At 37.9% G+C, this 137,402-nt stretch overlaps 23 protein-coding genes, 2 long non-coding RNA genes and 1 other non-coding gene across 29 annotated transcripts; 13 read left to right on the forward strand and 13 right to left on the reverse strand.

Moving 5' to 3' along the window:
- Positions 1-6,183: 6,183 nt before the first annotated feature.
- On the forward strand, positions 6,184-7,808 carry LOC126790960 (zinc-finger homeodomain protein 8-like). Its single transcript, XM_050517347.1, has one exon. The coding sequence runs from the start codon at positions 6,455-6,457 to the stop codon at positions 7,610-7,612; it is 1,158 nt and encodes a 385-aa protein (XP_050373304.1). The 5' UTR covers positions 6,184-6,454; the 3' UTR covers positions 7,613-7,808.
- Positions 7,809-11,330: 3,522 nt separating this feature from the next.
- LOC126790633 (uncharacterized) lies at positions 11,331-15,005 on the reverse strand. Its single transcript, XM_050516954.1, has 5 exons — positions 14,615-15,005; positions 13,157-14,517; positions 12,096-12,506; positions 11,773-11,993; positions 11,331-11,697 (listed from the first exon to the last, which is right to left on the reverse strand). Exons 1-5 carry the CDS (start codon positions 14,776-14,778, stop codon positions 11,440-11,442), a joined length of 2,415 nt encoding a protein of 804 aa, XP_050372911.1. The 5' UTR covers positions 14,779-15,005; the 3' UTR covers positions 11,331-11,439.
- A 3,327-nt stretch (positions 15,006-18,332) lies between these two features.
- On the forward strand, positions 18,333-19,863 carry LOC126790600 (60S ribosomal protein L34-1). Its single transcript, XM_050516907.1, has 4 exons — positions 18,333-18,470; positions 18,585-18,664; positions 19,161-19,270; positions 19,354-19,863. Exons 1-4 carry the CDS (start codon positions 18,392-18,394, stop codon positions 19,445-19,447), a joined length of 363 nt encoding a protein of 120 aa, XP_050372864.1. The 5' UTR covers positions 18,333-18,391; the 3' UTR covers positions 19,448-19,863.
- LOC126792991 (small nucleolar RNA snoR137) lies at positions 18,729-18,873 on the forward strand. Its single transcript, XR_007671983.1, has one exon. It is a non-coding gene; the product is annotated as a small nucleolar RNA snoR137 (small nucleolar RNA).
- A 3,845-nt stretch (positions 19,864-23,708) lies between the features above and the next one.
- LOC126791649 (protein FEZ-like) lies at positions 23,709-25,525 on the reverse strand. The gene is made up of 3 exons (XM_050518124.1): positions 25,299-25,525; positions 24,857-25,176; positions 23,709-24,565 (listed from the first exon to the last, which is right to left on the reverse strand). The coding sequence occupies exons 1-3, from the start codon at positions 25,504-25,506 to the stop codon at positions 23,714-23,716; spliced, it is 1,380 nt and encodes a 459-aa protein (XP_050374081.1). The 5' UTR covers positions 25,507-25,525; the 3' UTR covers positions 23,709-23,713.
- A 6,292-nt stretch (positions 25,526-31,817) lies between these two features.
- LOC126791139 (uncharacterized) lies at positions 31,818-34,879 on the reverse strand. The gene is made up of 10 exons (XM_050517545.1): positions 34,601-34,879; positions 34,405-34,496; positions 34,212-34,319; positions 33,955-34,037; positions 33,558-33,691; positions 33,389-33,438; positions 33,167-33,259; positions 32,490-32,581; positions 32,312-32,418; positions 31,818-32,183 (listed from the first exon to the last, which is right to left on the reverse strand). The coding sequence occupies exons 1-10, from the start codon at positions 34,820-34,822 to the stop codon at positions 32,142-32,144; spliced, it is 1,023 nt and encodes a 340-aa protein (XP_050373502.1). The 5' UTR covers positions 34,823-34,879; the 3' UTR covers positions 31,818-32,141.
- Positions 34,880-37,042: 2,163 nt separating this feature from the next.
- LOC126792845 (probable methyltransferase PMT2) lies at positions 37,043-41,429 on the forward strand. The gene is made up of 7 exons (XM_050519322.1): positions 37,043-37,311; positions 37,739-38,384; positions 38,507-38,717; positions 38,846-39,140; positions 39,391-39,762; positions 40,147-40,224; positions 40,931-41,429. The coding sequence occupies exons 2-7, from the start codon at positions 37,746-37,748 to the stop codon at positions 41,154-41,156; spliced, it is 1,821 nt and encodes a 606-aa protein (XP_050375279.1). The 5' UTR covers positions 37,043-37,311; positions 37,739-37,745; the 3' UTR covers positions 41,157-41,429.
- Positions 41,430-41,719: 290 nt separating this feature from the next.
- On the forward strand, positions 41,720-44,576 carry LOC126792846 (protein PHYTOCHROME KINASE SUBSTRATE 1). Its single transcript, XM_050519324.1, has one exon. It carries the CDS (start codon positions 42,866-42,868, stop codon positions 44,342-44,344), a length of 1,479 nt encoding a protein of 492 aa, XP_050375281.1. The 5' UTR covers positions 41,720-42,865; the 3' UTR covers positions 44,345-44,576.
- Positions 44,577-46,302: 1,726 nt separating this feature from the next.
- On the reverse strand, positions 46,303-48,914 carry LOC126790239 (sphinganine C4-monooxygenase 1). Its single transcript, XM_050516402.1, has 2 exons — positions 48,404-48,914; positions 46,303-47,276 (listed from the first exon to the last, which is right to left on the reverse strand). Exons 1-2 carry the CDS (start codon positions 48,623-48,625, stop codon positions 46,725-46,727), a joined length of 774 nt encoding a protein of 257 aa, XP_050372359.1. The 5' UTR covers positions 48,626-48,914; the 3' UTR covers positions 46,303-46,724.
- A 643-nt stretch (positions 48,915-49,557) lies between these two features.
- On the reverse strand, positions 49,558-51,859 carry LOC126791399 (origin of replication complex subunit 6). Its single transcript, XM_050517849.1, has 10 exons — positions 51,718-51,859; positions 51,588-51,634; positions 51,385-51,489; positions 51,195-51,275; positions 50,887-50,998; positions 50,737-50,799; positions 50,552-50,639; positions 50,364-50,434; positions 49,983-50,079; positions 49,558-49,894 (listed from the first exon to the last, which is right to left on the reverse strand). The coding sequence occupies exons 1-10, from the start codon at positions 51,835-51,837 to the stop codon at positions 49,812-49,814; spliced, it is 867 nt and encodes a 288-aa protein (XP_050373806.1). The 5' UTR covers positions 51,838-51,859; the 3' UTR covers positions 49,558-49,811.
- Positions 51,860-52,118: 259 nt separating this feature from the next.
- On the reverse strand, positions 52,119-55,552 carry LOC126791124 (uncharacterized). Of its 2 annotated transcripts, XM_050517529.1 has the most exons (9): positions 55,427-55,552; positions 55,010-55,132; positions 54,593-54,790; positions 54,243-54,324; positions 53,991-54,136; positions 53,442-53,555; positions 53,168-53,299; positions 52,601-52,714; positions 52,119-52,491 (listed from the first exon to the last, which is right to left on the reverse strand). In XM_050517529.1, the coding sequence occupies exons 1-9, from the start codon at positions 55,478-55,480 to the stop codon at positions 52,441-52,443; spliced, it is 1,014 nt and encodes a 337-aa protein (XP_050373486.1). In that variant the 5' UTR covers positions 55,481-55,552; the 3' UTR covers positions 52,119-52,440. The 2 variants fall into 2 exon arrangements, with proteins under 2 accessions (XP_050373486.1, XP_050373487.1); XM_050517530.1 differs by lacking the exons at positions 52,119-52,491; positions 52,601-52,714 and adding an exon at positions 52,811-52,912.
- Positions 55,553-56,419: 867 nt separating this feature from the next.
- LOC126791448 (probable hexosyltransferase MUCI70) lies at positions 56,420-59,169 on the forward strand. The gene is made up of 8 exons (XM_050517901.1): positions 56,420-56,553; positions 56,644-56,873; positions 56,968-57,090; positions 57,188-57,543; positions 57,800-58,011; positions 58,120-58,376; positions 58,477-58,655; positions 58,906-59,169. Exons 2-8 carry the CDS (start codon positions 56,684-56,686, stop codon positions 58,975-58,977), a joined length of 1,389 nt encoding a protein of 462 aa, XP_050373858.1. The 5' UTR covers positions 56,420-56,553; positions 56,644-56,683; the 3' UTR covers positions 58,978-59,169.
- A 566-nt stretch (positions 59,170-59,735) lies between these two features.
- On the forward strand, positions 59,736-61,731 carry LOC126791407 (uncharacterized). The gene is made up of 8 exons (XM_050517856.1): positions 59,736-59,969; positions 60,070-60,152; positions 60,230-60,313; positions 60,413-60,488; positions 60,567-60,639; positions 60,735-60,808; positions 61,114-61,207; positions 61,464-61,731. Exons 1-8 carry the CDS (start codon positions 59,741-59,743, stop codon positions 61,528-61,530), a joined length of 780 nt encoding a protein of 259 aa, XP_050373813.1. The 5' UTR covers positions 59,736-59,740; the 3' UTR covers positions 61,531-61,731.
- Positions 61,732-62,109: 378 nt separating this feature from the next.
- LOC126792761 (cullin-3A) lies at positions 62,110-65,081 on the reverse strand. The gene is made up of 2 exons (XM_050519233.1): positions 64,693-65,081; positions 62,110-64,290 (listed from the first exon to the last, which is right to left on the reverse strand). Exons 1-2 carry the CDS (start codon positions 64,851-64,853, stop codon positions 62,253-62,255), a joined length of 2,199 nt encoding a protein of 732 aa, XP_050375190.1. The 5' UTR covers positions 64,854-65,081; the 3' UTR covers positions 62,110-62,252.
- A 144-nt stretch (positions 65,082-65,225) lies between these two features.
- LOC126792780 (uncharacterized) lies at positions 65,226-67,831 on the forward strand. Of its 2 annotated transcripts, none has more exons than XM_050519258.1 (8): positions 65,226-65,353; positions 65,431-65,526; positions 65,629-65,664; positions 65,743-65,880; positions 66,031-66,117; positions 66,724-66,771; positions 66,884-66,960; positions 67,440-67,830. In XM_050519258.1, the coding sequence occupies exons 2-8, from the start codon at positions 65,452-65,454 to the stop codon at positions 67,585-67,587; spliced, it is 609 nt and encodes a 202-aa protein (XP_050375215.1). In that variant the 5' UTR covers positions 65,226-65,353; positions 65,431-65,451; the 3' UTR covers positions 67,588-67,830. The 2 variants fall into 2 exon arrangements, with proteins under 2 accessions (XP_050375215.1, XP_050375216.1); XM_050519259.1 differs by having other exon boundaries at positions 65,248-65,353; positions 65,416-65,526; positions 67,440-67,831.
- A 5,828-nt stretch (positions 67,832-73,659) lies between these two features.
- LOC126792772 (transcription factor TCP15) lies at positions 73,660-75,539 on the forward strand. Its single transcript, XM_050519250.1, has one exon. It carries the CDS (start codon positions 73,928-73,930, stop codon positions 75,206-75,208), a length of 1,281 nt encoding a protein of 426 aa, XP_050375207.1. The 5' UTR covers positions 73,660-73,927; the 3' UTR covers positions 75,209-75,539.
- A 4,847-nt stretch (positions 75,540-80,386) lies between these two features.
- Positions 80,387-81,650, forward strand: LOC126792781 (HVA22-like protein c). The gene is made up of 5 exons (XM_050519260.1): positions 80,387-80,539; positions 80,670-80,696; positions 80,934-81,056; positions 81,169-81,433; positions 81,553-81,650. The coding sequence occupies exons 1-5, from the start codon at positions 80,469-80,471 to the stop codon at positions 81,619-81,621; spliced, it is 555 nt and encodes a 184-aa protein (XP_050375217.1). The 5' UTR covers positions 80,387-80,468; the 3' UTR covers positions 81,622-81,650.
- An 896-nt stretch (positions 81,651-82,546) lies between these two features.
- Positions 82,547-88,075, forward strand: LOC126792760 (PH, RCC1 and FYVE domains-containing protein 1). 2 transcript variants are annotated; one of them, XM_050519232.1, is made up of 10 exons: positions 82,554-82,640; positions 82,862-83,125; positions 83,290-83,376; positions 83,449-83,538; positions 83,723-83,803; positions 83,911-84,084; positions 84,209-86,293; positions 86,456-86,602; positions 87,249-87,526; positions 87,726-88,075. In XM_050519232.1, exons 2-10 carry the CDS (start codon positions 83,078-83,080, stop codon positions 87,817-87,819), a joined length of 3,084 nt encoding a protein of 1,027 aa, XP_050375189.1. In that variant the 5' UTR covers positions 82,554-82,640; positions 82,862-83,077; the 3' UTR covers positions 87,820-88,075. The 2 variants fall into 2 exon arrangements, with proteins under 2 accessions (XP_050375188.1, XP_050375189.1); XM_050519231.1 differs by having other exon boundaries at positions 82,547-83,125.
- Positions 88,076-88,148: 73 nt separating this feature from the next.
- On the reverse strand, positions 88,149-90,748 carry LOC126792458 (pentatricopeptide repeat-containing protein At1g26900, mitochondrial; the record flags this gene model as incomplete). The annotated part of the gene is given in 12 exon segments (XM_050518873.1): positions 88,149-88,174; positions 88,177-88,218; positions 88,221-88,428; positions 88,430-88,466; positions 88,468-88,553; positions 90,241-90,341; positions 90,344-90,425; positions 90,427-90,491; positions 90,494-90,533; positions 90,535-90,605; positions 90,608-90,721; positions 90,724-90,748. Coding segments are annotated over 12 exon segments (897 nt in total), but the record flags the coding sequence as incomplete, so codon positions are not given.
- A 475-nt stretch (positions 90,749-91,223) lies between these two features.
- On the reverse strand, positions 91,224-93,025 carry LOC126792776 (protein GAMETE CELL DEFECTIVE 1, mitochondrial). The gene is made up of 3 exons (XM_050519254.1): positions 92,444-93,025; positions 92,065-92,254; positions 91,224-91,675 (listed from the first exon to the last, which is right to left on the reverse strand). Exons 1-3 carry the CDS (start codon positions 92,974-92,976, stop codon positions 91,469-91,471), a joined length of 930 nt encoding a protein of 309 aa, XP_050375211.1. The 5' UTR covers positions 92,977-93,025; the 3' UTR covers positions 91,224-91,468.
- Positions 93,026-97,817: 4,792 nt separating this feature from the next.
- On the reverse strand, positions 97,818-98,685 carry LOC126792782 (uncharacterized). The gene has a single exon (XM_050519261.1). The coding sequence runs from the start codon at positions 98,602-98,604 to the stop codon at positions 98,053-98,055; it is 552 nt and encodes a 183-aa protein (XP_050375218.1). The 5' UTR covers positions 98,605-98,685; the 3' UTR covers positions 97,818-98,052.
- A 9,048-nt stretch (positions 98,686-107,733) lies between these two features.
- Positions 107,734-110,487, reverse strand: LOC126792770 (F-box/kelch-repeat protein SKIP11-like). Its single transcript, XM_050519247.1, has 2 exons — positions 110,238-110,487; positions 107,734-109,470 (listed from the first exon to the last, which is right to left on the reverse strand). Exon 2 carries the CDS (start codon positions 109,463-109,465, stop codon positions 108,119-108,121), a length of 1,347 nt encoding a protein of 448 aa, XP_050375204.1. The 5' UTR covers positions 109,466-109,470; positions 110,238-110,487; the 3' UTR covers positions 107,734-108,118.
- An 11,191-nt stretch (positions 110,488-121,678) lies between these two features.
- Positions 121,679-124,381, forward strand: LOC126792778 (peptidyl-prolyl cis-trans isomerase CYP23). The gene is made up of 7 exons (XM_050519256.1): positions 121,679-121,851; positions 121,952-122,214; positions 122,349-122,421; positions 122,527-122,616; positions 123,200-123,239; positions 123,877-123,959; positions 124,049-124,381. Exons 1-7 carry the CDS (start codon positions 121,684-121,686, stop codon positions 124,067-124,069), a joined length of 738 nt encoding a protein of 245 aa, XP_050375213.1. The 5' UTR covers positions 121,679-121,683; the 3' UTR covers positions 124,070-124,381.
- Positions 124,382-130,994: 6,613 nt separating this feature from the next.
- On the forward strand, positions 130,995-132,411 carry LOC126792785 (transcription factor PRE6). The gene is made up of 2 exons (XM_050519263.1): positions 130,995-131,449; positions 131,855-132,411. Exons 1-2 carry the CDS (start codon positions 131,312-131,314, stop codon positions 132,005-132,007), a joined length of 291 nt encoding a protein of 96 aa, XP_050375220.1. The 5' UTR covers positions 130,995-131,311; the 3' UTR covers positions 132,008-132,411.
- A 3,319-nt stretch (positions 132,412-135,730) lies between these two features.
- Positions 135,731-136,524, reverse strand: LOC126792789 (uncharacterized). Its single transcript, XR_007671950.1, has 3 exons — positions 136,427-136,524; positions 136,252-136,358; positions 135,731-136,137 (listed from the first exon to the last, which is right to left on the reverse strand). It is a non-coding gene; the product is annotated as an uncharacterized LOC126792789 (long non-coding RNA).
- Positions 136,525-136,614: 90 nt separating this feature from the next.
- Positions 136,615-137,297, reverse strand: LOC126792788 (uncharacterized). Its single transcript, XR_007671949.1, has 3 exons — positions 137,088-137,297; positions 136,810-136,927; positions 136,615-136,724 (listed from the first exon to the last, which is right to left on the reverse strand). It is a non-coding gene; the product is annotated as an uncharacterized LOC126792788 (long non-coding RNA).
- Between the last annotated feature and the right edge of the window lie 105 nt (positions 137,298-137,402).

A 137,402-nucleotide genomic window follows, 5' to 3' on the forward strand; every position in this document is an offset into this window, starting at 1 on the left:
GATTGTTCAAATGTGGCTTTAGTCATTCATCATCATCCATGTCATGTCAGATTCTTGAAATAACAGCCTTAAATTTTCTTAGATTGCAGTCTTTATTATGATTTGAGGTGAATCTAAAATTCTTCTTGGTGTTTTGGGTCCCTTCTTTGCTTTTACACTTTAAAGCCCCTGCTGCCTAAACCCAACAAGACATAAATAGCCTGCTTGTGTCTACTGGAATGGAACATATACACCATTAGAAACTGGTTCACAATCTGGTCTCAATACTCAAACCAAAGGAAGCTAGCTACTACATTTTTTCTCATTGTTTGTTTTGGTAGAATTCAAACCATGGTGTTGAGTACTCATAGAGTGTTTATTTTCTCTATCTGTATTTTGTTGTTAGTATTTCAACCAAGTGAAGTGTCTGGCCTAAGAAGTATAGGTGTTGCGCTCAGACGGAATGAAGAACATCATCGGCTTCTTAAGGCTGTCGTCACAGACGAAATGAATACAGGAAAGAAGAATTCAACAAGTAGTACAAACAAGAGTTTTGATCCAAATCAATCAAGCAAAAGAAGGGTGAGAAGAGGATCAGATCCTATCCACAACCGGGCTTAGTTGATACATCAGCTTGCTTTTATTTAAGTAGAAGGAGCAAGCTGACATATAAAACACAAAGAAGCTTCAAGCAATGCAGAGAAAACCTAAAGCTGGTGAACTGCTTCTGCTTTCTTGAGAAATCTTCTGAGGGTTGCTTGGGTGGTTGGTCTGTTTCTCTATCTTCCATGGGATTTTTCTTTTTTACAATAGAGAGAAATGTGTATAGTGATGCCTCCACATGAAAGAAACAATATAGTTGTTTTCAGTTTTTCTATTTGCCGATTCTTTTCAAGTAACCAATGTTCTGTTTCTGTTTTGCATCACATCAGTGTTAGTGTTCTTGCAGATCATAGTCAAATTCTTTGTAATCCTCCCCTTCATATATGCTTTCCAAATAACATACCTTAAAGATTTTTAGAGCGGTCGAGTTTTCCTCAGTATCAATGTAAACACTATCTAACATTACCATCGCATGTATTTAAATGCTATACACAAAAAACATCATCGAAATTGGTTCTGCAAAATTCATTACAGCTACAGCATAAGTAAAATATATATAGAAATCTACCTTTGGTTTCTGTACCAGCACCAATGAAGCTTCATGGCAATTGAAAAAGACCAGAGCACCTTTGATTATTTGCAGACATCTCTGTTGCAAGAAGCAAAGAAACGTAGGCAAAAGATGGGACTACCTGCGCTTGCAGCTATGCCGGCGGCGAAATCGCATGGCCCATATTGGGCAGTTTTATCACAACAATGGGCTTTAGCTAGTCTTGGACTCTGGGCTGGACTATTTTAGAGGGGTGACAAGTGACTCATCGTTACCGGAATTTTATTTTATTTTCCGTTACTTTTTTTTTAATAGAGTAAGCAGTCGATCTCAATACTCAGACAACATTAATAATTGCAAACTGATCTTGGCCTTGTGGTCTGGACAGGAATGAACTTTCAATAGATGAACGCTAGGTCAGCCTAATAAAGCCACCCTTCATCTCATTTTCATATAATAAAAGAGGTGAGAACAACATAATAGTTTAATTTCTACCGTAAAATTTTCAATTTGGAGCAACATGAAAGAGAGAGTCAAGCAATTGTGGCATCGACCCCGCGACTGAGAGAAAGAGTCCACCAATTAAGTTCGTTTAACCCCCGCTGTATGCCCGCCTAGAGTCCACCTAGCTCTCACTTAGAGTCCGCCAAGCTTGTTTAACTCCCGCTTAGTGTCGGCCTAGTATCCGCCTAGTATCTACTTAGCTATTTCAATTCCTGCCCGGAATCCACTAGCTCTCGCCTAGTCCGCCAAGCCCGTTCAACGCCCATCTAGGATCCGCTTAACCCTTTTAATTAAAGCCTAGCGTAGACTACCTGATGATGAAATTCTTACCAAATTAAATTAACAAATTCAAGTGATCTTCCAAGTTGGATCAAACTGATAATTAACCATTATGATAATTAGCAAGAATTTGGTATGGATCATTACTTTATATCTCTAAAGATATGGGGATCAACCATTTTGCGACTTCCTACTACTAGTTCTTTGTCTTTTTGAGGACAGACCATGACTAATTCAAATGATCTTCCAAGTTGGATCAAACTGATGATCAACTTTATTTTCAGTTCATGATAATTAATTTGCAAGAATTAATATTGGTATGGATCATCACTTTATATCTCTAAAGATATGGTGATCAACCATTTTGGACTTCGTACTACTAATTCTTTGTCTTTTTGAGGAGACAATTGAAACTTAAGTGTCATACATTACATTCATATGCTGGATGAACATGTTATGGCCATTTTGGATCGTATAAGAGTTGAATATGGATTCATGGACTCTGGCCGGCCAGGAATGTACATCTAATTAACATACATGTATATACCTTCCCCGCCTCTTAGCTATTTATGATCAATATAATTAATTATAAGGCCTGCTCGGTAGCACTTCCTCCTCGGCTCCTCCCACTGTTAATGGAGGCCGGCTGATGATCAACGCGAATACAGAAGAAGATCCAACAAGATAAAACTTTGATCCAAATTGATGTATTAGCAGTGGCGGATCTAGAATTAAAATGTCACCCGGGCTAATTTCAAAGGCGGACCTAGGATTTTATGAGGTGGATCACAATTTTGGCTGAAGGCTAAAAAAAAATCGGGTTTACAACATAGAGTGTATGAAGTTCATATAATTAAAATATCAATCAACCCTAAATATTTATATCATTCCCTAATTCCCAATAATCTTAAGTTCTTAACTAACAAACAAACAAACCCAAATTAGTAAATACTCAATCTCTAATTCGGTCATTCTCTAACATACCACTAAATTTCAGATTCCAAATTTCAAATCATTCCATATCGATAGTTTAACTAACAAACTCATATACCAACACTAATTCCCTACATTTTTAACAAACTCAAATAGGCAAATAAAATACTCAATCTCTTATCATAATCTCATTCAGCCATTCAGTAAGACAGTAACAAGACTAACACACTAACACCAATTTCATATAATCATATTCCAAATTTCCAATAAGATATGTTTAACAAACAAAGTGAGCACCCATATACCCGCCAAATTTAAGTATCTAATCATTCAATAATCAGTATCTAATTATTTTAATCAGTATATGATTCAATTTTAAAAAAAAAACTTAGAATAGAAAATGGAGAAGAGCTAAACGTATGGGTTCTACAGTAGAACGGTAAAAGTGTAGATGAGAGTAGAGAGAGTTTCGGACGGTCGGGCCTTCGGCGGCGCAACGGCAGGGAGTGACAACGACATGCTTGAACAATTTAGAAGAAGAATAGTCGAGTAGATGTAAGAGCTAAAGAACATAAGAAAGACATCTGAAAAATATCTCATGTAATTTATTGGTTTAATTTTATTATTTTTTAAATAAAAGGGTTGAAATCTCACCTGGGTTGAAATCTAAGGCAAGGTAAAGAAGAATGCCAACAATCAGATCCTACGTACACTGCTAAATATTGCACACTCGATCATGTTTCTTTAACTAGAAGCAACAACGAAGACATGCTTCAAACATTGCATAGCAGATTTACGGCGGGGAAGATTGATCCTCATCCTCATGCCTCGAACGTAAACAAGTATTATTTGTTGTAATGCATGCTGTAAGCGACATCTATCAATCTATAATAACGTTATCTAGGCGCTAAGCAACATATTAATCCGATCACCTGATTCCATACATTAGTATTCTAATCAGCAAAAAAACCACTCCAGACATTGGGATTATGCATGCAAGTGCTGAGTATGACTATTATTTAAGATAATTTGACACCAAATTAAGGACCATTATCTACAACTGTACGTATGACTGTTATAAGTTGTCTAATTGAGTGGTTAAGTAGTCTGATGCAAAATCCCAATCCAATATCTGAAAACGATTCCTCATTTCTAATCTTTGGGAAGCAGAGACGTAGATTATATGTGTTTCTGCATTTGGGGCACTCTGTTATGGACAAACAAAAGGAAGGCCAACTGCATGGATATTATTCTGTTCTCCAAATTAAGGAATAAGGATGATGCTTATCCATCTAGCTACTAGTTCATCTTTGGGGTAAAGATATTTGCTTTAGCTTCACACACCTGTTGGGGAAGATTAGTCTTATCTCCATTGTGTAACATTTTGCTGCATATGAAAGAACATAAATGCTTTTAATTTGGTGGAAGCTGATCCGCATCCTCATTATCTCATCCACCCATAATTTTTCAAGTAAGAATCTACCCTCCCTCCTGCCAAAGTGCCAAGGATGAAAATTATGTGGACCATGAATCATATATGCTTAGAAATGACTGTGGTCCATATTAGTAACAGAGATCAAATCCTGCTATACAAGATGGAAGTGACAACCCTATTTATTCCTATACAAGATGGGTGAAATATCTCATTGTAATAATTCTACCATTTCTATTTAGAGAAACTCTGTAATAATATTAAAAATAAAGAAGAAAAGGGGAATTGGAATTGATTCTTGCACAGTCCAAAAGTGACAAATTGGAAGCCAAAATTAGTTTTTTTTTTGTTGGTTAGAGCCAAAATTAGTAATTGGAAAAGCCAAGACATAGATACAAGTAGAAATCCAGTTTTTGCTGTACGTAGCTTTAGCCTTAGCCTGTGTCAACACACTTCATTGCGCGCATGCTGCTCTGTCAGAACCTTGGTTTCAAGCCATTAACGCTTCCTTGACTTAATCCACCACCATTTCCTCCCTCCTATACCACCTAGCTAAGCTAGGCTTGTAATTAACATGTCACTTATCACTAATAGTGTTTTCATGCCCTAATGATCCAATTTTTGTGATGGAAATTATTCATGTAATGCCATTTACATTGGAATAGTTGGGAAGAATTCTGAGCAATTTTCATGTGGCTCTCTCTTTTTTCTCTTTGCTTTCTTGGATTCTTTAGGGACCATAATTGAGGATTACAAACACAAAAGACAAGAAACATCACATCTGAGTAGGAGATTAGTTTGAATTCTGATTGCTTGCTAATTTGATCTGCACTTTAGCATGTAGCGTTATTCCTATCTTAGTCTATTCTAAATAATTTCACAGACAATTCATAGTTTTAAGGATATATAGTCTAATCCTTCGTATTGTATAAATTTAAATTGTATTGTCTTTATCACTTCTGTCGATTCGGGTATTGATCAAAACAAATAATGCATATCGCTTGTTAATACGTACGTACATATTATCCGGACAAGATTCAGAGAATTGCAAACAAAAACGCTGGATGATAATGAGAAGTACTTGATCAAGAGGATGAGGATTAAGCTGACTAATCACGGCGTGCTGCCGAAAATATAAATCATCCTTAATTAGCCCCCATAGATTAACAACGCAATATTAACTTGAGACAAGACACAATAAAATGATTGAAGATGAAGCAGAAACGACAACAGTTGTCTCAATCTCCTTAATCGACATTTCAAAATTCCTAACCTCTTTCTTCTTCTTTTGGTAATCAGTCCTAATGCAGAGATTGATCTTTTGCTTTGTAACTAAGCAGCCTGACTTTTGTTAACTTGGTGTCAATCTCCCATCATCATTTTTCATCCCACTAATTAAATCTTCCCTTCAATCATTAGATTAGCAGTAAAGAAATCGATTAATCACACTAATTAACTTCTCTCTCTCCGATATATTATATAATGCTCCGGATTATTAAAATTTTTAATCGTTAATTAGTTCATGGCATAGCAACTAATAATTTGTACATTGTTCCAGACCATTTATGTACAGGTACGTATCACGTAATACTACTGTGTAGTGCACGCTACTACTGTACTCCAGAAATGTGAAGCAATTCAAATTAAACAGTAACCTCTCATATCAAAATGTGAGAGCACAGATTTGAATTTTTACAATGCTGCAAAAAAAAAAAAGCCAGAGGCTTTGTCTTGGTCTGCAAGAATACGCAGAGATCTCTCTCTAAAGCTCGATGAGTCCAGCTCCACCTGCTTCTTTCTGCGCTGAAACATGATTCTGATCTCCCCAGTCGACACGTTTTCTCTTCCAATTCGCTCGCACCTTCCCAAAACTTGAATCCCTGAATTCCATAAAACCCAACATGACCAAATATTTATTGCTGTCTGTAACCAAAAAAGAAGAAGAATTTATTGCTTTCAACAAACTCATACGTAAGCTAAGCTCCGATTAGTTATGCCACAGCAAATCTAATCCCCTGCTAATCATTTCCCATTTGTTTAGTTACTAATCTGGTGGTTAGTACAGGTTTAAGTTTACTAATCCCTTTTCTACTACCAATCTATATATATACCTCTCTTCATCATATTAAGCTTAGCTGAGCTCTCAAAGATTGCTCCTTTATGAATATCCTCCCATGACCAAGACAAATAGGTCCCATTTTTTCCCAGAGAAGTTTGAGTTTTACAATACCCTAACATTTGATTCCCAGTTCCAAACCCAAGTCATGGACTTTAAGGCCATGTCTACCACCACAGCCTCCGCCACCGCCTCCATCAATACTCCTGATACAGACACTGAGCTCATCCCCACATCTGACCCCAAATCTGGGCCCTTCAGATCCTTCTCCTTCAACACCGGCACTCTGCTGAAGCCCCACCACCACCCATTTCACCTTCCTCCGCCGCAGACGACCCCGGTTGGCTACCGAGAATGCCTGAAGAACCACGCTGCCAGCCTCGGCGGCCACGCCCTCGACGGCTGCGGTGAGTTTTACCCCAGCCCCATTTCCAACCCCGCCGACCCCACCTCGCTAAAATGCGCCGCCTGCGGCTGCCACCGCAACTTCCACCGCCGTGACTGGCCGGACGAACCACGCGCTTTCACTCCCCCAAAGGCTTTTCTCGTCAGCTCTACTCACCACCACCACCACCGCGTACTCCCTCCGCCACCAGCTCGCCACAGCATGAGCCCAAGTCCGAGCCGGAGCACTAGTCCTGGCCCAAGCACCACCTTGAGCCCCCACTCTCCTCCGCCGGTGTCTCACGTGCCGCCCTCGTTCTTCGGCACCCCGACCCAGATACTCCTCGCCCTCAGCTCCGCCGCGTACACAGGGCCACCGTCGGATGAGAAGCTGAGTAATAATCCGACGGGTGGGAAGAGTACTACTGGGAGGAAGAGATCGAGGACCAAGTTCAGCCAGGAGCAGAAGGACAAGATGTTCAGTTTTGCTGAAAAACTAGGTTGGAGAATGCAGAGGAGCGAAGACAAGTTCGTCGAGGACTTCTGCCATGAGATTGGGATTGGTCGGAATGTCTTTAAGATTTGGATGCACAACAACAAGCACCAGAGGAGGCAGAGGTTGTTGTCTTCGGCCGGGTTGATCAATGACTGCGATGGGAACTACGGCGGTGATGCCGTCGGAGGCAACAGCTTTGATTCCAATGCCGAGGAGGACAATAACAACAACAACAATGTGAATGCAATTACCAACTCCCCTAATGAGAGTAGCAGAGATGATCATCACCACCAAAGGTTCTATCTTTCCAACAATGGGTCATCTTCGTCGTCTTGAAATCAATGAGTCATTAGAGTTGAGAGCTTGGAGATAAGTTTCAATGTTCCTTGTGTTTACTAGTTTCTGGTTCTGGTTAGCTTTGTTAATGGTGGTTACTGACTAGTGGTTTGAGGATTGAGGAAGAGAACAGAGGCTAATTAACAGTTAAAGACAGAACTAATCAATGTTAATGCAAGTTTAGTTTTCTATTTAATTTGTAGCATCATATATGAAGCTAGCTGGTTGCTTTCTTTGAGTTGCAGACATGTTTGGTCTTTTTTTTTCTCCCTTTGTTTAACCATGAAATTAATCCCGGAGAATAAAGGGGAACTTTCTATATGAGGGAATTTAATTATTTACCTTTCTGCGTTAGGGAACTTGGTTCATTTCTCGTGGGTTTCTTTTAAGTCTATGGTATGAATCATATGATTAATATTTTCCATTAACTTAAAAGTGAAGCCTTTGGAGTTTCGCCATGCTTACTTGTCCAAAATGTGCAGCTTTCGTTTTCAAAATTTGGTTAAAACGTTGTCATCTGCAATTTTGTTGTTATTCATTGAAGGGTAGACCCTGCTTCTGCTCAAAGCCTCAAAGTGTATTGAATTCTTTCACCAGATTGACCAGAATGGTATTGGTCTTTGATGGAGATCAGATGGGGTTTGGTGCACCTTGACTGAGGTAAACGTGCTGTGATTAATCTACTCTAGGGTTAACGTCAAGTGAATTTCTGTAGAGTAGCCTTTTTGATATATATTACTAAATGCCTAGCTGAAATATTTTTATATATAAGATGAGATATAAGAGGTCTTGTCACCTTTCTAGATTCTAGAGTGACATCATATCATGCTAGACTAGATTTTTAATCTACTGTATCATTTGCACGCTAGGGCACATGAGAAAATAACATACATTGTTGTAATATGTCTTTTTTTGTTGAACAGAAGAAAATTCAAGAAATTGCAATACAATTTTCCAAAGAGTTCATAACCGCACTTGAGTTACACAGCTTGCATTAGTGGACACAAGAAACATGTATTTGAAAAATGAACAGATTTAATTACTCACATTACACACCGTTTCCCCAATTTTTAGTACTATAGGTTGTATTATGGTTATCTAAGTCGCGAACGTATCACATATATTCTTCGATTTTCTAAACATCCATGAACGTATGAAAAAAAAGTCACGAATGTATGAAATTGGCCGACGCCTAGCGCCGAATTATACGGGCCATGATTATATACAGTTCAATAAGTACCAAGTGGTGCAACTTTTACATGTGGGATCTTGGGAATTAATCTCATAGCATACCAATAGATTTTGCCTTCATGAGTTCAATCTTCTTTTGAAATAGATAGAATAGAATATGTACCGATCTAATTATACTATAGCCCCCCTTCAAGAACGATCTTGATACCGGAATATATTAAGAAAAACGTAGACCGTAAGAGGTGTGTAGTATAAAAGTAGTTAGTTGGATTTAAAGTGAATAATTAGTGTAACAAAAAAAAAAGAATAATTAGGTTTTAAAAATATAAACAAGTTCGAAGCCTGGGATATGGACCCAGACGAAACACGTAATAGAGATCGATGTGTTGTCATGCCTGCATGCAATTTAGTAGTTAAGAAATGGTTTTATATGGATAGCCTGGGCTTTTAAGGCAAGTCGTATACCGGGATTTGCTTAAACAAAGGTTTGATTAGGTAGTGGAAACAGTGCCCAGAACATGAAATAACGGCCAGCTTTCCTCTTTTGGTTGGATGATTAAAACTGCAAGCATTGTTGTTTAGAATATCTGAATATGAACATCATCTTCTGGAAATAATTAAACTAATGCAGATGATTAATCGTTATGATCTTTGTATAAATATCGAGCTTGATCCACCGCCCTTATATACACACGCGTCGATATCAGCTAATGGTTTATCCTCATTTCCGTGATAGAAAATAGAAACTTCGGGAATTTCATGATTTCATAAGCATGTTTAGGTTTGATATGTTTATCAGATCTCCACGCGTACGTAATTGTGTAACTGGATCTGCATTCTGCAAATGATTTGTAATGGTCTGGTTAGCAAGAGTGGGGTGCCATTAAGAAGTAATTAATCATGATCAGTAACCTGCACTCTAACCCTAAACATCTTGGTCATGGACTCATGGTGATGGCCTGGCGATGATGAAATACACATTTTGTAGGTTTTGGTTTTGCTTATAGGTATGATATTGGAACCTACTTAATTTATGTGTCTCAAGCTCATAGACTGTACATGTTAGTGATGTTACAACTTACAAGGGTTCACGCTCTCTTCTTCCATTAGTTCCATATATATGGCTCTCACAATTGGTCTCTTCTATTTTAAAGTTATGATATGATATACAAGTGATCTCTTTAATTTGTACCGTCGGCATATGTAATGACTTATTATATTGTTGGGAATGGGAAGTATAGGAAAATCGAAAAGTTAAAGTGATCAGAGTGTCTAGACTATTAAATCATATTGTTTACATACAGCTTTTGATGAAGCAAACTAAATAATTTAAGAAAAAAACTATTATATTGCCTAAATAATATAAAAAGGGACGCAAACTCGGTTTATACTCTTAAATCTTAAGTTGGGTTGCCCTTAAGTTGATAAATTTTACGCTTTTTGAGGAATCATCAAACTCATGTCATTTGTTATAGATACAACGATTATACAATGGGTATACAATTTATAGTAACTTACAGAGTTTAATGCAAGTAATTATTCAACTTCATAATCCTGGGCAACTTTTACGGAAAATTCTGTTATGCCCGGCTGTATGTCATGCATACAGAAAAACTCAGTTCACTCACACACACAACCCATCGTGCAGATCACGTGCTCCCCTAATCAATGTATGTAAAACTTGTTGTATGTTGTACATGTATGTACAGCAGATGAACCCAACTTTTACGGTCATGAAAAAAAAATTACGTCTTGTATGTTAAGCGGGCTTTCCCTTCAGGGAACCAAAATCTCAGACCGGAGACCATTGAAAAAGAAAGACCGTAGGCCTTATGAAGATGAGTGGGCTGTCAGTTTGGCCTTATCGATCATAGGACGTAATCGTACCAGGCATCTTTGAATGTGATCGAATTTGGCTGCCCCTTCATAGCTTTCATGTGAACTCTGTACGTTCAAGTTCAGGATTTGATGCCGTGCAGAACTACGTACTGCAACTTCCAATCACAAAGTCGCATGGATTTGACTGGATAACTGAGCACATTAAGCCTCACTTGTTTTATAAACATCAACTACATACTTTCACTTCTCTCCCAGTTTCTTCTTTTCCAGCTATATGTCTCCGCATCCATAGACTGGATTCTCTTCTCTCAGTCTATCTTTCCTTATATACTCGGACTTACTTGGACAGATCCATGAGCTACAATGGCACCACATTATGAACTTGCCGCAGGTATTGTATAATGTCTACTTGAATTAATGACTACAATTTGCTGCTATCAGATTGCTGATGTCTACTATTGATTCATTTTCGGTACAAAATTACGTGCAGATAGTTACTAGCAGCTGGAGTTAAAAGTCTTGTTGCTTTTGAATTGGGAGGTTCAGGAATATTGGAATCAACCTATACAACCACCCCTAAGATATTGCATTTCCGCATCAGCGCAGTCTTCAGGTATATATCAAAAGACGCAAAAAGATTGAAAGATCAGTTTGAATACTTGACTAGCCTAGCTAGTAAAATTTACTAGTGTAAACCATTCCTTTTTTCCATATCTGTTGTTAATAATGTGTCGAGATAAACAAGTATATACATCCGCAAGTCAAGTAATCACCAGGCACATTCGGCTTGACATATGTTAACATGGAAAAAGAAGAAATGAAGGCTCCATAAGGACCTTTCTGTGAACAAAATTTATGTTGTCTAGCTTCTCATGGCACCAAACTAACTGATCTGATGTTAGTTTTGACATATTAAGCACTCTCAAAACCAGCCTCAGTTCAACTTGAGCGATAAACAAACTATGCTCAAGTCTATCTTGATCTTGATGCTGCTTTTGGAACTTCTTCACTACGCAATTACCAGTTCTCTGTATGTCTTTGAGCTTTTTCTCCTTCTGCAATATGATTTTGTGATCAAAATTCAAGTAAAACAATGCCGATCCATTTGAGATTTATGTAATACAACAAACCTTTTGAAGATCTTTCCGGATATCTATTAGAAGCTCCAAGTCTTTATGCTCAACCTGACTTTCTTGAAGGCTTCTCAGGACCGCATTTCTCTCGTCACTGCGAAGAAATGTCCAAAATAACTGCATCGATTCTTCAATGATTTTCATCAGCATCTCACTCACTATTATCAAATCCTCCTCCTCCCCTCCCATTCCATGTTTCTTATCCTTCCTACGATCATCTGCAATGCAAACTATATTAGACTGACACTAGGCCATATTAAGGGACCTGAAGTCTAATAGCATAACATGTACGTGCAACCATTGAACAATCATAAAAGCACCTCTTATGGTTGGAACTTGAAGAAGACTGCGAACGACACATCGCGTACTGACATAGTGCTGCACTCGAGGGCCTTGAAATGGATCATCTTCTATGAATCTTTGCAGGAGCACTTGAAACAGTTGAAACTCAGTGGCAACAACATTATAGTGATGATGATCATATTGCTGCAACTCATGGGCTTTTCTGTGCTGCCAGTGGAGAATTTCCCAAGAGAGGCAAACCTGCCCAACGTATACCAACTCCAATTCCTTGTGCAAGTCTCCCACAAATTTCGGTAAAGGGTCAACTGCGGTTTGTCTTTGTGCTCTACATCTCAACAGGTTCTGTGAAAGAATAGACTTCATAATTGGATTAATGGAAGACTTTTGCAAAGAAATTGGCTTAACTTGGTCCTTAAGCTGCAGAAAACCTGTGGATCATCAAAAGCAAATCAGCATAGACATATCTTCAATTAGACACTACCTAGATTTTGCTTTCAATTTCTTTTGACCAAGTACTTTATGTTCAATATGGAGTGTGGGGTTTAAGCCATGTATATTTTACAGGTTCATTATTTTCCTTATACAATATAGTGCATATAGACTCATCTTTGACAGAGACTTTGTTTTTTTTTCCATTCTTTTTCTTATATGGGTGGAAAAGCTATGTGACATCTTTATGATTAATGTAAAGAAAAGAATAGGGTTATTGTTTGCCATTGAATCTTAATTTGTGGAAAACGATGTGGAATGAAGATTGATGGAGGCCCAGAAGCATGTTCCATGGAAGAAATTAAAGAAGATTTTGCAACAGATGGGACATCAAAATCACATTCAGCCATTCATACAAGGAAATCGAAAATTCCACCTATTGGTTATCTGACTTCTCTCATCTGTGAGAAACTCAACCAAAAGATGAGAAAATAAGACATCTTTTAGACGAAACTTCTTAGAATACCGAAAAATGCAAACTGACATTGATTTCAAGGTGTTGCACGAAATGTATATATGCAGAAAATATCAAATCAAGATAGATAGGTTATGTACTTATGTTAAGAATACTTAAAAGTCTAATACTTACCAATTGCATGCATGGTCTGGTTGTTCAAGATGTCCAGCTTTCGCATCTTCTCAGCGTAGCTTTTGTACACCTTCTGAATCTCTGCAATTCGATCTTTGTATTCGAATTTTTCATCAATCTTCAGTGGCTTGAGCTTTATATTCTCCACCAAGTTTGTAGATTCTGAATGATCTTCTTCTGATATAGTGGGAAGCCCTCCTGTTCTCACATTCTTAATTTCCCTTTTAATCTGTTCAATGAGATCATCATGCTCTTCATAAGACTCCCAATTATTTTCATCGTCCGAAACCAATACAGACTTGGCTTGCTGCAATCCATTTCCTTCTTCTGCAGATTGTACTAGTGGACTAGTCTCTTGTGTCTCAACCTGGACTAATTCCTCTTTATGTTCACCTCTCTCCTCAACTTGATCAATTTGTTGACTATAACTCCTCAGTTGGGGCTCTAACAATTCAATGTAATCATCATCAGAAGATTCTGAACCATTTTGCTGATCGTAAAAAACAACTGCTTTTCCATCTGGGATACGTACATCAAGCAATTGATCGTCTTCCATATCGAAGTGGACTCTATGATGATCCTCCGCATCATACTGAAACCCAGAGCTATGAGGTTCAAGTCCCTCGTCATACGGAACCGCATTTCTATATATCAAGAACTGATAGTTAAGTGAACCCACATCATGATCTTTTCTTGAGCTTAATGGGTCTTGTTTCGAATCAGAAACAAGAGAGCAATTGTGTTCTTCAACCTCACATAGCTCATACTCAGTGTCCAGAACCTTCTCAGTACAAAATTCCTCAATAGGATCAATGGCTGATTTCTCGAGTTCTTCATTCTCAAATGCTTCAATTACTTCAATAGGCTTCACTGCTTTTTCATGATCAGCATCATGATCCTTAGCTGCTTTAATAGGAATTTGATAATCAGAGGATTTAGAACTGTCCCAATCAGCATAGAATTCTTGGACGGTAAAGCTCATGGCTTTTGGTTCTTCCATGTAGCCATTAATATATCTATTAGAAGTATACTCGTACGAATCGGTGCTTACAGCTGAAATGATCTGAACAAAACTGGGATCCTCTGTTTCAGCTCTGTTTTGCTCGGAATTCTCTGTCTCTGCTCTGTTTTGCTCGGAATTCTCTGTTTCTGCTCTGTTCTGATCGGAATCCTCTGTTTCTGTTCTGCTCTGATCATCACTTCTTCTTATTATGGGAGAATCCAGAGACAACTCTTCTTCTCCTTCTGCTGCTGCTGCTGCTGCTTCTTCTTCTTCTTCTTCTTTTCTATTTGCATCAAATTGATGATGATGCTTTAAACAAACAATAGGGTGATGAACTCTGTGATCATCTGCATGAAATCTGGAAGAATAATAATATATTAACGTCTATTAATTATTCAAAGACAATAATAACTTGACAATTCAGTTAGAAAAACACAGATTTAACTTGAGGGAACCTGATGAGTATGTATCTACTAATGAATCCAGACACACAAAACATGTAGTGACAGACGAAAACCCAAATGGAACCAAGGACTCCAAGCATGTTCCCGCTTGACATACGTTTGCAAACGAAATCAAACTGGGTTTTCATCACCAGAACTTTCTTGATAACCATCATTCCACTGAATCAAGCTCTTCAATCATGCGCAAAACGCTAAGAAGAAAACGAATTCATTGCGACAATAGAGGAGTCTTTCTCTGACTGCGATTGGAGACAGAGAGCGAGATTAATGATGGTGAAACAATATAAAGGCCGAAGTTAAGAAGGAATACATGTGTCAAGTGCGAGATTGTTGGAGATGAAATGTGCAGCAGAACATGAAAATGAAAGATGAGATATACGTGGGAGGGGGTCGGTTTGATATGTGAAGCTAACAGTTAAAGGCGTTGGCTTTTCAGCTCTGGTGGGAATGTTGACGCAGAAGACCGACACGTCTCCCGCGTGAGTCAAACTCCATACTACCTTCGACCTTTCCTTCTGTTTTGGGTTTCAGACACTTCTTCTACGATCTTGCCTGGTAAACTAGCTTTGCAGATGTTTAAAGGTAGGTTACGAAATTATTAACATGCGGGATGAAAATCTCAGGTGAACATGACCAGTTGAATCAGGTAACTAATCGAATTAGGTAATTTACCAAGAAGTAACTGAAAGTCAGCAATTATTTTCTTCCTTGTTATGAAGTCATTAATGGCGTTCATTGTCTGTGTATTGTTATGCAAATTGAATCTGGAACCGGAAACTATAAATACTCGACCTGATGAATCTCTTTTAAGACCAAAAAAATTTAAGTTCGGAAATAGATTAATAGCTTCCTGTCGAAATGTAAACAAAGTAAGTGCAATTTTATATAGCAATTAGTTTTGCGTTTCTTAAGCTCATGTAAAGTCTTGTTTTGGTTAAAATGGAATCCAGCCGGCGATGGTGATATGGCATTTTTGTTAAAGGAAATTGAATACCGTGAATGACGAGCTACTAGGTGGTGTACATTTTGATTTGCTCCTCCTAATTACCCAATGGCTTGTATAACACCTTATATGATACATAAAACTTATGGTGTATACATTCTTTTATAGTTATACATCTTTGCTTTGCTTTAAGATATTGGGTTACTATCGTTAATTTCAAATACAATGAAATTTTAAATGATAATTTTTCCGACTTAGTTTTGAAAGACTAGTATATGGTTTTTGTCCATACAGTGTAAAATGCTATATATGATACCATATGCTAAAAACCACTAGGGGTCGATGGGCATATTAGATTACTAGGTATCCGTTGTTGCTTACAGTTCGAGCTTCATATGATAATATGAGTTTTTTTTTCGATGAATATGATAATATGAGTTGCATGGTGCATGCCCTTTGCCTGCACTGATTAAGAAATATATATATATATATATATATATATATATATATATATATATATATATATATATAAAAGGACGGTGCTTATGGGCTTATGGCTCTTTTGGACGGCTTTTGTTTGTCATTATCGAACAATTAGAATGTCATTATAGAGTAATTACTAATTAGGTTAACAATTAAGAATAAAATAAACTTCATTGTTCCAATATACACGCGTGTAAGATGAGGTACTGCCGTACTGACCATGGAGACATAAGACATGAAATCCGATACTCTTCCATTTCTTATTCTTCTATAATATTCCAAATGAGAAAGATAGAATAAAATCTGATACTTATATATAATTAGCAGCAAATGTCTAATTTCTGCGGTGCAGATTACCAATCTAATGACATATAATTACCAGATGGATCGAGGCGATTCCATCATATATTCAAGTACGTTGAGTTAATCGAAATTAACTCAAAATGGATAGTTATATAGACCCAATCAATCTCAGTTTGCTTCTTATGCTGTATCAGTAACGAGATTCATGAAAGGTAGAATTCCATTACTCGATCAGAAGATCTATATGAACCTAATGTGGTGCGCAATGACCTTATTAATTAGGTGATTTGGACATGCAAGAGGTAATAGGGTTTCCACTTGGGATGACTTTATTTTGGTGTGCGTTTTTTTTCCAAGCATAATGAACACTCGAAGATTAACAAGCAGAATCAGATTCAGACGTAACCAACCAAAGAAGCTAGCACGTCAAGCCGACTTTTCTCTTCTCTAAATTCTCAATTCCATTTGTATGGAAATGAAAATGAGATGCGCTCTATTTTTAGGTGCTTAATTTGTGGGATTGCAGACTCAGGGCGGATATAGGGTATTGGTGGGGGACTAAATCCCTCTAAGAATTTGAGAAATACTTACCTAAGTACATGCCATATATTCATATGGTGTAGTTTTGCATGCTTGGTTTTAAAGTTTTGTTAATATCAAGCACATCCAAGATCAAATCCCAACAAATGCATATTTGTGTGTCTATTTTTCTATTTACTTCTAATATTCCTTGATTTCTTCAATTTATTTTCATTGTGCACTCATCTTGATTAAGACTTTTGTTCAATTCCAAAAAAAATCTTTTCCAATTAACTAAACTTATGATAGTTTTGAATGAATTGTTATTTTCACATCAACAAGTTATACATTTAATATATTATAGTTGAATATTTTATGCACTACAAAATTTTATCACTTCGGCTGTTGAGTAAAAAATTCAAATCTCCCCTGAGTTTTGAATCCAGGATTCGTCACTGTGCAGACTTACGGTGCATGAGACACACACAGGTTGATTAGCTATCTCATTACTGAAGTCATTAGGGCTTTAATTGACGTCGGATTTGATTCAAATAATAAAATGCAAACTTGTAGGTGGTAATGGGAGTGCCCTAGCCTAACTTGATAAACAAAGTTGATCGATCTACGTACGTACGTAGTGGTCGAGTGACCTGCTTAACCCGTAATTCATGCATATATGATATATGGATGGATGGAGAAGGTTGGAGCCTTTGGGAAAGTTCAGAGTGCATGTGTTGGAATAATATTTTTTCAGTGAGTGAGTGCATAGGCTTTAATTCTCTTCTACTCCTACAACCTACGTACGATAAGTATTCTCTTCTTCCCTCGTGTGTAGTCGTGTACTTGAAGACTATGAATTTTGATGGTGGAGATTCTAAGCGAGCAGTCCACGATTTGAATTTCACGATCGAATACCCTTGTTTCTTTTCAGTTCGTGATCAATAATTAGTGGTGCGCATTACAAAATTCTACAGAAAAATATTACAAGAACACAATCATATTTAAAACAATTTTAAACATTTTATTTCACTCTAATATTATAATTGCAGTCATTCACTTTATAATTTATAACAATTTTGAATATACGTGAAAGCATATAGCAAAACTTGTGAAAGTATATTCACTGGTCTAATTTATATTTTTTTACAACAAGGTAAAAAAATCAAATTTTACGATAATTTTGTATAAGTCGAATTCACATCATCTAACTACAGTCCCTACAATATGTGTAGCGACCGACAAAAAAATTATGTGGCCCGACAGCTTTTTATGGGCTATGGGCTGGAGGTTGTGTGCTATAACATACATTCACCGGGTCTAGAACCATAGAATCAGCCCAATATTCTGGTGTTGAATCTGGACCGTCCACATACAGAGACAGTGTAATAACAGCCCTCCGATCTCTAGGGCACCAAATAAGTACCAACACCTTTCCCTTCTTCCGGATTATCCTCGGTCGTATAAAGCCTCCTCTTTCACCCAAAAACCCTAATCGACACACACAGGAGTCGACTGCCAAGATGGTTCAGCGTCTAGTGTACCGCTCGCGCCACAGCTACGCCACCAAATCGAACCAGCACAGGATCGTCAAAACCCCTGGTACTCTTTCACTTCATTCCCCTTTCGATTGTATTGTTCATAGTTTCACTAAATTGGATCCCAATTTGAAACTTGGTGTTCTGATTGGTTGTGTTTGATTTGGTGAATGACTAGGAGGGAAGCTAGTGTACCAGACCACAAAGAAGAGGGCAAGTGGACCCAAGTGCCCTGTTACTGGCAAGAGGATTCAAGGGGTATGTTTTGCTCTCAAGTTTGAGATTATGTCTGGTCTCTGAGTTTGGATTAGATTTGTGGTATGTTGCTTTATAATGGTGAACACCCTGTTGATTTTGGTTGGGGATGTTCAATTTTCCAAAGCATAGAGTGATTGATTAATTGCCAGTATTTAACAGCACCGTGCGTATTTTTGCCTGCACTGTGTTACCTGTCTCCTGGTACATTTTTAGCTGTCTATCGATCAGTGTTGTAGCTGAACTACAATGTGGTCCTGGAAATGTAGTGATTTAGTTTGCAGAATACAGATTACAAATGAAGGTTCTTTGATTGTTATGCGTTTTAAACTGGTTATAAGCTTCTTGGATTCAGCTACCATGCTTAGTTTTGTAGTTTGTTATTGGTTGATATAATGATTTTGCTGAAGTTCTGATTTGCAGTCGATTGTGGTTAATATGTTGCCCATCTGTTTTGAATATGCCCCGACCAATGCAACATTGTTGTCTTTCCTTGCAGATCCCTCATTTGAGGCCTGCTGAATACAAGAGGTCTAGACTGTCTAGGAATAGGAGGACTGTCAATCGTGCTTATGGAGGAGTATTGTCTGGAGCTGCTGTCAAGGAGAGGTTTGTTACTTGAGTGACATATAATGTACTTGTTAATGTTTATTGGATGATGTTTATAACATAGATTTATGATTGTTTTGCAGGATCATTCGTGCCTTTTTGGTTGAAGAACAAAAGATTGTGAAGAAGGTGCTGAAGATTCAGAAGGCCAAGGAAAAGCTAGCTGCCAAGCACTGATTAAATGAAGAGTCTAGTGAGTTCTTATTAGCTTCTAGAGTGATTTTGGCTGATAGCGGGCTATGGAATGTTGGAGGTGTTCAAATTTCATTTTTTGTTTTGGTACTGCTGTTTTTGTTATAATTTTGAGTACATTTTTCGAAATCCACTGCCTTTAATTAGCTTGTTGTGTGTTGGTGGTAAGATATACGTTCCAATTTTCTGTGTAATGACTACAGATCGGTAGTTTTCTTGCAATGCTCATGGGCTCATGGCGTTGTTAGTTAATCTTGACGTTAAGCCCCATAACTTGCCCAAATCTACTAGCAGGTGATCACATTCCTTTTTTTTAATTGGATACAGAATCAACATGTCAAACCCATTTTACCAACCTGTTGTAAAACATTGCTGAATAGCAGATCTGGTCTATTATTATGAATCCTGGGGCAACAGCTTTGTTAGTTTCTATCCAGATTTGATTGATATAGTCGACGATGACAAGTGATTCTGTGATAGACCTACCTCTATCTGATAGACCGTCCTTTATGGGCAAGAACTGGTACCTCTTCGTCCGTAGGATTTTGTTTCATTCTTTCCTCTACAGTCTACATAGTATAACTATATGTTTATATATGAGCCCATGCCCTTCAATTAGAGGGTCATTTTTATTCTGATTGCCGTTCTTAAATCTGCATCTTGTTTTCTGCATCCACTATTGCCCCCGGTAAATCCCTTGCAATATTTTTTGTTTTCATATTTTAAAACTAAAGAACAAAGACTCAACTGCCTGCGAACATGTACACAACATCATTGGCAATTCCAAAACTAGACAAGCCAACTTCTTTTTGAACAAATCTTACGGATCGAAATGTTTAGTTATCAGATGATATGTAGGCTGTAGCACAATCACTGTTGTAAGAGTCAGTAAACTATATAGTAATATGGTGTCTTATTGATTACAAACAATATTACATGAACTCAATCCGTCTGTAGCAATTTTATTGATACAAGGTTAATTTCAGATCAAGCTTAAAGATGTTTGAAACTTTGAATCTAGTTACAAGTCAATAAGATGCTCCAGGAGATCGTTTTACTTTTACGCATGAGAAAAATGCAAGGTTCTTTTCAGCTAATAGAATGGGCTTGTGGCTGCAAACATGAGCTGACAACGATGCCCAAATACTCCACGAATCCCCACCGAACAAGGGTGGACTCCCCTCGGACCAAAAAAAAAAGGGTGGACTCCCCATGAAGATAAACAAGGGTGGACTATGGTTAACTCGTAATCTTAATTAAGAAAGTGCAAGTGACACCAAAAAATCAAGAAAGTGAAAAGTGGCTACTTCATCGACTCTCTTTCTCGGTGTAGTAAAACTGTAAAAGAGAACAACACTAAACTGCGATGGTCCGTCGTCTGGTACCGGGATAACATGGAGCAAGAAAGATGAGATTTGACCGCCAATATCTCTGTTTTTTTTTTTGGTCCGATGGCCGCCAATATCTCATCCTCGTTGCTCATGTTATTCATGTAGCAGACGACGATTTAGTGATGGACTTGTTCTCTTCTACAGTTCTACTACACCGACAAATGGAGTCGTGGAAGCAGCCACTTTCAATTTCTTGGTTGTTGGGGTCACTTGCTCCTCATCCGCCTCTTCAATATCTTGTTCTCTTCTTCGTCTTCTGCCTCTTATTCTCCCTTGTCTCCTTGCTGGTCGTCTGGACTTGATAGCTTCCTGGGACTTAGCTTCGTCCTCTCCACAAGCATCGTCGACTTGCTGTGATATGCTGCCCTGATAGGAATCGGGTACGTACGAGATTGAGGACGTACGCCATTATTTGAAGGATGGATGGATGATCACAAGATCGATGGAGATATATATAGGGGTTTTATCACCTAAACCTTAAACCTAACTAGGCAACTACACAAGTTTGGCCAAAATTTGAGGAAGCGTGAATTGATCAGTTAAATACAGATTCCACTTCTTCCTCCAACCTTCCTTTTTCTTTTGAGAAAATAATTTAGTTCAGGAAACCAGATCTAAAATTAAGATTACGAGTTGGGATAATGAGGTTCGGGATCATTAATATTAACCCGCGTACAGTAGAGAAAAGAATTCTTTGTATATGTTGCCTTTTTTTCATTTACTTTCTTTCCATCGATAAATCAAGCTTTAAATGGTCCATATATAATCAGATCTATGATTTTCCTTTTCCTTTATCTCCCTTTATGATAAATTTGTTCTTTGCTATTCAATAAAATAAAGATTTATTTGAGATGATAAGTTATTTGGTTCTATCCTTCTAGGTAGCTAGAGAGAAGGATGAAAATCTGGTTACATTTGACACTTTAACTTATACATACGCGTACACATACGTAGTCTCTTGTAATATCTTAGATGTCCCGTACGTTCTCTTGCCGCTTGAAAGTGTGTTTCTGAAAGTTTTTACAGTTTCACTTACTGAACCATTACCATAAATTTAGTGTTGGTTAAAGGGTGCTATGTACCTTGTTTAGATTCAGAGATCCGTCAGCCAAGATTTGAGTCTTGAAGGGGGGGGGGGGAGAGAATAAAAGAATGATTTTGGCTAACGTAACCTTACGTATCTCAATAAATAAAATAATTAAATAAATCAGATATTAAGAGTAATTGATTGCAATTTTTTTTTGGATTAAATACTTGTGACACCCTATACTTTAGGTGTAAAAACAGTTTTGTCATTCTATTTTCAAATTTAATCTGTATATCCTTTAACTATTATTTTTTTAACAGTTTTGTCCTTTTACTTTCAAATTAAACTTGTATATCCTTTAACTCTTATTTTTTAACAGTTTTGTCCTTCTTTTTTTAACAATTTAGTCAATTCTGTTAGTTGACCGTCAAAAAATTCCGTTAAGCCGTTAAAATGCCTAGAATACCCCCAATTCAAATAAGATTTTTTTCTTTCTTTTCTCATGCCTTTTTTATTTTCTCTTTTGGTTTTTCTTGATTTTAAATTTAATTCATCATATGTGCTATCTAATATATATAATTGTAATCAACACAAATTATCAAATTAATTGTAAACAAGAGGAGAATTAATGACAATTGCTTAACATCAAGTTGGAAATAAATAATTTGAAACTATTTTTGCATCAAAGTATGGATATGATAGTAGAAGTCTTTTTTGTCATAGCATTATAGAAATTAATCAAAATATGTTTGTAGAGCATCATAATATAAATGAAGTTTATAACTGGATTTGAGTACTGGCACTCACATGTCATTTTAAGCATTATCCAATTGATTATAAGATTTTTACAATTAATTTGATAATTTGTGTTGATTAAAATTATATATATTTGATAGAATGAAATTTAAAAACAAGAAAAACAAAAAGAAAGACCAAAAGAGAAAATTAAAAAGGCATAAGAAAAAAAGAAAAAAAATATGATTTGAATTTGTGGTATTTTAGACATTTTAACGGCTTAACAGAATTTTTTAACGGTCAACTAACGAAATAGATAAAACTGTTAAAAAATAAAAGTTAAAGGATATACAGATTAAATTTGAAAGTAGAAAGACAAAACTGTTTTTACACCTAAAGTATAGGGTGTCACAAGTATTTAACCTTTTTTTTTTCCATAAATTAGCTGCAATTAGCACTAATAGTGCTCATCTAGTCATCTATCCTCTTTAATTGTCTCATACTTGTTATATCCTTGATTTGGGGGGGGGGGGGGGGGGGGTCGGGGGTTAATGGTGTAATTAACATAAAATTTGATCATTTTCGTAAGACATGTGTAATGAAAATGGAAAAATTGAGGAATGTAGGGAGGTCTGGACCCCTTCAAGCTAGCTTGAAGGTAAGTCCGCCCCTGATTACCATGTAATTCATAAATTTGGATACTTGATGTTATTTCGAAGGATCGAGCTCAAAATCTTATCGGTCACAAAATATATATTGTCATTTATTTTTTGGAGGTATTTAGTGGCAAGTTGTTTGTGATGGCTCAGGAATATTTTCAGTCTTTTCACCCGTCTTGTTCAGTGAATCTGATTGCCAAGACATGTTTTTCAATATGCTTATACGTAATTAGTGTATGGTCATATGCATAACGTACGTACGTAGAGCTGTTAGCAGGAACCACAACTTTCTGATATTAAATCTATTTGATTCATGATACAGACCTTAAGAACTAGCCAAAATTCCTAAAATAACAAAAACACATCAAACTTGAGTAGCTAGGTAGGAACAATAATATTTAGTACATGCAACATTAATACTGATAAAAGAAACAAAAAACTAAGAATAGCATCTAGTAGTGGACATTTCACTCGGACATGGTGAAGAGTCCCACGTCAAGTTAGACTTCCATGCATCCCCACCTCCTATATTCAGGGGCATTAGTGGTAAACTACTCATGAACGGAAATCGAATCGATGATCGCAGACTACTCTCCCAGTGTTCATGGTCATCTGTCTCTGTCGCGTTCGAGTTCACATGATTCGTTATATTCTTCATCAAGGCATCGATACTGTGATCATGACTCCCAACAGCACCAAGCTGGTTGCCTTGCATCACGTCATGGTGTGGTAATGTCGTCAACGATGAGGAGAAGCCATTGTTACACTGTTGCTCCTGAGAACCCGTAGTACTGCTAAAGTCGAAAGTAGAACTACTCTCAGCCGAGGCCAGTTTGGTTCCGAAATCTCCAAGCACCGGAGACGACATGTTTAACAACAAGGACGAAACATCCAGGGAACATTTGGCTGCCGGATTTTCCAGAGGTGAAAATGTGAAATTAGGGTTAAAGTAGTCTCCGGCGCCGTTGGAAATGGGGAAGTACTGATGATAGGGTTTAAGACTGCAAGCGATTGATGGGTTTAAGGTTTTGTAGGAATTATTAGCATAATAATCTACTGGGGAAAGAGTATTGGTTATGGTGGAAGTTGAGATCTGCGTCGTATCAATATTGTTACCACAATACTGAGTAGTGCTAGTGGTTTGTGCTCCCAATCTGGAGCTGGCTAACACTTGATCTTGAAATGTGTTTGGTTCAGGCAAGGTTTGAGACACCCAAGAATGATGAGAAATGGCTCTTTGATGGGCACTCGAATTTGTTTTCTTGAATATCCTGCATATTGCCCATGAGTCCTGCAAATTACAACTTCAATCGATCAGTACACATCTCTCATATTAGTCTATCAGTACATAGACTATACAAAACTATTTCTGCTCATGCTAGCTTGTTTCTCCGCTAGTAGATACTGTACAGATTTGACTCTACAGAAGTACTTTGTTTCTTGTTTCTCTTTGAATATTAAATGATTAGTTTCAAACTCAAAATGTTTGACCTTTTAAGTACACACAAAAAACACAAGTATAAGCAGTTACGAAAGGATCGATCGAAGATGTAGTTAAAAACACATATTGAACTCTGCATACATTTGCGGGAATGGCGATTTTGTCCATGAAGGATCTCTTTGGTGGGAGTACTGAGGAATCGGTGAGAGAAGGTAACCGAAACTCATGCATCATCCAGTCGGTTTTGACCCCTTTGGCAGCTCTACCTTTGTAGAAAACAAGGGACTTCTTCAACCCAATACACTTGTTGGAGTTACCTTCCGACGAGTAAATGGGCCGGTCGGTACCCGTGGCTTTCCAGAACCCGGCTCCGGTGACCCTGTTAGGCCTCGTGCTGTTTCTGTATTTCCTGTCCCTCGGACAGTAGAAATACCACTCCTTCTCCCCACTAGCGGCCAGTTCTGCATAAATTCAAAGAATGGAATTTGGGACTGTAAATACTATGACAACCTGGTAGAAATGACTCGAACGAAAAGTTATGCATCCACAAATGAGTATGGTTAGGTTAAACCGTTAAACTTACTTGGAAGATCCCATGGATCGAATTTATAGATGTCGAGTTGCTTTATGAGCTCAATCGAGAGAGGGCGTTGCTGGATCTTTCTCTTGAGATAAAACCCAACAAGCTCCTCATCTGTAGGGTGAAAACGAAACCCCGGCAGCATCACTTCATCTATTTTATCTTGATCTGCAGCACTCATATCACCACTACTAGTTCTCTCCTGATCCATACCGATTTTAGTTCTTCGATCTCTTTCTTGACAGCAGTACCTAGCTATACCTAAACCCTAAACCGTTTGCGGAAACCACAAAAAGGTTTCAGTTTCCTTAAGTTAGTGATAACTTATTACCCTATAGACAAGAGTGTTGAGATGTATTGAACTGTAATAACAAGCAAACCCTAGTTATAGCTAAGACAACACGAGGAACACACAGAAGAGAAGTACAGACAAGAGAGGTGGAGTGAAAGCAAGATTATTAGCCCAAGTTGACGATGAGGGTTTGCTCGCTCTTAATTTGTAGCCAATATATGCGTCCTGAAGAGGGGTCTGCCCCCGAAGGATCAGCCGCCTTTTCTGGTGACTTGAAATTTACCAGTGCGGTATAGTCAAGCACTTAAAATCAAAATTAAGAACAACTACCAAGAAAATAAATCTGAAGTCAAGAAAAATAGGTTAAACACCATTAAGAGAGATAGTACTGGTCATCATATAACTATTTCTCACTATGTAGCTAACTTGGACTTGAATAAACCTCATTTGGGGATTGTTTAATCCAAGTAGTGGAATCTCAAGAAGCTACCATATATCTCACAGTAGCTTATAGGGATTAAGAAATTAAATATCTTAATTTCACTTATTATCATATTACATGGTTTTGGTCTATCCACTGCAAATCAGACAAAGCAAACTTCCAAGCAATAAGAATTATTAAATTTGAGGTGTTTGAATTCGTTTTTGGAAACGTGGACCTGAACTACCAACATGTATTTTAAAACTGGAGTCCTTGCTATGAGAAGGACTTGTGTACAAGGAAGGATTATAATACGTGATATTAGCTTCTCAGAATCCTCAATCCTGCTTCTATTCCATTCTCACAATCTCACAGCTTCTATTCCACTGACTTTGTCAGTTTAAGCAATATAACTATTTTAGGATCATCAGTTTAATCTGGCATATTCAGACCGTCCAAATCTAGCTTCTGGAGTTGAGTTATGGACCACTTACCCTTCTTAGAAGTTAAATCAAAGGTGAATATAATCATTCACAAATCAAGGGTCATAGACAGAAGGTTGTTGCTAATAATTAACTTTCAAATGTAATGTAAGATCTCTCCAATTAACTAGTTCACTAAGTCGATCAGGTCAATCATCAGAGGCCACAACTCGATCATTTTGAAACATATATACAAATAAGTATGTATGAATCATAAATGTATATCACATAGAAACCAATTATGTAGACATGCAGGAATCATACTAGTACGTGAGGTTTAAAGAACTTCCTGAAGTACGTAAAGTTTGGCTGGCCTATAGCCTCTTGTTAGAACATAGCGAACGATACTTTGATTTTGAATACGTGCCTAATATCTAAACCATAAGATCTGCATTCGAATCTTGAGAGTTCACATATCTCTTGTAGGTCGTGTGGATCGGTAGATGTACATTCCTGATCGAGTCGAAAAAGGGTGTGGGGGGGTTTAATTTGGTCATTTATATACGATGTATAAGTTAAAACTTTCTCTGATTCTGTGGATTTTAGGAAACCAAGTGAGGAGTGTGGGATTCCTCACTCTTCCTTGCCTTGCGTAAAACAATATAGGTTTCAGAAATGAGAACAATTAATAACTATTTGAGTTCTCTTAAAAGGACTAGGATCCCTCTGCTAAATTTGAGCTGATATATACTGAGTTTGAAGTCCAATTTGTCACTGTAGTGGTTGGAGAGCAAGTGAAGTGAAGTAGTACCAAGTATTTAATGAAGCTTCCAGATACATAGTCAAATGGCTCACTCGGGACTCCAAACCTAGTGAAGCTCCCAAAATCTTACCCTCGGTTGGAACCCTTTTTGTCTGTGGATTGACCTAGGATTTGCTTCCCCAAGCGTGCAACCAAAGTTAAAAATTGGGTCAAACTCTTAGAGCTCAAGCATCTATATATAAATGACCTCTTTCTACGTGAACATTATTAACCCTCCTCTACTTCGATCAATTTCATACATAAATATTTACCATGTAAATTGTCAAGGGGGGCAGCTCCACTTAACAAGGTTGGTGAATTTTACCAACACTTAATTGAAACCCATTACGAGGCTGCCTAATCTTCATGAATCATGTACTTATTTACTCCACATTACGATGCATAAATCCAAATGATCACTTGGTTAGGGTTCCGTTCAGAGATGTGCAACTCAGTTGGCCGGTGATGCGGGGTGAAATAGTCTCTTGTACTGGTTTGCTGAATCCACAGTTGAGCTTGAATCTCAAGAGTTTGTATATTCTTTTGATTCAGACTCCTTTGGAAAAGCTTCGGTTTCCAATCATCGAACTAATTGGACGAGATTAACTCATTTACTTTTTTAGTGTCATGATCTCGCTCATATCAGCAGTGATAAGACAATGATGCTTCGTATATGCTGCAATGGATAGACTTTGCAAGTTTTGAATAAATGAGGTAGCATAATTAGAGCATCCGCACCCATAAATTCCATTTGCTCAAGCAAATGGTAGGGCCAGAAGCAAATTTTGCTTCAAGCAAATCGATTTCATATTTTGCTCAAGCAAATCGATTTTTTCACACACCCATTTACAATTTGCTTGAGCAATTCAATTTTGTCTTGTTGTGAAATAATTAAATTTTTTTATCAGATATATTTACAACCAATAATAATGTGCCACGTGTCATTATCGACTCGATATTATTCAAAATTTCCGATAAGATTTTCGACTAATAGATAATTGACACGTGTCACTACCACGTGTCATTGTCGCTAAAATAATTGGAGCAGATTTCCGATAAGATTTTCGACTAGTAGAGAATTGACACGTGTCACTGTCAGCAAAATAATTGGACCAAATTTCTGATAAGATTTTCGACCAATTTGCTATAAAAACGTCTAATATCACTCATTATAACTCATCCTTCAATCTAAACACTTAGCAACATTTCCTTGTTCATCACTCTGATGAATCCTTTCAGCTTTCACAATTTTTTCAGGCGGAGACAACGTCAACAAGAAGAGGATGACGATATGGAGCAATCATTCGTGAATCAGGTGGTCATGGCGGAAGCACAACACGATGATGAATCAACACGACCAAGCGGTTCACGTCGCGGTAAAAAACCGAATAAGCCACGTCAAAGGCTATCTAGGGGACACAATCTCATGGAAGATTACTTCATCGAACGTCCAATTTTCGACGCTCAAGACTTTCGTCGGAGGTACAGGATGAGCAGAGACCGATTCAACATTATCATGACGGACCTCTGCAACCACGACATGTCTTGGCATCAAAGAGAAGACGCCACTGGTTTGCTAGGGCTACTTCCCCAACAAAAGATGACCGGGGCTCTACGAATGCTAGCGTACGGGTCAGCCGCAGATCAGTGTACTGAAATTACAAGGATGGGGGAATCGACTACCCTGAAATGTATGAAGGAGTTTTGCAGCCAAGTTGTTCATCTCTATGGTCCAAGATACCTCCGCAGTCCAACACCGGCAGACCTCACGCGACTATTAGCTAAAGCAGAACGCCGAGGTTTTCCAGGTATGATTGGAAGCATCGACTGCATGCATTGGGAGTGGAAGAACTGCCCAACCGCCTATCAAGGGGCATACTCGGGCCGAAAGGGTCGCCCAACGGTTATCCTAGAGGCAGTGGCCTCGTATGATACGTGGATATGGCACAGTTTTTTTGGCTGTCCTGGAGCTAAAAATGACATTAATGTGCTCCACCTATCGAATGTGTTCTCAGAGATCCTTGCCGGAAGAGGCCCAACTGTCGTCTACGAAGTCCACGGACAGAGGTACACCACAGCTTATTATCTGGCTGACGGAATATATCCAAGGTACTCTACATTTGTCAAAACAATTTCCAATCCCCAGACGCCGCAAGATAAGCTCTTCGCAAAGAAACAAGAGGCATACCGGAAAGATGTGGAGAGGGCATTTGGCATCTTGCAATCTCGATGGGCAATTATACGTCATAGTTGTACATTGCACCACAAATCGGTAATGACTACCATCATGTTAGCTTGCATTATATTGCATAACATGATTGTTGAGGAAGAGTATGTGGATGATGAGGATGATGATGAGGAAGAAGAAGAAGACTTGCAAAACCCATCGAGGGCTTTCCGGGTTTATGATGGGCCGGTGAATGCACAAGGGAATCGAGTTCTTTTTGAGCCAATCAGTAGAGATGGAGCTAATATACAACGGTTTCACGACCGTGTTGCCGATCTCGAATCCGCTTACATCCATCGAGAGCTCCAGAAAGACTTGGTGAAACACATTTGGAGAGTGGAAACCGGTGAAATACTTTAAATATGTTTTATTGTGTGTTTTCATGATGTTTGTGTTTAATTATTAAGCTTGTGTTTAATTTCAGTATGTGTTTTAATTTAATGTGTATTTCAATTTCAACTTAATAAATAAATTGCATTTTATTTCTCGAAAAATTTAAATTACATAAAATGACGAGCCAAGCCCAGATTTATTCTTAGTACAATACTATAACTACTATGGAAAAAGCACGCGATTTGGGTGATAACAATCCGAATATGTTTCATCGGTAGGTTGATCTTGACTAGCTTCTCCTTCATTAAGGATTGCTAGTTTCCTCTTGGTAAAATACCTTTTCGAGATTGGGGTCATAGCCTCCAAATCCATTGTCATGATCCTTGTGTCATTCTCTTGTTTCTTCAATCGTAACTCTTCTTCCGCCCTTGCTTCTTTTCGCTTTTGAATGTCTATGTACTCCGCATAATAATTAAGCTCACTTTCATTATGGGCTAGCCTCTTGGTATGCCATGATGCTTGGTCACTTGCAATGGTATGCAAAACCTCCACCCGTTGCTCAATAGGAGTCTTACCATGTTTCTTTTGGCGCATAGCTTCCTTTGCCGCCTTGGTTCCCATTGGTCTAGGTGGACTCGATGGAGTTGCCGTGTTGCTTTGAGGTGTCTCATTCAATTGGTCGTCATCCAAATTGATGGTTGGAGATGATTCAGTTGCGGAAGGAGTACCGTGATAACTACTTGCATATGGAGATGGAGTAGTAGGTAGCACCGCAACGAAAGATGGATGATCTTTAACCACTTCCCAACATTCAAAGTGTGTAAACTTTTTCTTCTTGGCATTATAGTAACATGATTGAGTTTGTCGTTCCTGATGTAAAAAACTTATATTAGGTATTTATTTAATTACATAATTTAAATAAATTAGATAAAACAAATAATGTAACCAATTAGATATATTAAAACAAATAATGTAAACAATGCTACATATTTAAACAAATAAAATAAAATAAATAATGTAAATAAAATTAGATATATTCAAATAATTAAATATGTAAACAATGCTATATATTTAAACAAATTAGATATAAATTACATAATTTAATTCATATAATCAAATAAAAATTATAATATATGATAACACAATGTACTACTTCGTCCATTAGCGAAGTGCCGCTAGCTATACGTTGTCGTGATGCCGCCAAACATTCGCCCCATTTTTGCAAGAGTAGCTTGAACTTGTTGTAGTGAGAAGCGAGCGCGATTCGGGTCCTTGGCTCCTTCGGAGGTTTCTCACCCGGTGCTAGCACCCAATTTTGCATATAATCGCCATGAATTGTCTCCCACAATTTGTCCCTCTTTTGTTTGTTACCGTCATATTCATCAATGCTATGACGGACAAAAGAAATGCACATTTGTAAATCTTCGGAAGGAAGCCAATGGGTGCCCATTGTTTTAGAAAAAAATGCTAAACGAAAAGAGAGAGGAGATACGAAAAGAGAGAGGAGATGGAGTAGTATTTATAGGCAATTTTTTGGGAGAATTTTGAAATTTTGGGGATTTTTTTACAATTTTTTGGGTTTATTTCCGTTATGATCAAATAGTAGCCGTTGCCAATTAATTCTGACCGTTGGATCGAAATTTCTGATTCAAAATGGAAGGCCCAGATCAATTAGACCGTTGGCCAATCTGCTTGACACGTGGCAGCCATTCATTGGCTCGCTTTTTTTTTTGGCGCATGCGTTGCACGCGTCTAACATAAAAAAAATTCGCCCGTGCCTGACGTCACCCACGGGCGGTGGGCTCCGCCAGGCGATCGAGCAAACGCCGGAGCAAAATTTGCTCGAGCGATCGGACGAGCACCGCGGCTGGGTTGACTGGGCGAGCAGCTCGCCTCCTCCTGCTCGCCGGTGCGAGCCTCCCCTTCTCTTGCTCGAGCTCCTCCGGCTGGTCCCTCCTCTTGCTCGAGCACGCCGGCAAAATTGCTCGCCGCTGCGGATGCTCTTACAGTTGAGTGGATACGTTCTGAAAAACTTCAAAAAGAAGAAGTTTATGAGCAGTTTCCCTAATGCAGTCATGCTATTACATTCACATTGTGGGTAGCCAAAAAGTAACTTTGTTACAAAACAAATATATATAGGTAAGTACCAACTCATCCTCAATTCGCAACACAAATGATCCACCCATACATCTGCACTGCATTTTGCGCCAACATTGTTAGGGCTTATAGTAAGTTCAGATCCTTATATTCTTAATTTTAGCAACTTTACTATCCTTGCAGGTCTTAAGCATGCAACTTTCACCCTTGCACAATGCTCCGTATCATACATGCAAAAGAAATCTACTCTTATCAGGTTGCCTGTAACAATTCCTTGATATCGTACCCTTGAAGCTGTACTCATACAAACAACCAGAAGAGCAGTTTTAGAGAGATTATGCAATGTTTGCCTGACTTTCATTCATAGTTCAGACTCATACTTTACAAGGTCTGAAGGTCATAACAACAGAGATATTCATTACCTGAAGGAAGGTCAAAAGCAATATTACTCCTGAGTTCCAGAAAGCATGTATTGTGATAGGGGTCAAAAGGTTGCGAGTTTGAGCATATGCCAATCCCATAGCAGCGCCTATACATGATATAAAGTGTAAGCCAAATTTAGGTTGTCTTGATTTCAATAGCAAACTGTAAACATGTTACCTAGTACAAACAGCTGGGGAAACTCTCCAGGAGTGAGATGTGCAAGTGCAAATACAGCTGCACTAATTATGACAGCAACTGGGGTAGGTACCCTGCAATAAGAAATTGAAAAGGAGGCTTCAGATTTAGAAATCACCAGTTAACAGGTAATAATCTAAGAGAGTAAACCAAGGAATTTTAAACCCAATGACAACCAATAGTCCAATACAATTAACATGTATCAAACATTTAGAAGATTTGGGAATTCTGCTATACATAAGGTCAACCAGCTTTCTACCATAAATTTCTCAGTCTGTAGACTTATTTATGCATCAAATTCCACTATAAATCTATAATAAGCTTAAGCAACTTTCTTGTAAAAGAGAATCGTAAATCGTTTTATTTGAACTCCAAAGTTCAGACGAACTGTTTCTGCATTCTGACTGTGCCAAAGCAGAGCTGTTGTAGGAGTAAACCAACTGTTTACTCTCCAACTTTTAAAATAGTAACTTAAACTCTGATACAGTGATACTGATGAAAATATTTTCAGTGCACTTCATGAGTGAGTTGTGTTTCCAAGTATTGTAGGCATGTTTTTATTAGTACGGAAGTACTTCATGAATGTTTATGGCAGTGTACAGAAGAATGAATTACTTGGATCATGTTATGCAGCTCTGAAAAGCAAAAGAACAACATACCACTTAGTCATGGAGACCATAAAGAACCCCCGGAAAACAGTTTCCTCAAGAATTGGAGCCAAAATTCCAGTGATGCCTAACAAGCAAGCAGTGCTGCAATGAAAATGAACAACAGCTTAATCAACTCACGTCCCAGTGATGATGAAGGGTTTTCAACACTTGAGTCAATGCATTCAATAAATCCAGGACATTTACAAAATGCAAAGTTCTTATATGAAGTACCTAATACTTGATGATCCAATTAGTGGGAGCAAACTAACTAGAGCGTCCTTCTGAAACCAAGATAAAAGAACTAAAGATTATTTCCAGGATCTCTTAAATATTGAAATTACTAAACATCTTCTCCACTGCTCTTTATAATGAAGATAAAGTGATCAGCTGAACTCCAAACCTCTCTTTGTGGGGTCTCCCCGCTGAAAAAAGATGTGGCAGCCCCTGTCAATGCCACAGCAGCTACAGCACCGACGAGACCAACTCCAGCCCATAAAAGCCACCCTCTTTTTAGACTGAAAGGCTCCCTCCAATCTGCAACAGTATTAGCTTATATTAACTCAAGGGATCACCTTCTCCAGGCTTGACAAATCCAAGTCTTCAAAAAATGATTCGTAAGTTTCAGTTTTGCAATTCATGTAGAACTACTAATGCATACATAACTTCTATTTGGTTGAAGCAAGTAACAAACTAATGGTTGAAAACTTTAACAGGCAATCTTAAACCTCTTTGTTTGAAATAATCAGCCCTAAATGCTGAGAATTTGAAATATTCACCAAGTTAGATAGGAGTAGTACCATAGCGATATATATCTTGTGGCAACGGTTGGAAAGTGCTGGCAACGGTATACAGAACTCCAAGTATAGCTGCAGTAGTAAGTCTACCAAAAAAGAACAACATCAATTAGACCCTCGGAAACTTCTAATGCACAAGTCTAAGTGAAATAAGCATCTTGTTTCAAGCCAGATAAAAGACCAATCATTTGAAATCTGAACATAAAATTTCAGGTTAAAATCGCACCAAGCACAACAAACTACAATGTGATAATGCATACCCTTGAGCAGCCAAGAGAAACTCAGCCTTCTCATCCAAACTCAAATCCTGAATGTTCAATCCTACATAAGGTACAACTGCTGCCTCCACCAATCCTGTCAAAACAAAACTGCCTGGGCCAAAATTAATATTGCTACAATTCCTACAAAAGTGTAACACTTACAACGATGCAACTGAAAAATGCCAAAACTCACCTCAGCCCACAAGCAAGTGATGTCAATGAGACTGTTTGCCACTCCCAGGGCACATCCCACCTCTTCAAAATCTGCAAGCCCCCTTCATTTTCCTGTAGCAACAATTGAAATAAAATAAAAAACAAGGTAAAAGCTTAGTTTTTTGAGTGTTCAGTTGAGTTTGGTTTTGGTTAGAGCTGGAAGAAAAAGTGATGACCTTATCTTGGAAATCGGGTTTTGGGCTTCCTGGGGAGCTGGAGAAGCAGACATGACGCGGCGGCCGGGTGGTGGTTGTGAGGCGTGAGAGGTGGTTTGTGCGGGCACTGAGGAAAAGGGTGTGGGTTCGTTTGAGGAAAGTTTTGGATGAAATTAAGGTGGGGGAGTTTGAGGAAATGGGAAGGGGGGATTGAGCTAGAGATGTGAAGAGGGTGTAAACCATTGCTGATTAATGAGAGGTTTCAATGGCTGGGTGTCTAGTCTCTTGAGGCATGAAGAGAGGAGCTAAAGAAGAAGAAGAAGAAGAAGAAGACTAGTGATATACTGGAACAGGGGATAAGGCGCTATTTGGTACTAACTGCTTCAACTGTTTGGGCCTTTGATAATATACATCTCTTGACTGACCAACTACAGCCCGATTATTGGTTGGGTTGGAATTTGGAAATACTTGCATTCAAAATTCAGCACATTACCAAGTATAATGTCTTTCATCTAATTGAAAATTCTATGGTACCAATAGGATTGTTATCGCACGTTATTGAGGTCACATATATAAAAATCAATTGTCAACAACAGAATTATAATGTTTTTATGTGAGACTTTGGTAAGATATATTATTTGGAAAATATGAAGTAAACAAGTGTGAGCTAGATTACTCTATCCTTCACTTTCATGTGTCGAATATTAAACATCACCTTTGTCACAAGAGAACGGAATATGGCAGCCTATGTGGTTGCTCATTTTTGTAGTTTGAATTGAAGGCGTGTTAGTTGGCTAGAGATTGGGCATGATTGGCTCATAATCTCTTTTCGAGTTTTAATAAATTTTTCATTCTAAAAAATATATATGTCGAAAATTAAATTTCATGATGTTTACTTATTCAACGTATGTAACATTGTGGTTTTTCTGGCTAAGTCCGAACCTTAATCAGTTGCCAGATGTAGTATCTTCCCATGATAATCGGACAAAGGCTTGTATTAGAAATGGTTGATTATATTATCCTAATATCTATTCATGTGGAAAGCTGACTTTTTGTTGTTGTCCCATAGATAATAGCAGCATGTTTAAGTGGGATCTTGCCATCTTATTTTAAACTCGGATCTGATCTAAATCAAGCAAAAGTCCAACTCCATCCCTGGTTTGCAACCCCACGAAGTGCTCAACGTCAATGTTGTATCATAAGCATGAGCACATCAATAACCACTAATATAATCCTAAGTTCATAACCTTAATACGGAACTCGATGCACTAATATAATCCTTACGAGTAAGGTAAGTTGGTAACAATGTTGAAGTGTAGTATACTGTGTTATGATACCTTGCTTCATGCTGCCATTGACCCCGACAGTCCGTTGGTTTGTTAAATAGCACCCAACCAAGATATGTCATTTGTCATACCTAAAACGTAATCAATAGATCTAGAAATAGTGGTTATTGCCTAATGAAGCGTGGTGTCCAACATAACTTCAGTTGTTCAAGTAGCCAAAAAATGTGTCCCAACTCCCAACGTACCGATGGGAGCATTTTTCAATCGATGTTTGAATCCAATACTATATTTGGGTGGGTTGTCGACATGGTTTCAAAAGAGGTAAAAAAAGAAAATACTAGTATGGGCCAGGTATGGGCCGTGATGTCAATTAGATCTGATATCGCCCATTGCAAAAATGGAAATAATTGCCTCAGTCGCCGTGTGGGTCCCGCCCCGACATCTCTCGTCAGGAACCGGCCCACCACCATTATAGGTTTTCTATTACTTTCAATCAAGTGAATCAACCAAGTCCGGATCTTACTCGGCGTTAATGGGAAAAGATTGTTGGTCATTTTTGGTGAGAGAAAGGGATCTTAAGTCATCCTATCATTCCTATGCTCCTACGATTCTTAAATCAACTCAAATATGTTCTAGGACTACACTCATATGTAATCTCTGTTCAACCTTGTTAAAGCTCTAGCTAGATATGAGCTCCAATTAAACTCAATTCATTTACAAGCACCAACAAACACTCTATGTATTCGAGTCGATAAGAGTTTAGGCGTACAATATAACCTTATTTTCCTGGTCAAAATAACTCGGAACATTGATTCGTTATTTATTCTTAATCATTCTGATTGAGCCACAGTCAGCCAGTCAGCTAGTATCTTCAAAATGGAGTGAAATGTAGTTAATTAAGAGAAAGTACCCGCGTTTTAAAGTAAAAACCCCAAAAACACATACATGGGTATTCTCCGAGTCTGCGTACCAAAGCGCGGGTACTTAGATCTGGCCCACCAAATTAATAAGGTTCCATTAACTACGGGACGAGACCGTGATCTCATGTCGTATTGTCGTATTCCATACAACACACGGTCACACGGCACACGTTATTAATCTTCCAATTTTCCACTTAATAAAAAAAGAAAAAAAGAAAAAAAGAAAAATGGCGTGACAGTCCAAATTCCCATATTCCCCCCTCATCATTTTCAGATCATCAGAATCACAGAGCCTCAGAGCTCTCTACCTCTCCTTCTCAGATCCTCCTCGACACGTCGCACCGTCATTTCACTCGGCAATACTCCAATAGTTATATACAATATATAAACTATAGTTATATATACACCACCTCCGCTCCACTTCCCTCATAATTTTGAAGCCTGGGAGGTCTCTCTTTCTTTTGCCTTTTTCCTGGTTCTCTGATACTGATAGATCTTGTAGATCTGGGCCTGCCTTATGCCATTGGTAAGCGATCTGATTCTTACTTTGTTACTTACTGTCTGCTTACTCACTAATCACCTGCTTTAATTACTCTCGGCTTTCGCTAATTAGAGCTCGATTCCACTTCTTGAACTCTGTTAAGCTTTCGCACGTAGTTCTTTAATACTAAAGCTTGCTTGCTTAGAAAGAACGCTTCAGTTTTTAATTCGGACTGTTAATCTTTTTTTTAATCTGATGCGTAGTGTATAAGCTTTGATTCTGTTGGATGCTGATACTGTGGTAATTTTGGATCCTGTGGAGTAATTTATGCTGTGATTGTAGTGGTGCCAAGTTACTGCTTTGTTATGAAGAGTTTCGCGTAGTTTTGAACATAGATTTGTGATGGATTTGGAGGTTGAGGTTTTCTGTGGTGATGAGATGTGGGAGTGGGCTTGTTTTTGTGGTTATGCAGGCTCCAGATGGCTGCGAAAACTAACGCCGACGGCCGGACCAGGGGCTCCGTCCAGATTTTCATTGTGGCTGGATTGTGCTGTTTTTTCTACATTTTGGGTGCTTGGCAGAGGAGTGGCTTCGGCAAGGGCGACAGTATTGCTGTAGAGGTTACTAAGACCAAGGCTGACTGCAGTGTGATACCGAGTTTGAGTTTTGAGTCCCACCATGGCGGTGGAGCTGGCAAGATTGGATCCGAGGCGCCCAAAGTGTTTGAACCTTGTCATCCTCGTTACACTGATTACACGCCGTGCCAGGATCAGAAGCGCGCAATGACGTTTCCTAGGGATGATATGAATTACAGGGAGCGGCATTGTCCTCCTGAGGCAGAGAAGCTGCATTGCCTCATTCCGGCACCCAAGGGGTATGTGACTCCGTTCTCGTGGCCGAAGAGCAGGGACTATGTGCCTTATGCAAATGCGCCGTATAAGAGCTTGACTGTTGAGAAGGCTATCCAGAACTGGATCCAATATGAGGGTAATGTATTTAGATTTCCTGGTGGGGGAACACAGTTTCCTCAAGGGGCAGATAAGTATATCGATCAGCTGGCTTCTGTGATACCAATTGAGAATGGTACGGTTAGAACTGCGCTGGACACTGGTTGTGGGGTACGCCGCTTTCTCCCAATATACCTGTTTCTTAATCTGTGACTTTCCTTTTCTTTGATGAGAAAATATTTGACATTGTCTTTTGATCCATATGATGTTAACAATGACGCTACTTCTCTTAGGTTGCCAGTTGGGGTGCATATCTGTTGAGTAGAGGTGTTATTGCCATGTCATTTGCACCAAGAGATTCACATGAAGCACAGGTACAATTTGCTCTGGAAAGAGGTGTGCCTGCAGTAATTGGTGTTCTGGGTACAATAAAGCTGCCATATCCATCCAGAGCCTTTGACATGGCTCACTGTTCTCGCTGCTTAATTCCGTGGGGAATAAATGGTAAGAATTCAAAATGCTAAATTAAGAGTCAGGAACTAGTGAAAGAAAAAAAAAGGGCCTAATACGTAGGGTCAGTTTTTGATATATACTAAACAGCAGTTTCATTAAAGTCTTGAACTTATGTACAGATGGAAAATATCTCAAGGAAGTCGATCGAGTCCTTAGGCCTGGAGGATATTGGGTGCTTTCGGGTCCCCCGATCAATTGGAAGAATAACTACAAATCATGGCAACGTCCTCGGGAGGAACTTGAGGAGGAACAGAGGAAGATTGAAGAAGCTGCTAAACTTCTTTGCTGGGAGAAGAAGTACGAGAAGGGTGAAACAGCCATTTGGCAGAAGAGGGTTTCTTCTGATTCATGCAGCAGCAGACAGGATGATCCACAAGCTACCTTTTGCAGCTCTAATGAAGCAGATGACGTCTGGTATATTACTGTACTTATTGATAATAAAATGATAGAAATTATCCTAGCTTTAAATCTTTACAGAAAAATGATATGTATTGCAATCCAGCATCCCTGATGGCAAATTGCCGCTTCTAATTACTATGTAAATAGTATAGGTGTTATCACATAGGTTTTGTTGATCCACAAAAGCTCAAATTTAAGTTTTGCATCAGTTTAAGTTAATGTACCACTTCTATTTTCTTATCTTGGTTTTTATGGTGGTTATCAGGTACAAGAAAATGGAGGGATGTATAACTCCATATCCGGACGAAGTTTCTGAAGAACTGAAGCCATTTCCAGAGAGGCTTCATGCTGTACCACCTAGAATTGCTAGTGGATCGGTTCCTGGAGTTTCTATCGAGTCCTACTTGGAAGATAACAAAAAATGGAAGAAGCATGTTAGTGCTTATAAAAGAATCAACAAATTACTTGACTCTGGAAGGTATCGCAATGTAATGGATATGAATGCTGGTTTGGGTGGTTTTGCTGCACAACTCACGTCTCCAAAATTGTGGGTCATGAATGTGTTGCCCACTATAGCTGAGAAAAATACATTGGGTGTTGTCTATGAGCGAGGATTGATTGGAATCTATCATGACTGGTACCTATTCTGAACTCTTCTTACCTGTTTGCCTACTTGCTTCTCTAAGGTATCATCTTTTAGAATGCTTTGTGTGACATTACATGCTTTCCAAGTTTCTGGAGTACATGCTTTCAATATATCCAGTCTTATATATTGTCAGCTGGATCATATCAATGAAAGTGTATTGTGTAATTAACAGTTTGTGTTGGGTCTTTTTGAAAACATGTTGGAATGAAAACTGAAAAATTTATATTAAAATATAGTTTTTCACTTTATATTCCTGGATTACTCAATTTTATCGCAGGGTTTTGTGTTGCTATGATGTGCTAAATAATCTTGAGGTCCTGGAGCAAAGCCCCCCTTTTACTAATTTCATTTCTGCCCGTGTTGTTTCTATTTCAGGTGTGAGGGTTTTTCCACATACCCAAGGACGTATGACCTCATTCACGCCCATGGTGTTTTCAGTTTGTACGATGGCAAGTAAGTATATCCATTAGTATTTAGGTTTCCTTATGTATATGTCAAAACAGCATACAAGATAAGTTCATGGACTTTTGTACTCCAAAAGCAAAACCGTAAAACAATCCTGTGAGGATCTTTTTTGGGATAATTAGTACAGAATGGGATATTATCTTACAGCTATTGTGGTTCCAAACTCAGTGAATAGTGTTAAGCTGATAGTAGGAGGGTTACATTGAGCCTGTGATACTCAACTAGTTTAGCATTTTCCCATCTGGACTCTCTCTACCATCATGGCTGGGATGTCTGTTACAGACTGTCATGGGCCTGCCTTGTTAAGTTGAACACGTTCGCTAAACAGTAGATATTAGTAGAATTTTCATACAATCCCCAAAGTATTTTTTGTGTGCATTATGCCTAAATATTATACAAAGGCATCGTGTTTGCTGTGTTGAATGTGGTTACTGTAGTTGAGTTTCGAGGAAGTTTACACTTGAATGCGAACTACTTTTCTACATCTCGTATTAAAATTGTGACTGTGATGTTGTAGAATTATTCTTTTTGCATCTGTAACCTGTCGTATTCAGTGCTGATTGGCAGAACCAACTATATCAATTAGAGAAACTCATTCTATTCTTTTTTGATGGACCAATTTCAATGTCTACTTAATTACATATTCTTTCCTTTGCTTCTGCAATTCATCAGCTCTATCTTAAAACATATGCAGATGCAATTTGGAAGACATTCTGCTAGAGATGGACCGGATTTTGAGGCCAGAAGGTGCCGTCATATTCCGCGATGAAGTTGATGTATTAATTAAGGTGAACAAGGTTGTTAGAGGGATGAGGTGGGACACCAAAATGGTGGACCATGAAGATGGCCCCCTTGTTCCAGAGAAGGTATTGGTTGCCGTCAAGCAGTACTGGGTTGGAAACTCCACATCCACACAATGAAATTCTCGAAACTAAACCTTGAGGAGCTTCGCAGGGTTCTAAGACGGCAATGGTCTCTGTTACAATTCGCTACCGGGATGTGAAATTTTCCAGTGAGCAGTATTGCTGCCGAGCACTTCCATGGGAGGAGGGTGTGTGCACAAAGCTATAATTGCTAATCATCTTTGACCATGCTTCTTTGTAGTAAAACTTATAACTAGCCAAAGCTAAGATCATCTACATAGCTAATGCCTGTATTATTCACAGTATCATTCATTTTATAGTTTGTCTTGATTTATTGTGTGCTTTTAAAATATCTTTTTACAGTTTAGCGCACTTGTATCAAGCCTTGTAACATTTCACAGCCAAAGGCAATTGCGTTGGCTTTTCTCTGGTTGAACTTGTGAAGCTGGTTTATTCTGGCCACTTGATTTTCGAACAGGTCTTGGATTTCATGGAAAACTGTGTGGACTAAAATTCTCGAAAGCAAAGACACTTCTGGTATGTCGTCGAACTTAATGTATAGACAGTGATGGATTGGAATGGAAGGAGTACTGTTGGTTAGAAATTGAAGCAGGGGCACATTGTCTTCGTGTAATACTGCTATCCTCATAATGTGCAAGGCATTCAGTTTAGTGTTTGGATTGAAGTCCAATCAAACTGCTGAAGGCAACTAACGAGATCGCAGAGCGTTTGTTTGCAATCTTTTCATGCTGTGTTAACCAATTATCGATGCAATGATGCATATGCTGTATTATTTTTTGAGAGAATGGTGTTCAGACTTCAGATTCGGATGGAATATCAGTAGGTTTGGTACATGCTCAATCAGAATTTCTGTGTCATGAACTAGAGCCTTCCCAACAGCAAACAGATACATAAATAAAAGACTTATATGTACCTTACTCTTCATATGATCATGCACCTAATTTGTTTGTTTTCTTAAAATGTGAGTTTAGACTTAACACGATCGATTAGTACAAAGCGAGTTGAATCGTGCGGTCCTGATTTACGAGCAAACAATGTCGTGTCGAAATTAAGACAGTTCGTACATACTTATGTGAGTTAGTCATCCCTCGTTTTAGTCTCAAATCTCAACTATTATATGATTCAATTGTCTGCACACCTAACATGAATGATTGAGATCTAGAGCATCATGAATCCACATCCACAAATATTGAGAACATGGATCCAAATTACATGCTGTAGTATGGCAAAGCTGATAGGAATGTCAATCAGATCATGTCAAGAAAGTATTAATGAATTTGCTGTTGTAAAAAGAATGACAATTCTGGTCAATCAGGCTTACAAACACAGGACCCTACACGCTTTAACATCTTTGCATATTGCATCAGCCAACATATGCATCTACACTTCTCAATTTCCAACCCGGCCTTATCTCTTATCTAAGCCACTCTTGATATATATCATCAATTCTACAATGCAAGTTATGCAACTCCTCTAGCTCTTTTTCTGTAGCCTGAATAGTTAAACCTAGCTCCTTCATGTTGGGTTTCTTTCATAGTAGTACCTGAAAGATATCACTACTTTACCAAACAGAGATTGCTCTTGCAAAGCTTCTAGTGTTGGGTCTTTTTCATTTTTTTCCTTTTGTAGTTTTGTGCTACTGGCCTATCTGGTTCTCCCCAGCCTCTAGAGACCAGATTCTCATTTCTGTTTTGGGTGCCTTCTTTTTGTTGCATTGATCTATTGCGAAATAGTTCGAGTTCTCCATGGCTATGGTTAGCTCTAACATCCGAGACGCCTCGTTTTCTTCATACTTGGGTACTAATGAGGAAACCTTTCTACGTAAACTCGGTGATCAGAAGTCAGGCCAACAGAACCTCAGTCCTTCCAAGGGAGATCAGCATAAGCGCTTGGGAACTAGAAAGAAGGAAGAAGAGGAAGAAATTGGAGTGTTTGGTGCTGAAAAGTACTTCAATGGAGTGATGGACGATAATAGCTCAAAAAGTTCAGGCAGCACGTGTAGCTCAAGGAAGTTCTATGTTCAGCAGCAGCGAGTCAATCTAGATCACATGAAGCTGAAGGTACAACAGCATGGAACTCCGAGTGTTCGTTCAGAAGCAAGTTGCAACAGCCAGAGTGCACTGCTGACAAGTGGTTCGAGAAAGCCGAAAAGGACTAGCAAGACAAGCAGCAACAAGGCACAGAGGAAGAGCTTCTTTGCAGCTCTTGGTTGTTCATGTAATGATAAGAATTCTGTTGATATTAATGAAGAGCATGCTGGTGAGATCAGCTTCAAGCAGAATGGTGCCAACTCTGGGATCACAACACCCCACATTAAACAAAGTCTGGACCTTGTTAGTGAAGCTCTAGTCAAAATTAAGCAACAACCGGATTCATGGGTGAAGGAGGAGATAAAAATGAACAACGAAAAGATCGAGAAGTTGGGAACTGGTTTGAACAGAGAAAATTGTTTTGCATTCCCTGATTCAAAATCCGCAGCGGAGAGTAACTTGCCCATCAAGATTCCTACCTTACAAGAAATGGAAAATGAGAAAGTGAGGAAGTCTATAGAGGTATTTGGTTCTCCTGTGTTGGAAAAGAGGAAAACGGCTTTAGGCCTTGAGAAAAGGTTAACTATGCTGTCCTGGGATGCTGAGTTTCCTGCAGCAAAATCAGGTGGAACCTACACTCATGAGTCAGACAGTGATGCAAGTTCAGACCTGTTTGAGATTGAGAGCCTCACAGGGAAGAACAACCCTTTTCTGGCAAGGCAAGCATCAGATGGTTGTGCCACCCCCACACATTGTTATGCGCCGAGTGAGGCAAGCATAGAGTGGAGTGTGGCCACTGCCAGTGCTGCAGATTTCGGCTCTGCCATGTCAGATTGTGAAGACTTTGTCAGGCCAAGTCCAACCAACACCACAAGTGCCAAAGGAGCTAGAATGAGCAAAGGCATGGTGCCAATTAGGCACCGTTCTACTGTTCTGCTAGGCTGCAAGAGCCAGAAAGCAGTGAAAGTGGCAACACATGCGCACAGACCATGCAACCAGAAGACCATTATTGACCCACAGATGACGCCTCGCAAGCCAGAAATGTCATTCATGCCATCAACAAGGTTTCAAGCTGAGACAACCTCTAAGTTGACAGGTTTCGACCCCAGAGTACAAGGGCAACATGCACTTGCTCCACGGTCGCTCCCTCGCGCACGTTCACCACATGCTTCTCATCTTTTGTTCATGCAGTAGGGATCTAGACTAGTTCTTAAGCTAGTATTTGATCATATTAATTGTTCCCCACCATGTTTGATCACAATACTGGTTGATTAATTCCAAAGAGTTGCTTCTTCAATAGTGTTCATTATGCAACTCTCTTTTTACTCATCAGAAGTAACTAAGCTCGAAGTTTCAATGCATGTAATACTAATAAGTTTCATGATGCTGCATCCTTTTCCTTATCATTTTTTCTCATCAGAAGTGACTCAGTTAAAAGTTTCAAACACATGAAATTTTATCCAATTTCTGTTCATAAGGGCTCTACCTAATTTTGTCTTCAACTTGATTTCACACTACAAGTTGTGGCAAACCCTTTTCTGAAATCAAAGAGGAATGAAGCTGTTTCATGAAAGTTGCTGGTGTAACTGCAGAGCAACACAGTTTACCTTACTACTGCTTCCTCTTCCATGACATCCTTAGAAGAATCCAACAAATCTAGCTATTTTGTTCTTGTATTTTTGTGGACATAAACTTAAGGCCACAAAACATCCCACTTTGAATGCTTCAAAAAATGTAACTAAAACTGGAACCTAACATGATCCAGTTGTCAAATATTTTGTCTATATTACCTTTGAGGACCACATTCCACGGGTGACATCTAATACAGAGTTCTAGATAGTCAATTATCGACTTCTTCAGATTGTACACGGCCAAGAGTAGATCCCAAATTCGACCCCCATAAAAAGATGACAGTAACATAAGCATTTATCATTATGTTACTATTATACATGTAACTATTTTTGTTGAAGCAGATGAATTTGCATCCACCTCAGTTGTATTACCAGAAAAAGCTCCCCATCAACATTGATGATCTGATTGTAGTGGATAGGATAACTTTGTTTTTCAGCTCAAGAAACCAATCACATAAAGTATCATAGTTATGGCCCCTCTCTGGGGCTTGAAAGATTCGATACGTTCTAAAAAGAACGTTCAACTGTGAAGAGGCCAGAAGGGTCTTACATGTATTGTAGCATGAACTTAATAAAGCTCCAAAGTCTTGTAAATAATACCATCAATATTTTGATGCTATTTGATGACCAGCTTTTAATTTTAAAGCAAGGAATGTCATCCAAAACGTACGACACGTTGCCACTGAAATATTCACAAGCATTTCAATCTTTAACCATAACTCCATAAAGATAAGCAGACTTCTCCCATCACTCTGAAGTCTGAGCCACCTTACTGATTGATTCAGTGACAAAGATATGAACCTTTATATAATCAAATTTTCATTAGTCTGGACCGCCATTGTGGAAAGGAACTAGCTGAAAGGAACTCAGAAAACGATGAGGGAATTATCATTTTGGTTTCGTTTTCATATACTAATGCTCTGATAATTGTGAAGAGTTAAGCAGATAAGAGTTTCTATCAGCAAGTTCTTCGTAACAAGTAGCTGTAGAGACATTCCGATTTTGTTCTCATGAGTGGTGAGCCATGATGTGAAATGCGAGCGAAGATATACAAGTTTTACGAACCATGACATATTGCCACGAGAAGACTACAGCTAATTTGATAGCTATGTGCAAGGATGATGATGATGATGGTGTGTAACTCAGAAAGGAGGAAGCCGCTGCGCCATAAATGGTAATGAAATAAATGAATGAAAGTGAATTAAGTTGTGCCAAACTTGTAGATGGAGCAAGTGTTACATTAGATCAGAGACAAGAGTATCCAAAATTGTATAGCAAATCATCTTGTTAGGTAACAGGCACCCCCGTCTTGAGTATAACATCGGGGTAAGATTGTGGACCACTTTACCAAGTTGAAACTCTGAAATGACATGCATATGAAAAAAGAATACAAAAGGTGTCGGTTGCTTAGAGAATGGTGTTTAGGATTTCATGGTAACTGAACTGTAGAAGGTTTGCTCATACTTCATAGTGCTAAAGGGAATTTTTCGATTAGTTCTCCACTGATGATGGTCTCCAAAATTGAACAAAAACCCACAAAAGCTGCATTATCTTCACCAAATAGAATACGAATTATGTACAGGAATTTGGACAAACAAGTAAAAATGGCAGTTGTTCCATATCAGATCCAAAAACAAATGAACTTCATAACAACATAGCCTGGCACGACTGAAACCACGAGAGCTACTATCGGTACAAGAATTCTCCGTTCAACATGGTAAGTTTTAACACTCAATCTTCAAGAAGGAACTCAAAAGAATAAGGCACAACATCATATATGTATATACAAAATATAAGCAGTGTGGTTCGGTGGTTCCCTGAGAGGAAAAGAATAATACTGGTACAATCGATTCGAGTGCATTCGTGTTCCTCGTAAAAATCAGATCTCCTCCACTTCTTTTACAGGTAGAGCCGTAGAGGGCATTCGTGTTCCTCAGTAAGAATCAAATCTCCTTCACTTCTTTTACAGGTCGCACTTCAAAACCCCCACCTGTTCTCTTCTCCAATGAGTACGGCATATAGGTACCAAGTATTCTATCCCACATCACAAAGAACGGCTGTGAGAAGTTATACTTGTTTCCATAGAGCTGATGGTGAACGTCATGGTAAGCAGTATTGTTTCTGAATAGTACATGAAAGAGGTTCCCGGGAAGCCATAATCCACAGTGATCGTCTACTGTCTTGATGGTGGCAAAGGAGAAGAAGAAAATGGAGGCTCGAGGAGACATACCAGAGAGGAGAAAAGATAAGGCCCCACCAATCGTATCAAGGAGAAGACCCTCTACAGGGTGATTGTAAAGAGCTCCAAATGCATAGGGCACAACAAGCCTGTGATGTTGAGAATGGATATGCTTGTATAAGAACTTGTTGTGATGCATGTATCTGTGCATAAAGTATTGCCAGGTATCCAAAACTAACATTGCAGTAACAAATTGTCTTGCTAGATCAATGAAAGAATGCTTCACATCTGCAGATGCACCATCATCTCCTGTCACCTGCACAATTACAAAATCAACGATAAATAATAGTCTGCATATTAAGATGTGGCAAATTAGCATGATGTTTTAGAACAGATGAGGCATCAGGTATGAATTCGAATTTACAATGTAAAACAAAAGTAACTAGCATTAGGAGTTGGAAAACGTGCAGAGTTGGGACTTGAGAGGGTGGTAATGATGTAAACAACTTCAGATGCAGCAGAAACAAAACTACCATGTTATTATCCCCACATCATTGAAACAGTCATAGTTTTGATTCTCTTCAACTACATATTTGGAACTTAAACAAAATGAGAATTCTACCTATCATAGTTACTGATAATTTTTATTTTCTTTTGTCAAATAGCAGCATAACTATTCAACTAAATCTCAGCCATCAGTCAGCTGGTCATCATGAAGAGCAAGTGAAGATAAATAGAATAATTTTCCTATCTCTTTTACTAATATCCTCCTGGACAATAATGAATATCATCATCAGGGAAGCCGAGACAAGTATACTGCAAAAGACACAACAAACCTAAATTCCTGCACCTAATGACACTCACTAGGACTAAACTACTACAACACTAAAGTAAACGTACACATTGCTTAAAGGTACATGAAGTGCACCAACAGCGTAATGCTGATTACTTTGAGCTATCACAGTGTTTTCTCATTTTATCATGACATACATTGAGACACTGAAGGCCTAAAGCTCAGTTGATTAGATAAGTTATGCATCACCGAAAAGAAGATAATAAGTTAGGGATCAATAATAACTAGAAACTTAAATTCAGTTCATCACTGTAATTGAAAGGACAAAGTCAACCTGTAAAGCTGTTCTAATATCACAACATACCAACTCTCAACTCCTACAGGCTACAACATCATCCCAACAACCTATCAAAATATGTGCTCAAACATAATCCAAAAATCCAAGCTTCTATCTAGCAGTTTCAGTACCATATAAGCTAAATTAATCACAAACATAAACTCAGCACCAGTATCTCAATTCACTACCTCAAAAAACAGTAACAACAACCCAAAGAAACAGCTAAACTTTCCTAATCCATCCAACCATCACATTAATTACATAATTCTATTCTTTTGCAGAAAAAGGAAAAGAGCTGAAGTAAAACATGTACCGTGAACAAAATGATAGCAACAACAGCCTGAATGGTTTGCTGAAGAAGAACACCTTTCACCACGGTTCTCTTAGTCACCAAATTCTTCTCATCCTCATCTTTCCTGGTGTGAAGTCGATACTCGTCAAACGAATCCATCAACACATAAATCCCAGAATATACCCAATATACCAAAACTGGGACGACAGTTCCCAATAGCTCATCAGAAACCTCAAATCCCATCTTTGATATATCTAAAACAACACCCCCAAACACACAAAAAGACTCAAACTTTGATCAACTAGTGAACCCAAAAAGCATATCAGATGATTTGGGTGGTGGTGATTCCTTCCCCTTCTTCTTTTGGGTATCCAAAGACAAAAGAAACCTAACCCTAAACTAGTTAAAGGCTTCTCCTTTCCAAACTATGACTGAAATGAGAAACTGGGATCGGGTTAAAGACCATGAAAGTAGGTCAAGTTTGGATTTTTCAAAGACAAAAAAGGTGTAGGCTTTGGTTTTGGAATATTAATAATGAGAAGGAAACCAATGATGGAAGAAGAAGAAGACCCAGAAAATATCACACACCTTCAAACAGTGGTTCCATCGTGGGAGGCTAGATTCCGGTGTGCGCAAATTCATTCTAGAACATGTGCGGTGACACGCGGAGGTTCAGGAGAGGCGGGGATCTGGGATGCGCTGGCTAAGGAGAAGCCAACTAGGATGTTGTGTCCGCAGAGGATTGGTGCTTTGGATCGACCTTTTTGGTTGTTTTTCGAGTTGTGACGGATAAAAAAAGGACGCCGAGTTTGACTCGATTAAGATTTTTTAATCTCTTAGCCTCTTAGGACAAGTCGACGTTGAGGGGGAAATAATGGAAATACCCTCGTGACGTGTCAGCCTTGTACCCAGGTATTGTTCATCTGTTCAATGTCCTAACAGATATTTTGTTTCCAGCTCCTCAATCTATGACATCAAAACTTGAAGCAACTAACTGCTAGGTTAGTTTGTGTCATTCATCTCTCACCTGTCAATTTAAGCTTGTAGAGCCAATATAAGCTAATGTGTAATATTTGGTAATTTACGACTCATTTCATCATCTTATTAAATAAACGCCACCAACGTAAAAAAATGTCAAAGAACTGATATGATAATCACAATTAGAGTGACAGGAAATCATCAATGCAAGACTGTTGCCAAGTTCTGAAGTCACATGAATGCATTTGGGGTACTAGTTGTATAATTTCATTACCCAAAAGGGCTGAAATGAAAGATGAAACTTCAGTTCCATACACATTGTCAGTTGTAAACTTGCAATAGCTGTAGAGATTTCACAAAATGGGGATTACAGAATCTGTTCTTTTTTCTTTTTGTTTTTCTTTATGAAGTATGTCCTTCATTGTTGGACAAAAGAAGAGAAATATGTGTACTAAGTAGCCCCCAAATTCTGAGTATCAGGTGCTTTCTTCAGAAAGAAGCTTAGGCCGATTTGTGTGGTGCGCTTGGAAAGAACTGAGATAGAAAGAGAGAACAATTAGGTTAGCTCAATGTGCATTGATAACTTGTGAAGAAGATATGAAACAACGAAATGCCTTCAAACCTTTTGCCTTGGTTTGTTTATTGGATGCAACAACAGTTTTCTTCCAACTCTCATACGCCTGCTTGTCCATTGTTTTGCGTTTTTTATACATTGAAGGCTGCAAGTGCATTAAACAGTTGTAGTTTCAGCATCAAAATTCAGTTGTAACTAATGAGGCGTAGTCTAGAGGCTATTAACTTAAAATAGTACATTATGACCCAATTAGAATTCAGGACAGGAGAACATATCTCACAAGCATTCAAAGATCAGTTAACTGTGACAAGGTATCACAATTAGACTAAACCAAACAGACTCTACACAAGTACAAATTGTTGGGACTATGCAATCACAATGAATTCCTGCATAGGGGGGGCAAATAAACTAGAATTACATTCTTAGTACCTCACATCCTTCATCAGATGAATAACCACCATCCTCAAGTTTCCTTTTTTCTGGCAAAACATCAAGAAGTTCTGCAGGGAAATGAACAAGAAAAGATGCGCTAAGTCAATTGAAACTTGACAATGAGAATCTTTTATCAACAATCTTCTAGATAAAGTTTCAAGTAAAAGTCAGCAGCAGACACCTACCTCGGTTCCCCTTGATATCCTTGGGATCTTTCTTTTCCTTTTCGGTCCCAAAAACATCAAAGCACAAGTCCTTCATAGAAACAGAAACCTGTCGAACAAAATCACGAACACTTGTACATAAGTAAAGACTATACATAACATTACAGTTTGCAATATGAGACTGCTGCATTAAAAAGTTTCCTTACCGAAGAGAATTCAGCTTCAGAAGTACCACTGAGCTCAATTAATTTAATCTTGTCTACTTTTAGCTGTAAAACACGCAGGTTATAATTAGTAAATGTCACCACTCTTCCGGTCCCTGAATTGTGTGAAAACAGAAATCAATCACAGTATACCTTCTGTTTCTTTGCACACAAATAGAATGCTACAGCTACAAACACAGGCCGAGTGAAGTCAGCGCCTGCCCGCCGCGAAGGCAACAATGATGCCAGAAACCGAGTCTTGTAACTGAAACACAAAAGTGTAAATACTCAATTTCCATACCAGACAACATTACCAATAGCAAAAAAAAAAATCAATTTCCACACCCAAATACCAAAATATAACTCCAAGGAACATACTAGTGTAATATGCAACCCTATAATGTATACACTGAAAACTGCAGTGGTACAAAGCCACATTGCAAAACAAAATCAAAACTTACAGCGACAAACCCTTTTGGACAAAAGGAATGATCCGAACACACCCAAACTGAATCGCCAATTCTCTAACATCCAATTTATTCCTGCAACACCACAACACACAGTCCAATCCAATCCAATCATCAGTACCCACTTAATTTCAACCCCACACCGCAAATCGAAACAAGCAAAAAAAAGAAATCAAAAACCCACTTGACGCCGAGGCCGTTCTGCAATGAATTAAAGGATCTAGTGTAAGCCTTCTCCGACATCCCACTAACCTTTACCGCCTTGTGCCGATCAAACAAAATCCCCGACCTATAAAACCACCCGACCACATTAAACCCAAAATCAAACAGCAACCTTAAATCTCAAAAACCCGAACAAATGTGAGAAACTGTTGAATCAAAATGTACCTTGTCGCTGCTATTTCTAAGCAGATCACTGCCTTGCACACCTCGCCCTGCAAAAATTACACCCACAAATTTTAAGTAGCCAGTTTCCCACATTATGGTTAGGATTGAAATGAGATGGGATGAAACTTACGACGCCGATGACGGAAGAATCGAACTGAATGTCGCAGAGGCGGCGGAGTTCGGCGGCTCTGCGGACGACTTGCTTGGAGTCGGAGAGGTCAAGCTTCTTGGCTATGTCTGAGAGATCCATTTACGTTTGGGGAGATTTGTGTGGTTTAGGGGATCTGAGAATAGAGAAGAGGGGCTGTGAATCATAGGCCATATATGCCGACGCCGCCAAAAGGCGGGAACTCAATTTACAAGCTTTCGCGCTCGCTGAGATTTCCCGGTTACCTTTTGGCGCCCTGCATGTTATAAATTGACGTCGTCATTTTTCTCCGAGGGTAATTTTGTAATTTTGTGAGTTTCAGAGGTTGTTATGGCATGTTTATAGCAAACTAGTTATCACTTGTGGATTGGTAATTTGGTATCATGGTGAAAGAGTTCGACGATTCGATAGAAGTAAATTTCAGTGTTCATGGTAACCTAACATAGTAACTTTTAAGGATTCATACAAAGCGCAAGGCTGATCTACTTTCAATGTGAAAACGACGCTGTTTCTTTTCCTCCGAACATAACTATTGAATTTCAATGCATAATTCGCAATGCTTCTGCTGAGCAACTGTTCGGACAGGGAGGAAGGTCACGCCGTCAGGCCATATTGAAGATGTTTAAAGACATTGGTTTGAGTTGGAATGCCATCACTGAGAACCTGCGGCAGGTACAGTGGATCAAAATTGAAGCTTCTGTGCTGCTAATTCGATGTCTCAATTGCTGGTTCTTCTGTCCCGCTGCTATTGATCAACTGGTAAACCAATGAGAGGCGGCAGCACGATTAGTTCTGGAGGAAAAAGACCAATAAATGATAGAATGGAAGTGGAGAAAGGCTTGTGTTAATGTGTGCGGGTACATACCAAGGAGCCAAGTTGCTCATATGCTTCCATTACTTTAGGATCTTCCTCGTCTTCGTAACCTACTTGTATTATTCTTGGTCCATTGACAGACCAAAAGGCTCTTAGACCTGCCTCCTGGAAGGGGAGAAAGCCATAGATGAGACAATTATAGAGAACCTGGGAAACTATATTATCCATGATAGATCAAAACTAAAATAAAGATAGACACAAAGCATGAAAAGGAAACTAAAGCTTGATTTTTTTAGAAAACACCTTACTTATCCAGTTATCCCCGACAATGAAGATGTTCTCATTCTTTATTATACATCTTATCTATAGAGCATAACAGGCAGATGTCACAGAAAGCCCTCCACAAATGTATCGGCATTTACGCAATTCATCCAAAAACACTTGTAGTATAGATTTTTCCCTTTGTTAGTAAATCACATTCCATTGATATCACATGTCTGTTTATGAATTTAAAAAGATGAAGCCACATACCATTCACTAATAAAACAAATCAGGATAGAACTTATGGCATGCAGAGCACCCTTGGAAAAGAAGCCAAATGAACTGGTAGTTAGTTACCTGTAATGTGATCATGTATATTGCCTCCAGGGCTTCAGCACGAATTTCAGGATCATCAACTGGCTCACGCTCAATTGAAAGAGCACTACTAACCTCAAGTGGCATTTTCGATCTATCTTGCTGACTGTAAATCTGGGCACCATTACCATTTCAATAGAAGAGGATATGAAATGAAAAATTAAAAAGTAGCAGAAAGAAACAGTTACACACTGCTCCATCCAATTGATAAAACAGTTCTAAACTCAAGAAGAAGGTGCTTAGGTTACCTACTTACCTTGTTACCAGCAACAGGCAGAAGCAAAGCTGGCCAGAGAAACTCTGAAATCAAAAGCAAATTCTGAAGCTCGCTATCAGCTTCAAAACAACAGTTACGAATAGTTCCAGAGACCTGTGAACAAACAAATCATTAGAAAATAGGTGCAGTGGCTATGTACACTTCCTTAGCTATATTGGCACCATGATTGGCTGCTCAACTTTGACCACAGTAATCTGTGTATGATAGTTGATGATATCGAAGCATTCAAAAAGCCCAATTCATTATATAGCAATCAAACATTTAAATGATAGCTGTCCTAACGGTAAAATATGATTGTACACAATACTTAATTACAGTTTCTCCACACACACCTCCTCAAATCATAATGTTGTCTGGTGTACTAGAGCTACTTCACCTTTAGCTTGGTTGATTCAACTCGGGCCAAGTCATATAGAAATTGTTTACGGTAACAATTAATATTCAGAAGGTAAATGATACTTGTTCCACTACATCAAAAGAATGCAAAGTTCCTTATCATAATTAATTTAGGTGATCAATTTTACATACCCCTTTCCTTCTCAACGGGCTAGAAGAGTCATACTGTCTAATAATCTGCTTCAGAAGGCCACGCTTAGGGTCCAGTAAAAGTTTCCTGCCTGCTTCTTTCTTTGAGATGTTCACAAGTATAGACCCAACATGTTCAAATGGATCTTCTGATACATGTGAAACAAAAGATATCAAAGCAATTATAAACATTTCACCATCATGTACCAAGTACACAAAGAAGAGCGAAACAAACTTATAGAAGAAACAACACACCGGTATCTTCACCAGAGGTGGATCTACAGAATGATCTCACAAGCTTCATAACATAGAGCCCTTGCATTTTCTCATCTCCGGACTAAAACAAAAACATAGTTTCCATTTAATGTTTCAAGTCACAGAACAGAATAAAACAGAATTGATATATTTACATTACCAATTTATGTATATATATGACTTCAAAAAATGCATTGTTTCATATAACCATAAGGCAATATTAGCATACAAATATACTGGAATTTCTCCAGTAGAAGAGAAGGAGGGGATAACGTTGATACAATATCATCTTTATTTATGCTAATGTCTTGGGAATCTATCAGAATATGAACAAAGGAGTATAAACACACCTGGAGTATGGAAGCGGTACCACTTTCAAATTGTGTGAGATTAACTAAAAGCATCACCAACAGCCGGCTAATATTAGGCTCTGACTTAAATAAAAGGTCCATAGCCAGGTTAATCAATCCCATGTCAACCATCTTTGCTGCTACAGCCGACCTTTGGGAAAGATTAACAAGAGCTACTGCTGCAGGTTCTGAGACCTCCTGGAAAATATCAAACCAATTGTTTTCATTCAAAACATTATACAGTGGACAATGCTAACAATAAGTGCAAATGAGTAGAGGTCTACGCAGTGGCATCTGTTAGAAAAATTGGACATCAAAAACCCAAATTCCATGCACTTTCTGCATCATTGCGCAGTGATCAAATTTAAAAGTTTATAAAACAATTGCAGGAAGAAGTTGCCAAAAAAATTACAACACCTTGTTTCCACCTAAGAGCCGAGATAATGGCGGCAGGAGAATGTCTGCATGATTGGCAAGCGACTTCAAGCCATCTTCAGACCCGGTTAATCCATGAACAATATCAACAGCAGCCTTTTTCAACTATATAAACATGAAACTGTTAGCCAACTATCCACTACCATGAATCAAAATTGCATTCTATTATATTGCAAATAATCTAAATCCAATTACATGCTTATATCAACCACATATGCTCAAATTAAAGGAGTTCAATAATACTAGTAACTCAAATATGCAGACGAGATGATACTAAGCCAGAACATTCACCAGAAAGTTAAGTCCCATTGGAATTAAAGCCTGAGACTTTATATACTGTGGTGGGTTTTTGTAAGCAAGTTAAGGGGGTGGGTATAGATGAGAATGAAAGTTGCTTACATTTGGAGATGGAGAAGATAGAAAGCCCACTAGTTCTTCCAGTTCTGTCGCCATGGTTGCTTGTCTTTCGCCGCTGCCGCAGATACTGTGTCCCTTGTTATGTACACTCCAGACTTCTATGAAGTCCAGACTCCAGACTAACTCAAAGAGCATACGACGCCGTTTTCCACTGCCCCGTGAAACTATGGGTCTATGCCCTCAGTGGTGAGGCTGCTAGAGAAATGTTTTACCGTATTTGCTAAATGTTAAATTGTTTATCATTCGACAGTAAATAATTTGACAGTAAAAAAGTAAGAACAAAAAATTACTCCTTTCATCATTGGAAAATAAAAAAGTACGAACTTTTGTGATATGTCATTACATAAAATGCACATTAACCGGTATGAAAGATTTGAAAGTGTATTTTTTTTATTTTAAACTAATTTATTTCACAGTAAGCTATTACATAGTCAGACTAATTTAATGGTCTGACCGCTTTACTTAAAACTCTTAATAGAGAGAATATTTAAGATAAGTTCGAACGAACTTGAAATTTATATACATTTGAATGAATAAAAATATTCAATGACACTATTTATTGTGTGCTTTTCTTATATTATTAAGTATGAAATTGAATTGTATCATATGAAAATAAAAGAATACGACTAAAACTTTTAAGTAGATGTGACCATTAGATCTACGTACTTTCGTTTGAAACTATCAACTTATCAAACATTCAAGCAAATGAAAATGAAAGAAGACGACTAAAACTTTTCAAGTGAATGTAAACGTTAGATTTACGTATTTTCGTTTGAAAGTTGAAACTAACAACTCATCGAACATTCATTAGCAGAATTTTATTATATGTTTTTCTTTTTTTGAGTTAATATTTTTTTAATTTTTTCTAAATTGTTAAATTTTAATATTTTTTTTATTGGAAGTTAAATATTAATAGTTAATAAATTAACCGTGGGAAAGAAAATCGGGTGTCCAGTAAAAAGAAAAATAAAAAACTAAACTGGGAGCTTCTCTATCATCACCGACAGAGATCATGTTTGTGTCTTTCCCCACTTTGCCACTCTTTCCCCGTCAGATCTCCGACCGGCTAAACAGACCATTCTGACGCCACAATGCTCCCGTCTCAAAATGTACGTACCCTTATCCCTCACACATCTCTACAATTATATCATGAATCCAAACATTTGTTCTAAACAGACTAGAATCGAATTTGTTGGCAGATTTACTGAGGCTCGGTAATGAATTTCTGGGTTTGGAGAGATGAGAAGAGGTGTGATCGGCGCGGTTCTCAGGTATCTTGGTCAAAGTGAGCATGATACTCCTCGCCTTGTTCGTAGAGGAAGAAGATTCAGTCGCATTTCTATACTCCAATTCTCGCTCTGGGTTTTTGTCTTTGCAGCGATCTTTCTGCTCTACTTCCTCTTCTTTGGCCTCGTTATGTTATCTCCAGGTATGCACACATATTAGCTGATGATACATTTCCGTACTGTTACGTATGTGGTACAGTATAACTAATGGTGTTCATTTTCTTTTACTCATTGTAGCTAAGATTGAACAAACTTCTGATAGCTCAGTAAAGCATGAAACTTTGCCGTCTGTTGGTGTGAATGTTTCAGTGAAGAAAGAATCTCCGCCGCGAGATGGTGGAAGCAAGCATCGTAAGAAATGTGAGTGCTCCTTTGTGTTATTTTTACATCTGGAGTTTGGAATTGGATGATATGAGTATATGACACACATAAAGTGACATCCCTTTGTTTGGTTCAGATTTTCCTTGCGAGATTGGGTTAAAGGAATCAGTAGATTATTTTAAGGAACCTAGGGAAGTTATGAACTTCACGCAGTTTTCGCTAGATTACATAGAGCAAGAGGAAAGGCTTTCTACTAATGGTATATATGCACCTAGTTTTGGAGGGCATCCGACCCTTGATGAAAGAGAGCGGTCCTTTTATGCCGTAAATCAGACTCTTCATTGCGGATTTGTCAGAGGGCCTTCAGGGTCCTCGACCAGTGGATTTGATATTGATATGAAGGACAGGGCATATATGAATGATTGTAAGGTTGCAGTATCTTCTTGCATTTTTGGGAGCTCTGATTTTCTAAGAAGGCCTGCAAGAAAAAAGGTAAATGTGCTGCTCCTTATCAAACTTCTCTGTTCCTCATTTCGTATGGCATTTGATTAAGTAGGTTTTTGGTCTCTTTCTTAACTTCTTTTGTTAAGACCCTTAGTTTTGTACAGATATATTCATAGATGAAGGTATGAAAGTGATTGTTGCAAGTATAATGTTTATCAATGAGTACGGTGGTGCTTTGTTTTGATATTAAAAGATTTTGCGAACTTGCTTTCCTTCAGTGTTGATATTGTATCCATATCTGCAGATCAGTGACTACTCCAAGAAAAATGTTTGTTTTGTAATGTTTATGGATGAAGAAACCCTGACAAAAATATCATCAGAGGGGCATGTTCCTGATGACACAGGATATATTGGCTTGTGGAGGATTGTTATAGTGAAGAACCTACCATATGCAGATATGCGCAGAACTGGAAAGGTGCCTAAACTTCTGTCACATCGCCTTTTCCCCTCATCATGGTAATACTTGCACCATGATCTAGCGCGCGGTTTTGGTGATGTTTTGGCTTGCTCAATTCTGATTAAGTTTTTAACGCACTTCCCTGCTCTTTTTATTCGTGTTTACAGGTATTCCATTTGGGTTGACAGCAAGTTACGACTAAATACTGACCCAATGCAGATTATTGAACACTTTTTATGGCAAGCAAAATCAGAATTTGCCATTTCCAATCACTATGATCGGCATTGTGTTTGGGAGGAAGTGCTCCAAAATAAGCGTCTCAATAAGTATAATCACATAAAAATTGATGAGCAGTTCAAATTCTACCAGTCTGATGGCCTCATCAAGTTTGACCCTACAGACCCAAATACTCCTCTTCCAAGTTGTGCGTGTTATTGACATTTTGTTACTTGTAAAGATAGTGCGTTCCTTTAACAGAGATCAACCAAATTATATGCTGATTTGGTGTGCCATTTACCTTGCAGATGTTCCAGAAGGTTCATTTATTGTCCGTGCACATACACCTATGTCGAATTTATTTTCATGCCTTTGGTTTAATGAAGTTGACCGTTTTACCTCCCGTGATCAGCTAAGCTTTGCATATACTTTCTTAAAATTGAGGAGAATGAACCCAGATAGACCATTCTACCTAAATATGTTCAAGGTACTGGAAAGTTTTAGCAATATAGAAAAATTATTACATATACTTCTGTTAGTTGTTATATTATATCTCCGCTGTTTTCTTTGATGCAATGAAGTATCCTATATACTTATTGCAGGCAATTGTGCTCATAGACGTGCATATGTTAGGTTTTTTTATCATACGTATAGACTTCATTTGAAGTTGAATCAAAATTTGTTGTCAGTGTTGAGGTCATTGTTTGAACTAATTTCTTACTGTCCATGTTTTCCAGGATTGTGAGCGCAGAGCACTAACAAAGCTATTCCGGCATAGGGCAGAGCTTTCTACTCCACCTGTTGATTGAAAGTTATGAGCAAGAGTGGTTACTTTAATTATCCCTCAAAATCACAACACATTGGTGGTTTCCAATTTTGTAGTGGCTGAAAATGCATATATCTTTGAGGCTTAGTTTCCTCTAGGAATTCTCTTTCAAACCCAACTTTCTAATTTTCATGAAAGAAGGGTTAGAAACTAACAAATTATAGATTTGGTTCGTTTTATGATACGGTAGCTGATCTGACAATTGAATGAGTCTTTTTTGGTTATAAAACTTGGTGTCACTGTATAAATGTTGTGTTTAATTGTTGAATAATATTTGGGGGTTCAAACTTTCAGCAACTTGAAGAAGAAACCAACTGAGGCCTGCTAATGCTGTAAAGAGCAATCACGGCAGTGTTTTGTGGAACGGTCTTTCAAGATCTTTCGGTGCTAAGATTACTCTTATGATCCGAAAGTACCAAACTATGAATCATTGGAAACAAGATGATGCACTGTCATCATATGCTTTCTTGAAGAACAATCCCATTGAGTTCGCAATTTTTTATCTATCTCCGCAATTTCTTTATATATACCACTGGGATGCAACAACACTAGCGTAGATGGTACTAAAAGTGTGCAACTAAAAGAGTACCGATCTCACAATTATGTTACCGCATTTTTAAAATAAATGGAGACGTCGAGTAGTATTGTTTTCGGTGATTTGTTACTTAAAAGAGTTACAGAGACTATATATATATAAAGGACTCGCCAGACCGAGCTGGACATACGAGACAACACGAAAGACGGAAATGGAGAAATGCTTGATCAAATGCTCTCACACCACGGCTCTCTTGAGAACCCTTAAACCCCTTCACCGCAAACCCCACATGCGCTTCTCTTCAACGCCAATCCGTTCCGGCCACGCCCTCCGATCGCCGCGCAGAGCCTACGACGCATTGCTGTTGGACGCCGGAGGAACTCTGTTGCAGTTGGCCAAGCCCGTCGAAGACGTTTACGCCTCCATAGGAGCCCAATACGGTGCGTTTCAATGCCTCAATCTTTCAATTCCCAATTGATCGACAACTTGATACAACACAACTTAAGTTTAAACTTTGAACCCTGTTGTACATATACATAGGTGTCACTGCAACTCCGGCTGAAATCAAACAAGGTTTCAGAAGAGCTTTCTCTGCTCCTTGGCCTCAAAAGCTCCGATACCAGGTCATATTTGTTTCTTACATTTTTTCTGGTTCATTTAAAATTGTAAGACTCACTCTTTTGTGTGTGTTGATGATTAGGGAGATGGGAGGCCGTTTTGGAAGTTAGTTGTTTCCGAAGCCACTGGTTGTTCTGATGTTGATTATTTCGAACACGTCTATCAGGTACATTAATTTAATGATGCATTTGTATACCTCATGATTGGGATGAGCATAGAGAGGTTTGGAATGAATGATGAGTTTGGTTGGTACATTTATGATCAGTACTATGCTAAAGGTGATTCGTGGAAATTACCGGATGGAGCTTATGAGACAATGCTACTTCTCAAGGATGCTGGAGGTTAGCTCATCAGTACTACAAGGACTATTCTTGTTGTGTTGTAATTTCTTACTGTAACTACATTGTTTGGAAACACAGTTAAGCTTGCTGTTGTGTCGAATTTTGATTCCCGCTTGAGGAAGTTGCTTGAGGAGCTGAATGTGTTGCATTTGTGAGAAACTGAGCATCGTACCTTGTTTATTCTGGTTGCTAATTGTTACACGGGGAGCAGAAATTAAGTGTCTTTTGTGTTTGCTTTGTTTGCAGGTTTGATGCTGTTATCATTTCTTCCGAGGTTGGTTCTGAAAAACCAGATGCGAGCATATTTAAAGCTGCTTTAGGTATGTATGGAACCACCATATTCAGAGTTTGACTCAAAAACTACTTAGTGTTGTATTAAATTAGTAAGACTTATACCTGTTGGTATGAACTGTGCATTCATCTGTTTCTTTTTCTTTTTTTTCCAATGCTTTCCATCAGAAGTCTCTTTTTTCTTAAACTCAGTGATTGTTGCTCAACATGTTTTGACAAGATAACCTGCAGAATCAACAGTATTACCATTGAAATCATGATTTATTGCTCTAGACTTGCTATAATGCTAGAGTATACATTGGAATCTGTCTTGAAAATTCTTGAATATTTACAGATCAAACTCACGCGGATGCTAGCAGGGCAGTACATGTTGGCGACGACGAAAAAGCAGATAAGGTTGGGGCCAATGCTGTTGGAATCAATTGCTGGTAAGAGTCCTTAGCACTTAAACACGTGACCATCCTTATCTGATGCTCTTTGATGAAGATTCATATTAAGTAGATATAAAATCCTTTCGGAGTCAGATAAAAAGATGGCTCACTGCATTTTTGATCATATGCCTGGTTTATATGTTAATTAGGATGTTTCATTGATTTTGCGGTACATAAGGAGCTAGCTTACAAAATTAGCACTTACTTTCTGATATGGTTGATACTTTAGTTACCACTTTATTTGAATAAGCAGGTTATGGGGAAAGGAGGTGAAGACATTCTCTGACATTCAAACGAGAATACTTATTTCAGAGTCATAGCTTTCAAAGGATAATAGGTGCCGGAATGTGTTTGTTGTTTGTAATGTTGTCCAGTCTATACCTTAAATACTACTCATTTTCGGGTATTACACAAGTGGGATTTATCTTCCAGAATCTATGTAAAATAACATTGATCGGCCTCAGAAGGTTGATTAATGTTCAAATTACCAGCTGTTTAGTGGTTTATTACAAAATTCCAGCCGTTTAGTGATTTATTACGATATTTCAGCTGCCTTGCTTATAGAAATGTGATTGAATCCCTGCTCTAGACTTTTGTTCTTCACAGCTTCATGTATGATAAATTTAAGTCTATGAGATAAGTGAGAATGTGGCCAAAAGGGAGAGGAGAAAGAAAACCAGTATTTCGATGGAGGTTATTGTTATCTAAAAACGAGTTAATACTTGGACAACCTCTACTCCGTATCAGAGAACTCATCTGTAAACGATAAACAGGAAATAAAAGAATATGGTTATTCAATTCTGTGTCGTTACTACATCACGAGTCATTTCATATTCATAGTAATCCAGTTTTGTTCTTAATATGAACTTTGTGGACTACTATATAACTGGTTCATCCGCCAAGTCTAACAGTGTAGTGAACTGTGAAACCAGCACTAAAATGATATTCATGAAAATCAATTGAGATTGCAGACAATAATATTACATTACCTAATCATTGGTACAACTTCTGAAACAAATGCTATGAAAATCAAACAAATTATCTATGCAAGATACCGATACAATTTTTTGTCTGTACTGTCCCTTTCCAAGAACTCTCGCTCAATAAGGGACTCAATACGTTTCTTAATCTCTGTTGGGTTGGCCAGAAATCGTGATTGCAGCTGCTTCGTAACCTCAGATATCACATTATTATGATCCAGAGTCCTCCTTGACTTCATGATCCTCACTATTGCAGCTTCAATCTGGGGCTTCCTGTCCTCCTCCACTCTCTGACGAGTCTCTTGTTTTTCAGGTTCTGATTCTTTCTGCGCAACCACGGTTCCTATCTTCACCTTGTACAGCTTGCTTGTGAACTTGTCGTTAACAAGAAAAGTGTCATCCTCACAAATGTCTTTACTCATAGGCTCTTTCCGAAGAACATTCTTTCCCTTCACGCAGGCCATCGATTGCAGACACCTCTTCAAATCTATGGCTGGAATCTCAGTGGCCTGCTCAATCTCCTTATAGTTAAGTCTATCAGCATTGTTGAATAGCATTAGGACACACATTTGGTAAGTGGAAACATTCAACTCATGCTTCTGGCCCTTCCCAAACGTAGACTTTATATCTGCTGTGCCCATGTTTGTCTGCCAGGACAACCTCCGACCTGTATGGGTTCCCAGGTAATATGAGCAGAATTTTTCACAGAGTGCTGACATTTCTGCTGGAAGGTTACATGAGATGCTTGGTTGAGTGGGCCAGGATCCTGTTGTCAGAACCTGGACAGTCAATGTAGGTCCATCTCCTAGCTCAGGATGGCTTGCATAAAATCCTTGCATTGTATCCTGAGACGTTTTCATATCTGTGAACATACCCTCTAATTTTGAAGTAAATTGGTACCCACATTCTGTCTTGAGCTTGATTATTAAACTTCTCTCTGCATCATCAGAGACAGTTTTCCCAGACAAAAGCCTCTTTGCTAAGTGCTGTTTATAATATTTCTCAAACACATCTTTCTCCTGCAAGTAACGGAACAACATCATCACCTTGTCAAGAATAACTTCTACATCCTCCTCACTGACCCCCTTTAACCCTTTGCGTAGTTTGTCATCAACAAACAGTGAAATGAACTCAGGGGAACGGGTATTTAAATTGATAAAATACTCGAAAGAGGAATTCAAACCATTCTGGAATGTCTTGTCATTGTTAAATGACAATTTGATGACGCTGTCATACTTATCTTTCTCATCCAAGAGCCTCTGCACAAATTCCACTGGATCCTTCAACCTTTCTGGATCAGTAACCAGCTGTTTACCAGTTTCCCTGATGTGAGAAGTCATCACTTCTCGTATTGTTGACAGACCATTGGAAACCCGACGAAACAAGTTGTACATTCTGCCAAGATCTTCGTACTTATCATCAAGGAGCATGTTCACCAAGCCTGAATTGTCCATGTGGACTAGTCGCAGCATGTGATTTGCAATCATCTCCTTCTCCACCACATTTGTAATCTTGACCTCGCTTTTTGCATCCAAGTAATGTGTCACCCTCTCAAGTTCCTCATTTAGGCGCTTCTCCGCCTTCTTCAGATAATCCCCACAATCACAGCACTCAATAAATTTCTGAGATTCACCCTTGTAAAATTCAGCCGAAACTTCAAGAAACGGATTCTCAAAGTCCTCCTGGTAAACCGAAGGCCCCAACTCCATCAGCATCTTTATTATATTCCTCATCAACCCCCGGTTGATAACTTCACCAGTCCGTTCTCTAAGTACTAGTTCAAGAAGTGTGTTTAATAGCCTCGTCTGGATATTGCTCGAGTGAATGATATTATCTCTCCAAAGATTCAGCCCAAGCTCGTGAACAGGTGTCTTCTGCGCACTCGGAATATAAGTCCTGTCCATGTACATCAATATGTCTCGTATCATCTGCAACGCCTTGTTGTGGTCCGACCACAACTTATTCATCTCTTCCAGAAACATCCCTCCTTGAGCCGCTTCAATACACTTTGATATCTCCTTGAGATGAGCCGCCATCGTCTTAACCAGCCCCATGTACAGCTTCTCACCGTACTTGTGCAGCACCATATTGTAGGCATTTCTATAATCCATAAAACAACAACAACAACAACAACAACAACAACAACAACAACAACAGCATAGCAACATCATGGTCGATTCTCGCAAACGAAACCAAAATCCTGATCATACTCATAATCTTAAGCACCTATTGCATTTCGTAACCTAATACTTCCTTCATCATTTCACAGCCTAATCCTGATCAGCATCTAAGTTTCTTACTACACCAGTAACAATTGGGTCGACCCTAACACGAAATCGGAATCGGATTCCAATTCATTACAAAATCTCTTGAAAACTAAACACTAAAGCAACCGAAGCCCCTACCTAATTAAGCCAGGCTCATATGCAACAGAATCAAACTAATCAAAGTCAAAATCATCACCAAGAAGAAGAAAAATCAATAATAAAAAAGAAGACGAACCTGTAAAGCTCTTCAAAACTGAGGCCACTAGCATTGTGATTGTAAATCTCACGGATTGCATGCTCCAGAACCTTCCAGGTCTTCTCGGCGTATTTCGGATCCACCACCACTCTGTGCTTGAACGCCTCTATCTGGAAATTCCTCTTCTTCTGATTACTCATCCTCGCTCTTCAAATTCCTCAAGGCCTCAGAAAATCCCAAACCTTCTCGCCGGAGCTTTTAAACAGTTGCGATTGCGCAAAGTAAAAACTAATTGCTAGCGTTTTTTGATTACAAACGTTTAAATCTCACCGAAGCGAAAAATCGAAGGCTGGGGAAGCAAGCAAACGGCCGTTGGCTTGTGTGATTGGTTTTGGGATGGCCATTTCTTCTCAGCTTTGGTTTTTGGGAAGAAGAAAAAACATGGGTTTTCTTTTTCATTTTTTTCTTCGGTCGTTAAAAAAATTAACCGAAAACGCTTAAATAGTATTTCCCGCTCGGGTCAATAACCAAAACCCGGCCCACTGGGCCTGGCCCATTATCAAATCCATCTTCAAATTAAAGCGGTCGCGGTTCGGCAAATTCACGCCGACGTGAAATTGAAGCTACTTCGGACTTCGGAGCTTTGTATATAAAGCGGCGGTTACCAGAAGCAGAGCGCTAAAGCTTTGATTTGTATCGGGTATGTTTTCGTAGCTACTTTTGTTTCTTTTGATAATTTAGCTTGTACTGATTTCTGAGCAGATTCTGCTGCGGTAGGAACGACGTCGTTTAGCGGCAATGGCTCAGGAGAAGTACTCTCAGCGCGCTTTGTTCGGCGGCGCTATCTCTAGCCTCTTCCCTGATCGATTTCAGGTTGGGCTTTTCGTTTTTATCTTATTTATTTAGTTTTTTTTTTTAATTTTGTTACTTCAATTTTGTGTTGATTACCGATGAAATGTGTGGGTGAAATTGTAGGATGTGAGCAATGTTCGTCAGGTTCCTGATCACCAGGTTGGTTAATGGCTGTTGTGATTTTATCGCTGTTAGGGTTTTGTGGATTTCTGATATTATAATTGAGTATTGTTGTAGGAAGCATTTGTGGACCCTGCAAGGGATGAGAGCTTGATCATTGAGCTGTTGGATTTCAAGCCTGACGTTGCGGACAGTGGAAGTGCTACCTGGTTTCTTCAGGACCTTGCCACGGAGCAGGATGCCGAGGGAAGCGTGGTGAGTTTGATTTCTCGAGTTCTGCATTTTACGAATTGTGTTGGTTTTTACGAGTTTGAGTTGCGAATGGAGTTTGAGGTGTTTGCAGCTGATTTACTCATGTGGTGGATTGCGGTTTTGTTGTTTTTTGTATTGTTGGATTATGTTCAGGTGATTGAGCAGACGGGAGTCGTTGAGGTTCCTGGACTAAGTTACGGAAATGTACCTTCTGTTGTTACAACTGTGGTTGGTCAAATGGTATGCGGATTGTATTGCTTTTGATTGCCAAGGTCTATTGATTTTTGCAAATAATTGATACTTGTGGTTGGCCTGGTGTTTTATCTGTTATTATGTGTGCCTGATACCCATATTGAATATGACTTTGTTACTATATGGCCCATTGTTGTGGCATCATACTTCCATTAAGCCACAGATTGCTATTTTGATCTTCAAATGGATTCTTAAATGATCACTTGCTTATCGCAATCAACCATTGAAGTTGGTTTCTACCGTAAAGAGTAGTAAAGCTGAAGATGAGAAACAAACTGGAAACACTCATCTAGACATTCACTCTCTCTCTCTCTCTCTCTCTCTCTCTATATATATATATATATATATATATATATATATATATATATATCTGAGATGCATAACTTTGATGTCTTGGATGTTCAATATTGTACAAAACATTGAATCATATAACAATCAAACTCCCTGAGGATTGGACTACATATAGTTGATTGTTTTCCAGTCATTGAAGAGATGTGTTTTGCTTTCTTATCATTGGCAAAATGTTAAGCATGTTCCGTAGCATTTTTTCTCAGCTTGTGAACTCTAATTTTATGCTCTCATTCTTGTATGTAGGCCATCTCCAAGGGGCGACAAGGAAGGGAAGCACAAAATACTGTGAGGGTATGTTTTTCTCGTGGTCTCCAGCATTGTAAGCTGTTTCAGGACGTCCTGATTTATGTTGATTGTAGAATATGTACTAATTAGAGTGTACTGTATTAATTGAGTCCTGCAGGTCTATGTAGCAAATCTACGACTTAAGGGAGTTTCTACAGATGTGCTGATTACTGCATATGAACCCATTCATATCAAGTAAGTATCAGGCGTGAGTTCGAAAAGTTGTGGTTTTGTTGGTTTTTATGGTAAACAAATTACCTCTTAGAATCGAAGATGTCTAATTCTGTATGCTTACTGAACACAGATATTTTATGGGTAGGTATCGTAAGATTGATGGTAGACCTTCCTGAATATTATTGGGTGGTGGGGGTGCTATTATTAAAGATCTGGACCTCATATCATGATGTGCTTGCACAGCTATATACAAGGAAGTTCCTTGAACACCTTAATGAATCTAGGTCCAAGGAAGTTTTCCTCAGACACTTATCTTTTAATAGGAATATGGCTGTTTCGACTAGTATTTTGCATATGAGTGTTGTGAGTTAATCAATTAATAATGAGAATATGGAATATGTGCATCTTAATATATCTATAGATGCAGGCTGTTAAATTTCAAAGAGTAATTGTCACTCGTGCCTTCTGATGTTGAAATGCTTCTCTGATTTTTATTGCAGTCCTCTGAGCGAAAGTGCTACCGCTGTGGGAGCTGGTCTTGCTGCTCCTGCCTTACAATCTGGGCATGTGCCAATGCTCGAGGTCTTCAGATTAGCCGTGTCAAGCTTCAAAATCAATGACTGGAATCTCTTTGGTTCTGGGCTATGAGATGTGTTTTAAACACTGAAGTTCTCCAGAATCCAGAGTATTAGCCTAGTTTTAAACCTCTTTAGCATTCTCTCGCCTTTCATTCGTGTTAGTGGAACATTCTGATGCGATTTCTAGCTGGTTCTGATAGTGTGATATTTTCACACCAGTTGAAGCATTCGTCATCGCTTTCTATTGAATGTAGTCTTGGTCGTCTCAGATTAGCATAGACTAGGAAGTAGGAAGAGACAAGATTAAATTCATAAACCAAGGTAACCACGCACTTACTACATAAATTAAGGTAACCTATGCTCCTATACTAAAGTCGAAATCAATTTCACAGGCAACTTGCTTGAATTATGCAGTTGGTGGGTCCAGTTGTCTATAGTCTATACAATGTTTATGCTCTTGCGCTGTGTTTTCATACTTAATAGTCCGCAGATGATGACTACTGGTTGAAATTATGGGTGCGCATTTCACATCAAATCATTTCAAATCTATATACGATTATTTGAGTGTGACATAGAAGAGTATAGAACCTAGAAGGTTTCACATTACATTGTCTAACCCAATAAAAATTAGCAAATTTCGAATCTTACCTGCAGCTTCATCATCCTCAGCTTTTCCAACAATTGCATGCCATCTTAAGAAGTCATCGATACATGAGAATAATGAATAACTTCTTTAGGCATTCCATTGTATGTTAACTAACCAAGTGGAGGTCATAGTACTAGACCAAATGATATTATTCAAAGATTCGTAATTTTTTAGATTTCTATATAATGCAAGGTACTTCATACTTCATTAACAAAGATTCTTACTTTCAAATACATTATATCATAGATTCTTTATACTTTACTTTTAAAATGAATAAATGATATTTCAACCGTAGAATTATATATAAATCTAAACGGATCGTACCAGTAAGATAACCAACTTATATATTACAATGTATCTATTTTTAATCAAATTTACGACCCCTTTTTTATATGCTATGCACGGTACGATATATGCTATAAATTTTTAAGATATAATTTTAAAAGAACTTCTATTCATACCTCCGAAAAATAGTACTTAGACTTCTCTATTTTTTCAATTTTGTTTTGACTTATTCAACGTATGTGAAATTACCAAAAAAACATAAGAGTGGAAAAAAACAAGTTTAACCTGCCTATTTTATAATTTTTCCTTTTTCGTCAATCATTTATTTAGGCTAAGCCTAATTCAGAATAATAAATTGAATAAGATGATTTAATTACTTTCATTTTTATTGTTAAAAAATACAATAAATAACATTATTAATCTTCATGTATCAATTGAAAAGCTGCATATAATTTTTGATAAACTTCTTTTGAGAGAAAAATTGTTCAATAAATGTTAGAATTTTTCATCTCAATTTTACTATTTCGTGAATTTTAAATCAATAACTGAAAAAAAATATTGTTAATTATGAATTTAGGAGTGAAATAAAAAATTAATTTGAGAAAATAGATTATGTAATTCTAAAGAATTTTTCGATTTGTTTATAATAATTGAATATAAAAGTAGATTTGAAAAGATATTAATGAATAGTAAATTAATGTGATATCTAATAATGATATATTAATTATTAAAATTTTAAAAAAAATATGTAGGTCTAAATAGCATTTTAAGTATTTATAAAAGTAAAAATGAGACAGTGTAAATGTCTAAATAATGTTTTTAGAACTATCAATAGAAGGGCTTTCTAATTTTTATCCAAAAATATATATAGAAGTATTTTAAGCTGTGGACAAGTATATTACAACTGTCCGATCTGATGTGGCGTTGTCAACTGACCCACCAACTGCGTCAGAGATACTGTAAGAGAAGGACATTCCTCTATTACGACTGAGCTGGAAGGATAGTGGGGCCCACCTTACCATTATTATTGATTAGATTTGACCTTAACTGCGCTCCACTCTGACGTCACCGTGATCCATGTTTAATGAGGGTTTTAACACCCCCGCTAACTAAATCTCCAGGCCGGAATCCTCTGTTTGGACGATTTAAACATTTCTTACACCAAAGCAGATACTGCTAAGCTTTGACCGTACATTAGGATAGTCAATTACTTTCCCATCATCATCATGGTTAAAGAAAATAAAAAAATTCGTAGTTAACAAATATAGGTCGTAATCAAACTTCTTTCCACGAATACAAAATGAATTTACCGTACGTACGCGTACTTCGAATCTTTGATTCACAGGCGCTGTTGAAATCACATGTACAGGTAGTAACTTACTCTATCATCTTCCAAGTGAAACAGCATGCATGCATGATCATATTGTTCTCTGAAACTGATCACCGGTACTGTGTTTGGTGAGTTTTCAGAAACACAGTAATCTACGCATCTCAGGGAGCTCGACGCTGCTAGCTAGCTAGGGAGGCCGGCCCTTATTTTATGAGAACGCGCAGTATGGAGTTTGAAGAACAGACGCAAAGCACATCCATTAGAAATTAGAAGAGCCCCAATTAAGTATTTACTGAGAGACGCAGTTTCTAGCGACCAGGTAATGTCACCGCCAAACTGATCAGTCAGAATTATTGAAATTTCTTAATGACGACCCGACTCTGCATCAGTGTGCGCCAATGCCTTGCTTTCTGTGCAGAGTACCAGAAGTATATTTACTTCGAGTCTTGGACTCTTCCAATTGGCTTCGATATCCCTAACATATATAGCCCCAATATGTGTATGATTATGTTAGGATCGATCAATATATAGCTAGCTTGTAAACTAAGGTGCTTACATCTCACTAATCCATGCCAGGGACGTGATCGACTTATTCGTATTTGAGTCTCCACCTTACCTACACGAGTATATATATATATGATCATCATGTATATGTTTATACCAATCGATCCGCATTATTTTTGCTTCACTACTATTCACTTTTAAAGAAGTTATAACCAACTTATATTTAATATTGTTGAGATCACAAACACGTACCTAATTCCGATACTACAAAGTGATGACTAGTCGATCATCCCATCTCACGTACCTAGCTATTTCATCAATTGACAACTTTATACTGCATGAAAGTTATTTCAAGTTTCTAGTGAATTGCAAATATAATATCACAAGTTGTATACACTGTACACATGCATACAATATACTACTTGCCTTGCAGAAACGTGTATAGTGTACCAAGCAAATGATAATGATCAAAAAACCATATGAAGCTGAAATTTTCAACCTAATTTTATACAAAAGTATTAAACAACCAAAGATATATATGAACATCATACTGTACTAATTATATATTCATACTTATGGAACATGAATATTAGGATTTTTGGTTCATACTTTGCATATAATTTTCACGCATGATACGTACACTTGTAAATTATAAGATTGACTTAAGTATATTGCTCAAAATGACGAGCACTCTTTAAGTAAACGCATGTCAGTGAGTCACTTCGATGCATACATTATTATCTCACACTAAATTACGTCTTTCTATTTGGCCGGTAGTTTGATATATACGAACATGGTCATCGATATCAAAACTTGGAAGGATAGCTTAACAACAAAGTTAGTTGGATAAATAGATATGGGAATTGCATTTGGCAAGAGTTTAAAAGAGGGATTTGGCTTGGTCAGAAATGAGAGACGAAAATGATTTATTTATAGCTCGCCAGCCACCAACATTCCGACAAATTTGGTTATATGATTTGATTAGCCAATGTGGGAAGGAAGGTAAGCCATCCTCATCACCAATATATCATGATAGCAAGGGTAGCAGAGGCACGTGATTTTATGACAATGATTTTCAAGTACTAATCCATTGGTCTATTTCAATATCATATCCCTTCAAACAGGTCATTGGCTTCAATTCAAGGCTGTGATTGGCGATATATAGAACTACGATGTATAACTGAGGACCATTATCGATCATCTTGGTACGTACTATGTGCCAAACACTGTCGATCTAAATTTTCACCCTGTTTCTAATATTTGTATATAACGAGTTATGCCCCTTCAAGCCTACTGTCACTGAAACTAAAACGAAATTGCATGGGGAGTTCATATGAATTGTTAGCATAGTTTATATGGAAGGTGACTACGGAATCGCTATCCTTATAGCGCTTTCGATTGCAAGATGATCTGTGGTCCTTTTTTTTTTGGCAAAGTTTTAACAGGGCTAATATTTCAATTGGATCCGGCGGTCATTGACACATTGGCATTTTTCTTCCCTGATTGCAGGTCATTTAATTACCAGTGAAATTCAGTTATTTGGATACTTTTTTTTTTGAAATAGAAAAAAGAATATTGATTTTCTATGCGTAGAAAAAGAATATGAAATTACCAAATATCACGGTGGATACCGTATATGCATTAGTATTTTACTTCACAAAATTTCCAATCGATCCGTCAAGTTCGAAATTTAATATGTCAATGAAAGAGCGCGAAACTGAGTAATTAACAGGGGAACAGTTCAGGCTGTTTAGCACTAATCATGCGAGGTCCTTACTGAGCGTATGTACCCGGAAAAGTACATGAATGACATGACCAAGTTACATCCAAACTAATATAAGTTAGTACAAATTAGACCTAATCGAAGATTGGGAGACAGTGATTTGTCAATTAAGAAATGTCATTAATTATCTAGTACCAATAGCGCCATTTACATGTAAATCTAGCAATTATGCTTTTACGTACATCACATGCTTGATTACTCGCTGCCACATATGGAAATCGATTGATGATCCCTTGGTTAGGTATGTGTGTTGGCTGATATTAATGTAACACACCCGCGATCCTTGGTCAGTTTGATTGCATTATGTGTGTTTTCATTTGTGTACTTTTGATTTGTTGCTCCCCTTGGAGTTTCAATAAGTGACTCTTGAGCTAGCTATGCACATGTTCTGTAACCTTGTTAATCGTTAGTTTCTGAATTATTAATCCGTGACATTTGAATACTTCATAACTTTAAAGAGAAAGCAAATTTGGGAGTTTGAACTTTCAAAATCCAAGTTTGTGAGGTAGGGATCATGAGGACCACTTATGTTGCGCACTGTGGCTCCATTATATTCACATGACTAGGACTAGATTGAGGGCACCCGTAGTATGTAGGGTATTGCTCAAGAACTACGCGTTAATCTTTTCACTTCATCATATTTTTCTTACAAGAATTGAAATGGATGATATAATTAACTTATCAGAAGATTATGGGTTGAACATCATGAATGAGAAGGGAAAATATTAACACGAAGTGACACTGCCCAGTTGAGAAGGGATGGACGAGCAATTTTCTTAGCTCCTCCCAATTTTTGTGTTTATAATTACATACTGCTAGTTTTCTTACCCTAGCTAGTTTCGTTTTCTCCTTTACTGTAGATTCGAAGTCTACACGGACTAGTCAGATTCTACTGAGTTTTTACTTTACTACTAAGTACTGTTCCCTCGCTTGGTCAATCAAATCAAACAATAACAGGACTGAATGAGAAAGTTCTTAACATCCGCTCCATTTGTAAATTGCGGGGTTCATTTTTACATGCAGGAACGTGAATTAAAACCTTTTACCAAATGAGCTGCATGGAAGTTACCCAATTGACGCCTGAATAGTACACATGCGTGTGATCTCCGACTCTCCGAGGGAATTTGGAGAGGTTAGGGCTCCAATGGTAGAGGGCAAAGCTGCAATAATCAAAGGCAAAACGCAATGATTACCCAAACGAGCATCATCTTCTTCTTCTTCTTTTACCCACGACACCAATCAGTCTCTTAGGTTTTTTGACTCGGGCGGACCAGACCCCATCTCCGGCCACCGTTGTCTCTATACATTGAATGATAAAGAGCACCGCACGTGGACTCTGAATCAAGGAACTGTCCAACCACATTTATTTTTGGGAGGGTGAAAAATATGAAAAGCAACAGTGAATGAAAAATGGGAAAATTTACGGACAACACCCCCCCCCCCTCAATAATTCCATTCAATACAGTACAAAAGAGAAAAGGAAAAAACTAGGGTTCTAAAAAATAATATCTGATAGCAGAGGCCACCACCACCCATATAATTCCCACTCATTACATTTGTTGCTTAAAGCTTGCCTTCCTTCTTCCCCCTTGACCCTTATCCTGATCTGTCTCAGAAAAGAGAAAAAAACAACTCAGCTGCTGAGCTGCCAATTCAGCTCTCTCTCTCGCCCTCATTATCTGAAAAAGAATTTCTATTTCATGCTCCACAAGGAAGAGAAAGAGAAGCTTGACCCCCCACTAGGCCACCACTAAGTTTGAGGGTCAGCTACAGTTGTCCTAGCAGCAGCAGCAGCAAGCAGCAAAAAAAATTATTCAAAAACAATTAAAAAAATAGTATCTATTGATCCCACAGCGGGTCAAATGATCATGGAAGGTGATGAAAATGGGATCCGCACCAGGCCCAATTTTCCATTACAGTTTCTCGACAAGAGAAAGGAAGAAGAAGAAGCAGCTGCCTCCTCCTCCAGCTACGGTGGCGCTCATGAGTCCGCTGCAGCTGTTTCTTCAAAGGCCGTGGTTGTTGCCCGATCTAGTTCCGATGTTTCCAGCATTCAAGAAAAGAAGCCGGCTCCTCCCAAGAGGACGTCAACTAAGGACAGGCACACCAAAGTGGACGGTCGCGGCCGCCGGATCCGCATGCCTGCCACGTGCGCCGCTAGGGTTTTTCAGCTAACGAGAGAGCTAGGGCACAAGTCTGATGGGGAGACCATCGAGTGGCTGCTCCAGCAGGCAGAACCTGCCGTCATCGCTGCCACTGGGACCGGCACGATTCCTGCAAACTTTACATCCCTCAACATCTCGCTTAGGAGCTCGGGGTCGAGCTTGTCGGCGCCCTCGCACTTGCGGACCAGCGGCTACTACAATAGCACTAGCAACTTATTGTTCGGTGGCGGCGCTGTGGCTGCATCACAGATGATGGAGGAGCAGCAGCGCAGGAGGGTGTTGTTTCCGGGGGTTGATTTGTCTCCGTCGTCAATGTTGTTGAATTTCAACTCCGGAAATGTGAATGCGATGATGGAAGCAAAGCAAGAAATGCGCGATCAAGGTAATAATAATAATAGTTCTACTACTACTCTAAATCTTGATCATATGTCTAGAGAGGGGAGTAGTATAGGAAGAAAGAGAAGACCAGATGAACAAGATTTGTTATCGTCATCCTCGTCCCAAACTAGTCATAGTCAATTGGGGAACTACATGTTGCAATCGAACACGGGGTCCATTCCGGCCAGCCAGAGTACGATTCCGGCGACATTTTGGATGGTGGCGAATAATCCTTCTAGTACCAACAACCAAGGCCAGGCTGGGAATATGAGTGGTGGTGGCAGCGGGGCACATCTTCATCATCAAGACCCGCCTATGTGGACATTTCCCACTATAAATGGTAACCATGGGCTGCATTTCATGAATTTTGCTCCTCCAATGGCATTATTACCAAGCCAAGTGCAATTGGGAGCCTCGGGATTGAGCGCTGGTGGTGGCGGCGGAGGAGGCGCAACAGCGGACAGCAACTTGGGGATGCTGGCGGCACTCAATGCCTACCGGCCAATTCTCGGCAGTGGTGCTCCGGTGAATGGGCAGCATTCATCAGAAGATGCAGATGAGGGACAGCATGATGAGAATTCAAATGCTAGCCAACGTTAATCCTATGTCAACTACAAGAGTACTTAATTAGGTTGGTTGGATTTTAATTAAGCGCTTTCGTACTAATTGTTTTAGTAATTAGGTAGTTAAGTTTCTAAGAGTGTGCATATATGTTCGATCATTTGGGCGCAACAAGTGTGCATATATGTTCGATCATTTGGGCGCAACAAGTTATTATGCGCGCGAGTTTGATTGCTTTGCATTTGAGTTGAATGTTGGATTTTAGTGTGAAACTATATATGATGGATCAATCACAAGTCTGAAGATTTTAGGGTTTTGAGTGAGAGTCAGAAGAGACTATGTATTAACAAACGTGATGGTTTTGTTTTACAAAATGGGTCGGTTTTTTTATCTGAGTGTGTGTAGTGTGTACTGAAAAATGTTTGCTTGTGAAATTTCCATGCATGCACAATCTATAATTCTCTCGCCGATTTGATCATCTTTAATTGTCTGTGTACATTTCTTTGTGAAATTCGAATCAGAAACATTTACTTGTGCTAGCCTCCATGCCATAATCGAGGACTTGATTGTTCTCAGTTTCTCACTGCATCAATCTGCAATGTTATTTCACTTGATGAAACTAAACATCTTTGTCCCACTATGATTGGCTAGTAGCAAATCCTCTCTCTACCTCCCATGATCAATCTAATCTTATCTATCACTGTAAACATTGATCGACTGCTTTGATCATTCATGCATAAATGTACGACCGCAGTTGTACGAACCCACCATAATATGGTGGAGGAACCCACACATAAATTAAGGAGGCATGCACTGAGCGAGTGGACTAGCTCAGGTGGTGGGTGAGACCCTGCCAAACTTGCCCAATTAAATTAAAGCAAATACTTATGCATAATTAGCTGGGCAGAGCATGCAATAGTAGTGCACTAGTATCGCTACGCTAACTGTCACTGCTTCGCTCATCTTTCTGGACTTGCATAATTTCCTTCTGCGTATATCTAATTAAAGCCCTGCTGCTTGCTTCTTGCTACCACATTCAGACCTGATTCATATTAATTGGTTCCCTGACTAGCTGGTGTGCATGTGTTAGAGTGCCACTTCTGCTCCATGTTCATCATATATCTTCAGATTTTTCTACAAACCATTCAAACTTGCAGGGACCGTTCTGGAGCTAAAACTAGCTATGGGACCGCGATAATGTGCAGTTTTCTACTGCCTAGCTACATATATTATTTGTCTCTGACCTCTCTGATATATAGTTAGCAATGACTAATTAATGAGCTTCTTGATGAAATATCTGGATTTGATCGGCCTCTCAATTCTGATCAATATATGGAACAATGATCCACCACTTGATTTGATCGACCAAGATCATTCCTCTAATCCTCTCGATCTGATCGTGTTTTCCACTGGGAGAGGTTTGCGTAGTTAAGAACGTAGTTGAATTGCAATTCGTGTGGTCACAGAGCATTAGTTATGCACTCAGAGTGGGAAGGTTTCAAGTACATACCTGTAGTTTTAAATTTTGTATTTCATGTAATTCATACGCTACCTCTTCAAATATTTCCCTCTAGTTCTGTGGTTAAAGAATTAAAGCTTGCAAGTAATTAGAATGATTCAAAATTTTAATGCTAATGGTGGAGTTCTATGGATCGATCAATGTCCAGAGGCGAAAAGCTAGTTGGTAAATATTGAAATCAAAACTGGCATAAATTGAAAATAATTGAGATCTGAAAACTGAATAGAGTTTTAAAACCATATGATGAAGGATTTGGATCACCCGTATGGTCGGTATGGAGAGGAAATGCCTGCTTAATTTGCCGCCCGATTGTTGATGGTCAACGTAAAAGCCCCGAATTATTGATGCCATTAGTTCATAATATAAAGGATATGATCTTCATTCATTCGTGCATAAGGCTAACTCAGATTATGAACAATCTATGGAACTATGGAAGTGAAGCCTTCGTTATTTAATCACACAGTATTACTTGTGAACTTGTAATTAGCTATATCCTAGTGTAAAGGCAGCATATTCTATCTATCTACCTTGCTAGGTTTAGCTGGTTCTACTTCTCCCTAGTTAGATGGACTCTACTCACTCTAGCACATGAAGAGCTAGCAAGTTTAGCCGGAATAATATGACGTCTGATCGATATCATAATGTATTGATGAATGATGCAGTGAGTGATGCAGCTATCATGAATTGTGAGAAGACTTTTCACTTTCATACGGCACTGGGTAGGTGAAACAACATTGATTGCATGACTGTGAAGGCAGATTTTTATATCAATTCAGTACACATGATTTTTTATTGTTCGTCCATCTTTTCACTTCAAAGACTCATATATATATGACTGCTTGTAAAAATAATAATAAGAATTCGAAAAAAGGGTACTTTCACTGAGGTTTCATTAAAATTTTGGATAAATGCTAAATTGCATTCTAAACTTAGTCATAATTGGCAGTTTACTCCAGAACTTGCATTTGAGTTAATTTACCTCATAAACTTGGTAAAAATTACCGATTTGCACCCCGTTCGTTAAATTTAATGTTTTCTATCCAATTTTAAGTCATATGTCATGCATTTTCATGGGCAGTATAACATTATATATTTATTCATATTCAATAATGAAAATAAATTAATAAAATGACTTAAGAGGAACACTTGCTACTGTTTTTTTTTATTTTTTCGAAACATGTTATTAATTTATATATTTATTATTTTATGTGATATGGTATGTTAAAAGATATTGGAAAAATATAAATAAATACCTATAAAATTAAAAATAAATATGTACATATAAATATATATATATATACACAACGCACTATATTTGAATGTGTGTATATGTTGAATAAATAATTCAAAATAAGGTTAAGTATGTAGAAAAAAGATGTAAATAAATAATTTGATTGAGAAAAATAATCCTCTTTTTAACGAATATTTTTAATTGTTTTTAAGAAAAATATAAATAGAAAATGACAACATTGCCCCTCATGTGCATGACATGTGACAAAAAATTAGATATGAATAGTTAAATTTAACAGATTTGGTGTAAATCGGTAATTTTTATCAAGTTCAAGAGGTAAAATTGACTCAAATGCAAGTTTATTGTGCAAATTGACAATTTTCAGCCAAGTTTATAGTGTATTTTGGCAATTTTGTCTAAAATTTATTGATGTGGTCTATGGAGTTGTCAATGTACTGCTATATATATGTAGGAAAGGATTTAGCTTCTCTCCTTGGAAGAACCATTAGATTGGTTAAGGATGATTATAGCAACATGTACCTATTATACCTATTGTCATGCTTACCCAATCTTATTGTTAATTTGTTATAAAGATCCAATCAGATTCAAACATAAATCGGAGATGTATATTAGACACTAATTAACTTGATAACAAATCATATATATGACCTTGAAATATTTGAGAAAGTCTAAAAATTATAATTTTCGATCTATATATATATATATATATATATATATATTAATATATAGTCTGTATCTATAGTGAAACTTCACTCTAAAATTAAAGAGTTAAGTTCCAATTTTGACACACTTTTCGATCAAATGTTTTCACTATAAGTTGTCACTATAAGCAATTCAATATTTAGGTATGTTATTCAAGATTATCTATACAAATTTTTATCTAATTCAAACATCGTTAAAGTATTGAAATTAGGTTAAATCAATTAATGAATTAAAACTGTTATACATGAACCGTTCGTGTAAATCTCAATTTTAAAAGCTCAAACCATTGTCGAATTAGATAAAACGTTGTAGATATGATATTGAATAACATACTTAAATATTGAATTACTTATGGTGAAAAAATTTGACCGACAAGTGTGTCAAAATTGAAATTCATTTTTTAATTTCAGAATTAAACTTCACTATGAATATGAAATATATATATATGTGAAGCATATTAGAATTTCATTGGTTCCAAGTAGTAACTGATAAATTTTGCCTGCTTAAAACATATATTCTCTCTCAAAAGGCTTGAAAATAAAGGAGAAAAGAGAAAGCTGCATGCATGGTGTGGTAATTAATCGGTACAAAGCTGCACGCATGCCATTCTAGGGTCATTGCAGGACTCACTTGCTGCAAACAGCTTTTTATGGTTGATTCCATGTAATGCTTCGTCTTTAGTCTTTACCCCGTCGGAAAAGATCGATAAACATTTGAAATGTCAGCCCTAAGCATTTACAGTAAAAACAATATATACCACCCAGGCAAGCATTGACTCATATATATGCAGAAGAGTTAATTAGCCTTGTATGTCAGTGTTCGTGTGGTTCATATTATTGAATCGCCGAGTCAATGTGTATTCAGAGAGATTCTGTCACAGTAGCCTCGAGCTCGCTCAGTTGCTCTGTCAAAAAAACTGAAACAGCACGTACTATGGTCCAGTAATTTTTCTTTTTACAAGCAATGTTCGTCATGCATATACAAACCTAGCGTCATGGCCACCCTGATCAAGAGGACCAGCCCTAGCTAGTCCTTTAATTGTATTCTGCTACTTTCCTGGTTCGGCTGAACCGCTGAAGCCGATCGATGATGTATAGTATATACGCGCGAGCATCCCTAATCAGAGCTACTTTCGAATCATACTCCCAAAATTACAAGAAATTAATATAACTGAAACATATATGAATATCAATTTCACTTTGTATCATCTTGCACTGACTTCTATTTAGTTAAACAAACGAAAATTAGAATGTACAACGTTAAACTACTCATGATCTCTTACTTATAATGTGAGACTTATATCACTTGATTGATTGATATATCTTTAATAAACATAAAAGTTATATCAAGCAATGCAAGTTCATTATATACTTCTATATTTTCCGCCAATGAATATGTGATTTCTTTCAGAATTAGTGCAGGGATATTTTTTAGGTTCGTCCTTAATAATTCGCCTCTCTGATATAATTAACGTACTCTCATGTTAACCATATATACATGCCATGATTATATGGGATAGAGTGTGAATTATTAAGATGGGATATATCATATATGTGAGAAAAGTGAATTGAAAGATGCTGCATATTTCAATCATTTCAGTCAATCCGTAAATCGGTGCCTCTACCGTTGTGCATGATATGATATTCTCCGCGAAATCAGCTTCCTTTTTTACAAACTTTCCCAAACGCGTTTGTTTCTAGCTCTTCGAAAGCGGCTTTTTCAAATAGTACCAGTACCAGCAGTACTTCTCGATCTCATTTCATTTAAGCTATAGCTGGACGTCCCAGATCGAACAGACCACATTGACACAATTAACCAAAGCATCGATGGGTCGTTCTACAGGCTCTGGGAATAACTTTCTCCAAGTTGTGGCCAACAACTTCGATGTTCTTGCTTTGTATGTCTCTCTCTGATTAACTTCTTATGCACATGTATCTTATTCGCAGGGTATGCATTGTGCTTTTGTATAATTGTATTGGTCATCTGGTCCTTAATTTCTAACTCAAAGTTTTGCCTCTTATCTGCAGACCTCTCGTCACTCTAGTCTTCCCCTTGTAAGTATATTGCTGTGTGTGTGTATATATATATATATATATATATAGAGAGAGAGAGAGAGAGAGAGAGAGAGAGAGAGAGAGAGAGAGAGAGAGAGACACACACACACACACAATACGTAGTACGTACGTACTACTTGATCTCCATGACTCGATATGTTTCAAATCTAATATAGTGATATATAATGGTTCGATTCATATAATCATACATTAAATTCATGTGTTTGTTCTCGTCAGATATGCTTCGATTAGGGCGATAGAGACCAAGTCTCGTACTGATGATCAGCAATGGCTTACCTACTGGGTTTTATATTCTCTCATAACACTCTTCGAGATCACCTTCGCCAAAGTCCTTGAATGGTATGGTGGTAGAACTTCCTCTGCCTTCTGCATTTGTATATTGACTATGATTCTATGAACATCAATTTGTATCATTAATCGACTAACTATGATTCGTTTTATGCTGGCGCAGCTTTCCTATTTGGCCATATGGCAAGTTGATCGTGACTTGTTGGTTGGTGCTGCCACAGTTCAATGGGGCAGCATATGTTTATCGCCGGTTCATCCGACCATTCTACACGAACCCACAGATCATGACCAATGGCCAGCAGATCTGGTATTTCCCGAGAAGCAAGGATAAGAAGAACATCTTCAGCAAACCAGATGATGTTTTAACTGCCGCTGAGAAATACATGGAAGAACATGGCACTGAAGCTTTCCAGAGGCTTATAACCAAGGTACATAATTACGTATATTGCATGCCTATGTACATATATATACATATATACGCATAATATATCTATGTTTTGGCTAGCTTCTAACCAATGTACTTCATTTTCTGCCGCTATATATGCAGACCGACAGAGAAGCAAGAGGCAGGAGGAGCAACAATTACATGATCTTTGATGATGATTACATGTACTAATTAATTAATTGAACCAATTAAGTTCTACTGATGGAGTGTCCGCTTTGCATGTCGTTGTTTAATTAGTATCTAGGGAACGAGATATCAGTCGCATTTTAGCTTTATAATAATTTAGTCCCTTGCTCAGCTGGTTGTAGCATATCGTTCGTCCTGTGTGCACAAATTCAAGCAATTAGCTAGCTAATATGAATCCTCATTCATCAACTGAGTACGAAAACAGTCATTAAAGAGAGTTCAATACGTACTCGATCGAGTTCATATGAAACATGAAGAGACAGCAAAACCTCAAGCATGATGTATATGAGGTGCAAAGATCACAGATCGGTCTTTGTTCTGTGCGCATGGCTAATTGGTGGTTCATGTTTTTAACTACCGTTCGGCGGTAGCGAAGCTAGCTAGTTTAGTTGAAATGAGATGTAACAAACTCAACAATCGATCACTTGTACAAGTCTTGATTTAGTTATTACACAAGTTTGTCATAACTACTTGTGTCAGTCTATATATTTTCTTTCCAAGATCGCTCACAAAAGCGTAAAATTTAAATGGGAAGATTTTATCCCTTCATCTCTCTTGAAATTTCAGGACAACATGTTTCAAAAGAAAAGCAAAGTTTTGTTGAATATTGTTTTTTTTTTTGGGTAGTAAGGTGGTAAAAAAGAATGAAAACGAAATGCTGATAGTGGCCAAAGTCGAAATAAGGACAAAAATCAAAAGCATCCCCATCCCGGAGATTTGTGACGTGGCATCCAAGCGGCACAAGTATTGATTTGGTAATCAGGAGAAAACAAAACAAAACACGATTTTTATTCTTCTTCTTCTTTAAAAAATCAAAACCAAAAAAACAAACAAACACAGAAAACAGAAGAGGCGCGCACGTCACCATTTACCCCCCGATCACCATAACCAAAACAACATTCAGCTCTCTCTCTCTCTCTCTCTTTTGATTTCTCTCTCAGCTCTCAAACGACCTCAATTTCTTTCAGAATTTGGCTCACATTTCTTTAATTCCGGCAATGTAGGTAAACTCGATCCTTCCTGCTCTAATCTTCGCTCGTTCAGGTTTAGATTCTCGTTTTCGCCGCAAAAAAAAAAACGATAGGTTTTGGTGTGAATTAGGCGGCGTGTTGAATGCTAGGGTTTTAATCGATTTCCGGGAAGTGGTTTTGAGCTGGCCCGGAGCTCAGTGGAGCCTCCGCGGGAGTCAATTTAGGGTTTAATTTGTTCAACATTGTCGAATTAGGGTTTCTTGAGCTGCAAGATTTGTGTTGAGGGCTTAGGGCCCCCAATTGGTGGCTTGGAATGGGTTAGAGGATGTGGCTTTGAAGCTGAGTGGTGTGTGGTTTTGGTTGGATTGATGGGAACAAGTTGGGGATTTTGTTATGGTGTCGAAAGCATTAGGCGTTCAAATGGGTGTTGGGTGCTGTTCTTGTGGGGAAGACCTGATATTGCAACTTGAATGGCTAGTCCTCAGAGCATTGGTCCGGCCAACAAGGATATTGACCAGGTTTGGCCCCCATTTAACCCTCGATTGTTTCGCGTTTTCAACTCATTAGACAATGTAGGTGAGTGTCGAAAGGAATTAGCATTTAAGTGAATGATGATGGAAATCTCTGTTCAAGTGTTAGTGTAGGGAACTATACTATAATGCAGCTTATGCTTGCATTGCAGGCCATAGCAGCACTTAAGAAAGGTGCGACTTTGTTAAAATATGGGCGCAGAGGGAAGCCGAAATTCTGCCCGTTCCGGCTTTCTAATGTAAGTTTGACTTGAGATATAGCTCAATTTCAGATATGTTCTGTTGATTCAGATATTTTGTTTTTGTTTCAGGATGAGGCTTTGCTGATATGGTACTCTGGAAAAGATGAGAAGCACATTAGACTTAGTCATGTATCCACGATTATTCCTGGACAGCGTACTGTAAGTTTTTTCGAATTCATTTTGTTTGGTTAGAGCATCTTTAATCTAAGCTTAACATTTGTAAACCTTAGCACGTTTAGAAATGCTAATTGCTCGTGATATAGTTCTCTTTCTCTTAGATTTTTATTCTTCTCATGCAAACAATCCAATAATGTTGGTTAGTATAACTGTAGCATTCTTACAGGCTATATTTCAGCGGTATCCACGACCTGAAAAGGAGTACCAATCATTTTCACTTCTTTACAATGATCGGTCCTTAGACTTGGTGAGTACATTTGCTAGCCAGCATAATTACGCTCCACTTTTGCAGTTTGAGACCCTGAGAAATATTGAATGCTTCTATGATATGATACATGACCACCATATTGACAGATATGTAAAGACAAGGATGAGGCTGAAGTCTGGTTTGTTGGTCTTAAGGCATTAATTAATCAAGGTTCCTATCGGAATTTTAGAAGTGAGTCAAGATCTGACAACAGCAAATCAACAAATACCCCTCTTGCTCATACTCGAAGAAGTTCTCCATCAATTGCACCATTTATCTGTGTCAGTGACTTATATTTAATCAACTTTTCTCTTTGAGATTACAAATAATAGTTCTTGTAATGAATCAAGTATTTACAGTTTATTATTTTGGCATGTTTTTCTGTTTTGGTGACAAACAAATCAGGATGCTGCAGGAGATGCTGAGGCAGTTTCGTTGGAGACTGCCCGATCGAATAGATTAGGAAGGGCATTTGCTGACATAATATCATATACTGATGCTACCAAGACTCACGCCGATTCAGCTTCTGTTTCCTCATTATCACCTGCATCTGTAGATAATTCAAATGGTCGGAGTTCCACATCTGAAGCATTTCGAATTAGTTTATCTAGTGCTGTAAGCTCATCAAGTCAAGGTTCTTATCCGGATGACTTTGATGCTTTAGGAGATGTTTTTATCTGGGGTGAAGGTATTAATGGGGGAACACTAGGAGGCAATGCAGATAGAACAGGGAGTTCGGTTGCTTACAGGATGGATGCTCTCCTGCCTAAGGCATTGGAATCAACAATGGTCATAGATGCTCAAGGAATCGCTTGTGGTTCTAGGCATATAGTATTGGTCACCAGGCAAGGGGAAACTTTCAGTTGGGGAGAGGAGTCAGGAGGCAGGCTGGGTCATGGTGTAGAAGCAGATGTTTCCCACCCTAAGCTCATTGGCAATCTTAGTGGCAGGAATGTTGAATTAGTGGCTTGTGGGGAGTATCACACCTGTGCTGTTACATTTTCTGGAGAGCTCTATACATGGGGTGATGGCACTAATAATTTCGGTCTGCTTGGACATGGAAGTGAAGTCAGTCACTGGATGCCCAAAAAAGTAAGTGGTCATATGGAAGGTATACACGTTTCTTATATCTCTTGCGGACTGTGGCATACAGCTACTGTCAGCTCAGATGGTCGGCTGTTTACATTTGGGGATGGATCTTTTGGTGCTTTAGGCCATGGAGATCATAGTAGCACAAGTACTCCACGTGAGGTGGAAACTTTGAGAGGGATGAGAACAGCAAGGGTTGCTTGTGGCGCGTGGCACACTGCTGCAGTTGTTGATATATTAAACGACTCATCTAGGCCTGAGGATTCTGGTAATTCAACTTCTGGAAAGCTGTATACCTGGGGGGATGGAGATAAAGGCCTACTTGGACATGGCGATGAAACTTCTAGACTAGCTCCTGAATGTGTAGCGACGTTGATTGATAAAAATTTCTGTCAAGTAGCATGTGGACATAGTCTCACAGTTTCCCTTACAACCTCAGGTCAAGTATATACAATGGGAAGCACTGCTTATGGACAGCTTGGTAGTCCTTCAGCTAATGGAAAAGTTCCCACTCTTGTTGAAGGTAAAATTGCAGATAGGTTGGTTGAAGAAATCGCATGTGGTTCTTGTCATGTGGCAGTTTTGACTTCCAAGGCAGAGGTATATACTTGGGGAAGGGGTTCAAATGGCCAATTAGGACATGGAGACAGTGATAACAGAAGGACACCTACTCTGGTTGAATACATAAAGGATAAACAAGTAAAGAGTGTAGTATGTGGTTCAAATATCACTGCAGTCATTTGTCTTCATAAATGGGCATCTGGGGCTGACCATTCCGTGTGCTCTAGTTGTCATAATCCCTTTGGCTTCAGAAGAAAGCGCCATAACTGTTATAATTGTGGGTTAGTTTTCTGTAAAGCATGCAGCAGCAAGAAAATTCTGAAAGCTGCCTTGGCTCCAAATACAAACAAGCCCTATCGGGTGTGTGATGATTGTTACACTAAAATAAAGAAAGTTGCAGAAGCTAGCTCTGGTGGACAGAATCCCAAAACTAGAAGTGGACAATTACAACATAAATCTGGTGAGATGACAGACAAAGAGACTCTAATCCCTAAGTTACGGGCAACACTGTCCAGAATTTCATCTTTTGGCTCAGGCGCCAGCCAAACTGAAAGCAAGATTCCCAAGCCTGAACGAAGACCAGAAGCACGCGATAGTCGTGTCTTTCCTATGCTAAATGGAAATGTGCAGTTAGGATCATTTACTTTGTCAAAAACTTCCCTTGATGGACATCCAGGAAAGTTCATGTCAGCTTCCATGCCTACTTCCAGAAGGTCTTCTCTGTTTGCATCTCCTGTTTCAGTAAAGTTAAACTCCGATCAATCTTCTGAAGACGTCCTTGAGGACCCAAAGTTAGTAAATGCGAGTTTGAACCAAGAAATTATCAATTTAAAGTCACAGGTATGCCTGTTACAGTGCTTTTACTGGCTGCAATATCGTATTTCAATATTAGTTGACTACACTGGCAAGTGGTATAAAATAGCTGATTATTTGTTTGAATTAAAGTGGTCTAAATCAGGTTGAAAATTTCGTTTTATACTTGGCTATTAAAAAACTTTTCAGGTAGAAGACCTTACTAGCAAATCCCAACGACTTGAAGCTGAACTTCAAAAAACATTGAAGAAATTAAATGAGGTCTCTGCAGTAGCTACTGATGAAGCTGAAAAATCCAAATCCTCGAAGGCAGTTATCAAGTCTCTAACTGCTCAGGTTTGCAAGATGTTCTCTGATCATTTTTTAGCGTTCTTTTATATCTTTGAGAAATAGTATTGAGGCATATATGCTTGATTTGTTGATACGAACAAATCTGCTCCTTGAGCAGGGTGTCTGCCTGTCACTTACCCATGTATTTCATAACTATATCATTTTTATTATTGTTTCCCATGTAAGCTATCTTGCTGTTGTTGGAGTCAGAATTGCAACACAGTAAAATAGAAGTGCACTATTACTCCAGGGCGATGCTATTGTCAGATTTATGTGTTATTTTCAGTTCTGAAGAGTGTGACTCGTTATGTGATGGATCGTAATATAATATGAAAGCCAGTTAACGAAGTGAGGGTACAAAGTCTAGCTGAATCATAAATTTTGCCAATTTTTACGTGTGATTAAGAGACTGTCATTTTAGGTTTTTACCTTATTGTTTGATTTGAAGATATGCTGACTGGTCTGATTTATATGGAATTAAGCCAAGTTTGGTGAAGCTGATGATGCAATAAAAAGCAGATCATCTGATGAATTCTCTGATTGAAAATTATAAAACGAGTCCTCTAGAGGAAAAAAACACACACGCGCACACACACACACCCAGTGTGTTAGATTACTGTATTCTGATGTTAACAATCGGCTTCTCAAACAGGTGAAACAGTTGAAGGAGATGGCTGAAAGAATGCCAGAAGGACATGCTGCAAGTTGCATTTCAGGTTCCAGTGCTTGTGCCATAACTGGTAGTTCTCTGACAAATATAACTAGTCCTCAAATGGAGTCCAGTGGCAATTCAATGGACCGGCTCCTAGCTAATGGAACTAAATCACAGAGTGGAAAGTCTGAGCGAGTTATACAAGATGAACCTGGTGTGTATATAACTTTATGCTCCTTGCCAGGCGGTGGTAATGAACTGAGACGTGTTCGCTTCAGGTATATTTCACAGTTTTCACCACACACTACCCACCTTATCTTCAAAAATGATAAATGCTACCAAGTTAATTTGTAAGGCCGTGCTGGAAGATAAGCTTTAATACTGTAGTAGTGTAATTTCACATTGTTAGGTAATATGAATTTGATTAATCTGTTGGACAAGCAATTTGATTAAAATCGTTTGTTCAACTGTCCACAGTCGGAGACATTTCACTGAAGAAACAGCAGAGAGATGGTGGGCTGATAATGGGGCGAAGTTGTGTGAGGTGCACAATATACAAGGTGCTGAGTAGTATGTTGTTCGCCGAACATGTATGAACTCATCTCACGACCTTCCTCTCCACGGGAATGTGTATATTTTACCTGTTAATCATTCAGTGGAGTTTTGATCCAAGGATCTGGAGCTAGAATTTGCAAGTAGACTGAGATTTAGAATGTCAAAACTGTAGCAAGCAGAGATTTCACATGGAAAAAAAAATCTGAAATGATAGAGAAAATTATAGACATTCTGCAGGTTTTTTATTTTCAGTTTAGAACGCTAGATATTGTAAAGTTGATGCTGATATTTTGCAGGACTTTTTTTCTTTGAGAGTTTCAGGATCCATCACAAGAATCATTTTGGTTAACTGTCCAACTCAATTGTGCTGGGCTTCCTTTATTTATCTGGTTTTCTTCGCTCACCATCTCGCCTCCACCGTTTCCTGTAAGTTTGTATTATCGTGCAACCTTTCAGCAATGGCATAAGTCCTTGATGATCGCATTGCGTTCGTGGGATGGTCATCGTTTAGTTCCTCTAGCACTCAGTACAACTTTCCCAATAGCAACATAAAATAGACCCTGCAAGCCGAAAGCAATGCACGCCACGCAGTAGTATCACTCTTAAGGGGCAAGCTTTCTATCAGTCATCAGTGTGTGCGCTTCCTCCAACAATCCTGCACGCTAGAAGATCGATCACACAACCGTAGTGTTCAACCTTCGGGACAAAGCTATACTTGCAAACCGTCATTTCAAAGCGCGGAACTCCCTCCTAGAGTCCGACAAACTTTCCATGCTACAACACTACACAAGAAAACAGATTTAACGTGCATTGCATGTTGTCAAAAGGTAATTGATAACAGTTAGTGCATGTTGTAGATGCCAAAGTCATTAAAAGTCCAAGTAGTTTTAACAACGCGTTTTGCACGTAAAAAGAAGAGCATAAATGTTGTAATCTTGTAACAACACTACAACATGCAAAATTTATAGTATTTTTTAACAACACTCAATGCATGTAGTTACAAATTTTCAACAACATACATAGTGCGTTATACTTTTTAGCAACACTTTAAATTTTGTTAATGCAGTAATCCCTTATTTTTGTCGGTATTTCTGGACATAGATTATATTAAATGCAATATCAAGAGCTTAGGATGGAGAGGTTAAAGATCATCTCTCTCTAGTATAGGGGTGGGCATAAAAAACGGAAATCCCGATCCGTCCCGAAATTCGTAGGGACGGGACGGGACGGAGGTCTAAAAACATTCGTCCCGTCCCGATCCCGTTCCGTTTCATAATAGTGGGACGGGACGTGGGACGAATAATTTTTATCCCGCTTCGTCCCATCCCGTCCCACCTTTAATGAAAACTTAAAAATTCTTATGTATTTGTATTAAAATGAAACTAATTTATGTTCTTAATAACTCCAAAATTATATCAATTCAAATAATAATGATAAATTATAATATTTTGAACATAATATGTATTTTTTTGGTTAAAATTTCATTATTAAATGTTATTTTGTTAATGAAAAAGTAAAAATATAGGTTTTTATTTAACTTTATAGGAAGGTGGGATTTGTCCCGTCCCGTCCCAACCAGGATTAATCCCGAGTGGGATGCATTCTTAAAAACCCTCGTCCCGTCCCGATCCCGTTCCGATTCAAAAGAGTGGGACGGGACGTGGGATGAGCCCCGTCCCGTCCCATCCCGTCCCGTGCCCACCCCTACTCTAGTATTCAGCTGACATGTGCCTTTGTGTGCTACTCTCCCTTTTCAGTTTTTAACATCATATCACAACATGCAACATGTTGTCATTTTGAATATATTTGACAACGTGCTAATAACAACATGCTTAATAATCAACATGTCAATGACCCATGTGGTTATATATAGTTTTCTACAACGTGCATTTCTTGTATGTTGTTATAAATAATAATCGACAACATGCATTTAGACATGGTTCTAAAAATTGGCCGCCTAGGCCCTAGGCGATGCCCCTCCGTTCCAATTTCGTCTAAATCGGTGGTTCTGGGCAGCGAGCGATTCATCGGCTGCCTAGGCGGGTTGGGCTGAGCAGCCCAATTAATCCTTTTTTTTTAACTAAAGGCCCAAGCAACAAACCAAAAAATCCCTCACGCCCTAGCCTCCCCCTCACTCCCTCACGCCTCTCATATTGTTTTTTAATTTCTAAATTTTTAAGAACATTGTTGTAGAACATTTTATTTATTTTGAGGTAATTTTTGCTATTTTGGAACATTAAAATGCTTTTTAAGTCTTATATATTTATTTGTTATTACGAATAATAATAATATTAAAAAAACCACCTAGGCAGCGACTAGGCATCCGTTTAATGGCACTGGTTGTCTGCCTAGACATCCGTTTAAAACCTTGTTTTTAGAGCATGTTGTTATTATATTGTTGTCATATATCACTTTTCTTGTAGTGCAAGCACTTAGCACTGCCACGAAAAGTGACTTCGTAAGGTTGGCAGCCCTCTCTTTCCATCCTGTAGAAGAGCCTCAAAGCATGCTCTGCCTCCCCATAAATCATCATGGTAGTTTCACATCCCTGTTTTCCATGCTTTCGAAAATGACATTAGCCTTGTCTAGAAAACCACGGCATTGCCGCGGTATTTAGCACACATATCAACTAGGCTGTTCCCAGGACCGCATCCAAAACCAATTCTTCCTCCACATTATAACAGTTCCACAATTCCACAAAACAACATTCTTCTCAGCAACTCCATCGACTAATTCGACGCACCAATTCATTTTCTCCATTATTTGCGTACACATCAATGAAAGCAGTAACCACATGCAAATGCAGTAGCCATGACACTCTTCTCCAAGGTAACTCCTCAGGTCACAAATGGCTGATAATTGATGTACAACGGTGGTTACACAGGCTCCAAAACTAGCTCTGCACATTTGTTTAAATCAACAATCACACGATGCTGCGTGGCATGAAGGTAAACCACCCATCATAGTATTCCATGAAAGTGATGAAACCAATCATTTCTGTGAGGCATTTTGTCCGACTCATTGCTAATGAAATACGCTCTGAGCAAAATGGAGGATGATAATGAATGTGGTGAATGGAAAGAGCACAGGAGCTTGCTTGAGGCGAAAGGGTTGTGTTAGAGACCGGTGTTGACCGTAGAGCCATGAATTGGGCGATTTCTGAGACAACGTGCAAGTATTGGAGAAATGAACTGTGTGTTTCCGGAGGCCAAGGATCGAGTCTTTGCACAGCAGACAGGGTTTAGGGAATGGTTTATATTTGTATTTGAATGAGGAAAACGCAATTCCCGCCTTTTTATTTTTCTAGAACCTAGCTGGTGATGCTTCTGTAAAAAGCGTTTTTGCTCGTTAGCACTTTGAAAAGCATTTATGCCCTCTTTGAAACTATGTCTGGCTCTGCCCATGAAGTCCTTGTCGCTAAGAAATAAGATGAAGTGGAAAAACAGTACAGAGGTTGCAACTGCAGCTTCTAAGGGAATACACACATTAATTCAATCACACTAATTTACAGGAGGATCCATCATATACATTGATGCACTGAACATCGAAAACTTGCGGGAAGCATGTGTCACAGTAGCTACGAAGAGTTTCAATGCTGATTCCTCTGTAACAATGAAAGGTCATCACAGCAGGGAAGGAGTATACAGAAGTAGGTCGATACAAAACTACCTATTCTTGTAAGAGGTAAGATTGCTGCTAATTGGAGTCCTTTCCTCCTTGAAGGGTTGGGTTGATGCATCTGATAGATTTGGTAACCTTGAAACAGCACCTTTGCCTTTCCTAGCATTTGGCCCCAGTTCCTCTATCATGTATTTCCACCCATCAATTGGTCTCCTTCGACTAAATATGTGAGTCTTGATAAAACTAGCAATCTGCACACCAGAATGTTACCATTAGTAAGAAAAGAGAGCAGAAATTAGTTATCCAATTGAGCATATGAAATAAATATGTAAAACAGAAACCAAAAATTTATAGGTCCTTATGAGAAACATATTCTTAAGCAAGGGAGTGACTTTAGAGCCGCAGCCATGGCCAATGTGTGTCACCATTCAACATAGATATCTCAATCTCACAAGCTTTCTGTGACCAAATCTGATGCCCCACAATCATTTCTAGTTTAGCCATTGCTCCACTTAACTACGGAGAACACTATATACAGGTAATTGCATCAATTGGGTTATTCCCACCATTTATTCAAGCTTATACTCATAAATTCAAAAATAATGAACATGCAATTCTGTGTTACCGAATGTACGCGCACCTGAAACTTGTTATACGCAATTCGACGCTCAAACTCTTGGAGCAGAATATCCTCTTCCCTCTGTGTCATCTCCCACACACTCCCCTCTTGAGCCTTGGATGTCGTCTCCCAACCATCCGGCTTGTTCTTGAAATCATCCCCACTCGGCGCCTTCGCATTTTCCAAATCATCGTTCGTAGCATCAAAAATACTGCCATTACATCCCAACATTACACACAACTAAAAAGTAAAATAAAAAACGCACCCTGCTCAAATCCAATCAACAATGCCGAAATGTAACACACTGGCCACACTACACAATGCCATCAAAAATTTGATCTTCAAACTATAACAACTGAAATGAACAAAGCAGTATGAAACCAATACAGCAGAAACTCACTCATTGCAGCTATCAAGCAACCGTTCAATATCGTCGCCGCCGCAATCAGCTAACTTAGCCTCCTGCTGCTTCTCAATCTCCTTCATCCAAAGCCCGGCGTGAATTCTCTGCTTCTTCAACCTATAGTCCTTCTTTATATTCTCCAAGCTATAAAGCTCACCACTCCCGCTCTGCTGCTTCTTCTTCTCCTCTTTAGGTTTCCTTCTCTCGTCCCAGTTCGCATTCATGTCCTCCACAAACGCCTTCGTCTCCGGGTCGGCGTCGGACGCGATCACGACCTCCGGCGCCGCCGCGGACGGCGAGAGATTCTCGTCTGTCTCCCATGGAGCTCTGTCGTTCTCGGAGGGTGGATCATGCGGGAGCCACGCCGTCTCCCACGCGTCGTTCCACTCGTCGTCGGATTTCTTAGGGTTCCGATTGGGGGCGGAGGGTTTGGTGGAGAAAGATTTGAAATTGACGGTGGGGATGAGTTGGGTTTTGATCAGAGAGTCTATTAGAGTAGTCTTCGTTGCTAATTTCACAAGGCTCTGCATAATTTCTGAGGTTGATCAAATGAGGGTTTTAGTGGAAAGCTTAAACCCTAGTTTTACAGGTACAGAGAAGGATGAAGAGATGCTTTCTTGTTTTAGTGGGCTGGGCGCTACAAGGTTTCATAATGGGCCAATTTAGCCCGTTGAAATATAGATATTGATAATTAGACTCTAATTAGAAAGATAGATTATTTGTTGCAAAGCGTGTAAATACATGATTTACTGTGGATAAAATTGCATGATAGTCAAATATATAAATGACTAAGATCGCATTGTGTAATTTAACGCCCCGTCTACAAAAATTTCTAAATTATGAGTATTGGACAATGTATATGTCTTTTTCTTTTCCAGCTTAAAGCATGTTTTAGACAGGAAGCATTATTGTCCAACTGTCTATGGCAACTCCAACTTGATGACGACAGTATATTAAGATTGAATAGAAACATACATTATTGGAGTAATTATGAAAACAAAAATTGCAAAAACAAATTATAGGTGTTAAAGTATCATCATTACCGATTTAAAAATAGTGTCGTTTTGCTTAGACAAAATGCTCATAATTTAGAAGTAAAATGGAGATGAGAGAGTCCATCACCATCAAACTGCAACTTGCAGTAAGTGTGTAGGGGCAATGACTAAGTAGTGATATTTTTTTTCCTTGTGTTAATAAGGAAAATGTAAGATCCAAATACCCCGATTTGAATGTAGTGGTAATGCAGGCTGCATCTGCATGTTGGGCGAATGCTGATGTGATACTCCTAATAATAGGAGGTCACTAGTTTGATCATTCGCATATGAAAAACACCTCATAGGGAGGACATGTACCGTATCTGTTATCTGAATCCAGAGTGGTAGACCCACTCATCCACTAATTTGTTTGTACCAAAAAAATACCCCGATTTGAATGCGAAAAATATAGATTAGCCTAAAACAGATCGAAAAGGACATGAATTAGTATAAAACTAAGATCAAACTGTGTATATACTTGCCGATTGAAGACAATATACCAAGTAGCTAAGATGGCGTGTTAGAGATTTTAGAAATGTAAAGCATGTATTCAAAGACGGCCGCAACAGACAGGCTATGTGGCTGAGGAATCTTCCCTCAAAACCAACTTCTCTTTGTACGTTCTAAACAAAATTGATGAAGGTGGAGTCGTACACGTACTTTATTAATCTTTCTATTTCCTACTTATTCGTGGTGCTCTCTATTACATTAATATGTAGGATTTGGAATCTGGAAAAATAGACCTCGAGCCAACCACTTGGTTTTAGGTTGTCGTCGACTTTGCAAATGCAGATATCTGGTTTAATTAAACCATCTTGGACAGTTTCAGATGATGATGCATGCCACTCTTTGTCACCCCCATCATTATCGAACCTTACATTATTGAGAAATCCAAAACCACTAAAATAAGTATATAACTCAAAGATATTTTTATGATCTTCCATATAATAATGAACACGGTTTAACTACGTTAGATACTTAGATATGTATCGAACATACAATAGCATTAGCTACTTAATAATTAGGCTCTATACGTCAATCTAAACAATTAGCTTATCTCATAACAACGGTAAGATGTGAATTGTGATCACTAAAACATAAATTATATTAATTTAATTAAAAAATGGGATTCATGATCCACTCCACCAAAAACTTATCGGTTTGTACGTTGAAAACTAGAAAATGACCGGTGTATAAAACTTTTGCAATTGAAACTAAGAGTAGTATGGCGCCGGACCAAAATTATAATATTCCGGCCGGTATGCAAAGGTCACAATCGAATTGATGCCTGCATCTGATCGGAGACTTGCTGGAAATCAACTTGCAACTGCCGACGATATTCTAACGGGTACGGCACGCTCCTTCCTACTTAATTGTATGAGTTTCTATTTTCTAAGTCATCCCGTCTATTTCAAACTAGAGAACAAACACAGTCGCTCCACTATACCGATGCATGCCCCCAATTCAAAATCAAATCTTCTAGGAAGGCTTCATGCAATGGCGGATCTTAGAAGTGTGTTTAGGGGATGCTTGATCTAGATTTATAATCTAGGGAGAGTTTGAAATTTGGGCGGTGACCAAATTTTTTTTTTTTTTACAATGTACACAAAAGACGAGATTCAACCAATGTACACAAAATATTTTGTGATTCAAACTTTTGAACTAATTGTTTTACATTATCTGCATCAAAATACCTCCAAGCGTATGTAACCGAGAGTTGATGGAAAGCAAACACAGAAAGTCAGAAATCTCAAATGGAAAAATGCCCAATTCGATCATGACATCCAGTGTTCGCTGGAGGCCGCGCATAACTTCTTGGTGGAATGGTTGAGTGAGTCTAATCTCAAGTGTGATCTATCACTCTAATTTAAGAATTAAATTTTAGTTTTTAGGATTATAGATTTAATTTTATAGAAAAAAAATAGGTCTTCCGTGTGAGATAGGAGAAGTTGGTGTGAGAAAAGATTTAGTGTAGGTGGGTGTAGATGTAGGTGTTGGTGGGGAATTGAGCGTGACAAAGAAAACAAGGAATACTAACTCTAATTTTAAAAAATTAATACCATTTTTTTTTACTAATTGACCTGGGATGCTTTAACCTTTTACAAGGATCCGCCCTGCTCCATGCATGCTATCGAGTCTCTTCTTTGTTCTTAGCTCTTAGAAATGTCTACCCAATCAAACGGTTCAATTATCAACCTAGTTCAACAAGTGTACTGTGTACACGTCTATAATTTGACAAAATAGCAACTACGATTTGAATGAGAACCACACGAGTAACGTAATCTTGACTTATCAACAGTTCTTCGTTGGTCATGAAATGGAACACCATTCCAGAGAATAATTAATGGAATTTGCAACGTACTCGATCGATCTCTTGTCACAATCTATGAGCTTGGCTTCAATGGCTTCATTGGCTTGTATGTTGAAGAACTTAATGACTGTTTGTTTCACCAATATCTTAACGTGTCTCTATCCATTCAACCTGAATACTGAATATATGCCCAATGGTAGGGTGTTTAAATTATAAATCAACAGCAAAAATGTTTGGTGAAATAAACAGCAATAAAAGTTGCAGTTTATAGTAGTTGCCAAATAAATATCTATCCGTTCATAGCTCATCAAGCTAGGTTGAGAATAATTACATCGGACCAAACTAGACCTAAAGCAGTTGAAAGTTGAAAGTAACCGAAATCGAATCATCAATTGTTATCTCCATCCATATACAGCCGATTGAAACTTCAAAAGTAAAAAACAATATCATAAGTTCGAGTTTATCCAACCACCACGTATGATCTTAACCCTTCAACACACAGGTTAGATTTCCGCATGTGGTGATTGAAATTTAATCTCAGTATACTTCGTGACTATAAGGGAGAAGTAATTTAGTACTGATTAGTCGATAGGCCTACACATCTTTTTTCCGAACACAGTTCATCATTTTAAGTTTTTAACCCTTCCCGTATCTTTATAAAAATTTCGCCGACACTTAATAGTTAAGAGGGGAGAAACGTTGCAACACAACACATGGCTAAGCTAATTATCTAAAAGATCTATAAAGTCTTTCAAACGACCATTGATCTCGATCTGAAAAGGAGTTAGTGCGGTTCAGTCGAGCAAAAATAAAAGAAAAAGACGTTGTAGTGTATCGGCACAGGCCTGTGAAATCCGTGAATCACAATGAATGCCACCCCGTATCATCATCTGATTGTTCACAGTTCAGTAACTCTCTCGGGCCCCTAAATGTCACCACCGTCGGACCCAATCAACCATGCATGCATGCTCCATACCCATCCCTCTCTTACATCATCATCATCATGATAATCGCTATTCACATCCCATCACCATTAATTTCTTTTATTATTGAGAAAGAATATCTGAAAAGTAGCGTATGGCATTGGCCATGGCAGACAAGGCATTTACCTCGTCAGTCTCTCACCCACCTTCTTCTTTCCGGCCTTCGCTTCAAGGACGCCCTCCCCTGCCCTCCACGCTCTAATTATTTGTTCCACAGTTGCACCAGACTCGGGTTCCGGTCATGTGTGCCGTGTTCTCAAGTACTAACTACGGCCTAGGGGTGTGCATTTATTTCTCACCGGAAATGTGGTCCGCACCGGTTTAAACCGGCCGATGGAGGACCGCATGCATGGACTGCATTAGATTGTGAAAGTATTCACTCTTTTTAGACCTAGAAACTCATTCTTCACGGAGAGAGCTAATCAAGACGAATCCTCCCTCTGAGAAACTGTAAAAAGGTGCTTTTTTCCGGCAACGAGGCCTATGAGTTTACACCGGCGACCTTATTCAGTCATCCTCCTCACGGATCCGTCGGGCCACTTGATAACAAAATCTCATACAAAATGACAGCTTTGGCCTGTTTGTACTCGTCTTCGCACGAACCAATATGATATACTTTAACCTTTTATTTTATGGGACGCCGTGTCACGCTCGTACCTACGGTGATTGAGAGATGGGCTAAAACTAAAGTAAAAGCATAGTTTCTGTGGAAATATGTGAATTGCACGCGTAGCGGTGAAAGTGAATTACTACAGTTACAGGGTACTTTGGCATCCAATGTCACAACTCACGAGCCTCGTCTTTCTTTTTGCCTACAAATGTCACAAGCTGCTGCTTTATTACTACCAAGGTAAAAATCCATAGCCAATCCTCATCTTCCAATTATTGAAATTTCACAACAAATAGAATAGAAGGCTTCCGGTTAAGCCGATCATTAACAGTTAATTTTCCAATGATTCAGCGGGATAAGTTCTATTTAGGCATTCACCGACATTTGATTCGAGATTAATTGAAGCAAAAGGAAATTAAAGAAGCCAATATGATTAGAAAAGGATGGTAAAAAATTAATATCTTCAATTTCTTTCCTTCTACAAGTTAATCTTCTAAAGAGTGAAGAACAGGACCATTGGACAGTTTCCACTTTCCACAAACCAAGAGGGACCAAAATGAAAATTTAAAAGACTTTCCACTTCTCTACATCTCCCTCTAGCCTCTGGGTACACTTATCTCCCAAAGCCACAATTAGATCCTTTTTTTTGGCATTTCACCCCATCGCTACTACATGAACAGTTCAGATTGCACCAGGGCATAGTAGTTGGCAGCTTCATCTTCAAGCTCCCACAACCCATCACAAAGAGAAAGCCAATTATCCCCAGAACTAAACACTGCCTCCTCCGCATCCTCATACCCACTTCCAACCTCCCGCTGGGGAATCCCTAGCTCGTCGTCGGAAGCTTCTAGAAGGTGTCTCATAACCATCTCGACGCTACTCTCCCGCTCCTGCTCGTCACCTTCTTTCAAGAACAGTGCCGAGGAGGAAGAAGGAGAAGAAGAGCCGGAGGAAGAGGAGTTGTACCCTTCCGAGGCATCTACTGTGGTTATGCTACCGAGCTGGTCCGTATTCGAAAGAGAATCATCAGACGAGAGCTCCTGCTGGAAAGTTGTAATGAGAAAGTTCAAGTCCTGGGCGGGCACCTCTTCTTCTTCTTCAAGAAGAGAGAGTATGTGGTTGTAGGACTTGTGTTGGCGCTTATTGGGTTCCTCTAACATCTGGGTTTCTTGTGCCTCATCTCTTTGGCGCTTTGAGGATTGTGTCTCAACCATGGCCATGATGATTGTATGAAGCGGAGTGCGAAAAACCGAAGCAGAGAGAGAGACTGAGAGAGCTTAGTGGAGGATTGAAGAGAGAAGCGAAAGCTTTGGATGAGAGAGAGAGTGGGGAAGGGAGGGTTATATAGGGAGAGAAAATTGTTTGAGTTTGAGGAGGGTCAAGTCAAAAGACACAAAAAAAGTGAAACATGGAGAAGGGGGGATCAGAATATTTTAATTTTAAATTTTAATTTAATTTCTTTATTTAATTAAAACTGTCTGATGGGGAAAAAGATGCTTTGGGAAAATCAAATGGTTAATTGGAAATTCAATTAATTGAATAAGAGAGAGACCACTGAGACGTACGTGTTGGTTCGCCGATAAATGGCCGTCGGATTAGCTTTAGGGGTATCGAGGAAGAAACGTGCGGTGGTGGGGGTGACGAGGAGGAGGATATCGAGGTCTAAAAGAGATGGAAATTACGAAAGAGGACAAAGGTGTGAGACAGGTCAGGTCAGTATGAAACTATGAATGATGATGATGATAGAGGCAGAGAGGGAGGGGCAGGAGGACAAGTGGTAGATATGGCTTTTAAAATGGTTTTGTTTTCTTCCAAACTGGTCCAGATATGGAGATCGGGAAAACTGTACAAATTACTTGTATTATGTGTCACTATGCTGCTTGTGTATCCACATAATCGTGGCAAAAGGCAGATGTATGTGACTATGCTATAGTGTGACAAGTCCTTTTGGTAAATCTTTGGTGCTATAATCTGATTGCCCGTCGGCAGGATGTAATCTCTGATTACATATTGATTAAAAACCCCCATTAGCCTCTCTAATCTAACTTTGTGGTTACTTAGGAAGTACAAGTGCACTATTCAATATTAGTCATTCGTATTTATGAGACTTTATGTTAACGTCATTTATCTCAAAACATAATATATCAAGTATGTATGAAACAATATATACACTTAAACGTTACAACATTCGCCAAAATATTTTGTCGAACATATCAAAATATTGTTGAAAATCAAACTTCGGGTTCAATCCAATAAAAATATATAACAGTAAAAAATCATTCATAAAAATGATAGAAAAAAACACAATTTTCTACTATCAACAGTCCTAAAAGGTCGTAGTACTCAACATGATCTTCATAAATCATTCGTTACACCCTTATGAACAAGGACGGAGCTCTACTCAGCATGCAATGAATCTATGGATTGTGACACCCATTAAGTATGTGTTAAATGACGACAAGTCTCACAAACGTGTTGATTAACTGTTCGATAATGTTCTAACTTAACCGGCCACTTAGTGTTTTGTTTTAATCAAAGAAAAACTTCGGGTACAGTTGTGTGATATTTTCTCTTCAACAAGCTGCATATTTTGATTTTCAATTGAGTTCATGCTTGATTTAGTTAGGTATGTACCCCTGCTATAATCGCTAGCTCCGCCACTTCTTTAAAGTGAAGATATTTCACCTGGCCGGAAAATGTAAAAACAATTCCAAAGTTACCAGTTTATGGACCATATTCAATCTCTTATGCTTGTTCGGATCGAAGAGAATCAGAGCCGTGTTCAAGCTTTCAAAGGATAGTTTTTACAATTAGGGTTTTGTTCTATCTGAGCGGCCGCAACTTATCGAAGAAGTTGCTCATGAATTAGAGTCAAGACGACAAAAACCCCGCACTCGGGTACCAACTCTTCTAACCCATATTTATTTCTTCCACCATCACCTAGTATACGTCGATGCATCGTAGACTGCACGTATCTCATAGTTATTCTATTAATAATCAAATTACAGATCAACTAAACTAATTGGTAATCAAGAAGCTTCATGCCTCACCAGACCTAATTAACTTCAATAAAACTATACCCATAATACTAAATGGGATCTTAATCACGTGTACTGCTGGCAGTTGCCTTAATACTTGACCTAGAACTAGTTCATCAACCTAATTTCATTAACTATCTTTAATATCTTATGCTAGCAATAATTTAATTACACCTAAGTTAAGCCCTCGATAAACCCCTATCATCAACGTCTTATTATAGTAGTGTACAATTAGGGTTTGGCGGTCGGCTTAATAAATTAGGCTAATTAGGGGTTAATTAGATCTGTTCTATAAGGGCATCGCAAGCAATAAGCGAGATTACTTGGAAACAAAAAGATGGGGGACACACTTGTTTTGTCTAAATCTCTTTGTCTGGATTTTGCTGGATCCTCGCCTGCATCATTTCTTCTCGATTCATTTTGCGGATAGTGGTTTAGTCCATGTACTTGTATTGTATATTGTGGAACATAGATCGAGTACAGTTGCTATCATATCATCACTGGTTTGATTATTAAGCTGGCCCTTATCTTTAGCTTTGATATAAACAAGGTGTCTACTACTGGCGAGTGATTGAACCAGCACAAATTGGTTAGAGCGGCTAAATGCATAAACTAAATGGCAAATGGAAGTTTGTTTACACAAAACTATTGAACTCGTGCATTGTGCCTTAAATGAGTTTGCCTTTTATTTTCACATTCTCTTGATGAAGTGTTTAATGAGGTTGATGTTTTAGTATTCCTAAAACTTAAACGTATACTGAAACATCGACTTTAATTTATAGTTTCTTGTAATCTAATTTAATTTATTTTGATCACTATGAATCTGATATGTTTCGAATAAAAGATTTTTAATATGTTAGAAGCCCAACGTCATCATTTATAATTATTCAGATAGTCTGCTCTGCATTCTTTTCATTATTACAAGAAGCATCACGATATGTCTATTTTCTCTATTCTTAGTATCTCACAATTGTCTGTCAATGCTACCAGCTTCATCTCGTACTTTAATTAATAGTTTCTTGGCTGAGAGTTTGTTATTTGCTATGATTTTTATATTTATGATTTTGTATGAGTTGGTGTACACATGACGGATTGAGATTTTTTTTATCCTATTTTTTAGAATTTATAGACATATGAGGTCAGTTTATTTTCACTCTTTTATTAGTTTGAGTTCAATAAATTATGTACAATTTGTCCTAAAAAAAACTATTGAACTTCAACACCTCTACTCACTTATCCAAAGATCTGCCGAGTTAATCTATAGTAATCAACATCCGTGAAAGCATCTCACCCAAACTTAGACCAGAAAATCAACCACCTTTGGCAGGCATAAGAATTGAAGGGCATCTCTATATTAAAAATCGGGGACAAAATGTAATGTACGTAGTTGGAGATGATGATATCTCATCATCCGAAATTCCGGATGGGCAAGACAGCAACGTGCAAAATCTGCCAAGAAGAAAAGAAGCCCATCTCCATGTGATACCTCCGTGTCATCCCCTTCATCTATAATGTTCCATCGCACGTGGTAAGTTAACCTAATTTAGCCCCCCATATATATGCATCTCATTTATATAAACTAATGTCGCATATAAACTATATAAATATGATCCTCGTAACATGGATCTTGAATTATATGATCTGTCTAATGTTAGCTCGAGGCATGTACCGATGCCTTTTGAGTTAGCTGTCACATATACCATGAATCTAGCTAAGAGAGCTAGCTAACTATTATTAGGTGTAACATTTTGGGTATATAATAAGTTAGAGAAAAATTCTTAAAGGACTTTGCCGCCATGTGGCCATGGGATATCCCAATAAAAATCCAACATTTTATTTTTAAATTCCTATTTTGACCCACTTAAACAATCACTATACCCAAAATATCCCTGTTATGTTCTTATCGACAGTCATTTACAAGTTTCCATAATGTTGTGTTGTGATGTGTCGCAACCACTTGGCAGATGGACCATGTTAATTCTTCTATCTAATTCCTATCATCGTTGCATGGGGCTCTTCTCTTCACTGCTTTAGGGTACAATAATGGCATGTGAGTCTTGTGGGGGTTCATGACTCCGATGTATCATGCTCGTGATGTCTATTTATCAGAAATTTTAGTATACATCAACATATGATATATATTATCTATTTAATTGTCGATATTGTTTGGTGAGTGAGAACAGAAAAAATAATATATATTATTAACCGTTGAATGTGAGATGTATAACATACAATGATGTATAATAGATTAACTCCTACTTATCGGCTTACCTTTAGAAGTTAGACAAAGAGAGATACAATTCATCTTTTAGTTTTAACTCGATTTTTCATATTTTTCAAGTTAATGCCGAGTGTATTTCATTAAGTCGGTGTGAGAATATAAATATTGAAGTGGAAATGAGATAGATAAGAAAACAATTAATACGAAATGAACCGGAGGAAGCACGAAATAGTGTATGAGTTTAGACATTTCAAATACGTTACTAGAAGTTCAAAAAGAAAAAACGAAGGATCCTTTAAAAAAAATGAAGGAAAGTCAGATTTGTGGAAGTTTCTTGGAAAATTCAACAAAGCAAAGGAAGCTCATGAGGACAAATTTATTCAACAAGAAATTTCTAAGCAACCAACTTCCCTACGGCCATCTACAAATGCTTGAGAGATGATTTTTGGAGTCAAATTGTAAGCTTTCAGCTAGGTAATTCTAATAGAGATTGCAATTTCTTAGAATATGAGTTGAGTAGCTTGGCCGAAAGTCGTCAAATGCTTATCGCAAGTTTGCGATCGAGATACTTCATCACCAGAGCTACAAATCCTCTCGTACGTTTTCAACTATGAAATGCTAATGTGTTGGTTAAATTGACATTTGGTTAAAGCAAAACACACGATTGACGACAAAGAAGTGCGTCTTGCTTAGGGTTTTAGTTGATAAGTCACCTATCAATTTCGCATTACTTTTTCTAAACCGAACAAGTAGATGCCTGGCTAAGAAGTCATCATTTCTGAAAAAGAAAATGTCGACCTAGATAGGAAATAAGGTAGGGAAGAAGTGTACGAGAGCTTATAACACGTCATTGATGTGACTAAGTGAGATCAAAAGCAAGTCGGCAACAACTACAAGGCATTGACGTTCATTACTAAATACTAATTATAATTACATCGATCAAGTTCTAAGAAAGTCGATTAAGACATAGTTTCAACAGATGGAACAGGAGTATTAGTTATACATTACACAGCCCTTCTTGGCTGACGAGGTCCGCACTAAGAATTTGGTGCGGATTTCTATATTTTTATCATTTTTTGATTGAATTTTCTCATCTTAACCGTCTAGTATCTATATAATATTGTGTAGATCATCTCTGCAAAATTTCAGCCAATTTAGTAATCGTTAAGGCCCTCAAAATTTCGTTTTTCTGTTAACAATATGAACGGTTCATATTCGACAGAATTTGGTCCGTCTATTTGTTATTCGATTTTGAGTGCCTTAAAGATTATTAAATTGGTTGAAATTTTGCAGAGATGATCTCCACAATATTATCTGGATACTAGACGGTGGAGTTTAGAAAATTTGATCAAAAAGTAGTACAAAAATGAAAATCCGTACTAAAACTATTGGTGCGGACCTCCGCATTTGAGAAAATCCGATACATTACATATATATACACGATAATAGAAGTTCTAGGATGAAATCAATCAAATTTCACGACTAATTGAACTGATAATGATTGGAGCTGCCGGGCTACATGCCTCTCAATCTTTATAAAGCCTCTATTATCCTGCATTCATATTCTCAATACAACCTCACACGTAATCAAGAGGTCACAACTAATCGCAATTCGCAATAGTTGGAGCGACTCTTAATCTTACAAGAGCGGCCATGAGAGATGAACAAATAAATGGCATAAGCGAACTACTACACCACGAATAAGATCTTATAATCAGTTAGGTTTAGTTTTGTCAGTGAAGTTATCGGTTGATAATCTTATTATCCTAACACATGGACTTTTAATCACTCGGCATTTCATGTCAACTCTATTAATCCTTTTATTACTTAAAGCAAAGCAAATCAAATCACGTAGAGTAGGTCGTATTACTCGTATATATGTAGTTGTCTATTCCATATAGACTAGGCTCATTAGGCACTAGCTGATGATATCTTTGAAGATCTAAAAAAGACCAAAACCAACCAAACAAAAGCATGATAAGTGCAACTCAGTTTTGTTAATATGCCTTGACATATAATTAGGGTGTCACTTAAGCAAAGGCCTTATATGGTGTTCCATGACAACTTTGTTTGTGGTAAATTTGGAGACAAAGAATCTAAGAAAGGTTGCTTCAAGCAGTTTTCAACTTTTGATATCTGTCATGTGGGTTTTAATGGGTGGGGTTCAAATTTAAAGTAACCATTGCTCTCCAAAGATTTAATACAAAGAATGCTTCTGTTTCAAGGAAAAGAGTCATCCAATATTATAAATCTCTAATGTCATTTGCCTATTTGCGTATGCTAATTATATTTATGTCATTGATGGTGTTGAAAGGAATATAGAGAAGAAAATGAAATCAAATCTGCCTTTTCTATTTATTTCCTATGTTCAATTAGTGGGAGATGGGCACATAAAGAGAATTATTAGATTAGGGCATCCTAAAGGGAATTTCAATCCATGATGCCATTTGTATTATCCACCACTATCACCACCACCACTACACAATTAGCTCGCAAGAGGTCACTTTATGTTGATATTATGGCCACCCTCAACTGTAAAGGAGCAATTAAAACATGGGACTTGTTCCTTGTTCCACACATCAAGGTTGTGGTTATTCATATAAAATTAAGGGAAACAAAAGCACTAACATCAATTACGAGCTAAATGTTCTTCAGAGATATCACTAATGACCTTATAATATTCCATTTACCACGTACACACCAAAAGGTCCAAGACAAACTTGACGTGATCAAATCAATATTCAATGGAAAAGTTGGAAACCATTAAACCTAAAACCCTGAAACTTATTTTGTTGGCAGCCCACTCAAAACCATTGGCAGTGTGTTGTTGGTGCATTTCTTGGGTTGGGCTGTAGTGAACTTCAAGCATCTAAAGGGTAGTTTTGAGCCCAATTTGGCTATTATTGAAAGATCATAGAACCCATTGTATTTCTGTTATAATCTTAAAAGCTGTCTGCAACTACTGCTGCAGAGTGCAGACCTAACAAAATTGAGTTTCTGACTACCAAGCTGAAGTGCCAGCATACCATAATATCCAATTGACTCACAAATAAATGATAAAAAGCTTGTTGAAGTTGAACAGCAGCTGGAAAACGGAACAGTTCGAATCAGATATTGCGAAGAAATTCATTTTTGTTAATTCGTTATACACGAGTTTATCATAGATATAGAATACCTTCCTCTAAAAAAAAACAGAAACAAAATGGATGATGGTCATCTAACTCATCTAATAAAGCAAACAATGAGCTAGAATCGTTAATGCAGGGCAGTCGTGCAAGTTTAGATTTATGCATGCCTAACCGACGAAATAAATAGTACGAACATTCGGTTTTATAACCTGTGATGAGTGCACCAGGAGTTCATATATCCATGTGAGCAAAGTGACCTAACCCACCGAGAATTGTTTGTTGATGATGACGGTATGCAATAACACTATCAGAAGGGGAAAAAGGGAGTTTCAGGTAAGCAATCTTTGCTTGTTCCGGAAGAGGAAATAATCCGAAATATATGCCAAGTAGAAAGCAACGAGTAATAGCCAACCAAGCCTTTTACCCCATCTGGAAAACCCTGGGGACGTCCCTATATACACCAATAAATTAAAACATGGACAACCAGGCCAAGTAAACATTGAGGAATCAAAGCAAAAACAGATAACCATCATATCAAGGAGGCGAAGAATGGCCATGACACTTCTTTTTTGTCATACTAAAAGAAAGTCAATGAAGGCCGGTGATTTCAGACCTACCAATTAAGTTTATATAATAAACAGAACAGGGCTTTCCAGATTTGCATCACACTAATAGGGTGAAGATTGAAGAACACATGCATTTTTCTGTGCTACATTTCTAAATTTATGTTTGGCATGTAAATTTTCAGGTGCATGAAACTTATGTCAATTCTAATCTTCACAGTTTGGAACTGGTATTGAAATTTGACACTGAACTCCATGAAATGCGAGCACATTGGCAAAGGGAGCTACTTATTGTGTTTGATTCTATCATATAATATGAATGAATGCAATGTCCCGGCTCTAAGATCAGCTCGGATAACAGAAAATAGTATTAAAGGAGTGCAAATACTGGTGCTTCACCGTGTCATGCTTTTTCATGCTGTTGCAAGCACAATTCTATCGACTTGCCAGAGGCATAGAAATGTTATGTAGGAGAGCTTTTTAGAGCATTTCGTTTCTGCTTAATTATTGAAATATATAAAACTTCGCAGATAAAAAGAAAAAGAATTATGACTAGATTTGAAATTGTGGAGGAAATTAAAATTACGATTCATATTACCAAAATTGTGTTATTTCATAACTTCGAAAATGAATTTAATCGAGTGTTTTTGTCATCTGAATTTTCGCCTAACAAGAAATGTCTTCATGAAATCCTCATGGAAGCACAACTCCAACAAAGAAACAAACAAAGAAAGAAAATCACCATGGACACTTGCAATTTTCTACTAAGGGGCTAAGGATGAGAAATTAGAGTAAAAAGTTTACATATAAAAGTTTGGAAACACGGTAGCCAGAAATGATGTTAGATTTCTAAACCATATTCTTGTATCAACAACCAAATTAATAATTCTCCAGCATATGTAGGCAACTACTTTTATGTTAGATTTCAAAACCATAGATTCTTGTATCAACAACCAAATTAATAATTCTCCAGCATATGTAGGCAACTACTTTTTAGTTGTAAAACGAAGAATGTAATGAATTCCTTAGTCATACCTCATAAGTGTTAAAATTAGTCTGTTTTAAAACCACCACGTAATATAACAGTCTTAAGTTCTTGTAAAAAGATCAAGAGCGTCCACGACACAATCATAATAAAGGAACACAAGACTTAGACTACGAAGGATGAGGTTCATTCAAATGAAAATAAAGGATGGTTAATTGTTTGGCACATCGATGCAGAATGCCACAGACAACCTCAATCCCCATTATGCCAAGACAGTTCCACAACTTAAAACTTTGAAAACTTGAAATATGAAATAGTTCCCATCGATTTCACATACTGATGATCCGTACAAAAGCCAGCACCCAAGTTAACAATCTCTTTTCGAAGACAATGCAATTGAAATTAATGCAGGGAAACCATTACAACTAGTTCTGTGTATTAAAGTAAGAAAGCTTCAGAAAGCACTACTGACAACCTACAACAATGTGTTGGTACTTCAAGTTATTGAACCCATTCTTTTCCTACATGATGCCAACCTTTGAAATTTCTTATGTCACTAAAATTGGGGGGAAGATATTCCATGGAGGAAAACAAATAGAAGATTGAAAAGAAAACGATTTTTTTTACTCAAGATCGATCTCATTCCAAGAAAATAGTCAATTGAATCTTGAGTAAGTCAAAAGTTCTTCTCCATTCTCCCCCACCCAAATGGAAAAACAATCTATAATGAAAGGGGGAGCGTTACCAATTAGCAAGACTCCTGTGTTGGTGGACAAACCAATCTTATACACATGAAGCTTCAGCATCCCATTACAGCACAGTTATAGACAAAGTTACCAGATTGCTTTCTCGCAAGCAAGTTCCATTGTGGAGGACCTTCACTCGGAACCCATGCATTGATCTCAATGAAACCTTCTCCCAGATTCCTAGGGCCACCAATGACAATAAGACGATCCCCACAAGCCCTGAATGCGAGCCCCCAACCATTCATTGAGACTGCTCGCTCAGGCAATCTTCCCACTGTGATCCACAATCTTCGTTCTTTGTCATACTTCCTCACCTCCATGTCAGCATAGTCAGCTGCATACAAGTCATTATTTACCACTGCAACCAAAGGCGGTGCCTCGGCAGTTGCAGGCATGTCAGTCTCTCTGGCTGCACCACTCCGCCCGGGAGACATGTTAGGTATGAGTGTCCATTTTTTTGTCTTTAAATCATATTCTTCCCCACAATTAAGTACCTTTGAGTCACTTCCCCCAATCCCACCAATGACATAAAACTTTTCATCCATGAATACCCCGGAACACATCTTTCGCGGCTTATTCATGTCTGGAAGGAGCTCCCAAGTCTGAGTCTCAGAATTGTATAGCTCCGCAGAGCTGAGTATCTGTCCCTGCGAGTCACACCCACCTGCCAGAATTGCAATCTCCTTGAAGCTTGCAGACCCAAACAAGCATCTCGGGGCATTCATCCTCATTCCAGAAGACCAAGAGTTTGTTAAAATACTGTACCTAAAGATTACATGAGCAGTGACCTCCTTACCAAATACAAGAAGCTCAGTGCCTACAGCCAACGACTCCTTGTCTGAACACATGAAGCATTCATTGGAAGTCATTCTCGGCAAGTGCATCCACTTTCCTCGATTGGGATCAAATGCCTCCCATTCAAGTAAGTGGCAAGAAAAATAAATCCAATGCTCAACAACATCATTCTGCCTCCTCAGCTTATACAGCTCCCCAGTCCGAACTAATGACCAGAAGCTCTTGTTCAATGAGGCAATGGAACCATAATCAGACCTCGAGCAGTGAATTAGGCAGCTGATCGAGTTGTCCCGCCCAATGGGATGTATAAGGGAGTCTGAATCCGATGAGCCAGCCCCATCCTGATTACCCTCATCTTCGGATTGCTCACACGAAGAGGGTTGAGCCATCTCCATCATCTCACAGCAATCCAGTAGCTTACACAGCTTCCGATGTCGATTATCATCATCATCATCATCTTCTCCATCAAACTCCAATGGCCGCTTTCCATTGGCAATATCGACTTTGAGCTGATGAAATGTCATCCGGTAAGGCCACTTGCTCTCTGGCTGCTGGCAGGAGCTCGAGAACACCCTTGAAAGCAAGCAGAACCGATCCTCCAACATTTCTCCTGATAAAAACAATCAATTAAGAAAAGCCACAGATTTCACACACCCGATATTTAATCCAAATGCAACAAATTCCACTGCTGAAAATTAATAAATCCTAAACAACCAAGTCCCACAGACACAACTAACTATTCAGAGAACAATAATAACACAAACTTCATTCAAAGATGTTCAATTTTAATGACTGGATGTCTGGATTGGTGTGAATTCAATGAAGAACAAATTCAGCAAACCTCTCAGATTTCTAAATCCAATCCAGATGAACTAACTTGAGGACAAAAACAACAATCTTTCAACAGTTTTCTTCTTCTTCTTCTTTCAATGGTTGATAAATCAAGATGGCATTTATTAGAATCAAATTTGTCAAACAAGAACACAATCCCAGAAACCTGAAAACACATACAAATTCAAAAACAACAATACTTCCATCCAAACAAGAGATCAAGAAATTAAACAAAATCCCATTCTTTTTTCCAAATTAAGAAACAATAATCACTGTGTATTTAACGAAACAAAAACTTGGGTCCCCTATATATCAGCAAAACAATTGCAAACCCAGTAATCCAATTGTAACAATAATCAAAACCCAGACAGCTCTAGACTAGTCCAAAAGGAAAAAAAATAAAAATAAAAACGAAACCAAAAATTAGATCTGTTCACAATTGGTTATCGATAATAAACCCGTGTTCATCCCATTAACCAATGGAGGTGAATTGATCCAAAAAAAGGAGAGAGTAAAGAAATGCGAGGGAGGGAATAAGTGACTTACGGATTGGATAAGAAGAGAAAAAAAAAAGGGACCTGGTTGGAATTATCACAATTTACAATACATCTCTCTCTATTTCTCTATCTGTCTATCAATCTATACCCAACCAAAAAAAAAATCAAAAAAAAGAAAAGAAGGGTATCTCTCTGTGTGTGTATTTGCAGTTTCTGTTCTTCGCGTTCTTCTTCTTCGTTTGTCCTTTGGATTCTCTCTGCAAATCAGAGACGGGCTTTGAGGGGGCTCTTGGCTTTGGAGCTAAAATCTTTTAGACAGGCCCCTCTTTATTTCTCTTAAACTATCCCTTTTTTCATTAATGAAATATATAATTTTGTTTTTGTTTGTAATAATATTGTATTCGTTTTTATTGGGGGTGGTGGTGGAGGCGGGGCCCAGTAAAAGCTGCGAGAGAGAGAGGAGAGGGGGGATGTTCTTCTTCTTCTTCCTCCTTCCTTCTTCTTCTTTCTTTGCCGTTGAAGTAGCCGTCGCCGTTATGAAACCGGCAACCGGTGGAGGCCGGTAAATGGACACGTGTTCATCAGGGGAGACTTGTGGTCTGTCCCGCTCTGGTGTCGACGAGCTCCGTATGGCTTACGTCTTCTGCGCGAGAAAGATTTCCGGTTTCTCGTTTTAAGTCAATATCTCGCACTTTCCAGTTCATCTACTTGTTTCGGGGGTTAGGATTGGCTGCCACGGGGGGGCTGGGGACCCCCTCTCGTTTGGTTGATGGCCAGTCAAATCGACTGTAAAATGTTAGGTCGTTCGTCGACGTTACTAACTCGTTATTATTACGTTCCGGCACTCTGTTTAATCATGTTTTGTAGCATTCACTGGTTTTTCTTTTTTGAAAAAAAAAAAACAGAACAATAGTTTGATTCAGTAGAAAAAGGAAGAAAAAAAGTTGTTGGAGTGTGAATATAATCAAACTTGATTACTAAGCCTAAACTCCATTTTGTACCCCTAGTGATAATGAGCAATGTTATGTTGTTGCAGTACTAAACGTACGATGTGAATAGTGTTTTTGTTGTATAATGATTTTATTGTTTAATATAGAGATGTGAAAGTAACATGCTACACGTCAATAATTACATCAACAAAGGTTTAACATGACCGAACTGGGTTACAATTTTTGTTTTTTTATGCACTTAGATTTCATATTCAAACACTTGTGTATTAAAACTCGCATTGCCATGCTCTTAGAATAGTTGCAACGCAAACACTTCATCCGTTTTGTACATTAAATATAGACAAGCATAGATGAAAACTAGTAAGTACGAAGAATTCAAAATGTGTTACTAATAATTTTTTATATAACTGGGTTCATAATTGAAAAAATATTGAACGCATATGAAGTCAAATTCAAGTGGCGTTACATAATTCAATACTCTACTTTCAAATAAATGATAGATTAGCATGATTGATCGGGTTAGGCACTTTCCTGTCGCTAACCATGAAGTTAGGCATCGAGATTTAGACACATCAATATCGGTAGCCTTTCGACATTTGGTAGAGAACGCCAAGTAGACAAAGATTGGGTCCAAAATAACGGATCAAACATAAATCATTTGCGTTTTGGTCCTGTAAGTATCACCGTTCTATTTCACACACCAATCAGAAAATTCAATTCAAACCTTAAAAAGGTAGAGAGGCCCTTCACGGCATTTGCCCCTTGGGATAAATAGGATAAGGAAAATCCTACGGGAACCGGACGGCACGTTTGACCCCGTCAATATTTTCAAAACTGTGATTATTATGAATAATCTAGATTATCTTTATTGATGATTAGAGAGAGAGATGAAGAGGGACACGTCACACTTGACAATTGTGGCGAAATGTGGATCGCAGAAATGTGAGAGTGACAAAGTAGCAAACAAAAACAGGTAGGATTGTAGGAAAGCCATTAGAATTTTTATTTTTTTGGAAAATCTCAGAAAGAACACAATTTCACATTAAGAATACAAAGCTGAGGTGGTCCCACCGACTTTTCTCCCCTTACGACTCTCCGAATTCGCATCCGCCGGCCGTTTGTCAGCTACCGGTGAAATTTCACGAGATCTTGACCGGAATTCACTTGCAGAGGGTGGTAGTATAAATGTGACATGGTTGCTTTCGGTTCCAAGCTTGGTGAAGTTGTGGGGATTCTATTTCCGTACGATATATGAGTATAGTAAAGAGATAATATCATCGAAGTTACTTCTCATGGTCATAAAATTGATAAAATTATTTGTTTTGTAGGTAGTATGTTAGCGTCCGTTTCTAATATATCACTTTTATTAATCAGAAATAAACCACGGCAAGTGGTTACATAAGGTTCTTACCCACAAGTTCGTTTGTTGTGGAAACGTTTAAACATTGCATTCACTCAATTTAATTTTCGAATCTAAAATGTGATAAAAGTGAGCGTGACCAGGAGGAGGGTTAGAATAGAATGCCTTATTGGGGTTGCCCAATTACTTACATAATGTGGTTTGACATGATCGCATGCCCAATACATAGGTTTATTTGGAGCTAGATACATAATGTGTATTGAATTCTATACATGCATTATATCTTGCTCCGTAGTATGTTACGTAATTTCATACTTGAAAGGTTAAAAATGAGGAGGAACAGTTGTGCATGCATTTTTCTTTGTCTCTAGTAATCAAAACTTAATAATATCAATTTCATTAATCAAGGCTTTATGATCTAAGTTTGATATTTTAACCTCATTACATCTTAAATACAAAAAATCAACCGATACATTAAGAAAGTATGATATGACAAACTTAAAAATAATTTGTACCCCATAATAGATAGTAGCAAATTTTTCATAGCCAGGTAAATTTTAAAGCTTGTTCATGTCATATCGAATAGAGCAAATTTCTAAGATGTAAACCTGTTCTTTTTCTCGATGTGAACAATGTCGAAGTAGTATATTCCAACTCTAGAGTAATCATGTGATCTTACTCATTATATATTGCTTAATACAATGAAATCGGTGACAGCCCTGGGGCTAGTCTAGGGCCTCCATTTTTTGGGGGACTGAAAAAACTTTTATATGCATGAATTTTTTTTTCAAGAAAAATCTTTAAAAAAAATATTCTTAATTATGTGTGAGTTATGCAATAGTCATTGATCAAATATTTTTTTATTCCAATTTTTTTTCCATTATCAATTTAAGACATAAAAATCATTATCAATTCAAATTTTTTCTTCCTCGATCAAACATAAAGATGTGAGATTTCAAAAGCACTTTAATTTATTATTATTTTGTTTGGTTTTATTTCCTTCTCTTTTTTAGTTGAGAGAATGTAATGAAATCATAATTAGTTTTTTAACTAGGTATTATGAGCCATTAATAAACTTAGAATAATAAAATTGGTTTCATTTTTGTTTATAGGAATTTTAGAATTGTCCGTGTTTCAACATTCAACAAGGAACAATGAATAATTAGGGGTTTTTTTTTCGAGCATTTATTTTGGGGCCTCAAATATTTTTCATCTTGAGCCTCTAAGCGCACAAAGCCGGTCGTGAATGAAATCGTAGTAATTTGTAATCTTGTAATAACCCTAAAATTTCAAACAATATTAGTTTGATTTAGATTCTATAAAATTTCGAATTTTAATTAGAATAAATGTGATTGGTAGCGACGTTATAAAAAGAGAAACGGAAATGATTTCAGAACGTTTAATTAGAAAAACGTTACATTTCCGCTACGTATATATCGACTTTTATTCCGTCGCTCGGTTGCGAAAACTTTCTTCAGAAAAATTATAGAGCTCGTCGATACGAGTTCGTGAGTATGTTACGCGTTCTAATTGGACATCGGACGTAGAAGTTATTAACGTCGGAAGTTCATTTCCGATTTTGAAAACTGGTATAAATAGGAAAATTTAGGGATTAGGGTTTCCATTTCTGGAAAACCCTTCACCCGCCCCCATTTTCTCTCTCTCTCTCTCTCCTCTCGCGACTGTCTCTCCCCAATCGCTCTCCCTCCCTCCATCTAGCTTCGCCTGCAACCTCAGCGACCGGCCGCCGTGGTGCACACCGCCTAGCCCAGAGGCATCACCCACTCCTCCGCAGTCGACCCCGAGCTTGCGGCGCTCCGTCTCGCCGCGGAGAGCTCTCTCTCACCACGAGCCTCCCTCTGCCTCGCACCCCGATCGTCGCCTCCAAGCTGCTGTGTCCCTCACCACCGTTCCCTAGGGCATCGCGAGACCCTCCACCGCCCTTCCCTAGCACGCCGTGCCTCGTCTCGCCGCCAAAGAGCCGCATCGACGAGGCAAGTTCCTGCGCGAAGCTTGTTGACGATTCGATTGTTTCCAACGCAATTTGGACTTCGATCTAGGTAAGGATGCATTTAATTCATGATTGAGATGTTTGTGTGACGATTTTGTGATGTTTTTGGATGAATTGGGAGGATTTTGGAGGAGGATCGGAGGTGTAGGTGAGGGTTGTGCACCGCTGCCTTAGGCGGCGCGTGTGAGTGCGTGGGGTGGCCTAGAGGGGGGGCGTGAGGCAGTGGGGAGGAAGAGGAGGAAGAGAATGAGAGAAATGAGGCGGCGGTGGCGTGCTACGCGCCGGTTTTGGGTCCAATATTCCAGAAGGGTATTTCGGTAATTTACTTACATACGATAAAATGTAAATTTTATTTACGTACGGTAAATGTAAATTAAATTTTACGTACGGTAAATGTAAATATAAATTACTTTCAGTAATTGTAAAAAGTAATTTGTAAAAGGTAAATTAGTAATTTTTATTTACTGAAATTGTATTTACATTTAAACAGTATGTATACGTACAGAAATACGTATTATTTGTGTATTGATACATGAATACATGAATAGTAACCGTGAACAGTAACTTCGTAAAAACCAAAAATTGCTGAACAGTAACAGTTTATTACTGTTTCGGAATTTAAAGGTTTACGAAACGTTTCTAAATTCTTTTCTTGTCTTTTCAAGGTGATCAATAAATCAAAAAAAAGAATTAGCTGCGGAATTTTGGAGTTTCACTCAAGACGATAAGGTGAGTAAAATCTCACATATTACGAATCTACCCTCGCGGAGATTCAAGATTTTTGCAAGAGTATTTAATATTGAATTACAACATGTATACAATATAGTGGATTACATATATACTGTATAAAATGTAATAAGTACATATATATATATATAGTTCATTATATTATATACTGTTATTAATTCATTAGAAATGGTCATTTCGATGACGAAAAATTGTGTATTGAGCATGTGTTTGTGAAATGTGACATGTATAGGATATAGTGGACTATATATATATTGTATAAATGGTAAATAAGTACGAATATATATAATTTGCTATATAATATACTGTTATAATTTTATTGTGATTATATCGAGCATAATTTTGAATCGTACAATATGATGTGTTATTATTATACGTGATTTTAACACGGAGATTGTTAAAATGTCGATTTGTCTTCGGATTTGATTTTGTACAATATGATGTGAGATTATTGTACGTGTTTGGCATGTCGGAACCTAGCCTTTGGCCGGGCGAAAGTTACGATACAGTTAGAGCTCTAGTATGTCTGCCGTAGTACTACAAGTGAGGTAACAGGTGGTTATATGCTCATGAGTACTCAGTTGTTTTGGATGTTGAGTAGCGGGTGGTTACCCAATATTAGCGGTGTACTGCATGAGGGGTAACAGATGTGTACCAGCGCTCATAGTACCCGTAATAGGAACGTATTAGAGTAACCAGATGAGTTGCCCGATTTCTCATAAGTACATTTATATTGTGGTGACGTGGATTTTTGTATATGTTGTTACATGAGTTATATTATCATTTTACTCATACGAGCTGTAAAGCTTACCGGGTTTGTGTTTACAATCCCGGTGCACCAATTCGATGGTGTAGGGGATACTACCGCAGGTGTTGATCAGTGAGGATCGAGGGACAACACTGAAGACTCGAAGTTGTTCATTATCTTACTTGTGGTGAGGTTTTCATTGTGGAATTGTGTGTGAACTTACAAGGATTTATTGTGGTTTTGTGAGAGATTGCGAGGATTATTACACTTCCATCTTATGTAATGTTAAATTATAAATTTGGGTTGTAATAATTGGTTTTTCTGAGTTGTATTGAGAACTTAGTAATGATCCGCTGTGCATTTTAAATGATTTCGATTTCATTGAAATTGTTTAGTGTTTAACGACTTTGGAATTTTGAGTTTTTAAGCTCGAAATTTTAGGGTCGTTACAAATCTATCCATTTTTTGTTATTTTCACATGTGCTAAATTAGGCTAATACATTTTTCATATCATAAACTTTAATGCGAGTACCATCTAAAATATAGTGTAGCACATCAATTAATTTAAAAAAGAATATTAAGCGTAGTGCATCAAATTTTGATATTGCTCTTATGAATAACTTTATCAAATCACTAATATTTATTTATTTTTATTTTTCAAAAGATAAATCACTAATCGAAAATGGCCGGGGCATGTGAGAATAGGTCCCCATAGATTTTGCGCGCGCCAATTGAGGGCAAAGACATTGCTCTAGAATTGAGAGCCACGTGTCACGCTCGCACGTGGGCAACTATTAGTGGACGCAAAATAATGTGTTTATCACCTAATCAAAACTTTCTTACTTTTGTAAAATAACGTAAATAAATTTATTGACTACTTTTTATTTATTTATTTTATTTATAATATTATAAACTTATATTATGTGTCTAATTATTTAATTATTATCTAATTATGAGTCGAGAAAAAACACATGATATATATTGAGACTGAAGAGTGATCGGTAAATTTACTTTAAAAAATACAAACAGTATATTTGGAGAATGCGACTGTACCGGTTTTTGTTTCAAAATTTTGATTATAAATTGAGACTGGAAACAGAAATTTTATGATTAATGGGATATATAGTGTATTGGGGGAATATATGAGGTCGGTGGATCTTATTCTCACAATTGATTGGAAGTTTGTCTTCAATTAAGAGTAGTAGAGTACTTGTAACGACTTGTTTAAAAAGATGAGATTAACTAGCTCCAAACACAGACACGTGCAAAACATCATCTTCCAAACAAAGCAAAATTAGCAACATTAATATATAATTAGTAGTAGAGTACGTGTACTATATGAACTCAAGTATACATATATATATATATATAACGAGGAGGAAGAATATGTAGGATAATGAAACAAATTTCAAAACCAAGCAACTCCACTATCTCCTCCAACCCACAAAGAAAGATTCTGGCGTGCACTCACCACCTTTTTTTTTACATTAGATTAAATTATATAAAATGAACGAATAACGCTAATTATAATTATGAATGATAATCTTCTTCTCCGTCATCGATCGATCCTCAGCAAGGGCAGTGATTTTCTCCAACGCCGGTCTTGCACGTGTCCCCAATTCGTGTAAAGACGTGTTGTCTTTTTGGTCGAAGACGTGTTGTCATGTGGAGCATTATTGGTCGATGAGAAAGGTTGTTGGGTTTTATTCATAATCTCACTGACTAATCGCAACTCACACTTTCATCTTTAAGAAAATCACAACTCAGAGTCTCTCTCTCTCTCGCTCTCTATATCAGAAAACTTCAGAGTGATCTGCAGTATGCACTCACAGTTAAACACCAACAGATTTAAAGACGATGATCGAAAGCTGCTTGATTAACATTAAGAAATTCCCTTACAAAAGAAATCTTTTTCTCGCTCGACTCTTTAAGACTCTCGCGTAGCTCATTGACCTCGATATACACACATAATCATATATATATATACGTACGTCGTACATCTGTTTGTTTGTAAAAATATAAACTAGTCAGTAATGTACTGATGGGTGTGGTTCTACAGTACTGTTGAGAATCCTAAGATCGAGCGCACAATCTAGTGAGCAAATGAAGCGTTCAGTACTTCAGTTAAACAAAACTGCTCTTTCTGTGGATTATTATATATATATATTATTATTATTATCTGTGGGCTGTACAATTAGTGTTTGATGAGCTGCTGTATATCTATCTGTGGAATGTAAAGAATAGCGATCAAGACTTGATCGTATTTGCAAATAATGGATTGTTAAGTGATCCAATAATGCTGAATGCTAGCTAGCTGCATGTGTGTTTTGAGTTATGCCTGCAAACATATGTACAACTATACAAGGTAGGAGTAGAAACTATACCAATTGAGTTGCTTTCTGATTTTTTTCCTTATATGGTGGTTTGGATTTTGGGCTGGTGCCTGGTGGTGATGCTGGTGTTGTTGGTGCTTATTTGGAGTGAAAGAGAAGTGAGATTTGTGGAGGGGACTACCCCATGTGATATGTATGGTGGTTTACAAGACATACATTTTGCTTGCATGTTAGTTCAGGGTTTCATCTGTTTAAGGGTCCATTAGAAACATCACACAACCTAGCTAGCTTTAATATCAGCATTCCATGCCACCTTAATCAATCAAAAACCACAATAACATATATAGTACACTTCAATATGTATAGCAACGTTTGATTGTAATCATTTCGGCATCAAAGTGGTGAGATGTATTTCTTAATTATGTATCAATTGTACTTTTTTATGGTTTAATTTGTGCCGTTTATTTAGTTATAAAATTGACCAATCTACCGATTAAAAAAATGATTCTCTCAGACATATCACATATGCATACAAAGTCATATGCATGTACGTACACCAGTCTAAACGGGGTATACAAAATAGCAGCTAGTGGACATGTTTTTTAAATTCACAATGGGGGTCTCCCTCACTAATAACCTAATTAGGGCATTACAACCAAGTCAAGAATAAGCACTATAAAGCCAAAAGTAGAGAAGATCGATACAAGAGACGTATTCCTCGTGTTCTTCTTCCTCATTCCCTCCATTATTATTTTTTTGTTCCACAGGAAGGAATTTGTGGCGACCAATGGTTAGAATTTTGTTAGCGAACGTCAGCTTCAATAACCCTCTTTATCTTCTTCATTTCCAATCGATGTGTACACAGACATCTCTTCCTGTATTACTGTATATTGGATCGATGGGGATAGATGATAAATACTTTGCTTTACGTCGTCTTCACACATAATAAAGGAAGGGAACAAGAAATCCGTGAATTTCGCCAAACCCTAGCAATTAACGAGTTTGATTAGAACCAAACGAGAAGGCAAATTCTAATTACTCGAATATTAATAGTAACCCCCCATTCGCGACAGTGACTTGGGTCCATTACGATTAAAGGATATCACTGCTCACCCCCATTTCATATTAGAATCTCTTGACCAGTTATATAAAGATTTATAACAAGTTTAATAGCGAATTCCCTTCCTTCGCATGCCGTTTACGTAATTGATTAGAAAATGCCGATACATAGAACTGATAGAAGCATATAACCACTAAACCACCCCACCTCTCTAATCATGGATTGCTCGATCGTTTCGTATTAAAGGGGGCGCATGGTTCATACAGAATTTTTTATTCCTTGATTGATTATAATATAAACTTAATTCCTTATATGCTAATTTACGAATATTGCATGTTCCTCTACGAGAAATTAAAATTCCATAACAATGGGATGACGGGTTATCATAATGTTATACATGAAGCCATGAAGGTAGCTAGGCTTAATCAACTCGCTTTTGATTTGGACAATAGCTAGGAACGTTGTTTGAATAATTGGGAAAACTGCTTTTTAAACAAAAATAATAATTGGAAGAACTGTATGCATATAATGCATTAGAATACTGTACATAGAATAAAAATGAAAAATATACAGATTTAATAGATATAACCATTAAATTAAGATGTCTACCTTCAACACTGGAAATTGAAATTAAGTTATAACACTGGGTTGGAAAACATTAGCAACTACTTTACTGCTGAGATCGGAATGTGAAGGGAATTATAATGGGAATGAGATTGTTGCGTGTGAATAACTGGTTGTTGAAACTTGAAATTAAGTTCATGCTCTTGCTTAGCTAGTTAACTATATATCTTTCCCGAAATATGTCTTCCTTTTGTTCGATCTCTGCTACTTTGTCTTGTTTTGTTTATCTGGTTTTGTAGGTCAAATTTATGGTGGATGTTGCCAAACTCTACGTGAGATGGCATCCATTCTAATTACAGTGTCTACTTCACATCATATCATTGCACAATTCAAGTGGGGCATCTATACCATATTCTGCAATTTGTTTTGTAGTTATCACATGCCTATATGGCTGGACTTCATCAAATTAAATTCCTTGTTAATAATTAAGATCTGAACCCATTAGATATTGAGGTCTGTGGTTGCCACCATTACAAGGATGAAAATTAGTGCAGGATCAGATTCAATTTAGAAGGGACCAATTGACTGATTTTGATTGTCAAACATGTTGAATTCGACTTCTGTATAAATTATATATATAAATATAGTGAATTTAGTTTAAAATACTGCGAGTATCGTATTTTCAAGCTAACTAGTAAGTTCTAGAATGTAATAATTGGTCTGCAGGAACTTATATATACTATTGTATATTTGTATTGGTTTACTTAAATATATAAGCTCAGGAAATTCCAAAGGATTTGAGCCGTGAGAAGAAGGAAGACATTTACAATCACAAAAGTTTCGATACCATGCATGAATCGATCAAGACGTTGATATTGCGTGCTCCAGTTGGAGATGGAATATGTAAATTAAACAGAAATGGGTAGTTACCAGATTCTAAGTTCATGAAAGTAGACTGTTTGCTAGTCATTATAATAAAAGATGCTGACACATATAGTTCTGAAATGATTGACAAGTTTGGAACTGGAATTCAAAGCTAGAATTAGGAACATATCCTTCCAATCTGTTATCTGTGTATGCAATCGCATGCAGCCAGGGTGGAATGTGGGCCGAATGATGTGCAGATAGAGAAGCCCGTGCAAAATGTATTCATCAGATTTACCAATAAAACAAGATTTTGGAAGTTTAGAGCTGTGAAAATGATAGCTAATCCCTGCACCTATAGATAGCAAATAGTAACAGGCTTAGTGTAGGTCAACCAATAAGTGAGTCTTGTCTCCAATTTGCACTTCAAAAGATTTTCCTAGTCGGAGAGTACTACAAGTTTGCCACACGAGTTTGAACTAACGATTCTCAAGTATTCGACTCATATTTTTATTTGTCGTCTAAATTTAAATTTATTAGTTTGATTAGTTTCTCGAGACAATTTTTAGTGTATCGTTTAGACGAATATTTCCACTAATATGGAAATGTATATAGATCTAAAACACAATACAGTTGCCGATGTCGCTAATTTAGACAGCACACAACTAAAAACTCTTGTTTCGATTCTTCTACATAAAAAATTATCACAGGGTAAACGTCTCACGTATTGGATAGTGGTACGGTACTTGTTACTGTTGGGTGGATTCAAAATCCATAAGAGATCACAAAACCAATATGCTATTAGGCCCAACCCAGAATCATGTGTTATGAATAAGACCATCACTCTTAACATTCAAAATGGAAAAAAGACCAAACAGAAACCGTCGATCGGATTTAGGAGCGAAAATGTGGAGCCGGACATCAGCTCTGACCTTGTTCTTCTTTTGTCTCCACGCTACATTTCTCACCGGCGCCATAGCTTCGTCTCAGGAATCTCTTCTCGGATCTGCCCGCGTCGTTTTTCAGGTAACCCAAAATGGAGTATTGAATTCACAGTAAACCAACACACTGAAGCGATTTTGGATTTGGATTTGATGCAAGTGGAGTTGTTGTTTGTAATCTGCAGACCAATTATGGGGACATTGAATTCGGATTCTTCCCCGGCGTTGCACCCAAAACCGTTGACCACATATTCAAGCTCGTTCGTCTCGGCTGCTATAACACCAACCACTTCTTTAGGGTCGACAAGGGCTTCGTGGCCCAAGTCGCTGATGTGGCTAGCGGAAGATCAGCTCCTATGAATGAGCTGCAAAGACAAGAAGCTGTGAAGACTGTGGTCGGTGAGTTTAGTGATGTAAAACATGTCAGAGGGATTCTGTCGATGGGAAGGTATAGTTAAAACCTTAATAGTTTGTAGTTTTTCACTGTGTGTGTTTCATATAAACAAGTGCCAATTGTCGGAGTCTGATCTAAAATTGTTGATTTCTGACTCTGGTTACTTGTTTTGTTTTTTTTTTGTGTAGATATGAAGATCCAAATAGTGCGGCTTCCTCATTTTCGATGCTTCTCGGAGATGCGCCTCATCTTGATCATCAGGTAGGCTATGGTGATTGCAACTAGGAATACTAGGAGTCTAGGACAATATTAGTATTCAGCATGATTAGTAATGCTTTGTATGGCTTAATTCCTGTTCTTTTTCAGTACGCAATTTTTGGTAAAGTGACTAAAGGTGATGAGACTTTGAGGAAGCTCGAGGAACTGCCTACTCGTCGCGAGGGGATTTTTGTAATGGTATGATTGTTGTTCTGCATTTACTTCTTGAAAGTCGCTAAATTATATCCTGTCTTTTTCTTGGCATATTTGATCAGCATGAACTGCCTTTTAAGATAATGTATTTCGCAGTTTAGTTATAGTGTTTCTAGTTATTTTCAGAGTTCTAAGGTCAGTAAGGTGTGTACACAGATTACCATTATATTGTGTTGTATAATTGCATTTCCTATTGCCAGTAGGAACTCAGACAATCTTATTCCGCTAGGAACTTAGATGTAATTTGGTGTCTTCTGGCCCTTTGGTCTAGGTAATACCTATGTGTATTGTAGAATCATTTCCCGTTATATTTTGTATATCGATGTTATAGAGTAATGTGGATATATAACTGTCTCAGACATTAGACTTTCTTACACTTGATCCCTTGAGTTGAGGATACAGTGGAACATGCTTTCCCTCTCTGTTTGAATGGTCAATGTATGCATCCAAGTTCCAATTATGCTTTTAATGTATATGCTGGTCATTTCAACAATTTTATCAATGATCAAAATCTCTTGCCTCTGATTGGTTACGTCCCTTACTTACCATCTGTTTCTTCTTTTATCAGCCGACTGAACGTATAACGATTCTGTCATCATACTACTATGGTAAGAGTCAAGCATCCTGTCATTTGTATTGTTGTGTCAATCTGACTAAGTAACACTTCAATGGAATATGGGACATGATTGATGTCTCAGAGCTAAATAGTCCTGCAATAGAACACATTCAGTCAAATTGCGTTGCGCAGAACTTAGAGTTCTATAATCTTCAAATGATAGATATCCTAGTGTTCCTGAAATCTGAAAAGGCATCCCTAAGTGAGTAAAAGTGAATGGGAGGTTAGTTATCATATAATTGTAATAAAGGCTGGTATTATTTTATATCTGCTGGTATCCTAGTTATAGTGTTTCACATCTGTTATTAATAAGTTTCTAACATAGCGTGTAACTTGATCTTAGAGGTCCTCACTAATAACCTAAATAGACCACTAGATTACTATACTACCAGTCTACCACCACTACTAGTACTAGTAGTAATACTTGTTTTTCATTAGTTTGAATCCAAGGGTGGCGTAAACAATTCCTATTGCTAAAGTGCTCTTCTTGATTTTCTTGCTCTTTGCCGATACATATTTTCCAAATGAACATATGTCTAGGATTGACATGACCTATATTGGTTGTCAAAGTTAATTAGTTAAATTTACATACCGGTAAACCGGTTTTTGTTTGGTTGTGCTGCTTTCAGATACCGAGATGGAGAATTGTGAACATGAGAGGTCAATACTGAAGAGGAGACTTACTGCATCTGCTGTTGAAATTGAAAGACAGGTAAACGATAGTAGTAATTAGCCACATATATTCTTGAAACATCACCATGTTAGCATTGAGCCATCGACTCATCCTCTATTGTTCTCCAGAGAATGAAATGCTTCCCATGAAATAGAAGGCAGACATGACAACATGTTTCGAGTTGCCACCACCCACCCAGATATGGGATGTCCATGGTTGTATTGTCTCCGAAGAAAGCTTAGAGAAGGCGTGGAACAATTTAAAGATTGATCAGTCTACATGGAAAGAAAAAATGTACTTTTGACAGTATTCATTTCATGTTGTCTATTTGATAGGTTTTATGTATATAGAGAAAGACAACAAGGCACCAACTAGAGCTTGCTACTATCTTTTTGCCACTGTACTGTATGCCTCTGTAAATTTAGCTAATGATAGCTGCCAGAAAGCTGCTAATGTTTCTTCTTGGAAGTACATGACCTCAAAATGTATTGACATGGAGAATTAGAGCTGGCAAATAGGTACAAAAGCCCGAGCCCCGTCCGATAAACACATAATTTTATATTTTTATATAAATATTTAAATAATTATCATTATTATACTTTTTAAATTAAAATCTCTTGATTATTTCATTATTTGAATTACAATATTTCATAAATATTATTAAAGTAGTGAAGAAAATATTATTGTTTTAACATACGTAACGTTTTAGAAATAAAATTATGAAATATATTACAGTATTTTATTTATTTTAATATTCTAAATAGTTATATATATAAAACAAACATTTTAAGTACATAATATTTTTTATTTTAATTATGTCATATAATGCTAAGGTGGCGGTCGGCTTCTTGGCCCGACATGAACTTGGGCCGTGGGCTGGGCCGGCTTTAATATTTAAGCAAATAAACCAGTCTAAGCTGGTACGATAAATAAATTGACCGGTCCGAACACAGCATAATCACGATTTTGGCCCGCTTAAAATGGTCCGGCCCAGCCCATTTTACACCTCTACGAAGAATTATGTCTTGGTGAGGTCGAAATCAATTCATGATGCAGGTCGAGCTGGACCGTCCTAATTTGGGCTACCGAATTGATAGAGCCCGAGGCTGTTTATGCCATTTTTATAAAGCCCAACAACGCAAGATGGTATGTAAAACTGTAAACATAATCCTCGAGTAAGCAAGTTTTGCAACGAAAAATTACAGACAACCGAATCATAACAAAATTTTTGCCCTTAAAAAAATGAAGGACCGTTGAGGTGCTAGAAGTTTCTGAGTCGAAAGTATCTTGGGACCCTGAAAAGAGTGTTCAAGTTTGTCAACAAAGTTGGCAGAAACTTTGTTTCCCTGGAGACATGTCTATTCACAATAATTCTTTACTGTACAGTGATTTGATAACCTTGGCCACTTGGCAGGTCCACATTGCTAATTTGAAATATTACGAACCCCAACAACGAGGAAGCTCTTCAAATCTAGAGGTTGTAATGAAATCACTGATCATTAGAATCATGAAGTGTTCTTCCTAGTTCCTCCTGCGCCATAAGTTCATAAAGCCGAAAGCCGAAGAACAGTTGAAATCAGATGACGAATTTGACAGTTAATAATTTGGTTAAAACCTGTCATTGGCCTGAGAGACAAAGCTTCGGGTCCTGATCATGTGTGTATGGTGTAAATTTATGCAGGAAAACCAGAATCCGGTTGAAAGTTAAAACCTACTTTACCATTTCGAAAACGTTAGAGAAGATGGCCTACACCAACATGAACGTGAGGGGGGGATCACAGTCACATGTCTGAATCTGGTAGAGTAAGGAGATATTGTTTAACGAAGTAGATGGTGACCTACCTCTTGTTTGTGTTCATAACATTATGCAGCATCATAATAATGATTATCTGAAACCACACAATACTACAATGGCCAATGCCAGTGCTCATCTCTCCCCCATGCATGTGTTTCCAAAATTTCAATTCATTAAAAACATTACATGTGCTTCATGGCATCGATGAACCCATAAGATCATTTACGATATCTTAATGAAATCTTATCTCCGAACTTCATTGGCTGATCCGAGGTGTCATTGTATGAATATAAGAGAAGTGAAATCATTTGGCATCGCTCAATTTTATGTTTGATGTAATTTTCTCGATAAAATTAAATAAGAAGAACATAGTGTTCGATAAATTGTCTAAACAAATAAAACTAATTAGGGTGCAAGCCACTAAAATGCCTTTAACCTTCTAAATCTTAGCACAAAGGGTAGAGAAACTCAATGATTCCACATGCATGGTCAATTTGCAAACACTCTAGATCTTTATTTTTATTTTGGTACAAACGAGACCAAAGGCCTAAGAAAAAAAAAACAGAAACAAGCCAATATAGCTGATCTTAAAGCTCATATTCTTAGTAACTCTTAAAATATCATCAATGATAGTTTCAGTAACAAGGCTAGGTGGCTCATGCATAATGCAAACACTTACCATTAGCATGTTCGAAATTAATGGTGATTAGTTACATCAGTGGACTGAGGTAGGCTAACTTTAGGGTCTTATGATGTTTCACATACTTGAGATAGTCTTCAAGTGAAGAAGGAGGTCGATCGAAGCTCGAACATACCCACGTGGCTAACAATCGCCTACACAAGGAGAGATACGAGCCTTATATGGAACAATGGGGGTCGATCTTTAACGTACCCCATCTGTAATATTTGTGTCTTTTTGTTTTGCCGCTCTATCTGCTTCTTGCTTTGACATCTTTGGTGCCCTTGTTGGCTCGATTCTGGGGAATTCACTCGACCTGTCACATGCAGAAACGACGTTGTGAGATCTATTTGTTCTGTCTTGTATCAATCTGTATTCATCTTATTCAACCTAAAATTGACTGAACAATTGTAAAAGGAAAAAAGATCGAATTGAGGTCATGGAATCGTTGGTAGGGTTTGGTTTCAGTGATAAAGATGATTTACTCGTACGCCTGGAAAATGAAATCAGAAGTTCAAAACTATTGTTTTTGAGCTTTGAGCAGCCCACAGGATCGATCAGAGTCCGGGGAGGCAATACAATTCTTGATTTCTGACGATCAACAAAGTGTTAATAAGAAATCATGAGTTATGACTCAAACTTAGTCCGACGGCTCAATCCAACAATATTAGGTGTTAGTTGTAGTGTCTATTATTACTACCAAATTGCAAGCCCTTGTATATCAAGAGAGGCATAAAATGACAACAATTCATCGCATTGCTTTGAGTTTGGGTCCCTGATACAATCTGCCTAACAGCCAATGTTGCATGCATGGTGCCCTCGAATGAATAATTCTTCTAGACATAATTGAGAGTCAGGCCCGAACCTGATGTCAGTGATGTGAGACTAAAGAGGCAACAGCCTCAGGCACCAAGGTATATGGGGGCACCAAGGCATTCTAAACTCATACATACATATATATGGGTGTAATCATGCATAAGCTTTAAGCATATGTATAAAAAATTCTCTATATTCCTCAAATTTCAGGTAATATGTATAAGTTTTAGAATGTAAGAAAACACATACATGATGGTTTAGGGTAAACAAGAATAAAACTCTTAGAAATTGATTTTCTTGATTGGACATACTTCACTATGAGTTGCTGTTGTGTAACTAAATCTCATATTATTAGTAATAATTAAATTAATATTAGGTTAGCTTATAGGGATATAAAAGTAGGTTTCGAGCATAGTGGGTTAATCGAACGGATTTTTCATTTTTCTCATATGACCAAATTAGAGGGTACTATTCTTGTAACTTATCTCAAGTCTTCAAATCTCAGGTCCAGTCCTGTTGAGAGTCGATCAGAATTTTAATTTGGTTGTTTCGTTCATGCCCAAATAACTTGTTGATTCATCAATTGTGCCAGGAAAAATAAACTAGAAGAAGCAGAGGAAGAAGATCTATTAATGACTGATTGTTACTGCCAGAGAAGACACGTAAATTTAGCCGCTGCCGGCGTCGGCGGGTAGTGTGAAGCACATCAATTAGTCTACCGTTAACTTTGTATCAACTAATGATTCAGTTCACCCCAAATCCCATGCACAGTGTTATTAGGTTTATTAATGGTTCGTTCATATATGATTATACGTACACTCACTTACGTCAAAGAATTTCCATAAGAACAGAAAAAAAATACTATAGTAAAGGAAAAGGTGCAACGTGATCGGCTTTGGCGTTATCGTTCTGTCTCCATCCCATCAATAAATTTTTGCTGGAAACTTCTAACAATTTGCGCTAGTCTTCTTCTGCAGCTCTCTCCGCGCCGGCTTTTTCCTTTTGTTTTTGTTTCTTGACCGATCGATAGATAAGAACATGTTCTGGTCTATATTCAGTGCCCCTCCCCTCCTACGGGTCAATATGGTTTCATGCATATAACAACAACATTTAAATGCTTTGATAATCTTAATCAAGTCACAATTATCTTGCCGCATACAGTTTCTTACAATGTACATGACGTCAAATGCGGATCCAGGGGCAAGGCGCCCGCAGATTTTATTATGCCACTTTTTATTTTATATTTTTCTTTTTCCTACATTTGCTCAACCCAAAAGCCTAATTTTTTTTATAATTGACCAAAAAATCAAATACTCTAACTTCCCCACTTATTTTATAGTGTAATGGACCTTCTATATTATTGGATCAAATTGTTCAGGTCCAAAATCTTATACTCTTTTTTATTATGTTTGACTCTTCTATTTTAATGTTTACTAGTTTAGTTTTAGATTCATGACTTATTCATTAAATAAATTTACTTTTTTCATTTAAATTTATAATTGTGAGATAAAAAAATTTATAAATGAACATCAGATAAAATATGATCTCATCTTATACATAATAATATATCAAAATATAAGTGTGTAGATATTAATTTAAAAGAACTTATTTCTGATGAAAATTTCTGACATACCTAATTTAAAGATAACATAGTAAAATATATATATATATATATTTGCGCACAAATAAAAATAATTTTTTTACCCCTACTATAAGTTCCCGTACATCTATATGATATACGTCATGCATGCGTTATTAGGGTGAAAACTTCATCATCAAACACTGGCATAAAATTGGTTCACTGTTTTCGTCAAAATTATTCTACAACGTAACTTTGACTGACTTGAGAAATCTATTGAGTTTAGGGATAAACTAGGAGTCTAGGACCTTAAGAAGAATCTTAGACCTTACTTACAAACGTAATTATATAAAAATAGTTATTCCAAGCAGAATAGTATGAGATTACACATGCATGTACGTGTCGAAATTTTCGCTGGAAGGTCCAAGATTATATTAATTTCTACCAGTTCGTCCGTCATGCAAATATTGTTTAGAAAAAGTGAAACGAGAATGGTTTCAATAGTAGTAAGATGGAGCTAACTTTCAATCCGACTAGCTAATATCAGTCCTAATATATTCTCATATATGTTTTCGTCAATCGCCATGTGGAGTGATGAATAAACCCAAATGTAATTTTGGTTCGTCGTGGTGTGTTTGGCCACAATAAACGTGAAATTAACTAAAACCGAAACTTAACTGTGCTAGCTAGCTAGGTGCATGCATAGTGATTAAGTTAGTAACATGTTCGTTCTTCGTTGCAAAGTCATGCCACTCATGCGTTCGATCATAAAGGAAGTCATTGAACTAGCTATAACTAACTTGGCCTTGGTTTAGGACTCATATGTCATATATATGTTGCTATGACATATGAGGCGTGCTTGGTTTTTGAGTGATATACTGTTGCTATGTTAGTTACGTTGGATTCCTTCATGTCAAAGACAAGGTGTAGTAAAAAAGGGCAATAGGATTTACATGCAGTAGTCATAATCCCAAGCCCTAGAGCTTAATACCGGTCACATACATCGACAAATGAACTTTGACAAAACAGGGAACAGAAAGCACGCCTGAAAATAATGCAATACTTCCCCATTAGCTGAAATACAATTAATCCCTAATCCATCTACAGTGCGTTATATTGTTCATGGATTAACTTAACCATGTGCGCCATGCAATCAAAGAGTAGAACCAAACGCATGCCCAACCAGTTAATTACCTTAATCTTCTTTTTTACTTTTAGGTGAAACTATATCAAGTGTGAAATTGAAAAGAAGCTCTGCGAAGCACAATTACGGGTAATCAAGACAGTATTAATCAGCAGTATGATGCTGGGAATCCGGTGCAGTTTGAGACGAGGAGAGGCGCACGTGCCGTGCTGTGAGCCGATTTAGAGAGAAAACATGTGGGGGAATGGAAATGGGAATGGGATTGCATTGAACGATCAGATTGGTCAACATTCAACAATGTCGAAGTTAACCAATTCATCGCTAGTATCCAACTTGGATCTTACACCTTATAGTTCTCACCCAAATGAACGCAGATGAGCTTCACGCCTCTTACTCCATGCGCATCAACCTTCAGCGTTAAAACAAATCATACAAGAGATCGAGTGTACAATGTGTATTATATTATATACGCTTGTACAGGTAGAACACTATTGTTGTTTGAATTGCAAGTTAATATATATAATTATATATGGATGAGATTGAAATCAACAAGAAATGTGCATGCTATATCATAGGAATGAAACGTACACCCACTGAAATACTATATCATATCATCCTGATCATATCATTCCTCTGACATTATACTTTCCATTCGAACAGACATTATACAATTAGGGTCCATATGCTTAATTTTATATGATGTATTATTGTTCAAATTTGAAGAACTGGAGTGAAAAAAAAAAGATAACATGGGCTTGCGCGCTGGGACTGACACAAAGAGGCCCCGAACGTTGGGTGAGAAACAAGCACATTAGCCTTAACCCACTTGAACCCTAACCCCAGTTTGGGAACACACCCAAAAAAGACAGTATGGCGTATCTCCCATTCCCTCAATTCCCCTATTTTCTTTCTCATATTCATTTTATTTCAAATATTTTTAAATTGAGTTTTATCCCCCTCCCTCTCAATCTTCTCGATCACCAAAACCCTATATAATAACAAGCCTTAGCCCACTGCTTTCTCCCATGCACTTGTCTCCCTCTTCCTCTCATATCCCACAACATAATTACTTCCATCTCTCTCTCTACCCTTATCTAATTCCCTTTCTCCATAAGTAGCTGTCTCCTCTCTCAACCATTTCCTCCATCCTTTTAACTCCCTCATTCCCTTATCTTATATATATGCTCTGCTTCGATCTGCTCTGACAACTAAACTACCACTCTTGCTCTTGCTGCTCGCCTCAGGTCTTCTGTTTTCCTCAGGCCATATATCCAGTTCCTTCATTCCCAAGTCTATATATTAATTGAACTACTACTGCTCCTTCTTCTTCCCTCTGACAAATAAGTAACTGAAACTACGAGAGCAAGTCTTTCCAACAATGTCTAGCAGAAGATCATCGCGTTCGAGGCAGTCTGGCGGTTCCAGGAGTAGCAACATCAGCGACGACCAGATCGCTGATCTCGTATCCAAGTTACAGCAACTTCTTCCTGAGATTCGCAACAGGCGCTCGAACAAGGTATGTACTTCGATAATAATATAAATGCCAATAATATGGATATTGTTTTAATAAGTATTATTCTCTGCTCTGCAAGAGAGTAATGTCGAGCAGTTATTAGTTATAGTTAGATATGTGTATTCCCTTTTGTGTGGTCTTTATTGTGTTGGCCTTATAAGAGGGTAGATAAGTCACACTCACCGCACATGCACAGGCACCACAGCTAGCTAGTCCTTCTCTCATGCATTCATTTATTCCATCTGTAGCCACAACTTGCAGGTGTGGTGTGCTGAGGGTGTGGGTTGTGGGACTCCAATTGTTCCCCAACTCGATCCCAGCTCATTCATATGCATTGATATTTGCCTCGCTTATAATTTTGGTCTACGTCAAAATGCTAATTGTATATATGTTACTGGGATTTTGTAGGCGTCAGCATCCAATGTTCTGCAGGAGACTCTCAACTACATCAAAAACTTGCACAGAGAGGTCGACGACCTAAGTGAGCGCTTATCTCAGCTTTTGGCGACGACTGACATGGATTCCGACCAAGCAGCCATTATTCGGAGCTTACTTATGTGATCATTCATTATCAATCGGCGATTACTATTATTCGATTCTACGTATAAGCCTCTCTTTTCGGTATGAACGTATGGTCATCAACGAGCTTACTCATATAGTGGCTGCATATATTATGTCTGGCTAAGCTATAGCTAGGGTTTGCTCATTAGCCGCAATTAAGAAAGAGTTTACGCATGGATGGACATCTTCATCGGTCTCCATGTATCACGTGCTTTCCAGTCTTGTAGCTAGTAACTAATTAACTTATATATAATAAAGGACTTTTCCTTGTAGAAGTTCTAACTAATGTTGTGTTGAGATTTCTTCAAATTTCTGTATAAATATATCCAGCGTGTCACTTTATATTATACGTACACACCTATATGTGCCTTTTGTCCCACACAAGTGAATTCATTATATTATCCAAAATTTGTTTGATTGTGACACATATAATGTATGAATAGTATTGAACTAAATGAGCAGATATATAGTAATCTTCTTTGTTTTCTTGCATTATTCAATTTATTCTTTTAAAAATCTTGGATGTGGAGCTGTACGTTATATATAAAGCAAGAGATTGAGGGTGACAATGTCGATATAAACATGTGACATTACCCCATAGGTGCCAAATTTCGTAACGAGGTTACACCAAAGATGAATATAAGCTCCGATATATTCATTGATTCTCTCTTCCGGTTTTAGTTTTCTCGAAGTTTGCTACGGCCATTTGTAATAATCCGATTTATAATGATCGGAGATGGATCAACCTGGCCTCTAGTATTGTAGTCCATGATTTAACCATATGTTTTCGTCTAACGATTAAGTTAAAGTGCTTAGTATGCAGAAACTTGTTTATGGTTGCATGGCTTTGGTATGGTCCTCCAACAATTTCTCTTTATGTTATATATATATATATATATATATATTCAGTTTTCAATAATACTATAGAGGTGGGAAAGTAAGTATCCGATCCGTAGCATTTGTTTCAGCAAAATTAAAGTGCAGTCATTACGGCAACTAATTCGTACTCAAAGCACTTTCAAGTTCATGCTTAATTTAATTAATTGGATGATGCACGAGATTAAAGAGGGAGTTCCCTAGCTAGCTACCAAGAACTTTTAAAGTGATCAATATCCCATGTTCCTCTGTTTTAGTACTTAGATCACTCCAAGTGATTCCACAGTTGGTGGCCATGGAAATGAAGCAATGTGGATGGGGTTCTAGCTACTTTGTCAAAAATTAAACGAACGAAAACCTAAATCAGTCACATAATTTAGTCTTTAATTAATGTCTTTAAAAACAAACAAAAAAGTTCAATTAATGTTGACCCAATTATAACCCAAAAGAGTCAAATTCAAGCCCAATAAAACAATTAACGAAACCTTATAGAAGAGAGATCTAGCTAGCTGCCTTAAAAAAAGATCTAGCTAGCTAGTTAACTGGTTAGTAAATTCTTAACCATATTCTAAGTTAGGTTATTATGTTAAACCGACTTAGTAGCTAGCGTCAATAATTCTATATATAGACCATAAGTAAATACATAACGCCTACTTATCTACGCTGTTAATTAGAGCTACCTATCTTGAACAATAATGTGTGAAATTGTAATCTATCTATATTGACCTTTAACTCTAACACTCTTCAGTTAACCTGCTCGACCGACAACTGATCAATAATTAGCCACATTTCTAATAGGGTTTGCAAGCGTGATTAAGACCTTGACATGCACGCTTTCGACAGCACAAGCACGATTACATTGCACCATAATTATACTAAACTGCTCGAGTTCATCAGTCACACAATTTTTCGATGGGCTTCATAATAAACCCAGCTTCTAGTATAATTTATGCCCAACTCGGCCCACAATTTCAATCGGGAATAGTTAACACGACTCGCAACAGAGTTGGCAAAGCACAGGTTGCTTCGTCGATCACCAAAGTTTTGAAAGCTCCTCTTCCTCCTCCTTGATATACAGAGACTTTAATAACAAATGTCTTGAATTTCTGAACACATGCATATAGATATATCAACTGCTTTTCTTTTCTTTCTCAAAGCTGCTAGAATATTTGTATAGAGGCAGTTCTTGGTTTCCATAGATACATTGCAAATAAACTGTTCATGCAACTAAACCAGAATTTTAACAAGTCATGCATTAACTATCAACACAAAAAAGTTCGGCTTATAAGCTTCACAACATCCATCCTCATGTTTTGTATAGGTATACTATACAACACAAAAATCGCGTTTGTTCTTGTTTTAAAGGTCATGAAGCTCTTCTTTATAAGTAAAATGTAAGGAACGGAACATTTAAGATGAAGTATATTAGTGCATAAAGTGTGTGTACATATATTTGAGCTGATGATGTGATGATGTACTATATCACTATATCATATGCATGTGATAGTAAGAAATTGGAGATAACTAATGATGACAATTGAGTAAATTATAACAACTTCTAAAAATAATGTAGCCGAAGTAGCCTTAGTGCTTCTTAGGTTTTCGCCAAGTCATCTACCTTCTCTTTTGGGCGGGAGTTTCTGAAGTTGTGGAAGGCTAATTGTCACATACCAGAAGGAAAAATGACCGTATTGAAATGGTAAAATAGAAAGTTAACAAACGAACAAACGAACGTAATTTGACTTGAACACTCGAAAACTGAAAAACTGCTTAAATTTTTCGCGAAAGGAAACAAGCTAACAAGTTTACAATGAAATAACCTTTACATTTCCAACACAAAATAATTTTACTAAGATATACGCGAGCTGTACAACAAGGTTTCAAATAACGGAAATAGAAGTGGGTGTCACCAGCCCATAACTAAAAATAATACAAGCAACCCAAGATAAACAAAAATGGTGACAGAAAATGAAATCACAACCTCGAAATAAGAGGTACAATGTACGAACATCAATAAGGGATAATATACAAAGGACTAGTCTAAACATAATGACTTCAAATGAAATGTACTCCTAACTTCTTATATCCTAAGCCCCGAAATAAGTCCAAAAACCTGTAAGAAATCTAAAGTAGGGGTGACCTTCATCCTCGCTCACCCAGTGGGGTCAGCCCACCAATGTGGTTTAAAAGTAAGGATGGCTAAGTTTTATGAAAACTTAAAACATTTAGATATGAGGATGCTCTTTAAATCATTTAATATGAAACATGATAAGTTTAATAATCACGGGAAAACAATGCAAAACATGCATGATGACCATCAATAATATCAAGTCAGTGGTGACCAATTCTAATGACTATGAGGCGAAAAAGTCACCTCTTAAGTCAAGGCCGACTTCCTTCGTTGAAACAACAAATGAGTGAGAGTGTCAATTTAATGGAATGCCCTAAATAATACTGTAAGGTATGAATCCAATAATAAACAGGGCATTGCCCCTCCGGATATTTATGGTTTTCGACACCGAGGGGTTACCGGATTACCGGGCCTCATACACTTTTAGGTATACTCACTCACAATCTATCTGCCTATCCTCGGGTTTTAGCATTTCTAAAATCATATATGCATTTCCAACAATAAACATCACCGAGACATAGACAATGAATTTTAACGGGCACGAAATACACAAAGGGGGTTAGCTCACCCCACTTGGAATATGTGAAGCCAATGCTCAATCCCAATCCTGCTTCCGCTCAGCTAAAGCCTTCGCCAAGCATCCAAGTCTTGGAATAATCGATAAATGAGCGACTGTAAATATAAAAATAATTTAAATGTCGCTACATGGACGAAATAAGAGGTTTGACTCCTTATTCCCGGTTTGACCAAAGTGATGGTCAAATATCGATTATAGCTAACTATGGTACCCACTTATCGACATATTTCTTTGAGTACTATCGAGTACTCGTATCTATTACCTTAGTCACACTCATACAAATAGTTAACAAAATTAATATGTCAACAATATAAGGTAGTGTAACTTACGACTTAGGTTTTTAAGTCGTATTAGCTATAAACCGATATCTCTAAAATTACTAAGGACACCCAAGATATATTTCCCAATTAGAAACTTGTCATAAACATAACTTAGAATGATGGGAAAATCTACCTCAAGGGCCTTAGTCAAAGAGAACATATTCTTGTCGGAAAGTTGACATCATTGTCGGAGTCCTCCTTTTTCCTTCTCTACTCAAAACCAAGGCTGCACAAATTCATGTACAACCTTCTAAGACATCTACTTGGATAATCTATCCATATTTCTTTCATTCCAACTGGAAATAAATCAAGGAAATTATCCAAAGGAATTGGCATTTACCTAATGAAGTTTCGAGAGGAATGAAGTCAATACAAGTTGCTCCTATCCTCTCTGTCCTTCAATTCACTTTGTGGAAGTGTCCTGCTCCTCCTCTTCATTTCCTTAGACTAGGATGAAGACATACAATTCAGTATTGTACTCCAGGGTCGAAATGCAAGGAGATCAAATCAATTACCTTCTACACGTTTGTGAAGGTAAAAATGGATGACTGCAGTACGTTCTTTGTTCCTCTTTGTAATTGATGTTCAAGTCTTTTAGTCCTTCTCCGTTTCCTAAATTGAGACCAAATGCCAGCAAGTTAGAACTTGAGTCTAGCTTCACGATAAAGGGATGAAAATATTAGAAGCTTACCGATTTATAAAGCTTCTGTATCAATTCGAAAATTGATCTCTACAGCCAAGACAGAGGTAAAGCGGCGCTGCTGCCTTTATCTAATTCATGGCTTCAGTTCCAAAGTGTAAATCCTTCTTCTCCTTAAATATAAATGTTAAAGTGAATTAAAAGTGAAGTTCCAAACACAGAGCCATGAACTTTCGAATTTGGAACAGTGAAGCTTACCTCTAAATTCGTGATTCAATGAAATCGAATTGACCTCAGTCCTGCAGTCGAGTTCCTCCACAACTTCTCTTCATGCTTCCCTTAACGTTCTAATTAAACTCTTATTCGATTCGATGAGCTACATGGAAGGATTTCAAGGAAGATATCGCCGATATGAGCATGCAGAAGAAAAGAATTCAAAATGACTCTAGTTCCATTGAACTAAAAGCTAGAGAATTAGAGAAGGATTTGAGTTACAAGGAAGTAAATATTTCGATAAAATGTAAGTGATTTCTTACCTAAAAACTATAGAGAATCATGATCCAATCGAATTGGAAGATGATGAACAATGGAGATGGAGAACTCAAATTTCCAATCCCTTAATCTCTGCTCCAATCATCTACATGTCGACATAGGGAGGATGGCGCCGTCGAGACAAGCGTATCTGGAGATCCCGGCGTCGTGCGGTGGCCGGAGTTCGCCGGACCAGTCGGGTTGACCCGTCTGCTCCTTGGTGAGAAACACGAAAGGAAGAAGAAGCTTCAATATGTGGGTTTTGGTCTTTTGACCAAAGTTGGACTTTCTCTCCTTTTAAATAAAAGAATGGAGGGTTG

Source organism: Argentina anserina, chromosome 4 (genome assembly GCF_933775445.1).
Source record: "Argentina anserina chromosome 4, drPotAnse1.1, whole genome shotgun sequence".
Taxonomy (NCBI): domain Eukaryota; kingdom Viridiplantae; phylum Streptophyta; class Magnoliopsida; order Rosales; family Rosaceae; genus Argentina; species Argentina anserina.

Excerpts from the sequence above, each read along its gene's own strand:
- LOC126791448 (XM_050517901.1), top strand. The coding sequence starts at position 56,684 with ATGAGAAGAGGTGTGATCGGCGCGGTTCTCAGGTATCTTGGTCAAAGT. Across the intron at positions 58,012-58,119 it reads CGCCTTTTCCCCTCATCATG|GTATTCCATTTGGGTTGACA; the intron begins GTAATACTTGCA and ends TCGTGTTTACAG. Across the intron at positions 58,656-58,905 it reads TCTACCTAAATATGTTCAAG|GATTGTGAGCGCAGAGCACT; the intron begins GTACTGGAAAGT and ends CATGTTTTCCAG.
- LOC126791399 (XM_050517849.1), bottom strand. The coding sequence starts at position 51,837 with ATGGATCTCTCAGACATAGCCAAGAAGCTTGACCTCTCCGACTCCAAG. Across the intron at positions 50,999-51,194 it reads GTCCAAAAGGGTTTGTCGCT|TTACAAGACTCGGTTTCTGG; the intron begins GTAAGTTTTGAT and ends TTTGTGTTTCAG. Across the intron at positions 50,435-50,551 it reads GGATATCAAGGGGAACCGAG|AACTTCTTGATGTTTTGCCA; the intron begins GTAGGTGTCTGC and ends ATTTCCCTGCAG.
- LOC126790960 (XM_050517347.1), top strand. The coding sequence starts at position 6,455 with ATGACCAAGACAAATAGGTCCCATTTTTTCCCAGAGAAGTTTGAGTTT.
- LOC126791124 (XM_050517529.1), bottom strand. The coding sequence starts at position 55,480 with ATGGCGACAGAACTGGAAGAACTAGTGGGCTTTCTATCTTCTCCATCT. Across the intron at positions 55,133-55,426 it reads TATCTTCTCCATCTCCAAAT|TTGAAAAAGGCTGCTGTTGA; the intron begins GTAAGCAACTTT and ends ATGTTTATATAG. Across the intron at positions 54,325-54,592 it reads GTACCGCTTCCATACTCCAG|TCCGGAGATGAGAAAATGCA; the intron begins GTGTGTTTATAC and ends TTTTTGTTTTAG.
- LOC126792780 (XM_050519258.1), top strand. The coding sequence starts at position 65,452 with ATGGCTCAGGAGAAGTACTCTCAGCGCGCTTTGTTCGGCGGCGCTATC. Across the intron at positions 65,527-65,628 it reads TCTTCCCTGATCGATTTCAG|GATGTGAGCAATGTTCGTCA; the intron begins GTTGGGCTTTTC and ends GTGAAATTGTAG. Across the intron at positions 65,665-65,742 it reads GTCAGGTTCCTGATCACCAG|GAAGCATTTGTGGACCCTGC; the intron begins GTTGGTTAATGG and ends GTATTGTTGTAG.
- LOC126792761 (XM_050519233.1), bottom strand. The coding sequence starts at position 64,853 with ATGAGTAATCAGAAGAAGAGGAATTTCCAGATAGAGGCGTTCAAGCAC. Across the intron at positions 64,291-64,692 it reads AGTTTTGAAGAGCTTTACAG|AAATGCCTACAATATGGTGC; the intron begins GTTCGTCTTCTT and ends TATGGATTATAG.
- LOC126790633 (XM_050516954.1), bottom strand. The coding sequence starts at position 14,778 with ATGATGGTTATCAAGAAAGTTCTGGTGATGAAAACCCAGTTTGATTTC. Across the intron at positions 12,507-13,156 it reads CCAGACCATGCATGCAATTG|GTTTTCTGCAGCTTAAGGAC; the intron begins GTAAGTATTAGA and ends GATGATCCACAG. Across the intron at positions 11,994-12,095 it reads TCAAGTTCCAACCATAAGAG|ATGATCGTAGGAAGGATAAG; the intron begins GTGCTTTTATGA and ends TTTGCATTGCAG.
- LOC126791407 (XM_050517856.1), top strand. The coding sequence starts at position 59,741 with ATGGAGAAATGCTTGATCAAATGCTCTCACACCACGGCTCTCTTGAGA. Across the intron at positions 60,489-60,566 it reads ACTTCTCAAGGATGCTGGAG|TTAAGCTTGCTGTTGTGTCG; the intron begins GTTAGCTCATCA and ends TTGGAAACACAG. Across the intron at positions 60,640-60,734 it reads GAGCTGAATGTGTTGCATTT|GTTTGATGCTGTTATCATTT; the intron begins GTGAGAAACTGA and ends CTTTGTTTGCAG.
- LOC126792770 (XM_050519247.1), bottom strand. The coding sequence starts at position 109,465 with ATGTTGGAGGATCGGTTCTGCTTGCTTTCAAGGGTGTTCTCGAGCTCC.
- LOC126792785 (XM_050519263.1), top strand. The coding sequence starts at position 131,312 with ATGTCTAGCAGAAGATCATCGCGTTCGAGGCAGTCTGGCGGTTCCAGG. Across the intron at positions 131,450-131,854 it reads GCAACAGGCGCTCGAACAAG|GCGTCAGCATCCAATGTTCT; the intron begins GTATGTACTTCG and ends GGGATTTTGTAG.
- LOC126790600 (XM_050516907.1), top strand. The coding sequence starts at position 18,392 with ATGGTTCAGCGTCTAGTGTACCGCTCGCGCCACAGCTACGCCACCAAA. Across the intron at positions 18,665-19,160 it reads CTGGCAAGAGGATTCAAGGG|ATCCCTCATTTGAGGCCTGC; the intron begins GTATGTTTTGCT and ends CTTTCCTTGCAG. Across the intron at positions 19,271-19,353 it reads GGAGCTGCTGTCAAGGAGAG|GATCATTCGTGCCTTTTTGG; the intron begins GTTTGTTACTTG and ends ATTGTTTTGCAG.
- LOC126792782 (XM_050519261.1), bottom strand. The coding sequence starts at position 98,604 with ATGGCCATGGTTGAGACACAATCCTCAAAGCGCCAAAGAGATGAGGCA.
- LOC126792781 (XM_050519260.1), top strand. The coding sequence starts at position 80,469 with ATGGGTCGTTCTACAGGCTCTGGGAATAACTTTCTCCAAGTTGTGGCC. Across the intron at positions 80,540-80,669 it reads AACTTCGATGTTCTTGCTTT|ACCTCTCGTCACTCTAGTCT; the intron begins GTATGTCTCTCT and ends TCTTATCTGCAG. Across the intron at positions 80,697-80,933 it reads GTCACTCTAGTCTTCCCCTT|ATATGCTTCGATTAGGGCGA; the intron begins GTAAGTATATTG and ends TGTTCTCGTCAG.
- LOC126792772 (XM_050519250.1), top strand. The coding sequence starts at position 73,928 with ATGATCATGGAAGGTGATGAAAATGGGATCCGCACCAGGCCCAATTTT.
- LOC126791649 (XM_050518124.1), bottom strand. The coding sequence starts at position 25,506 with ATGGATCAGGAGAGAACTAGTAGTGGTGATATGAGTGCTGCAGATCAA. Across the intron at positions 25,177-25,298 it reads CGATCCATGGGATCTTCCAA|AACTGGCCGCTAGTGGGGAG; the intron begins GTAAGTTTAACG and ends GAATTTATGCAG. Across the intron at positions 24,566-24,856 it reads AAATCGCCATTCCCGCAAAT|GACTCATGGGCAATATGCAG; the intron begins GTATGCAGAGTT and ends TGTAATTTGCAG.
- LOC126792846 (XM_050519324.1), top strand. The coding sequence starts at position 42,866 with ATGGCTATGGTTAGCTCTAACATCCGAGACGCCTCGTTTTCTTCATAC.
- LOC126792776 (XM_050519254.1), bottom strand. The coding sequence starts at position 92,976 with ATGCAGAGCCTTGTGAAATTAGCAACGAAGACTACTCTAATAGACTCT. Across the intron at positions 92,255-92,443 it reads TTGCTTGATAGCTGCAATGA|TATTTTTGATGCTACGAACG; the intron begins GTGAGTTTCTGC and ends ATGTAATGGCAG. Across the intron at positions 91,676-92,064 it reads TTGCGTATAACAAGTTTCAG|ATTGCTAGTTTTATCAAGAC; the intron begins GTGCGCGTACAT and ends TCTGGTGTGCAG.
- LOC126790239 (XM_050516402.1), bottom strand. The coding sequence starts at position 48,625 with ATGGGATTTGAGGTTTCTGATGAGCTATTGGGAACTGTCGTCCCAGTT. Across the intron at positions 47,277-48,403 it reads TTGCTATCATTTTGTTCACG|GTGACAGGAGATGATGGTGC; the intron begins GTACATGTTTTA and ends GTAATTGTGCAG.
- LOC126792845 (XM_050519322.1), top strand. The coding sequence starts at position 37,746 with ATGGCTGCGAAAACTAACGCCGACGGCCGGACCAGGGGCTCCGTCCAG. Across the intron at positions 38,718-38,845 it reads AATTCCGTGGGGAATAAATG|ATGGAAAATATCTCAAGGAA; the intron begins GTAAGAATTCAA and ends ACTTATGTACAG. Across the intron at positions 39,763-40,146 it reads ATTGGAATCTATCATGACTG|GTGTGAGGGTTTTTCCACAT; the intron begins GTACCTATTCTG and ends TTTCTATTTCAG.
- LOC126791139 (XM_050517545.1), bottom strand. The coding sequence starts at position 34,822 with ATGGTTTACACCCTCTTCACATCTCTAGCTCAATCCCCCCTTCCCATT. Across the intron at positions 34,038-34,211 it reads TTTCTCTTGGCTGCTCAAGG|ACTTACTACTGCAGCTATAC; the intron begins GTATGCATTATC and ends CTTTTTTGGTAG. Across the intron at positions 32,419-32,489 it reads TCCCCAGCTGTTTGTACTAG|GCGCTGCTATGGGATTGGCA; the intron begins GTAACATGTTTA and ends TATCATGTATAG.
- LOC126792760 (XM_050519231.1), top strand. The coding sequence starts at position 83,078 with ATGGCTAGTCCTCAGAGCATTGGTCCGGCCAACAAGGATATTGACCAG. Across the intron at positions 83,126-83,289 it reads CCAACAAGGATATTGACCAG|GCCATAGCAGCACTTAAGAA; the intron begins GTTTGGCCCCCA and ends CTTGCATTGCAG. Across the intron at positions 86,294-86,455 it reads TTATCAATTTAAAGTCACAG|GTAGAAGACCTTACTAGCAA; the intron begins GTATGCCTGTTA and ends AAAACTTTTCAG.
- LOC126792778 (XM_050519256.1), top strand. The coding sequence starts at position 121,684 with ATGGAAAAAAGACCAAACAGAAACCGTCGATCGGATTTAGGAGCGAAA. Across the intron at positions 122,215-122,348 it reads GGGATTCTGTCGATGGGAAG|ATATGAAGATCCAAATAGTG; the intron begins GTATAGTTAAAA and ends TTTTTTGTGTAG. Across the intron at positions 123,960-124,048 it reads CTGTTGAAATTGAAAGACAG|AGAATGAAATGCTTCCCATG; the intron begins GTAAACGATAGT and ends ATTGTTCTCCAG.